Source organism: Topomyia yanbarensis, chromosome 1 (assembly GCF_030247195.1).
Source record: "Topomyia yanbarensis strain Yona2022 chromosome 1, ASM3024719v1, whole genome shotgun sequence".
NCBI lineage: Eukaryota > Metazoa > Arthropoda > Insecta > Diptera > Culicidae > Topomyia > Topomyia yanbarensis.
In genome coordinates, this window is record NC_080670.1 from 166,427,779 (window position 1) to 166,539,478 (window position 111,700).

The window sequence follows — 111,700 nt, forward strand, 5'->3', positions numbered from 1 at the left end:
AATCTACCCAGCTGTTCTGGACCAACGATTGCAATCACTTCAATCTATTACGTAATCTTGAAACTGTAGCTATTTTGACACGACATTTCGTACTTAATTTCATGTGGAATTTCACTCCGCGAGGTTTTGCACGAAATGCAATTTCGCACGGATTTTCTTGTGAATTTCGCAAGTAATTCCACGTGGAATTTCGCCCAAAACGACAAAAAAAAAAAATCGCGCCGGATTTCGCACGGAATTTTGCGCGGAAGTTGGCGCCGAGTTTCACACGGTATTTCACAAGGAATTTCGCAAGTATTTACGCGCGGAATTTTGCACGGAATTTCGCATGGAATATCCCGGAGAATTTCGAGTTGAATTTCGCGCGGAATTTCGCAAGGAATGTTGAACATAATTTAGCACGAAATTTCGCGCATGCTCATTAAAAGCTACTCAAAATTTGAGTTCCGAGTACTAAAATTCTTAAATAGAGGCAAACTGTCAAAAAGGAGTATTGAGTTGAGTAAAATTAACTCATCCCCTAAGTAACGGTTATGTTTTAAAGTTTTTTTTTCGCACGGAATGTTGAACATCAGGAATCAAGAATCAGTAGCATATGGCTCAAATGGCACGTTCCCCATGTTGATCGGAGATTTGTGCCTTACCATAATCTGCTTTGCTGATATTGAGATAAGAAAACGACAATACCCCCGAAGAGATATTGTTATTCAAATATGGCTCTTTACCACACTGGGTTAGGAACAATAGCATATCCTTGGGTTTTACCTCTCTGTACTTAGGTTCATCTATATATGGAGAACCAAAAATCCGGATACGCAATTGAATTACTGCTGGGCAGTTACATATCAAATGATATGAAGTTACGATACACAAAAATGGCACGAATAATACTCAGCACGCTAAATAGTAGCCATATGAAAATTTGAGTTTGCAATGACGATCGAAGGGCATTTTTGTGTGCTCCGACCCGTCTCTGCGTCTGTGATTCCAAGCTCTTCTACATAATTTTTTGAGTCGAGCAAGTTCGGTATTCCACCAAGGTGTTCCTCTAGAAATACTCATAATTCGAAGCGGACAAGCCTCTAGGTATGCTGCTATTATGAGTGAGTTTGGTTTTATCCACGATCTCATCCAAGTCACGTGGAGATTCGATCGTTGGAAGATACCCATGAAACCAAGTCGCCAAGTCCTCATCGTAGAGGTCCCAGTGCGTAGAATTGGGATTACGATATGTGACGATACCTAGATAGACGTTTAAATGATCAAAGACGATGTATTTATGATCAGATAACGACGGTTCGAGCTCGTTAGGTACGAGTCAGTTTGCCAACTCATGCGTACTACTGTCAGAGCAGAGAGTTACAACTAACACCTCTTCTCTGCCAGTTCGTGCAAATGTTGGGCGATTTCCTATATTAATTAATAACTCAACACTCCTTTTTTGACAGCTTGCCTCGATTTGACTACTCGGAACTCAATTTTTTAGTAGCTTTAAATGAGCTTGCGCGAAATTACTTTGCGAAATTATGTTCGACATTTCTTGCGAAATACCGCGCGAAATACCACTTGCAATTCCCCCCGAAATTCCATATAAAATTCCGCGCGAAATTCCACGCGTAAAACCTTGCGAAATTCCGTGCAAAATTCCTTGCGAAATTCCGTGTGAAATTCCACGCAAAATTACGTGTGAAATTCCGCGCGAAATTTTTTTCGGGGCGAAATTTCGTGTCAAAATAGCAACAGTTTCAAGATTACGTAAAAGATTGAAGTGATTGCAATTGTTGCTCGTAAACAGTCTATGTCTATTATCCGGCTTATTTGCCGCATAATTAACCATACCCTTCTGATGTTTTCAAAAGGGTTGTATCATTTGAGAGGCATCGAGTTGATGGAACACTTATACAATACAAATCTGCACATACTCTAGATAGTCAGAGCAGAGAGTTACATCTATGACAGTAGTACGCATGAGTTGGCAAACTGACTCGTACCTAACGAGCTCGAACCGTCGTTATCTGATCATAAGTACATCGTCTTTTAAACGTCTCGCTGAATATCGTCACATATCGTAATCCCAAATCTACGCACTAAGACCTGTACGATGACTTGGCGACTAGGTTTTATGGGTATCTTCCAACGATCTAATCTCCACGTGACTTGGATGAGGTCGTGGATAAATCAAACTCCCTCATAAGTCGTCTCGTGTCACACGCCGCGCAGAATAAGGCCGGGGAGCAGGAACCCAGTGGATCAATTCTTGGTTGAGAAACTTCAACCCGCCGGATGCCACACGATCTTTAGGCTGGTTTTTGTCCAGAAAAAGATAATAGACTGTTATCAACCTCCTAGCGGACCCCAGCCGGGAACAATTTCTGCCACAGTATGATCAGGAATCAAAATATATATGGGCTTAAATTGCACGCGGAATTTCACATGGATTTTTTCGCGGAATTTCGCGCGGAATTTTACACGGAATTTCGAACATAATTTCTCGCGGACGTTCGCTCGAAAAGTCGAGCATAATTTCGCACGGAATTTCACGTACAATTTCGCACGTCATTTCACGTAATTCAACGTTTCACGTGGAATTTCGAGCAGAATCATGCGCGGAATTTTCGTGGAATTTCACATGAAATTTCACCCCCCAGTTCAATAGTGCCCAGGTAGTTTTGAGGTGGCTCAACCTAAGCTCAACCCGATGTATATTTTCAATAGTACGATGCAACCTTCTGCACTGTACATTTCATACCGGCAATTCCATCAACCACCGTTCAGCGGCTTGCGACTGCACACACTATTGCCACGCCACAACAAAGAAAATAAACGCGCCAAAATTTTGGGATGAAAACTCAGCAAATAAAAGTACTGAAAACTCAGCAATTTACTTTAAACCATTTGACAGATACTTTTTGCTGAAAATTCTGCAATTTGACTGACAACGTCTTGAAGTTCTACTCTGGTGACAGCAGTTCGTACGTTATGCTCGAATCATTGGTGTCGTTTACAAATAATAGGGATGACTATTTTCTTTTTTTTTGCCAGCCATATTCAATGAAAAGATGTTGGTATTTTTGTATGCTCAATCTAGTGTTTTTTTATGAAGGTCTTATCTACTACAAAATTGACATCACAATCACCGACTTTTCAGTAATCCAACCCAGATTACTGAAAATTCGGTCACTGTGCTGTCATTTTGACAACCCAATTGCTGAATTTTCAGCAAAAAGAATCTGTCAAATGGTTGAAATTAAATTGCTGAGTTTTCATCCCAAAATTTTGGTGTGCATGATGCATCAATCGACAGCTGTGACTACCCTCATTGTTTTTTTAATCCAATTTATTTGTTTAATTCTTAAGGTGGTCTGAATTGCCCCGTAGGGAGGGTCCGATTACCCCTACCTTGTAAAAGGATGAACAAATCGTAAGCTAACGCTGCCATGGAGTGGCGTAAAATAATTTTTATAACTCCAGAATGTAGTTGAGGTTTCAAACTAACAATTAGGACCTTTGCTGGATAAATTTTTCGCATCTATCCACCTAAAAGGGCAATTCGCTTATATAGGTCCGAATAGTCCCGGGTCCTCCTACTTACTTACAGAAATATTACTAAACATAAAATTAAACTTCATGTGAAGTTCGAAAATACTAAATAGTTTCCCTGACGAAGAAAGCGCATCAAATAGAATTCAAACTAAAAATTTCCGATAACGCTAATGTTGAGTTCATTGAAGTGCGCTGATGATGGCGATGAAATTAACGTGAAATTCAACGCAGGTAATGGCGCTGAATTAATAGTTATCGGTGGTAAACTTACAACGTTAACAACCCTGGTTCAGATCACCCGCACAAAAAAAAAACTTGAAAACGAAAAGCAAAAGATCTGTGTTCCAAGAGATGCCCAATTTCGCCCAAGGAGTCACCTTGAAGAGCACCTTTTTGTACCTCCTCCCATTGGCAAACATGGAGGCGAATCAAACCGAATTTTAGATATAATTTGATCGGACGAACTGTATTAACATATTTGTTGGTGAACTCCTCTTTTTCTTTGCATGTGGGATCAGAGTTAAAAATATTCAAATTCATTGAATGAAAATTGATCATATTCAGACGCATTCATTTTCAATATTCAGTGACGCAGCTGAAAACGTCAAACGAACAAACCACCCATTCATCCACGCATATTTTCATTCGTCTCCGATTATTACACGAAGCGACCGTTCAGCAACGAATCAAACGCTTCAAAGTAGGCCCTGGCACAATGTAAGCGATGATGATTGTTGTTTCATATGCTTTATTGGCATTTGAAAACATTTTCCTAGTTAATTAGTGTAAGGAATTTATTGTACGATATTCAACTGAATGAATAAGATGGATAGTTGAATGAATATTTTTTCTATTCACCGCGAGTCGCAACAGGTTCATTTTCAGCCGTCAAAAAAAAACTTCGATTATTTTTAACTCTGTGTGGGATCAAGATGCGCAAATCTACTCTTGAAGAGCGGTGCTTCGGATAAAAAATTGCAAAGAGCGGTTTTAATTATTTTTTTATTTGGTCTTAGGTACATACCATTCTTGGTTTCAATACACGATCAGATGTTATTGTTATACCTCCTACGGTGTCAGTCAGGAACTTTAAAGCGCTTTCGTGGCCGCTTTAAAGATGCTGGCTAACACCACCTCCGTTTTTTTGGTGGCCTATCTGTAACTTGACTCCATTTTCCTACTATCCAATTGTGTTGGTGCCCTCCATTGTCAGTATTTCCACCTCTTCCAGCGTCTCGTTTGTTATCATTAATACGACGTCATCCGCTAATCTAGCAATTTCGACTCTTATGGTCAGTTTTAGCGTTAGAACGTCATTATACATGATGTTCCAAAGCGTTGAATCAAGTATGAAGCACTGTGGCACTCCCACCGTGATCCACGCCGACTTCTGCCGCGAATTTGTTCCGTAGACTAGTACTCGGTTCTGACAGTAGCATTTCAGAATGTTGGGGTACTAACGGTTGTTGTTGAGGTACTAGGTAGCGATTCTGCTACAGCCTCCCAGGTGGCGCTGTTGAAAGCATTCTAGACGTTTATCGTTACCACTGCGAAATGATGGTTACCCCTTCTCTTCTGCTTGGAAAGACTCCATTCTCTCTATGACTGTCCGTTTTGTTTCCACCGTCGTTCTTCTTTTTCGAAGTTCGAACTGTCTGTTTGATAGCCCGCCTTCGTACTCCATGCATTTCGTCACCCCATTCGCGATAACCCTTTCCAAGCAGGCATATGGGCCTGTATGAAGCTGGATCTTCTTGTGGATTCCCTGGTTTATGCATCGGCACCAGCTTCTGGGTTTGCTATCTATCTGGGATTGGATTTTTCAATGCCACCTTTGGGGCCGAGAGCCTTCCCCACTTTTGGACCCTTCGCCACTGCCAATAGCTCGACATTGACATTGTGCATATCTCAATCTCAACAATTTCTGCTATGCCCGTATGGTATCAGCAGCCACGTCCTTGCGTAGTGCTTCGGGAAGACTCTCCGTGATTACTTTGTCTATCCGGACACATTTAGACCGGTTTGAATGGTCCTTCAATCTTCGTCATTACCACTCGATAAACATTACCCCAAGGATTGACATCAGCTTCTCGGCACAGCTGTTTGTAGCATTTTGATATGCTCACCTTTATCTCCTGTTTGAGAGTATTTCTGGCTGCACGGTACATTACAATTAATGTCTCTACATCTGTTTCGGTTCTGGCTCGTTGAACGCGTCTGCTGGCTCTGAGACAACCAGTCTGAAGAGCACTAAGTGTCTCGTTCCACCAGTAGATTGGACGCCGTCTGTTCATAGGCTCTAGTTTTCTAGATATTGTTATAACACACGGTTAACGTTTCCGACCGCTTGTCTGCATCCGTGTTTAGAACATCACTATCTATGCGAAGTCCTTTGTTGAAGTCTTTTGTCTTCCACTTTCTCTCTACAGACCTCGTTCGCCGTATTGTCGTAGGGTTTCGTTAGCCAACACTGTAATGAATCGCCTGATGGTCGTTGTAGGTGAACTCCTCACTAACTCTCCTGTTCATGTTTGTTACTAGTGCCGAACTGCAGAACGTTACGTCGATTATAGATTCCAGGCCGTCTTTACGAAATGTGCTAACAGTGCATTTATTGAACAACTTTGCTTCCAGCTTTACCAGAAGTTTCAGTAGTCTGGATCGTCTTGCGTTGGTTAGTTTGCTACCAATCTATCGCTTAGTCATTGAAAGCTCCCCGATGTTGGTTAGTACATCCAACATCCGGGTATACTTCTCCACTGTTCATGTATTAATGCCGTATGCGTGCCGTCTCACGCCTTCCTCATCAAGGTTACCATTGGTGCATCTTTCATGTCACATTGTTCCTTTAGCTCGTCTTTTGTTGTGATCTAGTCCAAGTTTCTGCATAAGCCACTGTTTCCTCGGATATATTCCTTACAGTTGTCTCCCTAGCCTGGCGACTTTTCGTTGATCGTCTTGAATGCTCTTGACGTTAGGGTTTCTTTTTCAGTTCGAAGAGCATCTCGCCTTTCCGAGTGCGATAACCTTTCACCACATTCTTCCCCAAATACTCTAACTTCGAATAGATTTTCACTTTCCGATGGAGTTCAGCTTATATCATTCCTTACTTCTCTTTGACGATCAATGTAACACCCTTAACTATTTTTCGACGAGGTGTAGGTATCTGTTTCCTTCCATTGAGTTTTTCGACTTTGCTTTGCGTTCTGCGACCGTCCGCCAACAGCTTACTCGTAGACTACATTACGCAATAATTTTTCTTGTGTACTGTGATATCACATTGACAGTATTGAAATACTTTTTTGAATTTGGCGGGAATATTTAGATCAACGATTTCACAAAGCGCGTTAAACCAGCCATCATCTGGTTGAGTGTCTTTTTCGAAACTGTATTTTGGAACCCTTTGGCGTCGCTTATGCTTAGGTCTTGATCTCGTGAGTCGCTTTTACGGTGTTCTCAGTTCTGCTCTTGTTCGGTGATACTCATGGCGGTCTTAATACCCGTTACTAGATACTTGTTTTTAAGAACCGGCACGGAACAACATTCTACAAAAATATTGATAGGATGGCTCCTTTACGTCAATCATTTTTGAATTGTTAACGCTGTTTTTTGTCTTTTATGAATTCGTAGAGCTACTCAATTTTTTTTCTTGAGCTCCTCCGCATTGGCCTTTCCATCATTCTAGCGGTGTCCAGACTCTAATACTGGTTGTTAGTGTAAACGTCTGACTAAGAAAGAACAAAACCTGCTTCTCCTTAGAGCTTCTGTAGCTCTTATTGACGCTTGTTACTACTCGAACTCGAGGTGGCCACCTGGCCAATGGAGAACACGTAAGTCTCCCACTTTCTGTGAACACGTTTGGCTTTCCCCGCAACACACGCTGGGACACAGTCGTCTTCGTCGTTCAATTTATTTGAGATGTTTCATCTTTTCCTGAATTTGTTCTCTGATTTGTTAGGTTCCAATTCCGGGCCGCTATATCTACTCCCATTTTGACCCGATTATTCATTAGGATAGTGTTCAGAGCCAGATTTGCGTAAATTCGGCGGTCCGTCCCAAGCACTAACTTTGTGGACGAGCTTTGGATGTACCCAAAAACCTGCTACGGTTTAATCGGGTCGGAGACAGCAGCATCATTGAATAAAAGAAATCACCTTTCCCTATTGAGGGGGCGCAGCTGTCAGCACTGTAGCGTAGTGTCGAGTGTATTTATCCGCGTTTCCGTTGTACCGTTCTGTTACCAGCATACCTTAATGGAGACCTAAAACTGTTTCGATCCTTATGTGCCGGTTGGTACTCTAGTGTGTTTCGAGCGACAATCACAACCGGCTGCTTACGGATTTGTAGAGATTCAACAGAGCCGTCGACGCATATATGGTCCTAGTGGAAGAGGGGCGTCATGTCTCAGTTGTCCCAAGTGATTCTCGATTACATCAGAATTGGCATTTTTGAGTCGACGAAACTAATCTCTGTATATGCATTTGATGCCATACGGATGCCGATCTCTTTAAAATGAAAGCAGACAGGCGGAGCTTTGATTAAGTCAGCCACGTGATAAATCACCGACTGCTGAGTTTAGCGCCAATGTAATGGTATTTAGCAGCAACTTGCACAGCTTCGGTCTAAGCGAACTGAGATTCATTCTGAGCAAACCACATGCTTGGATATAAGCTTCATAAATCGGAAATTTTGATTGCTACGACTGGAAGAGTTGGAGCTGCCTATCAATCGGCATCGTGATATTTTTTTGTTTCGCGGTGTTTCCGGGTTTAGTTAGGGTCAGGTTCAACGGTCGCTTTGACGAATTATTTTTTGGAACGAGTACATGTGCGGGTTATTTGTATGACTTCTATTTATTTCTGACGTTAGTACATTTATCACTGTCGCTATCAGTCCTTTCATGCCGCCAATTATGCGGTTGGAATACGCCACAGGTCATCCGTAAAACAAAAACAGCCCATCGGGCCACCGTTACAAGATTTCCAAATGAAATTCAGTTTTTAGTGTAATATCATATTTATTACACTCGTCTATTCTAGAACGGTAAAAAACAAATACTTAATCTAAACCTAAACAAACGATACCGTCGCTGGCGATTCAATAGGTATAGCATGTACAGTAAAAATATGCAGCTTTTCCTAAATACATCTTTTACACAATTTAAAGGGCGGGGAAGTTCCCACCTAAACTTTTTTTGGCACTTGAATATGATGCAGTATTCCGCGAGAGGTAAATCAAGCGAAAAATACTGCTCGTAAAATCGATCATCACACGTTGGTTCCGCATCCTGCCGGTTAGCTTTCAACTCGGATTGTTCCCGGTAGCACCCTCCTCTGGCGATATGATTACCCAACCCGATTCGGTCGTCGAGTCTTGCCTTCGAAGCCCTGCTGGAGGAGCAGCGGCAGGAGGAGGTGCAGATTGTTGGTGCTGATTTTGTTGCAGGTGAGCCGGACCGGCCGCGTGCAGCTGATTACTGCAAGCTATTCGTTTTCGTTCGTCCAACTGTTTCTGGAGGTTTGCTTTGAATTTGAGTAGTGCTTCCTAAAAGAATAAGACACTAATTAGTGGAACGATGATCAAATTGTATGGACAAACCTTTTCCTCTAATTTCTTCAAATACTCTTTCTTTAGTCGCAGCTCTTCCGCGGGCATGTTCATTTGCAGATTATCGCGATGAGCTTGATTGGTAACAATTTGTGTTTGGATCTAAAATAATCAAAATATATTATTTTTGACCGATAAAATATATTTTTTGTGTAATCAAAAACCACTTGCCTCCCAATATTCCTTCACTAGCTGTTTATGCTCATTGTGAATCTGCTCCGATCGTGGGTTACCGGGAACCGGCGTCAGTGGTCGCAGGTTATCGTCCAGAATACTGTTCAACGATTTGTAGTCGAGGGCCGCCTCCGCGGTCGTCGTGGTGCTAGTAAAAGTCTTTGAGGTACTACTGCTTACAGCATCGCCACCCGCACTGTTTATATTGCTGGTGATGTGACTAGTGTTGAAGTTGCTGGCGGAGTTTAGCTTGCCAGTAGCGAGCGCACCGGACGTTGCCGTTGCACATGGCAGGTTGCCCTCGATTGGTCCATTGTTTCTTCTTGTTACGACCAGTCTTTCTGTTCCCTGGTTGTTTGCTGAAAAAAAAACAACTGTTCTGTTCAAATGGGTCTTACTGGCGGGCGAATATTGATAGTAAAATTGATAAAAAGGTGCTTGGAATTTTTGCGCTTTGCTACTGATAAGTTTAGAAATGCTGTATTCAAGATATTCGTATATATCAGGAACCTCTATAAAGAGGGTTTGGCGAATCTTGGATGAGGTCGTGGATAAAATAAACCAACTCATAATAGCACCATACAAAGAGGCTTGACCGCTTCGAGTTATGTGTGCTTCTAGAGGAACACCTTGGTGGAATACCGAACTTGTTCAAATCAAAAAGTTATGTAGAAGAGCTTGGAATCCCAGGCACAGGGACGGGTCGAAGGCTTTTAAGTTGGCTCGCAAAGCATACATAAATGCCCTTCGATCCGTGAGCGAAGTGGTTGGAAAAGCCTCAGCACAAATGTTTCAAGCCCCAACAAGACTGGTAGATTAAATACGCGAAAGACTTTCACGTCAGTTCCATTAGAACGGCTAATGGTGAATACTCGTCTGACGAAGATGTACTATTCAACTGCCTTTTTGACAAATGCTTTCCAGGCTGTACGGAGCCAACAACGACGACTGCCCCTGAGTTATTTTCAGTAGTTCTCATTCTGGAATGGAGTCCTTTTAGTTCTGCTTCAAAAAGTGTATGAACACTTCAAGCATATTTTGAAAAAAGTTCTTACTTGTAGCCTCGCAACAGGATACAACATTCTATTAGACTGGCAGGAGATTATAAAATTCATTACCAAAGGAGGTAGAGAACTATAGACCGATCTGTCTGACCTCTTTTCTTCTCAAATCAGTGGAACGTTTAATCGATCACTACTTTCGGGATGTTAGCTTGGGCTGCATGCAATGCAACATGCATATCAGCGGGGTAGTCTACTGCCACCCTCTTACAGAATGTTGTCTACAACGTTGAAAATTTTTTTTCACAAAAGCAATCAAGTTGAGGAGTTTTTCTTGATACTGAAGGTGCTTTTGACAACGTGTCTTTCGAATCCATTTTGGAAGCAGCACGAAGTCATGGAATACCTTCATATATCATGAACTGGATACACGCAATGCTTAGCAATCGATATCTGTGCTCATCGTTTAGACAAGTAGAGATAAGGAAACTGAGTGTATGCGGATGTCCTCAAGGTGGTGTGCTGTCACCACTTCTAACCTTGTCGCCGATTTTTTGTTATGAAACCTTATGAACCTGGATTTCCGACATATGGTTTGGCGATGATTATCATATAATGATCACCGCTAATTGCACTAACACACTAACACACTGTTGCAACAAATCTTATGTCTTGTTGAGCAATGGTATCTTCAAACTAGACTATCAGTTAATCCAAATAAAACGAAGGATTATAATCGGAGCTCGTCCGTTGACAGCTCACATCGATTTCAGAATCAAGAAAGGTTGCATGGCCTTCGGCCAATGTAGACGGGCTTTCGGCAATTCTTGGGGACTCAAACCCAAGTACATTCAGAGGATCTACACAACAATTATTAGATTTATACTGGCATCCGGGTGCCTTATTTGGTGGTAGAATGGTCATGGCAATCCAATCAAAGTTAAACCATCTTCAGAGGATGGTCTTGATGGCGATGACTGGTGCATTTTCGACAACGCCTACTGTTGCTCTGGAGGCACTCTTGAACATAAAACCACTATATGTGTTTCTGAAACAAGAAGCACTTGTTACTAGCTACTGGACTCTGGAACAGTAAATCAATAGATCGTGCAACTAGCCACATAAGACCTTAAATGGTTACTTGGGATGAGTATATACTTGTTCAGAGTGATCTTATACTCCCATGTAGTTTCACTTTTAAAACTTTCAATGTGAGAGTTCCTCCTTACGGGGAATGGTTGTCAGGCTGGATAGAGCGACAACTTGAGGAATAGGTAGTTTGTCATACTGACGGTTCTTTGTTAGAGAGCAGAGCCGGTGCTGGTGTGTATTGTCGTGAAATGAGATTAAACCAATCTTTGGGAATTTGCGGAAAAAGAATCTATTTTTGCTCTGACAGGCGGACCTGAAAGCACTTGTGAATCCGATTACGGAGCTTCATATCATTTGATATGTAATTGCCCTGCAGTAATGCAATAGCGTATCGGGATTTTTGATTCTCCACATATAGATGTCCTTATGTACAGAGAGCTGACCTTCAAGGATATGGTATTGTTCCTAACCCAGTGTGGTAAAGAACTATAGTTTAAGCCGTATTTGAATGAAAATATATCTTTGAGGATGTTGTCGTTCTGTTATCTCAACATCCCCTTTGGGAATGTTCATATATCCGCTCACTGCTTAAATACAAAATCCTAAATCCCTCCGGGGGTTGGAATGTTTAATTCCTGCTATTGTAGCACCTGCAGATCGTTCAGCATCCCTCCGGGGGTGTAGAATGCTCTGTTTTAATTGTTCTGTGTCGTTGTTTTCCTTACCCCTGACCTTCCATTTCCCCAATCCTTCCCATCACGAAATGATGAAAAGACGATTCTTGGCAAGGCACAAATCTCCGATCAACATGGAGAACGTGCCATTTGAGCCAGCCGCTACTGATTCCTGATAGGTTATCGAAAGAACTAACAAGAAAAACAATATGGGCGTAAAAATTATAAGGATATGACGTAGTATCCTTAGTGGTTCATCTAACCTCGCGGTTCACCTATTCCCACTCTCCCTGTGTTCTGTAACAGTGCGTTAGAGAATCAAATTTGAAAAATTGAATTAAAAAAAAGAAGCCAAGAATTTACGTATCTCAAAATAATGATGGATCAACCGCGAGAAGTATATAGAAGGTAATTCAAATTATTCAATTCAAATGTAATAACGATCACATGGATATCATTAAGTGAAAACGTTCTTGAACAGACGTTCAACGAATAATACAAATACTTTCATGAGTATACATTCCCATTTTATTCAAATAACTACGGAGTCCTTGTATACGTTATCTGAAAAATCTTATCAGATTACCTTTGTTTGGGTCCCCTCTCATTGCTCTATCCCGGGCAATGAAAAGGCCGACTCATTAGCAAAGGTGGGCGCAATAGATGGGGACATATACGAAAGACCAATCTGCTTCAACGATTTTTTTTAGTATTTGTCGTCAGAGGACACTCAACAGTTGGCAAACCTCGTGGGGCAATGGTGAACTTGGACGATGGCTACATTCCATTATCCCAAAGGTATCAACGAAGCCTTGGTTCAGGGGGATGGATGTGGGTCGGGATTTTATTCGAGTAATGTCTCGACTTATGTCCAACCATTACACCTTAGATGCGCATTTGCGGCGTATTGGGCTTGCGGAAAGTAGTCTGTGCGCTTGTGACGAGGGCTATCACGACATCGAGCACGTTGTCTGGGTATGCGCCGGGTATTTGGACGCCAGGTCTCAGTTAAAGGATTCCCTTCGGGCCCGAAGTAGATCACCCAATGTCCCAGTTAGAGATATGTTGGCAAATAGCGATCTCCCCTATATGTCCATTATTTATACTTTCATAAGAACGAAAATATCCAAATTTAGCCCCTCTCTTTTATATCTCGTTTTTAGAAGTTTCCTCCTGCCTTGTGGAACCGATCAGCTCAAGAGTGCCACTATGTAACCGCCGTTGCCCTTACCACTACCGAAGCTGAAGCGAGAGCGACTCGAGGTCCGATGACTTTTGAAGGATTCCCCGCGGGTCCGAAGAATACCATCCGCCAATCCGTCCTACTAGACTGAGGCGCTAATTTGTTTCGCTGATCTCTCGTTTTCCCGAAAATTTCAAGTTTTGCTCTTCTCTCCCGGTCACCATCTACGCCTTCTCTCCCCTGTCCTTGATACAACTGCTGCTACACCGATTTTGGAAATAAGACCCCCTCTGAATATCTTGTACAAGCATAAGTCTCCAATAAAAAATCAAATTTCTATTCCGTATTTCTAGTTTTAAGATAGTTGTAATTTTTACTCTTTGTTAAAACTATTGTCCTCCGTCTTGCAAATAGAATTGTATCCCTAGTTTTAAGACATCTGTGAAATTTCTCATAAATATTTGTTCCCCCTTTTGTGTACCAAACTATATTGTTAGTTTTAAGATAACTGTAAAATATTTCGTAAAAAACTACTCCCCCTCTTATAAGTCAAACTGAATCCCTTGTTTTAAAATTTTTCATAAAAAAATCTTTTGCTCCCTCTCTTGTATATAGAATCTTATTTCTAGTCTTAAGGTAGCAGTAAATTTTTTCTCTTTATTAAAAAAATATTTCAACATTGTAACATTTTAAGATATCCAAAATGTAAAAACAAAAGAATTTAGCACCGCCAAGCTAACGCATTTGTGCCTATCAAATAAACGAAATGAATAAAAAACAGGAATACCATAGGGTAATTTCGGGAGTGATGCCGCACGCTCTATATCTCGTATACGGAGTCACTTTTATACGGTAATACGATATTGTGAGATTGTTTTATAACACTGGAGACGTAAAACAATCCTTATTAATAACTCACGATAATTGTATTAATGATTATGTGCGGCCAATTGCATCACGGAGCGTCGAAAATTTTTCAGTACCACATTAAAATTTCCTTTATTTAAAGTTTTCGACATTTTTTGACAAATCATGTATCGGTTAAATAGTTGGGACCTTTTAGAAGGCATTCTGATCATGAGTACGGTCATCCACAATTTCAGAGGCAAAAGTCGTCGTGTGGCATCTCTCCCCTACAATTGGGAGAGATGCCGCATCAAATTGCTGGTAAGATGCCGCACTTAATGGCAAAGGGTGCGTAGATACAAAGTATTAGTTTCACCTCGGAATGTCATCAAATGATCATTTGCGTCAGGTACAGGTTCTTAGTAAGGTATATCCACAAACTAACGGACTTAACACAGTGACATATAGGATTGTGCGTCTATTTATCTATATATTTAAACGGGCGATATGTATCTACGTATTAGTTACTTCGGTTTATTCTTTAAAATTTCAGGCACTAATTTTCGTGAACGCATTGATTTGTAGTGATGTCAATATTGAAATAAAAACGAAAAGTTCAAGGAATTAATACTTTTTTGAAATGAATCTTTCAAGAACAAACCTAAGTTATATACATTCATTGTTGTAAGAAACAGCCAAAACTGCTTTTAAGGAACCCCCACTAACACATAGATATATATCGCTCGTACAAATATAAGGGTGAATTGACAGCAGTTGTGGTTAGAACCAGTTTCACCACAATTCAAATTTGTCAAAACGTATACGAAAAACTACCTAAAACGGAGCTACTTTGCCTCAATTTTAGGATATGGTTGCATAAGAATTGGTCGGTTCCAACGGTAAAGAGGGACAGGTCTGTCTTTGCCAGGAGACATGTTGGTAGACTTGAGTGATTCGTAGTTATGCTGGCTAAGCTGAAAGATTAGCCCGTAAGATTTTAAGCCTGTTTTCAATGACCTTACGTCTTCTAGTTTTCCGATCTGCATATTTCACATCCTTGCTCTCACTTAAATACTATGGCTCTAAATTTTCAAAACTTCCCCTACTCAGTAATCTCTTGCTAATTGAATGTAGTTAGAAAGTAACCAATGGTCGAATAAGGATAGATAAACTGCGTTTAGGATAGCTTCTATTTAAGGGTGTCTGTATTAGGAGGCAAATAAGTAGCTGTCTTTCAAGATTTTTTAGAAAAGTCAGACAGGTATACTGCCCATGATCGCATACCAGTCCCATAAAGATAGGAAATCCCATAGAAAACGGGACAAATATGCGATCATGGGTAGTATATTTGTATACACTCGCGACGAGCTTAAATGAATTTTTGCCTTGAAAAATTTCACAAAATAGTGGAGTTATGGGTTATCCAGTAAGGCTCCTCATTACTGTTGTAGCTACTCAAGCAGAGTCTGATATCAAATTGAGAATTAAACTTGATGTTGTAATCAATTTGATGTTTCAAAAAAATAGAAGCAAGCATTTTTTTCTAGTAATAGGTGGGAAAAATACAGCACGCAATTCTAGTTCAAAACAAAGAAACCAAAAGGATCTCCAATTAATACAAGCATATATCTAACATAACTGTAAAAAACTGTAGATATTCATAAATTTTTCTGGAGTTATCTGGAAATTGCGTGTTGTTGTTGTTCATTTATTGGCTTTAACTCAGAGTTAAATTCGCTAAATGTGCAATGTTTAACATATTTCTGACGGAATAACGAGATATGAGGCGGCATTTGCCGGCTCATAGCAAATAGGTTAGTTATGCGCCATTGCATGCTGTTTCGTTTCACTATGTGAATGAGGCGAATTAGCAGATATTTCAAGGAGGTGATTTTATTTTAATTAAAAGTGGGATTTAGAGAACAGTTCTAAATAAATACGTGCACAACAAAAAAGCATATAGTTTGAGCCTATTTTTGCACACCTGTTTCAAGCCAAATAGATATTGTCATTATACCATATGCTTGGTTCGAAATAGTGTCATAATAGGCTCTACTACCATAATATGCGCGTTACCCTATATTCGGCTTTCTGGTAATATTGTAGGATAATGTATAAAAGAATTCATTTATGAAGAGAACAAACTCTTTGTTATCTTCCCCGCCAATCCGAATGAATCTTTAAAGGTTGATCGCTGTGTGCCGGTTGTGTTTTTCGCTCCCCGTATAAGCTGAATTTAATACGAAACGTTTACCTTTCCCGTTTATAAAAAGTGTCGAATTACAGCAATTACTGCGCAAGAAGTATATCCTGTGATTATCAACGTGCATTACGAACGCAATTCTACGATATTTTGCAAAACTGTGTGATTTATTTCAACCACCGAGGTGCCATTGTTCGTCTGATCGAAGCGTCGTTATTGTTATTTTCCTGTACAGAATGGTGTGCGAAGTGTGTGATACGGCGATCGATTGCAAAGTTGATATTATTACTGTGTGCCAGGGAAGCTGTTGTAAACGATTTCATGCTCAATGTGTCGGATTGAACGAGGCTAACATCAATGCACTCACCAAGAATATTATCTGGTTATGCGATAAGTGTTTGGAAACATTTATTGAAACTGTCGCTACCTCGCTGACTGAGTCGTCAGAGCCGAACCCATCTTTGAACAACATCGAATATGAGGTGGCTGACATGAAATCAAAAATCGACGAAATTCAAAAGACATTATCTCAACTATTGCCACAGAAGCCTCCATGTCCATTTAATTCTACCCCGCTTTCGTCTGTAGATTCACCGAACGAATCGAAGAATGCAAATCGGCTTGATTCACCAACTGGCAATGCACATCGAAGTGATATGGAGTTCTCCTTGTTCCTGTCGAATATAGAACCACACGTTACCGAAAGCGAAGTGAGTGCCTTAGTTTCACAGTGTCTTGGACTCAATTCAAATGACACAATTGACATCAAAAAACTTGTTCCCGGCTGGAAGTCTGTCGATGATATTGACTATGCGTCGTTTAGGATAGGGCTTGATGGAAAGTGGAAGCCACTAGCCCTGCAGGCGACGACTTGGCCTCAAAATGTCCGCTATCGTGAATTTGTCAACCGGAACAACACGACGTGGAAACCTGGATGTTGAACAACACATTACCGACCATTGAAGATTTTGGTTATCTTGTTTATTTAGAATTATTAATGTTTATTTGCAAATGCAACAATGTGATAAGTGTTATATTTTTGTCTTGTAAGAAATTTATTGTTATATTTTTGTCCTGTATGAAATGTTAATTTTGTAACTGTAAATAGTATAAGGAGCCACCATTGGGGTCAAGGGGCCTGTTGGTGTAAATAAATAAATATCAAAATATCAAAGTTCAATGTGGAGAAAACGCGAGAAAACCGTGTGGACCAGTGAGTGACAATCACCACGACCACATTCGTATATGGTCAAGGCTCCGAAAATGGCAACCACAGGCGAAATTTTTTTATCAAATTTTGCTTGAAACTGTTTGTTTTTCGTATGCATATAACCACTAATATTAAAAAATATGAATGGAGATCCCAGAAAAAAATTCCATGTCTGTCATTTATAAAAGTTTGTTGATGCTACTTGCATGATCTGAAAATGACTAAAAGACCGTAAGAAGATAAAAAGGTAAACAAAATCCATATTTGCAACTTTTTGCTTGCAACCACATTTGTCCATCGTAGTCTAATTTAAATTTGATGATATTGCTTGAAAAATTCAGATGAATATGGATTATTGCGTATTTTCAGTTGTGAAGTAATGGAAACCAAATAACTTGTAACGTGACAGATCAAAAATTCGAAAAAGTTTTGTGAACCACACCAACAGCATGCATACAATGTCTAACCTGCATTTTTTCTTACTACTTTGAGTCTACTTTTTGAAACTGTATTGTATACACCTTAAAGTTTTATTCATTGTTGAGAAAACACAGTTGATCTTATATAACGTGACATATGTTTTCTGCTGTAAAGGAATTCCATCAAGTTTGATTCAATTACGTCAAGACACCATTCTTTGTTTCTGATGAAACCTTTTACGTTGCATCTATATAGGAGACTACGTATTTTGCAATATTAAACAAACAATTTTTATTCAAGAGTAATATTCAAAAAGGGCGTATGAGATCTTGATGCACTACTTTCAATATATATTGTTCGAAAATCCCCATTTGTGCAGCAAACTATATGATATCGAGTTCTAGGGAATTAATTCTTTTGTGTAAATATTTTTTGGCAAAATCTTTCAAAAAAAAAAAAAACAAGACAATGTTAAAAAATACAACCAAAAAGTTTAAAAAAACAAATATATTGTTTAAAAAAAGCAAAAAAAAATACAATTAAAGAAAAACAATGATTTTTTTTGTTGACGAAAGCCTAAAAACTGAAGAAACTGGAATTGCTCTATTAGGTAATTATTAGTAAGAAACCATTTTTAACTTCAAGTATTCTTCCAAATTTCTTAGTATTTGCCAGTCATAAATTTCATATACAATATTAATACTAAATATCATTTCGAAGCAAAATGCTCTTAAGAAAAATGTTCCGAAATATTTTGATTTTTTTTCAATATCTAGTAGTGAAAATAAGCCCTTTTAATAAATTACTCACAAATACCAACCGCAAAAAACATAACGCGTTTAAAATTTAATTGCAAATAAAAAAACTTTAAAACATAATTGCATCGTAGAGAAAATAACAATAAAAAGCTTTGACATATTTCAAAAATTCTTTTAATTTCGAATTTTTATTCAATTTTTTTTTTTGAATAATTTAGTTACAGAATGTATTTCGAAATGGTTTTTCAATTCAAAATGCTCATGAAAAGTTATCCTTCAGAATGCAGATGTTTTTAAGTTATTTTAGATTTTCTTTCGACATAATATGTTATTTCGTGATATTACGACCTTTTCAAAAGTTATTCACGTTTGTTCATCAAAACCAATATGTTTTTCAAATTAAACATGAAATTTCCCGTTAATACTCAGTTCCTAGATTAAGGATGATTTGTGTACCATTGTCTTGATATCCTTGCTTCAATCAAAATGCAGAACTGTAACGTGACAGATTCTGCTTGTAACGTGACAGAGCATTGAGAGTACTCCATAAGATCGAAAACAAAGTTTTTCTTCAGGAAAACTATATTTCAAACTTCAAACTTGTTTTCTAAGCTTCAACTTAAAACTGTGTTCATGCAAATTTGGGGGCCAACGGAACAGACGTTTTCTCTTTAGTCGGGCATCCTCCAAACTAACTGCGAAAATTGTGTAACGTGACAGACGTATCAAAATGACAATAAAGTGAAAACGGTTCATGATAGAAAAAAACTTTCTGTAGAAAAAATGTGCGGCTTAGTGACATTAATAATGTGCATTTGTAATAGAATCTGGTTTTATCGTTTTTGCTGACTTATCTTATGAAATATGCGTAAAAATGTAACGTGACAGACAGAAGCCTTGACCATATCTGTATTGCGATCCAATACGTTTTGAACTATACCTTTTGAAATTCTTTTTGTTGGGTTCTAAAATTTTTGTTATAGGGTAGAAGTATCATTCTTCGCCCCCTCCCCAATTTTCGCCCCCCTGGTAGAACAATTACAAATAATTCTATCTGCTTTACGATTTGAACTGTTTTTTTCGACAAATATTTAAAACCAAACTAAGACGATTAAAATGTGCAAACTGCATTCATGTAAACACACATATTTCATAACGTATCTTTAATCGCAAATAGAGTCATATCTGTAGAGCACTATTTTTCCTGAAAACTAAAAATGGTGATGATTTTTCATCGCTGGGAAAAATATATAGATTTCATGATTGAGCGTTAAAATACTTAATAGTAATGATTTTGAGCATTACAGGAATACTTGTCAACGAACATCAGTTATTAATAGCTTTATTTAACTAAGTTTGAACAATTTTGAAAAGTGGCGAAAATTAACGCAAATTGAAACTCAATTCTAATCTTCGCCTCTGGCGAAATCCCTTATAGCATTCTTTTCTCTCTATTGGTTTCTATCTTCGCCCCTGTTCCACAGTGCGTTCAACAATCAAAACAAACTGCTAGTGTGTCAGGATTTCCTAACGAAAGTCAATCTTTGAAAAATACATACATTAGAAATGATACTGCCAGAAAATCATGGTTTCAGTGTTGACACTTGTCGTATCTCTCTTTACATACACTCTGCTAATTACTAACGATAAAAACACAAAAACAAATTTAACTTTAGTTCGGAATTTGCGTACCATTTTAACAAATGGATATTAAGGTGAGCTTGGGATATTAGGATCTTCGTTTCAATTAGTGATTTATTATTTTAATTATCTTTTAGAGACCCGCAAAGTATGGCAAAAATTATACACCGGCGGTGCTGTCCACCGCTTTGGCCAAGGTTCAAAATCATGAGATGAGCATCAAAAAGGCTGCGAAATATTTCGGAATTCCGCGTTCAACTATTCGCTCTCGCATTTTAAAGAAAAATCAAGATCAGATCCGTGCTGGCCCGGACACTAATTTACTAATGGAGGAGGAAAATGAGTTAGAGGCGTGGATTATTGACATGCAGAATCGAGGGTATCCTATTACAAAAAACTGGCTGCTGGATAGCGTAAAGCAGTTTATGGATGCAACACCGCGAAAGAACCGATTTGTAAATAACAGACCTGGTAAGTGTACTTATAGATTTTAAAGTTGGTTTTGTTTTCATTGCCATATTTCATCTTTGTAGGACGGACATGGCTGCAGTTATTTTTGAAACGTCATCCAAAAATCACTCTACGAACTCCAGAATTCGTAACCAGTGCAAGCGCAAAGGTATCCTCTTCCGACATTATAACGTGGTTCCAAACAATCGAAGCTTATTTAACATCACAAGACTGTCTCGATATTCTGCAGGATCCGAGCAGGATTATAAATGGCGATGAAACGTCTTTCCAGCTAAATCCGTAAAGCAAGAAGGTGTTTGCTTTACGGGGCAGCCATAATGTAAGCGATATAGAAAGATCTCCCAGTAAAGTAAATATCACCACAATGTTCTCCTTTTTTGCATCTGGCGAGACGATTCCGCCAACCATAGTCTACGCATATAAAACCATTCCAAAGTCGGTGGTTGACTCTGTTCCATCCAAATGGGGCATTGCAAAATCTGACAATGGATGGATGACTACCAATGTATTTCGCGATTACATAAGGAACGTCCTGAACCCACATCGGGAACGGAATCGTGTAAAGAAACCTGTGATTTTTATAACTGACGGACACAGTAGTCACATAAACATTCATACGTCTGAAATGTGCCGTAATTTGGGAATCATATTGATTGCGTTGTATCCCAACGTCACTAGAATCATGCAGCCTGCAGATGTTGCTGCATTCAAACCGCTGAAAACCGGATGGGCAAAAACAGTGGAGCGATTTCGACGGGATAACCCAAATGCTGCAGTAACAACCCACAACTTTGCCTCAGTTCTCCAAGATTGCTTGCGTGACTCTTTGACAGTAAAATCTATTAAGAATGGCTTTAAGGCTTCAGGGCTGTTCCCGTGGAATTACAGTGCAATCAACTTCGATAAGTGTTTGGGTAAACCTGCTGCTGCATCGAACCACAGGGTAGAAACTCCGGAGATTCAAGAACTGATCGATGTTGGAAGTGAGCTGCAAAATGCAAAACGGACGCTACAAATGTGTGCGGAATATATCGGCAGCGCGAGAATACAGAAGTTTAAAAGTGATTTCGTGTGATGCGCGAACGACGATGAACTGGCTCTTTTTAACATTTACACCCTTTTACAATTGAACCATCCGGACATTGTAACACCGGTTGCGGAAAAAAACTAATGAAGACGAGACTTTCTGCAGCTTCCATTATAGTTCAGTTACGGAACTAACACTTGTACCTACTGATGTTCAAGATCAAAAGAGCAGTTTTACATACGAAGCAAATGTTTTTCCAAAGCAGAATGAGGAAGAAACTTCGGCCGAAGTAATTTCGGAACCACCTGTAAGACCTTTAAAAGATTTTCTTAAGGTGCCACCCACGCCAAAATGATCAGCTCAGCGGGAATATAAATCGAAGCGATATCATGTTCTGACATCTGATGAGTTCATCGAAGAGTTTAAACAGAAAGAAAAGGATAAAAACCGCTTAGAGGAAGAGAAACGCCAAAGGAGAATTGCTAGAGAAGAGCGCAAGATGGCTGTTGAATTGGTTAAAACGGAGAAGGCTAAGTTGAAAGCAGAACAGAAAATACAGAAAAAAAATCGAGAAAAACTTCAAAAGGGAAAACAAAAATCATGATTTGAATTTGCTGGATTTATGGAAACTTTAAATGAACCGATATGCGATGAATTCAATAATAATACGCAATATCAATGAATGTTCGGATCTGTTTCATTTATTTTACCAATACTTGTACTAATAAATATGTTTTGAATTCAGTAGCATGATGTATTCACTTAGGAATTTATATAAGACACTCTAAAATATTGATTGGGTTTACTTTTGAAAATCAGAATCTCAATTCTACACGCACAAAAATTTCTTTAATATTTGATTGTTGAAAATATAAGCTGGATATGTCTAATCTTTCCTCTATTACCTATTCTGTAATATTGTGGCATGATAGAATTCATGAAACTATGCTTTAGAGCATGGGGGCGAAATATTAGTGCAAGAGGGGGGCGAAGATCAAATTTGGGGGACGAAAATTGAAACACATCTTGATTCAGAATATTGTAATTTTTTCGATAATTGAATGTTTTAAATTACTTTTAATCATGATTATCGGATATTATATGATGCTTGATAAGAATGATAAAATCGAATTAGTTGTAGCAGTTCAACATTGTTGAAATTTCGCGCTTTTTTTGAAAACAAACGTTTTAGGGGGGCGAACTATAGTATATTTACCCTAGTTTATATAATTCGATTTTTTGGATCTAATATGATTGATTTATAATACTTTAATCATCAGACCCTATTGTTGAATCATATATTCATTGTTTTTTGTAGCTTTCAAATAAACCCCAATTGTGTTTTTGCCTTTCTCATACAAAGAAAGGCTATGCAATCACTGTAAAAATCGACTTTTTAACCGAGCCCCGGAGGGCCGAGTGTCATACACCATTCGATTCAGTTCGTCGAGATCGGCAAATGTCTTTGTGTGTGTATGTATGTGTATGTGTGTGTGTATGTGTGTGTGTCATTTAAACTCACACAATTTTCTCAGAGATGGCTGAACCGATTTTCGCAAACTTAGTTTCATCTGAAAGGTATAACGCTCCCATAAGCTGCTATTGAATTTTTAGGTGATCCGACTTCCGGTTCCGGAGTTATGGGTTGAAGAGTGCGGTCACACAGCAAATTCCCGTATAAACTGGTACTACTATGATGTTAAAATGATGCAAAACATATTAAAATTGATGTAACATTACTCTAGTTTGCGGGTCTGGATCACTAATGATCAATTAAAGCAGCTTTGACCACATTGGCCACCTATGACGCCCCCGGGGAACCCGCCAAGTTCCTAAGCTAATATCACACCTATTCCCCAACGAATTCTCTTCCGATTTTTACAAACTTGATTTCAAATGAAAGATACAGTAATACCATTGATTGCTGCTGAATTTAATTCGGTTCTGACTCTTGCTTCCGGAGTTACAGGGGTGTTAGTAAGGATACACTGGAATTTCCCATATAAATCGGTACAATCGTAATACCTCAGAGGCTAAAAACTATTGAAATGGTCACCAAATAACTTCTAATCGCAGATCTAGATCACTGATTGCCAATCAAACATTCATTGAATATATTGTCCACTATCGACGATTCTGGAAGTCCGTAATTTCGGGCATATTCCACAATTAAAGTCACATCGGTTCTTCGATGATGACTGAACCGATTTTCTCAAACCAAGTCTCAAATGGAAAGAAAAATATTCAGTTGAGTATTGCGTCACCGCCTTGCCCTTACACCACCCTCCTTCATCACCCCCCTCCCCTTGGACCACCCTCACGCCCGCATTTCCTTCATCCACCCCGTATACCGAAATAAGATGAAGAATTTCTGACGCATCCTCCACTACCACTATACTAACCCCCCATTCCCTCCACTTTCAAACCCATTCCACCAACATTTCAAAATATAATCACATGAAGATAACATTGAACTCATGCTGATTAAGCTTATTAAATATAACTCTTTTGCCTTTTTCATATAGAAAGGTTATGCAATTGCTCCAAAAACCGACTTTCCAACCGAGGCCCGGAGAGCCGAGTCTCATATAACATTGGACTCAGTTCGCCGAGATCGCAAAATATCTGTGTGTATGTATGTGTGTGTATGTGCGGATTTGTTAACAAAATGTTCACATCGGTTTCTCGGAGATGGCTGAACCGATTTTTACAAACTAAGATTCAAATGAAAGGTATAATATTCCCATAGGTTGCTATTGAATTTCATTTTCCACCGACATCTTGTTCCGGATTACGAGTTGAAGAGTATGGTTACAAAACAAAATTTGTTGATTTGTCCACATCGGTTTCACGGAATTTTCTGAACCGATTTTGACAAACTTGATTTTAAATGAAAGGTCCATCAGCTGCTGTTGAATTTTGTGTGGATCCGAGTTCTGGTTCCTGAATTACAGGGTGATACGTACGATCACGCAGCAAATCCCGATTCTAACGTATTCTGCGATGAATGTAAAAAGGTGATTTTTTTTCCAAAATGTAAACACAACTGTTGAATTTGTAGATCTAGGTCACCAACAGTCATTCAAAGTCTGTTTGGCCACACTGACCACCATCGACGGATCCGGAAGCATCCAAATTCAGAATAACGGTTATATTGGTTTGTTGAAAATGGCTAGACCGATTTGATAAACTTAGTCTCAAATGAAATTTGTGGCGCCCCGGAAACTGATATTAAATTCCATCTCCATCCGACTTCCAGCTCCGGAGTTACGGGTTGTGGAGTGCGATCACATAGAAAACTCCGATTCAAACCGATACCGCGATGAATGCAAAAAAGTGCTCTTATTTACTTACCAAGTGTAACAAGAATGAAAGACATTTCCGTAATGTTATATTGTACGAACCAGCTATTAAATCATAGTTTGGAGAAATGAGAAAGGCACAATTGCACCTCTAGGTGGATTAAAACAGGTTTTTACTGATACAGTTAACCTAACTTTTCTTGATAATTCACTAGTACTGTGTACATGGACTTCGAGTTCATTTGTGACGTCACCGAAGTCAATATCGCCTTGATCTATTCTATATTATTCCTCAGTGAAGAAATATGTAGGTAAAAACTATTTTTCTCCAATAAGGACAAAATTGTTTAAAACCATCTTTGTACGTGTAGAAGAGCATAAAACCTATAACAAAATTAGTTATGGAATTTTTCTTCCGACTTCGTCTCATAAGAACCCGACAGTTAGTGGAACTAGCGTTAAACCGGCTCTAACTTAGTTCTGTCCCTAAGTTAGTGTCCGATTCTGATGAGTCGAAGTCGAAACGCAAATTCCATAACTAATCGCCTTGATGTCAGAAGTAGTTACAGGAAATTTTATGAGCATTTTGAGAAACCTATTCTTCTGGATCTCCATCACGAATATCTAAACTAACAAAATTTTAAATAACTTAAAAATCACATTCTAGAAAAAAAAAATTTATGAGAATTTTGAAATTTTTAAGTATTTCTTGTGGGATTCTCGTAACCATAACACAAAAAAAATCAAATTTTGATGCAATGGATGTACCTCAGATCATTTTCAAGTTACTTTTAATGCTATTCAAAAGCTCCATTTTTCAAAATAAACGGCTACATAACTACAGTGCCATTAGAAACCTTATTTACGGCTACCATGCAATCAAAACGCTTATTATTGACAGGTATCATTTTAATAGTCTTTTGAATGTTAATTTACAACAAACATGAAAAATGCCATTTTACAGCCAAAAGCATCTTAAATTTTAGTTTTTTTTTGTTGGATTTACTAATACTATCTGCGAAGAAGTTCATTGTACACATCTCGTCATTGTTAGTTTCATTCCAGCGGTAATGCGCTGGTATGCCATCCAGATGGTATATATCTGATTGAGAGAAAGATATTTCAATTCAATAACTATTGTTCTTCGAATAGGAACATTTCATCTGTTTTCCTCATTTTGTCACTTGTTAAATCATCCATCGTAAAGAGCAGGATCGGGATATTCACAAAACAATGCGTCCGATGAAAAAGTAAGCTTATAAGTAATGCAACATTCGAATCATTACGGTTGTTGAGATGGTTTACTAAATTCCATTCCTCTAGTAATATTACGTCTAATTTTTGTCTGAACTACTGGTATCGAGATGAGTTGAAGCATCTAATCCCATGTTAGCTATTTTTTTGAAGTTTGGCTTTCTTAAATAAATAAAACTTCGACACAGCATAGCTACATATTACATAAATTACAATAATGGTTCGCATAAATTGCTTTCAGTATTTTTTGATAATTGCTATATTAACCCAGGAATTCGATCCGTGGGTCAGTGGGTCAGTGGGTCTGCATTCAATCCCAGTCTAAAGATGAAAAATCGATTTATTCGCGTCTTCCTTCGGAAGAGAAGTCAAGCTATTGATACCGGTCCATGTGTTGGTTGATAGGCCGATATCTATTGTCCAGATGGTGAAGTCATCTCTTTGGCGACAGTGATAGATACTCAGTGCGTACAAAAGCCGACGGAAAATAAATACGAACAAAAAACGGGGTTTGAATTGATGTTAACAGACATAAAATCAACAAAGAAAAAAATATGGAAATCCAGCATCTGGAACAACCACTAATATAATACGAAAAGTTGTCAAGGAACGCTTTGAAACATAAGAATTATAGCTAATGAAAAATGCGAACAATTTAAAAATGTGAACCTTTTGTAAATAATTAACCCAATTCGAACACAATAAAAAACCTACTGTATACTATCCAGCAGCTCTGCAGGCTGCTGGAGGTGCTAGTGGAAAGCACGGTCGCCGTGACGCTATCACACATGTTGCTGCAATGTTTTGGAGGGTTTCGGACACACGGTGGGTTTCGAGTTGCTTCCGCTGGGTTGGCTTCCACGTGTTGAGATCAGTCTTTTCGAATTTCGGATGATAACGGAACGAGGGCTAGTCGTCGTAGAGCATCACCGTGCTAACGCACCACACAAACACACATACACCGGCACACCACTGAAGAAGGGCTACGACGACGCGTGCAGCTCATTTCGATCCATCACTCACTGCCGATCGCCGTAAGTTCTCGAATTGCAAAACTAGCACTGAATTTCTTCATTTCTTACATAATTTTCGGTCTGGGTAACAAGTGCACATTAACGAAAACAAATTTATTTATTTTCGTTTATGCTGCTTTTCGCTTCCGTATGAAGCAGAGTTTTTCCTGGCTTTCTTCTCAAAGCCGTTTTAGAGCGTGGTTAAAGTGACGATTTTAGGCAGATATTTTTAGCCGATGAAAAGGAAAAACGATAGGTTTTTGGCTCGTACATAACATTTTCCACTGTTTAGATGCTTCTCGGAAAATTCTTCGACACTATTTTCGGTTTGGACCTTTCCAATGCCAAATTCGATGAATTGGTTCGTTACAAGCTACTTTCGCGAGACGGTTTTTCTGGTCCCGATTTATGAGCCTCGATTTTTTTTCTCTTTTTGGTTTTGGAACTTTGTGTCCGTCGGGTGACGTAGTTTTCGCCGATTTCGCGCTTTTTCCCCCGCAAAGTCTGCGGTCTGTCGGTTGTGATGGGAAACTGCCCGATCGTTCGCTGTACTACTGCGTTAGCCAGGATCGATGACTAAGACGAAACACACACAAACACCATTCCGCTGGGTGATATACTTCGTGTAACCGCGAATGATGGATGACTGCGAGAGTGATGAGATTGCCGCGAAGAAGCGATTTTATTTATTTTTTTTTTGATCTTTAGATGGAATGATCGTGGCCGCGCTTGACTCAATGTTGATCCGAACAGGCCGTCTCGCCGACTGACGTACGCTGCTTCGTATACACACCCGAGAGCGGTTTTGTGTGAGTGGGAAAGCGGAAAATTGCGTATCCCTTTCGAGAGCCGCACGCTCTCTGGGCGATTCTGTTTACTGAGCAGAGGGAGATTTCTCGCCGTTCGGCGAAAACAAAGAGGGATTGGGTGGAACAAATAGCCGTGGCTTGGTTTTATGGCGGATGTTTTTTTTACCTTCGTAACATTGTTTCTAAGTTTATTGCAATTCATGTCTATTGGCGAACGGAAAGTTTGCAACTTTCTGGTGTATATGAATGGATTTTTTAAAAATTTTCTACAAGTTGATTTCAAATTGATATAATTTTTTCTCATATTAATCACACCACGGTGTATTTATTAGAACAATTTTATGCAAAAAAAATCAGCATCTCTGAAACTTCGGAATATGAAAGAATGGGCTTTCCCCTTTCATTTGAAACTAAGATCAAAATAATCCGTCGGGGGGTCTAGAGCAACTTTTTTTTTTGAAGTTTTTTTCGTAACGAGATAGGTTTTACTACTGGAGCTAGTTCATATTCCTGTCCCTAGATGGTGCTTTATACATTCGAACAACACTAACAGTGAGAATTTGATAGAAAACTTAATTGTCTACAAGTTTGTTGACCACTAAAAATTGATCTGAAATTATCCGAAAAAGTTGCTTAAGATTTTAACAAAGTTATATCTAAGATAGTTTCACACGAGGCCTAGTGGTTTGGAAATATGTTTTCTCGCACTTATTACATTACCAAAAAAGAATTAATATAATAGGCTTAGTGGCATGAAAATATTAGACGGGATTCATTACGTTGACAATTCTAATTGACCTTCTGAAAATTAGGATGTTTGACAGAGTCAGAAAACTATTTGTGCTTTTGGTTTGCAATCTTTCCCGATAGTTTCGAAGGAACTACCATTCATCGGAAGGTATTGCTTGGCTACAAGGGTTTGCTTACATTTATGTTTTAGAAAGGACCATACGTCTTATAATTTAGTTTATGATCGCTTAAGTCAGCTATTATAATTCTGATCAAGACGAAATGTTGGGACACACCGTTTCTAATTTAACGCAAACCACAGCAGTAACTGTCCAAATTATTGTTTAGCGTGAAACGATTTATTCAAATTTTCTCCGCATAGCATATTGTGACAGTTGGATTTTACGGCTATTTCCTATCAATTATGCGAGATATCGTTACTAAATTGATCCTAGATTATGCGAAATATATTACTTTTGAAAACAAAATATGATATGAGTACAACAAAAACCTTATATACATAGAAGTCCTCGAATATATCCCAAAAAAATTATCTTGATCCAAAGACTCGAAGTTTTTTGTTAACTGTTTGTCACATTGAGTTAATAGTTAATGGTGCGTTAAAAGTTTCATTGAGTTTGTTCGAATATAAAGGTTGAAGTTCAGGACAAGTGAATTTTATACGAAGATGCCAACGGAGGGAGATTCATGTAAGAATAGTTATCAGTCATCCCTGAGAACAATCGAAAAAATGAAAAAGAAGGCATACATCATAGCAAAAGCTGTTTCTGCGGGAGGAATCACTTACCATCATGAACAAGAATATTAATATCATACTAGTTTTGTTAATCTAAGACTTTTCATCTCAAACATATTAATGGTGCCCTGTATCAGGGAATTATAATTTTCAGCTGAAAGATGAGACTTTCCAAGCTCTCCAATTCCGCTGAATCCACTGTTGAACTAAACACAACTATTTGGCAAATAAAAAAAGATCTTGTGAATTGACAAACAACTAGGACTTCTGTGAAGCTAACTTAGACTTAGAATTCGTTAAAATATTGAACAACTTATCTGAAAAATTTCAAATCGGTTTTTAGTTGGTAACAAAGTTGTAGACAATTAAATAATCTATCAGATTCTCACTTTTAGTGTTGCTCGAATGTCTACAGCACCATCTAGGGGCAGAAATATGAACTAGTTCCATTGTAAAATCTATGTTTTCACGAAAAAAAAACTTCAAAATAAAAAGTTGCTCTAGACCCCCCGACGGATTATTTTGATCTTAGTTTCAAATGAAAGGGGAAAGCCCATTCTTTCAAATCCTGAAGTTTCAGAGATGCTGAATTTTTTTGCATAAAGTTGTTAAAAAAAGACACCGTGCACACGTCATTGATCATTGAATCAGAGTTTATCAGGTTGCATATATTTTCTTTACCGTTTCCTTTTAATTGCCATTGCTTTACAATCATAGTGTTGGTTCATCAGATTGTAAGCGGATTTTAAATTTTTAAGAAAACATGTTTAAAACCGTTTGAAGAAATTCGAACAATTGAAAAAGTTTCAGGTGTCGGTACCAAGGCAAATATGACTGAGCGAACCTGATATTGACGACCTAGTATGAAATTTGGTAAGAAGAATATTTCAAAAGTATTCTCTGAAAATTCCAAACAAATCGGGCAATTATTTATAGAAATAAATAACTTTGAACGGGACCTTCAAAATCAGTATCAAGAATATCTCAAGAACCGTTCAAGTTATCGCCACTCATTTTTTGTTTAAAAGTTGATTAAATGATCTAGTGTTTGATCCATCAGTTTTGCGAATTTTCTTTTGTTTGAACAAGAGCAAATTCTAGTGGGTTCAAACATCATGCAACTCCATAAAAATTCCATGAACATGGTCCGCTCCAAATATGGTTTGTAAATGGGATCTTCCGGACCATGGTGATGGACATTATGGGCTTTTCGTTTGATCGGGCAACGGGCTTGGTTCTCGGAAGGGCTCCCAGTCAGAATCACTGACTACAATTACAAACGAGACGGATTGTGATATTAAGTGTACGATGCATATTGTAGGGCGTAGGAACTTTACAATCGCGTGAGAAAGAGCGTTCGTTTGTTCGCGCTTGAGACCGCGTTCATCAGATTATAATTGCTCTAGCATTCACTAAATCATCAGGGCGTTTTTGTGTTCGCGAAATCTTGGGCGTAGTTGTGCGTGGATGATCGCGATTGCATGTTCGGCTTTGTGTATCATCGCGAAGCGCTCAAGCATTTGTATGTTACCGTGTTCGATCGCGTGGGCGTTTGTATGTCACGTGTATGTGTATGAATTTGAATTTATAACCGTGTGGCCTTTCGCCTATTTGTATTCTTCATCGATCGCGCGGACCGTTAATCTGATAGTTAATTTTCAATCTACGGTTCAGATGCTAGAAGAGAGTGAGCTCCCCCATATTACTAGAGTTCGTATTCATGTCGCTATGGAACGTGCTGTCTAGTGAATATGAGCGCCATTTTATATTGGTCCAACTAAAGGCATAGAACTAGGCTTCTATGCTCGAGGTTTGGGGCCAAAGGGCGCGCACGATCTGCGATCGTGTGGGAATTGGTGTTTGTACAATCGTAGTAAAGATCGCGTTTATAAATTCGTAAGCTCCAACAGGTTAAAATAATCACCGAGGCGTTTTTATGTTGGTGAAATTGTGGGATGTACAGTAGGGCACCTATAAGAATGGTCATCGTAAATTATCTAAACGAGCTCACCGCAAAAGCTAGAGCACCCCAAGACCCCACGTAAAACCCGAGCCCAATCGGACACGATCAAGGGGCACAGCAAAGCGGACAAATCTAATACGCAGTACGTACCTCCACGCCAAATAGACTAGAATTGCATAAAACGTCCAATTCTGGTGCCATCTCTAAGAGAATCTATCTCCTGAAAACAACTCCTCCTCCACCAAGAAATCTCATCATTTACACCTCCAACCTCAGGTCCCACTCTTACCCAAAAAATGTTCCAGCCCCAAAAATTCGACCCATAAACACAATATCCCCTTTGGAATGAGATCGGATACCAATGTCCCATGCACACTAAGGACAGATTGCCACCATTCTAGACCCGTCCGACACCCAATTGCCGTTGCCAGCAGGGATGTTGTACGGGTCTGATAGGAGGGCGACATCTGTCCTCGACTCCGAGACCGACTGCCACAGCAGCTGTTGGGCTGCTGCACAATGGTTAAAATTTAGCTGTGTGACGTTCACGGCTTCTTCTTATTTACCTCACCGAAGGGACACGAAGGTCCGCCCATAGCATGATTACGAGCTTGCTTCTTAGCGGTGCAGATAAGGCACTTGTGCGCCTTAGTGTAACCCCGCTCCTTATGCCCCTCCTCGCCGCAGCGACGACATAGTTTGCTCCTGTCTATGCCCTTGCACTCGTAGGATTTGTGGCCGGACTCAAGGCACCGATAGCACCTATCCACTGAAGGCGTCTGGGGTATGTTAATTGGGCATACCGACCAGCCGATCTTCAGCTTACCTTTCTCGGTTACCATTTTGGCATCCGCCTTCAGTAGCCTGAGGTAGGCTACTTGGGTGCCAGAGGGTCCCACTCTAAAACGCACAGAGGCCCGCTCGATTATCACGTCGCATTGCTCCTTGACGGCTGCGACGACATCTTCTGCGGTGGTGAACTCGTCCAGATGCTTGCACTGGAGAGTCATTTCCGCCCCTAGCGACCTGACCTGGGCGCCTTCACCAAGGACCTCCTGGGCCAAGGCCTTGTACACCGCACTAGATTGTGCGCCTCGCTTCAGCACCAGAAGCATTTCTCCTGTGTTGGTGCGTCTCACGCTACGCACATCTTGCCCAAGGGCTTTCGGCCGCCTACATCGACTTTAGGACGACGGCGTATTTGTCCTTGTCTGTTTTCAACCACAAGGCCTCGCCTCTGTCCTTGGCCTTTTTCACGGGCCGCGGTACCTCCGGTGTCGGTGCCGGCTTCTTCTTGGTCACCAGCGTCCAGGGGTTTGCGCCCCCCTGCCCCGGTTGCGCCGGGTTGCTGGTACCACCGCTCTGCCCAGCGAGGTCACTCTCGCCCTCGCTTACCTCGGCCAAACGGCGTTTGGCCTTAACGGTTGCACGCCGTGTAGTGTCGGTTTTTGCACCCTCGCCTGGCGACTTCCTAAGGCGCTTCGCGTTCGACGCCGTCTTGCGATTGCCCTTGCCTTTTCCCTTCGAGGGGAACTCGGCCGCCGCTTCGAGCGACATGGCTGCTCCATAGAAGGTGAAGGCCACTGTCTGAGTACCTGTATCGGCCTTCTCTCTTCCCTCCCTCTTGGAGGCCACTGTCTGGGTTTCTCTGTCGGACTTCTCCCGACATTCCACCCTCTTGGCGTAAGCCTGCTGTTCCTGTCTTGCGACACGAACAGCTTTCCGGAGCACCACGAGGCTCTGCTTCAACTCCTTGCTTATATTTTGCTTTGCGCTAGTGAACTCGATTATTGAATCGAGCTGCTCCTCCACTTTGCGCATCGCGGATAGTGGCCCGTCCAGTGCGTTGGTAGGGCTATTTCCTACCACTGCTGGGGGGTCACCGGTGCTATCAGATGCAGCACTCGTCGCTCCACTACTCTCCCCACGGGGGGGAGACCTCGCCAAACCACCTCTAGCAAAGGGGTTTGGCACCTCCGTTTGTTTATTGTTGTTTTTATTTTTGTTCATCTCCATTTTAGTACCCACGAGTTGCGCGAGAATAAATGTCCGCCACGCCAGAGCTCCGCTGTAACGTGGTAAGGGACGCTTACTGTGGGGGTTGCCCAGGTACCCCAGAGGCTCCGTTAACGATCGAGCATCTTTTTCATCCCCTGGATCACTCATCCCTCGGCACGGGTCGCTTCACACCTTGGAATTGGGGTTATGACCTATCTTGCTTTACGTGGTGACCGCGGCCCAGATCATCACAACCATCCTCCTTCACCAGGGCTTTGGACCTGTAGCTCTGGTTCTCAATAGTTCCATGTACGTATATTATTACAGACATGATACAATTGAGATCCGTCATTCGCTAGCGGAGTTTTACGGCCATGCCTTTTTTTTACAATGGAGAAGACCTTTACGTCCTAGCCCAGTACACGTGCTATTGGTAGGGTCCAATCTACCACACGGGGTGCACTGGGGGCGTGTCGGGCTCGAATGGTGACCAGCCATTAATACCGACTAAACTCCATTGGGCTCCGCCATCATTCCTCCCAGGAACTACCTCTCGGTATTACTTCTGGGGGGATGGCTGTACTAAATGTACTCATTCACTCTCACTCACGCGTTCATACGTCCTGTATGAGGTTTACTTGGGTGCTCTCTCAATCGCACTTTGATTCACTCTCAAACACTCCCACATGAGGCTGACTTTTGTGCTCACCTTTTTCGTTCCTTGCGAGGCTGACTTGTGTGCTCACCTTACTCATTCCTTGCTAGGCTTACTTTTGTGCTCGCCCCACCCATACCATGTGAGGCTGACTTGGGTGCTCACCCTATCACCTGATGCACTCTCAATCGTGCCACTCTATTGTACCTTTGTCACTCCCCCTGGCATCCCATGTGGGACATTTTTCTTAGGCCCCACTTCTGACATACCATGCGAGGCTGACTTGTGTGCTCACCTTTTTCATTCCTTGCTAGGCTGACTTTTGTGCTAGACTCTACCATACCATGTGAGGCTGACTTTTGTGCTCACCCTTAACATGCCGTGTGAGACTGACTTGGATGCTCACCCTTTCACTCCTCTGCCACGCCATGAGGTATCGATAGCTAAGTCCCAACATACTACGCTACGACCCTCCCGTCTTGGCATGAGGCAGTCCACTTATACGCCTATACACTCACTCTTCTGTCTTGCTTCGGGGTGGCTGGGATTACCCCTTACGCGGTTGCCATTCGCTGCGCAAAACCTGCCTCGGCATGAACAGACCATTCACTCCCTTTTTTTTCGCTTGGCCTTTTTCGCTCCAGCTAACCAATCACTAGTCAACCGTGCCCGTCGTCTGTTGCTCGGTTCGCCAGATTACCTGTAGCCTACTGGCAATCTGGGTGGTAGCAGCCGAGACTGCGTTCCACTTCTCCACCGATTGACACATCCGCTGAATAAGGGTATCAGGGGTTGTGTCCCAGCCACAGACGTCAAGCATTGCTCTTCTTTCGACGTCGAACCGATGACATACGAACAGTATGTGTTCGGCAGCTTCGTCTACACCTGGGCAGTCCGGGCAGACTGGGACCTCCGCGTGCCCGAACCTGTAGAGGTACTGTCGGAAACAGCCATGGCCTGACAGGAGATGTGTCAGGTGGAAGTGAACTTCCCCATGGGATCTTCCCACCCAGCTCGATATGCTAGGTATCAGCCGGTGGGTCCACCTACCTTTCGAGGAGTTGTCCCACTCACGCTGCCATCTGGCGACCGAGATCACCCTGGTGCGCTCGCGGGCTCCCCTATTTCCACGTAGCTCGAAGCACTCCTCATCTTCCCGAATGACCAGCCCGACTGGCATCATGCTCGCTATCACGCAGGATGCATCGTGTGATACCGTGCGGTAGGCAGATATCACTCTGAGGCACATCCCGCGGTAGGTGCTCTCCAGTTTCTGTAGGTAACTGGTTACCCTCAGTGCTCTTGACCATGACGGGCCGCCATACCTGTGGATAGATACGGCAACGCCTACCAGTAACCTACGTCTACTGGCGCACACCTTTGAGCTGTTGGACATCATTCTCGATAGAGCCGCAACAGCAGTCGACGCTCTCTTGCATGCATAGTCGACATTGCTGCCGAAGGTCAGCTTGTCGTCTATAATGACTCCGAGAGACTTCAGACTTCGCTGTGAAGTGATCGCGACTTCTCCCACATGGATAACTGCATGTTGTGCCGACTTGCGGTTGTTGACGATAACTACCTCCGTCTTATGATGAGCGAGCTCATCCATTCCTCCACCGTGCTAATCGCGTGTTTTGCGGTTAGTTCTACCTCAGAAATTGACTCCCCGTAGACCTCCAAGGTTACGTCGTCGGCAAAGCCGACGATCTTGACCCCAGGAGGGAACTTCAGTCTCAGAACCCCGTCATACATGAGGTTCCATAGCACCGGGCCTAGGATCGAGCCCTGTGGGACTCCGGCGGTAATCGGAACCCTTTTCTGACCGGCATCGGTCTCGTATAGCAGTACGCGGTTTTGGAAGTAACTTTCCAGGATCCGGTACAGACCCACCGGTAGGCTAAGCCGGTGTAACGAGAGCGCGATGGCATCCCAGCTTGCGCTGTTGAATGCGTTCTTCACGTCAAGTGTCACTAACGCACAGTATCGAATACCTCGCCTTTTTCGTTGGATCGCTATCTCGGCAGTTTTTATCACTGAGTTGAGAGCGTCCACTGTGGACTTACCCTTCCGAAAGCCAAACTGGTTGCTTGACAGACCGTCCGTACCTTCCGCGTACGGGGTTAGCCTGTTGAGGATGATCCTCTTAAGCAGTTTGCCAGTCGTGTCGATCAGACAGATTGGTCTGTACGCCGATGGGTCGCCTGACGGCTTCCCGGGCTTCGGCAACAGCACCAATTTCTGCCTTTTCCATCTATCGGGGAAACGGCACTCGTCAAGGCATCTCTGCATAGCTAGCCTGAACATGTTCGGGTTCGCTATGATCGCTGCCTTGAGAGCGCTGTTTGAAACACCATCCGACCATGGAGCCCAAACTCCACACAGCCCCTCCCCCGCACGGTCTTGAGTCTTTGTTCGGATCACCAAGAGTTTGTTCGTTTATTTTGGTACTTTAACCTTTGAGGTCATTCACCTGTAAAATAAAAATAATTACACAAAGATTATAGTTAGTAACTATATCATTTTTATATGCGAATTTGCTCGCCTATACTGGGAGCCGGTTGGTGTCTGATGGTCTGGGACTTCGGGAAACCTCTGTACAACCGGATTCGTCAGTGGCAGAGGGCCCCCGGTTGGGAGGTTGCAGCCGGGTATCCTGACCGAGAAGACCGTTCCGGTATGGCGGTGGGGTGTCCGATTCTTATGTCGAATGTTGTTGTGTAGCGCTATGGGTGACTTCTCCAGCGCCGCGGATGACTCCTCCGCGATTTCGAGGGGATGTGGCGGGGATTCCGCCTTCGCTTGTTTTGATGTTTTTGGTCACTTGTATTGTGGCCTTGTTGGGTCATGGGTGCCTTCTGCAGCGCCGGAAGCTAGTGTGGCAGTGGTGGTTCTCGGTTTAAATGGTATCGAAGTGACCGGCGTCCTTTATGAAGTTTAGGACGGAATCGTTGGACACTGCGTCGCGAATTGAGAGTGGAATGACGTGGCTTACCCGGAGGTTCTAGAGCTGCAAATAGTTGGAGAGGAGATGTTCCACTATTTTTTGGGTCCCGCATGTGGTGCAGGTGGAGGGTGGTACGTTGGAGAATTACATACGCGTACGAAGTTTTGGAATGCTCGGTACTCAGTCTGAAAAAGACCCCTGGCGGACATTCCATTTAACGTGGAGTCCCTTAATTTTCTGCAGGTGGCACGGGGATGCCCGCCAGTGACCGATGAATTTGTTGTTGAGGGTTTCAGTAAAATGCCAAATGATGTCCGACCCTTCCTTTTTGAAGGTCCTTCTGGCTCTCCAACCGAGAGCTACCAGGGACTCTGCTTCAGCGTGCCCCTGTATACCGCAGTATTCGGGGATTTAACCAAGAAGACGAGGGGCGCACAGTGAGCACGGTGGATTGACCAGATAGAGGACGACCTGCGGACTCTTCGAAGACTGCGGGGCTGGCGACAAGCAGCAATGGACCTAGTGGAGTGGAGACGGCTTCTGCATACAGCAAGAGGCAACAAGGCTCTAGCCTGAACGGTAAGGTAAGTCGGGGATCCAACAAAATGTGGTGAGGGGATCGGTATCGATTTCGAAGGGGTGTCGGGACCGGTCGCTCTCGAACGCGTGGAGTACCGATTGCAGTGTCTTCTGGGTTTTAGGAAAAGGTCAGGGCGATGACTGCGGCTTCGGTTGAAACTATCGAATACTCTGCCGGAAGACGGAGAGATGAGCCTGTTCCGACGTTGCTGACTCCGACGCCTACTTCGCTATCCTTTCTCGATCCGTCCGAATCAATGCGGGTATGGTTCGAGGAGCGTCGCTGCACGAGTTGCTTGTGGCTTGTCCGCGCAATTTCGGGGTCTCCTCCAGCTCGTAGGGTCTGTGACAAGGATATTTTATTGTGGGGAAGATGAGCATTCCAAGGACGGGGCCATATCCGGCGCAGACGGGCGAGTGGGGATAGGGCGGATCCTGCGAATTCCGCGTGTACTCTCGATCTGTTTTTATCGTCACCTTCGTATGTACTTTCGAGGACGCTCAGTGTACGCCGGAGTGTTACTAGGGCGATTATCCAGCGGAAAGGTAGGATGCTGGCCTCTACGCAAGCGCTTTTCTCTGCTGTGCTAGTTAGTAATTTTTACGCGGTCCGGATGGACCCGTGGTAGAGCGCAGCCAGAATGTGATTTATCCCTACCATGTTTTTCTTCATTCATCTCGATTCCATAATATCCAGCTATGAACCAGTGCTTCGCTTATTTTGAGTGTGAATGGGACTCATATGGTTTGTAGCAGTTCTTTTGCGGTTGGCGCATTCGGTCTTCAGCCTCCGAAAGTGGAGGACGACAAAGGTTTTTCGGTTCAGTTCGGTTCCAAACATATTCGTGGTAGGCTGTTGAAGAATCGGCTATTTGGCTCGATGGAATGTAGAGCAGAGGTGGGTGTAAAAGCTTTTAGTGTTGGAAAGCCGGAAGCCAACTGAGGTTGTCCAGTTGGAGATGGCGTTGTCTGCGGTTTGTAGCTTGACGCGGGCTCGGCCCTTGGACCTTCCCGTTCCAACCAGTACAATGTCGCCGGCGTAGACGAAGATGAATATATACTCTTGGGGAGGGTGGTGAATATGGAATGCATGCTGAGGAAAGTAATGACCGCCAGACGGATCCCTGGCGTACTATGTCCTCCTAGGTGAATGTTCCGGATTCGTTGCTATCGATTCCGACATGGAATCGGCGGTTTTGGAAGAAACGCTGTATGTATAGGCCGAGGTTGCCTCGGATACCCTAGCGGTCCAGCTGCCGTAGTATGCCCTCTCGCCATATGATGTTGTATGCCTTGTCAAAATAAAGAGCGGCCTTGTCGATGTGCAGGCCGTCCCTTTTGGCCTGGTGTATGGTTTCCCCCAGAGATGCCAGGTAGGACCTAGTGCCCTTGCCTTTATGGAAGGCGTGTCCATCAGCTGGCGTTGTTTGAGTATTGGGGTTAGCCTTCTCTTTACTATTTGCCAATGTAGGGGAGAAAGCCGGTGGGCCGGAAATCTGTTGCCGTGCGAGTCCCTTGAATCCTATTGGGTATCGGGACCACCAGGGCCGTTTGCAACGAATTCGTTAGGCTCCCTCTCAGATTCGGTTGTAGAACTGAAGGAATGCTCTTTTTCCGGATGGTGCCTGGTTCCTTAGCAGCGGATATCCGATGTTGTCGATCCCGGTGACTTTTCCTAGCCTCTGAATGAGGGTGTCGGTGAGCTCTGTTCCTAAGAAGAGCTGGTTCCACTCTGGCGACTAATCGGGGGAGACTGTCACAGGGCGCCCTCCAGTAGGTTTTAAAATAAACCTGGAACTCCGGGCAGAGTGAAGCGGTTGCGGAGAACGAGGAGTAGTATCGTCCTAGTTAGTCGGTGATCTCGCGGGGTTCTAAGCTTGCGACGCCTCCGATATCCAGCGAGAGAACCCGGTGTTGCGCCTCTTTCCACTGAGTGCATTTAAACGTGTCGCCAGATTTCTTTGGTGGACGAGTCTGAATGAATTTCGTCTATGAGTGAGTTCCAGCTTCCCGATTTGGCCTCAGCGATGGTTTTCCGTGCGTAACGACGCGCTGACGGAAGTGGTTGAAACGGGAGGCCCAGTTAGGATTGTCGGTCGGCGTTTTTCGGATGCTCGTCGGCGGTTTTTAATGGAGTTTGCGACTTCGGACCACCAAGGATGTCCAACTAACGACTGACACATGTTAGTAGTGTAAATTCACTTTTTCACCTGTTCTGAATTTAATTGCAAATGGTCTCACTAGCGGATGACCGACAAAAAGCGGTCCAAATAAAAAGTGTCCAGCCAGCGAATCCCAACTGTGTCACTTATGATGGCCACTTTCGTTGATGATCTGGTCCACGTGGATTGGGAAATTCTTCAAAACTTTATTGATTTCAGGTCCCTGTTGAAGTGGTCTCCTAAATACCACTAGTTTTAACGAGTTGGAAAAACTTTCGTCCATAGAAAATTTGTTCAAGCAATGAACAACAGTGACAATCAAATGCGACTTTTAATGGTGCTTGTTTTTGTTATAGATACTGAACTTTTAGTTCCTTCCACTGTATGCCACCGCACCACCAATTCGAGGTTCCACTGTCGGTTGGACCAGCAGGACTGAACACCCAAGTGAACTAATTGAGTTCTACAAGATGACGACACGAATGAACTCATAATGAATGAAGTTCATATTTGACAATTCTCGGTGGTTTGTTTACTTTGTCAGATGCGTGAGTGCGAGCGCAACGGTTGCTCATCTGTTACATTCGAACTCACGTAACTTCTATGTAAACAAACCACCGAGAATTGTCAAAAGAAGTTCATCCGGCTCGTTTTGTGGGGTTATGTCGGTTGGTGTAAAACCTAATAACGAAAACCTCTTGTAGTGGCAGCCTCGTCGCCAAACAGAGAGTAGAGACTAAAGAGACTAATACATGCAACAAACAAACACCAAACATCACACTGCGGCAGCGTTGCCATAGTTGCGGATTTTTCCGCAATATTGCGGATTTTCCACAATTTGAAATAGAGTGGTGGATTTTTCATGAATGAATCAAATGGTTGGCCTCATTTTTTGAATTTTAAATTGCATGTTTAATCACAATACGTACATTATATTGTTTTAATAAATTAAATTATGCAATAATTGGCGTACAGGGATGTAATCGACTTTCACATATAGGGGAACTTGAGGAGACTTGACCAGGTTTTCAGCCAAACCTGCATAACTCTCTAAAAAAGTTTTCAATCCTTCAAAACTCATTGAGATATGATGTTAAAATGTATTGTGCGTGTTCAAAATTTTTTTGCAGAATTTTTTTTTAAATTATTTTTGCAAAAGTTATAAAAAAATTTCTGTGAACTTTTTTTCTGGTCAACTGCGGAAAGATTTGACCAAGGCCTGGGGAGACTTGACCAAGAAAATATTGAAAAATCAGGACAAAAAATAAAGACATAAAACATACTGAAATCCTTTTTTTCCATATTGTCCAGATCCTTAGGTAGAAGTAAAAAATATAAAAGGGTCGCGTTCCATAAATTTCGATTTTTAAATGTTTTTTTAAAGGTTTTTCTTACGTTGCATGTTCACGCGTTACGAAATTATCCATATTACTGCTAACTTTGATTACTAACACTAAAAGATATAGAATGATATTTTAGGTGGGATTTTTGTGTGACGTGATTGACATTAATAGTAGGTACTACAGCATAGAAAATATCAGAAATTTGGTATCTTTCATCAGTTTATTGCCACTTGGTCAAGTCTCCCCATAAAATCTTGGTCAAATCCTCCCAACATTGGTTCTTACGTTCAATGTCGTGCAAATTTTAGTAATAATAATTCCACTGTTCCGATTAATGTAAAATCGTTTCGCCATTTCATAAGTAATAAGATGTGATATAAGTACTTTGAAAGTAATTTTTAGTCGAGTAGATATAGGGGCTACACAAAGCTTGACAAAAAATTACATCATTTAACTTAAATTAATTAATTACGGAATATTTTCTATAAGAAAAGGAAACCCTTTTTTTTCTTCCCTCCAAACTTTTAAAATGACCTTCCATTTAAAACTTTTAAAATAACCAAGTATAAAAATATTTTTGAAATTTTTTTAAGAACCTGATAAAATATGTTCCCCTACTCACTAAACTCAGCTAGGAAATTTCCGGAACGAGTAACAATTGATTTCGAAACGGCAAAGTAAATTTTGGTTGCTGAATTTCAGCGAAATAGTTTCCGAGTTTCAGCAACCATTGAGATCTCAATAGAAATACATTAAGTGTTGAAGTTCGACAAAAAATACTATAAACTGAGATTGTTTCGTCGATCTCGCTTTTCTCGTTGTTTCAACTATTCGCTAAGTATTATTTTGAATTGTTAAGCATTCAAATTTAAAAACGCTATAGTTTTAAAACTTTAGCAATTTCAAAGTCTATAATTTTGAAAGAATAATGCTTTAAAATCAAATTTATGAATAATTATTTTGTTTGTTTTTAATTTATAAATATTTTTCTTTTTGATTTTCAAATTATTAAATTTCAAAATTCTTGGATTCCTTAATTTTTATATTCTCGATTTTTTAATTTTGAGAAGAAATTGAACTTTAAAATCTTTAAATTTTAAAGTTTTTAATGTTTAATCCTTTAAACCTTATGTTTTAAATTTTTTAACTCCCAAATACTGATATATATTTTGTATCATAAAATTTTAAATTAACAAATCTTCAAATTTTAAAATTCATGAACTTTCAACTGTTTAACTTATTGAATTCTCAAATATATCTATTTTTGAATTTTCAAATTTTAACCATAATATTTTTAAATTTTTATGCATTTAAATTTTGCAAATAAATTGTGAATTTCTAAATTTCCAATTAAACCTAAAAAAAATTTAATGTCTTAATTTTTAATTAGATTTCTATATCCTCAATTTTCAATTTTTTTGGATTCCAAATTTTAAACCATTAAAATTTTTGAATCCTCAGATTTTAGCATTTTTTAAAATTTTTATATCTTTCAATTTTTAATTTTTTTAAAGGCATGAAAAACTTTTAAACTTTTGAATTTTTAAATGATTTTCATTTTGAAGTTTTAAATAACTTTTGTTTTAATTTCATAGTTTTTAGATTTTTAAAGTATTTAATTTCTAAAATTTTAAATAATTAAACTTAAAATTTTGAAGCATTTTGATTTGTAAATTCGTGAGCGCCTGAGCTAGATTTTTTTTATTTCGATTATAGACGTTTCAGCCTTAGGGTTATTTGCCTCCTTTTTCGGGATAGAAAAATCTCGTTAGAAAACACTCTGACTCCATGTGCGAGATTGAATTGAATCCAAGTGAGCTGCAAAAGAGGCAAACGATTTATCAGCTACGCTATGCCCGCCCCTTTGAATTTGATTGACGCATCCTTAAATTTTTGTGCTTTTTCGCCATTTTTTCAGATTATGTTTTTTTAAACTTTCTATGCTTTTATTTTTTAATTTTTATTTTGATTTGGAATTTATTATGTTTTTAATTGTGATTTTTCGCTCATTTAATTTTCAATTTTCATATTTCCAATTCATGATTTTTTAAATGTTCCTTTTTGAAAATTTCTGGAACAAGGTGCGCAGAACTAAATATGCGTCTGGTCGAATTTTCACAGCTCCTTTAGTTCATTGAGAGAGTAGATTTTTTCCCACATTCAGCGGCGAATGTGGAAAGAGTTTTTAGCCAAATATTTGGAAATTGAAAAATAAAAGTTATTCATACGTAATGATAATAGATTGTAAAAAAGTTCGAAAAGCCCTTAATGGTGGTGCGAATTTTTACGTCAGCCAGGGATATCACATTTGCGGATTTTCCAAAATAAATAATGGCAACGGCATACAACTGTGCCTAGCACATTCAGCGCCAATGTGGTATGGTAATAGGTGTGGCAGATCACATGGTTTGCTAATGTTGGAAACTAAGATATGTGAACAATCCAGAAGCACAACGGGTCGACGTCATAGCATTCACTAATACCAAAGCGTCATCTTAGGCCCACCTGTATATACCACATTGGTTCAGCACTAGCGCTCATTAGAAAAACTCTAGTAAGAGAACTGCGGAGAGAAAAACAGCATTTTTGGCAACGTATGCCCCGGCATTGTATGGCAACACGTCCAATGTTATAAGGATGGGCAATATTTGATTGGATTCGTTTTTTGACAGCTAAACGCGAATCCAATCGATCCAAAATGGAGTCTCCGCAGTTCTTTTTCTAGAGTTTTTCTAGCGCTCATCTTCCTTAACCCCATTCCCCCAGTCCAAAGCACGCGCTCTTAACCTACTAAAGATCATCTAATCTATTGAGATCTTCGGGAGCCCTGGCTTGGGACGCCCCAAGTTCAAAAAGTTGCAATACTAGGGCTCATCGTCAAAGCCCAGAAATTTTCATATATGGATTGGTGTCATCATAAAGTAGTACTGAATCTTTCCCGGTCAGCAGAAACACATCACCAAGAGTCACGCAACCACGCAGCTTTTGTAATGCTACAATGGAAAGCAGAAAACACAAACCGTTCCCGTACAGTGCATTGACCACCGACAGGTCATATTTCCGTACCTAGATTGTTTTCGCTTCAAAAGTGTGTTAATGATGATGTTGACGAGTGTCGGGATGCGTTTCTTTCTGTTGTTAACCAGAACGGGTTAATCCCTTACGCCAACAAACTACGGATGAAAATACAACTGTCCATTAGAGATCTGCAAGAGCACATTCGCGCTCTACCGAAGGTCTATGAAGCGGGCAGCAGGAGAGCAAGAACGAGAGATTCTCCCCCGGGACAACCCGTCTGCAAGTGTGTCTGTATACCGACGAGCGTCGAGGAAAAAGGCAGTCGGGAAAAGCCAAAACACAACACACAATCGCATCTAATTTACACAGATGTAAATCTATTTTCGAAAACATTTCACAGCAGTGACTCATTCGTTTGTACATGTTATGCCAAATTTTTATCGCGGTGCTTTAATTTCACTTTGAACCGAGCAAGCGAATACTTTAACCACGGCAGAGGAGAAGAAAAAGGAAGATGTTTTTTTTTGTTGTTCATTGGAAAATTGATTGACCGTGTATTTTTTTTTTGGCAATACAATTGTGATAGTAAATAAATTGACCCTTATCGTAACCTAATATTTAGTACCATAAGTGGATTCATCAACTTGTCTTTTTTTGTTTGCACTCTATCCGACCATTCGGGTCAGCTCACAACTTTTTCCCCGTAGCCGTTGTGATTTATTTTGGTAGTACCCTTGTTACACATTGCTTAAACCCAATAGCTCCCACAGGCCCTCGCTGACCGCGCTCTCTCTCTCTTTCGCCGTTTCGAGCTGAGATTCGACGAAACCGACAGATGAGCAACTCAGCGGAAAACGAATCGCTCAAAAGCAATAAGCAGTGATTTTTTTTGTTGTTCTCAAAACAGGAAAAATCACACATATGTTGGTTCGTAACCAGGAGTGTTCGAAAGTGAAAAGCACGATAATGCGTCTCCATTTTCACACCCAGCTCAGTGGCGATGCCACCCAACGCCAACAACGAAACGGGTCAGGAGTCTGAAAAACGAAGGAAGGTGGTGGATGGAGCACGCCGCTGAACAAGCGGCGAATGCGACCGGAAAATCAAGAGGAAACTCTTTGAGTCATCGCATGATTGAGATATTCCAGCAGATGGTTTTCTTCGCAGTCGTTCTGGTTTCATTGCGCGATTTCTTTTTTTTTCGTTTCATATCTGGATGACTCAACCGATGGTGACAGATGATCGAAGGAAGCTGTGCGCGCTGGAGTGCCGAGCTGAGTTTTTGAGGGTAATATTGTGAATTAAAACAATTTTCAAGGTTAATTTTAACCCAAAACTTGTTTATTTTTAATCTGATCGTATATCAGTGTTCAGAATATTTCTTCGCTGCGTAATTTTAATGTACTGCGATAAGAAGAAGAACAAAAAAGTACACGTTCATCGAGGAAAATATTGTGTGACTTCCACTAAATTTACAGTGTAAAACTCGCTTCGAATTTGAGTACCGTAAAAGCGTTGCAATAAGTTTCGACAACCGAAATGTTGATCCAGAAGAAGTCAGTGCTGGATTTGTCTATGTTTATTACCTTCACCAACAGGCTCCTTGGCCCCAATGGTGGTTGCTTAAACTAAGCAATCACCATTGGAAGCAGGTGAATTAAAAAATATTCATATTTGTTTACCTTTTCATGATTTAGCGAGTTATAAAAGTGTGTTTCTCTACAAATTTACATTGCAGCTGTTTCATATGACTTTATTCTTCATGATCTAGTGAAGAAAAAGAAGAATAAACGATTAGATTTAAAAAAAATACCTTCATCAAAATATATAGCACCTGTAAAGTTCGCTTCTTCAGAAGATAGATTTACAAAAACACGACCTACAGCTTTACCGAAGACACCGTCTTTACACCTATCTTTATTAAAAAAGTTAATAACAATATCACCCTAGCGACTGAATTCCGATTTAATTTGGTAAAATAAAACCAGAATTCATTACGACATGTGTATTTGAGTATATATGAGTAAGACATTAAAAACTCCACATTTTCGCGTTTCCAGTGTGTCTCATCAGAATCCGACACTAACGTAAAAACAGGATTAAGCTAGCGCCGGATGCCTGTTGCTAAATTAGTGTCGGATTCTGATGAGACGAAGTCGAAACGCAAATTCCATAACTGATTTAGTCATAGGTGTTGCTCCCTTAACTCGCAATTGTGGTTTTCAACAATTTTCTCCTTAGTGGGGAAATATTGGTTTTTACCCAATTTTTTTCCCCTAAGTATAGCATAGTCAACATTTTCGCTCCCATATTCATAAAATCGAAAATAAGCACATATATTCACGTACTGCTTAAAATTGACTATTGTACCATTACTTACAAGACCGCTTAGCACATTTATAGCGTTTTAGAGTAGAATTCGACCATGGAGGGTAAATTGGTTCGCGGCGTGTTTTCTTCGGAATGAATTGGTTGATTGCATATAATAAAATGTGTGTCCATAAAGTCGAGGACGAGTTGCAATCGTTATTGGACGAAAAGGACCGTCAGTCCAAAGATGAGAAAAATAGATCCATTGCAGTAAAATTTCCTTTTCTAAAATCATAGAAAGTTTTTTCAGTTACGTTTTCAAAAACGACGGCTTTACAGTAGGGTTGTGGTACCGGTAATACCGGTACCGAAAATCCCGGGAATTCCGACCCATTTTTGGTACCGTAATACCGGTACTGAACAAAAGCCAGTACCGGTATTTTCGGTGCCATACAATTTTTTTATGAAAAATATGTGGACTCTCTAGGGGGACCTGTTTCAAAATATCGGTCTGCAAGATGACTTATAATTATATTAATTACCTTCTATAAGTTAAACATTACTAGCTCCCGTTGTACTGAACAGTATGTTTAAATTCCTGCTTTATTTTGTCGAAATTAAATTTAAACGATTGTGTGCTAAATTTCAATATATTCACATCTAGCGTAAGAGACGTAAAAATTTGCCTTGAATTTTTTTATTAGCGACATTCTGATAGGTTTCATTATTCACTGGGTGGCGCGTAATAAGACTATGGTCTAAGTCATGTCTTTGGTTTGCTCTTTAACCTTTATTTATAAAATAACGAACAGCGATTTAGTAGCTAACAATTTTAGAATTGGTGAACTACTCCAAATGGAGCGATTTGTAATTATTGGTGATCGGGAAATTCAGCAAAACTCCATAGTTTACAGGAAAGCAAGAAGCCTTGGTATGCAGGTCGAAACCAATTTACAGAAAATCAAGAGAGGTGATAGTGTTTACCATCTGTTGAAGTCGACAAAAGTCGCACCGCTTAGCAGTTATTGATTTCAAAGTGGCCTAGATTTTGAAATAAAAGAAGGTGCCGCATATGAAAAATATTTTCTGTTGAAATGAGTCATGCCATTCCGAATCAATTGAAAACAATAAACATACTTTTTTGATCAGCACAAATCAAGCATCTGAGAATAAGGTCATCAATTTGAGCATTCAATTTCACTTTGAAGCTTATTTCGAATATTTAAAAAAAAAATATTCGAGTACCGGTACTTTACCGGTACTACCGGTACTGAGGGCTTCAGTACCGTAGTACCGGTTCTCGCCAAAAAGGGTCGGTACTGCGAACCCTACTCTACAGTCAAGAATATTGATGTGCACTGGAGGATGATGGCAGCAGACTTTTACAAGAGAAACAGTAGCAGCATTTATCGAACACCTATTAGAAAATTCTTGACTGACAAAGCAGAGGTCGAGCAGACGATTGTTACTGTTGTAATTCTCATTCAATTGAACAAGACCGGCTGTGTTAAAGTCATCAATGAGCTTCGAAGTAACTGGAGTTTTTGTAGAGCGTGATGCATCATGATAGGTAATGGTAATGAGAAGCGGGTCCATTGAATGACGGGAAGATTGAAATAACCGCGCTAAATCGTGTTCAGAGTTGGCATCACCCTCTCAGATTTTAATGAAACTTTCTGTACATGAACACTTTGTCACAAAAAGCCACTTTTCATACATTCTTTTTTCCAAAAATGAACTAGTCTGTCTTTTGAAATGGGTCAAACTTTTTTACCAAATTTTTTCAAAATCTACAAAAAATTGTTGTAGGAGTGATTTTCACAAAATTAGTCAATTTTTTGAATAAAAATCTTGAAAAAATTCTTCATCGACTCCTACACTCAAAAAAATTTAAATATTTAAAGTCGATTCACAAAAAAAACCCATCTTTGATTTAGATGAAATTTTGTTCCAAGGTAGGTAATTATGTTCCCTACCTACCGTCAAAAATGTTGGGCCCTTTCAAGGAAAAAAACAATGGCATGCCAGCCACGAACTTGATGAGCTACGTGTCGACGGTGAAACACTTGAAACAAAAAAATATCATACTCCATTAGCCTAATCAGCATTAGATCAATGTTATCTGCTTGCTAACTCATTTTGTCATGCGGGGGTGGGTATGTGAAGAGGGCGAAAGTCCCATGAACGAACGACTCCCCAGCTTAAATTGGTATGCTTTGTGATATAGTGGTGGTTTAAAAATGATGGGGTTGAAAGGGAGGGGTATGAGGGCTGGATGGGGTGGTGGTCTGAGGGGTGATTTAAGGAGATTTTTAAAGGAGGGGCGCAAACAGTAGAGGGGGGGTGTAACCCCTCTCCGTAAACCATCAACTACGCCCCTGTTAAAATCCAGAAACCCTATGCGAGTCGAAAAAAAAATAGGTTGACGTTTTTCAGAGTGATTGCATAACCTTTCTATATGAAAAAGGCAAAAATGTGCCAAAATCCAAAGAAGTGAATCGTAGTCAAATTTTTTTTTCGAGTTTGCATCAAATCTCGACGTTTCATGCACCTTGAACACATTTAGCATCAAAAATAAAAATTCTATTTTTAATTTTTCCTATAGTTTATATGAGAAATTTCTGTGTGGCCACACTCTGAAACCCGTAATTCCGGAACCAGAATTCCGATCGATCCAAAATTCAATAGCAGCCGATGGGAAGGTTGCACCTTTCATTTGAGACTAAGTTTGGGCAAATCGGTCCAGCCATCTCTGAGAAAAATGAGTGACATTATTTGACACATACGCACATACATACACACACATACATACACACACACACACATACAGACTTTTTCCGATCTCGACGAACTGAGTCGAATGGGATATGACACTCAGCCCTCCGGGCCGGGATTAGGTTGATGTTTTTCAGAGTGATTGCATAACCTTTCTATATGAAAAAGGCAAAAATCTTAAAAAAACTTTTCCTTGTCCAAACTGATTTTTTTCAGTGTATTTTTATTCAGGGTTCATATCCCAGAGACCAGAACCGATAATCCCGAGGAGAGAACCCAGTCTCCAGATTCCATAACCCAGAGCCCCGTGGAGAGAGACCAGAAACAATCATCATTAAGCTTTTTGTTTCCCTATGTGTTGCCGCAGATTTATTCCTATTCCCGGTGGACGATTTATAAGCTTCTCATAACATTGTTATTCCGATGTTCAATAATATAAATATAAATATAAATATAAATATAAATATAAATATAAATATAAATATAAATATAAATATAAATATAAATATAAATATAAATATAAATATAAATATAAATATAAATATAAATATAAATATAAATATAAATATAAATATAAATATAAATATAAATATAAATATAAATATAAATATAAATATAAATATAAATATAAATATGAATTCCACTCGCCAGTAACTGGACGCGTTTGGTGCTACCTCAGGTTCGAGTGATCATTCTTAGATGAGCCTAAGATCCAACTCGGGTGCTTGAAATTCAAAATCTTCGGGAGCTTTGCTTGATTCTTCATATAATCAAATCGGGTTCGGATCGAGTTACTTAAATTTTAAATTTTCGGGTGCGGGTCGGGTTGGGGTTTTCTAATATTAAAATTCTCTGGCTCGGGTTTTACAAAATTTTTATTCTTGGATTCGGGTCGGGTTCTGGTTTGTCAGTTTTAAAATTTTCTGGCTCAGGTTGGGTTCGGATTTTTCAAATTTTATAATTTCGGATTCGGGTAGGGTGCTAGTTTTTCAATTTTGAAGCTACCGGGTTCATGTTCAAAAACATTCAAACCCGAGCATCTCTATTGGCAAAATAAAGGTGATTTTGGTCTAAATCGATACTTGCAAAATCTTTCCTGACATTTGGTTTTCTTTTGTTTCAGAAGATTTGTGAGGGAATGCTGGTGGTTTCACAAATTATTTGCGATGCTTTGAAGAATTGTGGTATTTTCTTCGAAGCACCATAAAAATTTTTAACAGTTTTTGTTTTATTTGCTTTTACATTATAGGGGAGACTGAGGAGACCTGATCCCATCATTGTAACTCAAAGGCGGATCAGAATACATTAATTGAATATACTATAAAGTTGCGCAGCTTTATCTAAACATAAGTTTCTTTAACACAAAAAAATATATTGGACATGTGTTACCGAATTTTTACCGATTCAAAGAAAAAAATCTCAGAAGAACTGAAGAAAATTTATTTTTTAAATTTTCAAACTTTTATACAATTGATAAAGTCACCCACTACATACTATACTTTTGCATACAGAATTACAGGAGAATGTCAGTTATATGAATACGTTATGATTGAGCTGATTTTTTTGTTCAACTATATTTGTACTAAAGTTTGCTGAAATAGGTGCTATGGGTTCACTTGATCCCTACAAATCCGTGGAGATTTGATCCCCTTCGCCATGCTTCATACACACCACTGAAAATAACCAAATTCACACCAGAACAATTGTAGTCATTGTTGCCATAAATAACAAAAAATACTGTCAAAAATGAAAGCTTCATCGTACAGAAACTTAACCGTAATTGTTTACTACAGTATACGTAGCAACCATGCATCCCACATTTGACGTTCCTCAACCATAATAACGACAGCTTTCAAATAATTGCACAGAGATTTGGGGAATTCGTAAAAAAATCTTGTGAGAGATGCGTAATATGTAGTAACAAAAATAGTAATATGTAATCACAACAATTTAATCAATACCACAATACATGTATAACATTGAATGGGGTTAGGTACCTATTTTTGTCCTATTAGGGAGGGTACCACATTATTTCATTATTAATTTTATTATTTCAGCTTCTTTGCTTTGTAATTAGGAGCCATTTTTTATTTCGATTATAGAAGTTTTAGCCTTAAGGTCATTCCCCTCTTATTAAGAGCCAATATAATAACAAAATTGTCTTAAGAATGGTGAAAATCTTCTGTTTGAGCGCAGCAAAAGCACTAATCAAGTACCCCAATTATCGCAACACCATTTGAGCCAATGCGTTGAGCAAAGATGGCAGACGCTGCTCTAATCAAAGGCTTCAGATGGGTAGGATGATAATAGAAAAAGGGTAAAAATAGGCTTATTACCCTACATGCTCATTTAAACACGTTTTCAAAAAATAATCAAGTGTCCACAAATTAGGGATCGAGTCTCCACTAATCAAAGAATTTTCCAGTTTTTTGTTGTTTTCCAAAAATGCTCATAGCTCATGTCCAGTATAATATTTCCTTGTAATTTTTTTATGATTATCAGTTAACCCTAGAAACAATATAAAACTACAAAAAATACATAGTTTTTGTATCATTCCACGGAGTAGGATTGGAAAATAAAAAAGGGGATCAAGTCTCCTCAGTCTCCCCTACTTTTAGGCGGTGGTCAGCTATTTTCGTCCGCGTCCGAACTATCATAAATTCTCGGCAGCCGGCTGCCCAGAGCAATTGACATATGAAAACACTTCTGAGAGTTGCATTGATTGTATCACTTATCAAGGTGAATCTAGATTTGTGTGACTCTTTACCTCATCCTACTAACAAAAAGTCCTTCTCGTGTCAAACGTGGAGATGCAGAGGTATACACGGTCTCCGTAACAACGTTTGCTGCACTAACATTCCTTTCCTTCCCCGATGACTGTAAGAAAGTTTCCCGGCACCGTTATTGACATTGCAAAGTACAGAACTCTCGAAACGTGCACATTGAGAATGGCTGCTACTCCCAGGCCCCATTCATTGATTCTCTGTGCAATTTCGTTTGTTCTGGTCAATCACGGAGTAGCAACTATGAATTTTACGGTCATCATTCTCATTCTCATTTATCTTTACTTTATAGTCAAATAGTTATCAATAAAAAATGTAAATCTCCCGTTAAAACTAAAAAATCTTGTAAATCCGATGAATTTATCTAGAAAATTTTGACACAGGCATTGTCTTGCACAGACGCGAAGAATGTTTTACTTAAATTTATTTTAACAATTACCTGCTTTGAGTTCCCCAACACTGCAGCCCTGAGAGTGAAATATAACGGCTGTTGCAGTATAAACTACCCATTATAGATATTGACATCGCCTGTAGTCAGTTTCATCGTATGAGCAATGAGATACTATCAGAATTTAACAGTAATACTATTGCAGATACTTTGAATTTTAAGAGTGATATTGTTGCTTAAGACTTTATAAACGCTTCTTGGTTTGATATTCAATTACAAGTATTATTTTCACCTATACCTAAATGTTTCCAGTTTTATAATATTATAATATTATATATGATTGGGGATTCCATATTGATATATACCCAAACAGACATATCATAATGAATTTAATGCATACAAAAGAACGTCATACCATTAATTACTAAATTTTACGGAAATATTTTTTTTATTCGATCATAGTAAGCCATGCCTAATTTCAATTTTTATTAGATTGTAGGAAATATTCAAACGAACAATTCCTCCAAAGACACCCAGTGAATGTAAATTTGGCCTCTATTGAATTAAGTTCACGTTTTTGGCGTTTTCGACCACTGCATAGTGGCCCAGAACGCGAATTTAGCAGGAATTTTAACTTTTTGCTAAAATTAAATCACTTAGCCTTACAACATGTTTGGCGAAGTTGTTGTACTTTGCAAGGCCCTTCTTTTTATTTAAACCGAAGCTTGGGCGGTTCTAAATTTAGCAATATCTAAAATAGAACTTTTTAACGGTTTGAGATAAAGCTTTACTGTCTTCGATGAAGTTGTAGAGCAACACATTTTAGACAAATTTGCTGAAGACATGCAAGCTCTAGCTTTTATATTTTCCATTGTACGAGAAATTCAAATGTAAGCTTTAGGGTGTTCCTTAAAAAAACGGCTTTATTTCTATAACTTTTGAAGTTTTTATTTTACGCTAAAGTACCCTTTGGACAAATTGAAGATTATTTTAGGGCGCATAATTTGCTTTAAAACACCAACTACTTAACATTTTTCGTTTTAAAGTTATAAGAACTTTTATATAAAAAATATAACTTTATCAAATAGAAATATCTTCGATTCGGGCACTGAACATTAAATACTGTTGCTTTCATATGAAATAGCATGCTTTGTAGTAATAGATCACCAAAAAATGGCAAATACGATATTTTTATATATCTTGAAATATTTACTCAAAAAATAGTTTATTTTTAGTAAAAAGTATATATAACTTTCTAACGAGCGAAGCTAGAGGTTCAATGTATTAAGACAAATTGTTCTCCTTCAAAATATCTGAAAGTATTTCTAAAGCGATCTTACTGAAAAATCAAAACTGCAAAAGTTATACAAAGAAAACCATTTTTTAAGAAACACCCTATTTTTTTTGGTAAATTTCTTGTAAAATGAAAAGTACACGACATAGAGTTTCAGTGTCTTCGACAAAGTTTTTTAAAATTTCAATTTCTTCAATTTTGTGGAAGACAGCGAAACTCTATCTCGAACCATTAAAAAGTTAATTTTCTGATTTAAAAAAATTTAGAACCATTATTTAAAATAATAGAAAAGTATTGTAAAGTGCAATATTTTATCAGGAAAACTAAATTACATTTTTTTATATTGTTCACCGTGAAAGTAATTTAAGCATATTACAAAGAGTCAATTCATGAAAAACCAAATTTTTAATATAACTTTTTCAGTTTTCATTTTTTTTCAACCTATCCTTCAGATGTTTTTCAGAGTTTTTGAAGACGAACCTTTTCTTCTAGTATATCAAAACTCTAGCTTTTATTGTTCAGAAGATATAAGCACTTAATATTTCAAAAATAGATTTTTTTAAATCAATTATAACTCTAATAACTCTAATCATGACCTTATTTATAGTCCAAAAAGAATTATCTTTTATTTGCCCCAAATCAGTGATATTATTATTACAAACAACCCCATTTTTGGCGAGAAAGTGCTCATAACTTTTCAACGGAAATAGCTAGATATATGGTGCCATGAAACAAATTATTCGCCTTGAAACAATCTTAAAGTTATCTGAAGACTACTTCAGTATTAAACGAATACAGCAAAAGTTATTGGAATAAAACTGTATTTCGAAGAAACTCCCTAAGCTCCGACTTTAAATTTGTTGTAAAATAAAAAGTATAACAGATAGAGATTACCTGTCTTCAGCAAACTTTTCCAAAATTTGTCGTTCAACAACTTCGCTGAAGGTCGTTTGGGTCTAGCTAGAATGATTAAAAGGTTAAGTTTTTGATCTTGGTACAATTAGAACCACCATAATTGTTGTTTTAACAAAAATCATAAACTACGAAAACTTCTCCAAAGACTTAATAAGGCTAAGTTGTTTAGTTTTAGTAAAATCTCAAAATTCCTGCTAAGTTTGCATTCTGGACCACTGTGCACTGTACAATAGGGTCATATGAACAAATTTTAATTTTCTCGACTTTTTAAACCTGTCTTCTACCGCAGAAGTCATGATATTATGGCATTTCCATATTCACCTGAGTCTTCGAATGGATAGTTTAAGGTAGCTTAGAACCTTACGCAATCGTAAGCGTCAGTTGCGTAGACTCGGGTGATTGGCATTTGCCAAAACATCCTGACTTCTGGGTTAGACGACAAAGGTTCAGGTCTTCGAGAAGCTATGAGCATGCTCATATGACCGTATTAAGTCCTATTCCTGTTAATAATAAAACGTAAAAAAATTGTGACTCACTCATAGTCAGTAGGAAGGAAACAAAGTAAACAACAATTAAGCCTAAGCATCGTTACACAACTAAGAGAATATATCTGAACAAAGCCTGGGCAACAACCGACCACTTACTAAGTTACGGTGTTGTCTGGAATATTATTTAAAACAGCCAAATTTGTCTTTGAAAGTTATTTACCAAAATTACTAATTACACAAACGATTTCGAAATATCATCAAGATATCAGAGGAATTTGCTACTCATCCTATTTTGTTCCCAGCAGCATTAAATGGCCGTTGGCTTCTCTCTGCATGCCAATTAATTTCTTTATCTCATTAATTTACAACAATCTCATACGTTCTACAATCGTATATCTTCTATTTTCATTTGAAAATAAAGACAAACCCAGCCCGTGAGTCACCGCCATCAGTCAAGCTAGATGTCTTATGCACCGAACTGTAGAATGCCATTCGGTACTACCAGTCACTAGTGGGAATATTTAGATAAAATTCATTGGATTTTAGTAGCAGCGGGGAACGCGCATATCTGGTAGATCTGTTGGATGTACATATGTTTGTTTGTTTGTGAGTTCTACCAATGCTGTTGCTCTAACTCGTATAAATGTCCTATAGATTTCGGACCACAAGTTTAATCTAACCATTTGGACAGGAAACTTATTTTAGAAAGATAAAATTAACATTGTAACTTAGTCTCATCAGTATATAGTAGCCGACTTGATCGCAACCTAGACATTGAATTTAAAAAAGCTCACAAACAAGTGACTGCCTACGAATGGTGTCCCGTTAATCCCAACTTGAATAAAAAAGTCCGCCAATCCGTTATGAAAAGTTACATGTATTGTGCTGTTATGCACAACATGGTTTTAACCATATTTTCCTTATGGAGATAAATATTTCAAAGAAATCTATTGTTAGATTGGTACAAGGTATTGAAACAACGCGATGTTCTAAAAAGAGGCATATTGTGACATTTGAATTTAGATTTGATCACGGAAAGCGATAAGGGCTATTGCCATCCAACTCACAGCATGGCTTTGAAGCAGTTCGCAGTTAACAAATACGCACTTATCCACCTTATAGTGTAATCATTATTATCATATCCATAAACAACTTATAATGTCATCAGTATCCATTATATATTATGCATTTGACACTTAGATAAGACATCCTAAGACGCATATTCACCATATAATACTGAATTTTAATAAATTTTACCAAGGCTTCCGAATATTGCTAATGTGGTCAAGTACACTCATAATGATCATTAAGGATCAAACTCGCAATTAAAAAAAATGGATACCCATACTAAAAGGATTTTTAACCAATTATAATTTTTCCAAATACTTATTAGTTAAGGAGTGTAGACTTTATAACACAGTTTGGGATGCTTCAAAAAATCCAAACCCATTTGTGCAACCTTGCGGTTAAGCCACTGTTGCATTCCACCACCACCGCCGGCGTGTCAGAAATGCAACACACCCCAGCAGCAGCAATGCCGGAGTTTTGAAAACCATTTCATCTAACGTGATGCGATCAAAACGATTTGTTTATTTTTATTTTTAATACTCGCCTGTATTTATATAATTCTCGTCGCTACATCATCGCCAAGCATCTTCTTGTTTGCTCAAGCGTGTGAAAACTGGTGGTGCGTCTGCCCGTTTCCCGCTAGCGACGCGGAAGGACGCAACGCAACGTGGCTTGGTCGGCAGGCCGGCCGGGTCGTCGGTCGGAACGGGGTAACGTTTCGGGAAAATTTAGCTTGAAAGCGAATTTAATCCCTGCGAATACACGCATGTTCGGTTACCTTCCGTAATCGTGCGATCGTGCGACGAGTTGCTAGGGCCGGACGATCATTGAACTTGTGCTGTACGCGTTGAGTATTTTAATGGGATCAGAAAGAAGCGTCTCTGCTCTGGAGTGAGTCATCGTGGTAGCATGGTTCCCGATTAGGAAATTATAACAAACATCGATCAAAGCTGTATCTCTTGTTGATGATTGTTATAATTTTTTTGTTATTTCGATTACTAACGAGACGTAACAGAATTCAGACGAAACTTGCATTCTGTTATAATCTTGTTATCTCATTCTGCTCGGGTTGTGACTCACTTGTGAGGCTAGATATGCCGTGTAAAATTCAACATAGGGTTATAAAGTCTATTTCACTTTTCGTAGAAGCTATTTCGAAGCGTCTGTTATTGCAATGACTCAAATCGAGGATTAACTTTAGAGCCCTTAAAAAAAGATTTCGTTTCACTCAATCACGTATACTACGCATTTTCATGTCAGATCTTTTATTATACGATGATTCGTAATATTTCAAATAGTTCTGTGCAATAAAATTTTCTTAGGTGACATCTTTGTTCAGCACCATTATCACTACATTTTTCAATTTAATTTTCAACAGGCGTGATCTCCGTTCTTTCGTCCAAAAGAATTGAAATAACGCGAATAGAGGGGTTAGCCTTTCAACATTTAAAACCAACAAATACTGTTTTACTAACTGTTAGATTTAATTAATTTAAATTAGAATCCACCCAAAAATTGATTACGAACGCGCCCCAATCAAATTCATTGGTGGCAATACTACTAAGTAGATTTTCCCACGCTCTATAGCGCCAATCACCTTTGATAGGAGATTCATCTCTCTCTTCTATTCTACCTATCGATCAGACCGGTCAAACATATCTCAACGTGGAATATATTGTTTCGGAGTAATAAAGTTTTTTCGATAAGTGGTCGCGCTTCTACCAAAGTGAAATATTTTTTCTAAACCGTCGTTAATACACCGTCCCAATCCAATTTACATCCGTGATCATTCCCTGACGATTCATGGTGCCGTGACCAGGATCACGGGTGTTGGATTTTTGCACTTTGAGGATTACGACGTGGAGGACGCCAACTATAACCCCAAACTAGCTGGGAAAAATATCGGATCATTTATCCATATACAAGGCCTGTAATATTATAGATTGATAAAATCTCGTGCTACCACTGTCGCCCGGCACGTGGTCGTTGGTACTGGTTATCATCCCATCATCTACCCAATAACGCTATCATCACCTGTACTGAGGTGAATAAAAATCTAACACGCGATTTCAACCGACTGACCGTGGAGATAAGCATTCGGTACAAGTGTGGAAACGATTTGGCTACAAAACCACATCTGCAACGTGAATCATCCGTGCTCAACACGTCACACAGCGATTGCTGCCCTGCATCAGGGTTCATTGCAGGTTCCAGATTTTAATAAATACAAGGCCTGTCTTTGGACAGGCACAGGTGAGTGTCTGTCCAAATAATTAATTTTTACCAATCGGTGCTTCCTGGGTCTTCTCGATTGTTCTAGTTTAACTTCATCATCATGTCGGAGAAAAAGGTGAAACAGAAGGAGCTGAAGCGACGGAATATTATGGACTCCATTTCGCGCATCGAAATGTTCGTGACTAACTACAATGAGGATCGAGACCTTCAAGAAGTAGCGATACGGTTGGGTAAGCTGGATACATCGATGGAGAATTTTGAGGCAATACAAGGTGAATATGAATCATTTGACGACTCGGAAGCATTTATGGCTGGTAATATGGAAATAAGGGCGAACGTAGAAGAAACCTATTCTCGGGTTAAAGGTGGCTTGGTCTCGAAAATCCCTCCTCCTGCTCCAACGCTAGCGCAACCCCATCCCGTCGGTCCAGTAGTTCCCCATATGGTCGGCGTGAAACTTCCTACAATTTCATTGCCGGAATTTGATGGCGATCTGAACGAGTGGCTTACTTTTCACGACTCGTTTATTTCACTCATTCACTCCACAGCAGAGATACCCTGCATTCAGAAATTTCAGTACATACGATCGTCGCTGAAAGGAGACGCGCTCAAATTGATAGAATCTTTGACGATTACTGTCAATAATTATGCAGTTGCATGGGAAGTACTTTTAGCTCGGTATTCCAATAAGTATTTGTTGAAGAAAAAACATTTGCAATCGTTGATGGTCCACTCGAAGCTTACTGGAAAATCCCCCCTAGCACTTCGAACAATGGTAGAAGATTTTCAACGTCATGTGAAAACTCTGACGCAATTAGGCGAAACAACGCAACACTGGAGCAGTCTTCTCGTCCAACTTCTTAGTTCCCGATTAGACGACCGAACCCTCAAGAATTGGGAAGAATATGTATCCGATGATGCCGAGCCTACATACACTAATCTCATTAATTTCTTAACTAAAAAATCCCGAGCAATGGAATCGTTGTTGATTGGCACTGATCAGGCATCTAATTACCACAGCAAACAAAACTCTACTCCAAAGCAGTCGAAGCAAACTCATAACCCCTCCACCAATCGGATTAACAGTTTTGCGGCTACAGACACTCCCCAACCTGCATGTCTAGCGTGAAACCAGTATCGTTTGTTGGTCAAATGCCCAGTCTTCGAAAGGATGCCTTTGAAGGATAGGTTAAATATCGTCAACACTCGTCAGATTTGCAGCAATTGTTTCAGGAGTGACCACTTTGTTCGGAAATGTGCATCCACTTTTTCTTGTCGCTTGTGTCAAAAGCGACACCACACGTTGCTTCATCGAGGATTTGAGGCTACAAATAGTAACGATATTTCCAACCGTCATACGCGAAATTCTCATCATGCTCAGCCAACTAGCTCCAATTTTGCCCGAGTTGATGAAGAAAGGCAGATTTTCGCTTGTACGCCAGTATCTTCGAACGCAGCAGCATATTCCAAACCCACGAACGTACTTTTATCGACTGCCGTGATTGTGATTATGGATGGTTATGGGAAGGAACATTTGGCACGAGCGTTGTTAGATTCGGGCTCGCAGTGCAATCTGATAAGTGAGCGACTTTGTCAGCAGGTTCGCCTACTTAGACATCGCATCGATCAATCTATCTCCGGGGTTGGAGAATCAAATCTTCGTGTTTCTGGTTCGGTACAAACCGAAATCAAATCGAGAATAGGAAGGTTCTCATGTCAGATTGATTGCTTGGTACTTCGTCATCTCACTTCGCATCTCCCAGCGGTATCGTTACCCTCTGTTAAATGGAACATCCCTAATGAGTTACCTCATGCCGACCCAGAGTTCAATGTTTCGAAGAAAGTGGATCTCATCATTGGAGCGGAATATTTCTTCACGATGCTTAAAGGTGGCCGGATAAATTTAGGTACATCGTTCCCGATACTCGCCGAGAGTGTTTTTGGTTGGGTTGTTTCGGGTAAAACGGACTTTGAAACCCAAAACGTAACCTGTTGTGTTTCCACCCTAGAGTCTATTGACCGCAATTTGGAGCGGTTTTGGAAAGTAGATGAATTGGACTGGTCTAATATTACCCCATCTGAACAATATTGCGAAGATTTTTACACGAAGACAGTATCTAGAGAATCTTGTGGACGATACATGGTTAAATACCCCAAGAAGGAACAATTTTCTGCTATGGTGGGCAATCCCCATTTGCATGCAGTCCGACGTCTACAAAGCCTAGAACGAAAATTGGACAAAGATGAAGTATTGAAGAAGAATTATCATGATTTCCTCGCAGAATTCTTGGAATTGGGGCACATGCGTGAACTGGCAGGGGATGCAGTCGATCCACCCAATGTTTTTTACCTCCCACACCATGCTGTCCTTAAAGACTCGAGCACAACAACCAAGGTACGAAGTGTGTTCGATGGGTCTGCTAAAACTAGCACAGGTTACTCCTTGAATGATGCACTTTTAATCGGACCCGTAATCCAAGACGATCTTCTCAGTTTGGTTATAAGATTCCGCAAGTACAAAGTGGCGTTACTAGCGGACATCGAAAAGATGTATCGTCAGGTTTCCATTCATCCTGATGATCGCCCCTTGCAGAGAGTTTTATGGAGATTTAGCCAGAACGAGCCTATTGCCAAATACGAGCTAACCACTGTAACTTATGGGTTGGCACCGTCGTCGTTTTTAGCCACTAGAACGCTTAAGCAGCTCGCCGATGATGAAGGTGGCACTTTCCCACTAGCTGCCTCAGCAGTAAAAAAGGATTTTTATATGGATGACTTCATCAGGGGCGAATCCAGCATCGAAAGGGCGATCCAGTTGCGAAAAGAGATGAGTTGCTTACTCAATCTAGGCGGATTTCGGTTGAGAAAATGGTGTTCAGACTTCCCAGCTGCTCTAGACGGTATTCCACCTGAAGATTTGGCCACACAATCTAGCAGAACTTTCGATCCAGAGGAAACTATAAAGACTTTAGGCATAAGTTGGGAGTCGTCGTCGTCCGATCTATTCCGCTTTAATATAAACACTAACGCACTTACTGAACCGATTACCAAACGAAGCATTCTTTCGGCTATTGCTCGATTATATGATCCGGTCGGATTGATTGCCCCGATTATAATTCGAGCTAACATGCTTCTTCAATTGCTGTGGACGTTATCGCTAGATTGGGATGAAGATGTACCGGGCGAGGTACAGACGAGGTGGAAAGGTTTCGCTTCGGAACTGCCTGATTTGTCATCGTTTCGTATCAGCCGCTACGCATTTGGTGAAGGTGATATACAATTACATTGCTTTGCAGGCAGGCGAAGGTTGAGCTCATCGCATCAAAATCGAGGGTAGCCCCACTAAAACGACGCAGCATCCCACGGCTGGAATTATGTGCGGCACAACTTGCTGCACATCTTTATGAGAAAGTTTATTCAGCTTTAGATATGAAGTTTTCGTCAGTATGGTTTTGGTCGGATTCTACTGTGGTTCTACACTGGCTCAGTTCGCCCCCTCACACCTGGAAGACCTTTATTGCAAACAGAGTAGCAGACATCCAAGAAACAACCCGTGGAGGCAAATGGTGTCACGTTCCTGGTGCAACCAACCCGGCTGATTTAGTTTCCCGCGGTATGACAGTGGAGCAGTTAGTGAATAGCAGTGTATGGAGACATGGACCACAGTGGATGCAGGGGGAATTGGATGACTGGCCGAAACAGAACTGGATAACATCGACCACACACTCGGATGAAGAACTGGAACGCAAACACTCTGTCCTTACTATTCATACCCCAACGCCACCCAACCCTTAGTAGCCCGTTTTTCGTCCTATCTTAGAATGGTACGTACGACCGCGTATTGCCTGCGGTTTTTTCATGATGCTAGAGGCGGAAAACGAACAACTTCTACAGTATTATTGGTTCACGAATTGGAGCGAGCAAAAACGGTTCTGGTAAAGATCGTACAAAGGGAATGCTTCGATCAAGAATTGAAACAACTCAAGCAAGGCAAAAATGTTACCAAGCGGTCCAGTTTGAAGCTTTTGAATCCGTTTGTCGATTCCTCTGGCCTAATTCGAGTTGGTGGCCGGCTCAGACTGTCAGACGAGATTTACAGTACCCGACACCCAATATTACTACCTGGATTTCATCACTTCACTCGCCTACTCCTAATGTGGTATCATCTTCAACTGCTTCATGGGGGAATCGCGCTCACGCTCGCAGTTATTCGAAAAGAATATTGGCCAATAAATGGGAAACGAGCTGTACGCAGCACAATTCGTCGTTGCTATAGTTGTGTTCGTGCCAATCTGCAACCAATAAAGCAACCTATGGGACAGCTTCGGCATGCGCGAGTTACCCCTAGCCGCCCATTCTCTCGCACTGGTATTGATTATTGCGGTCCAGTATATATTAAATCCACTAATCGTAAAACCGCTCCAGCGAAGGCCTATATAGCTCTGTTCGTGTGTTTCAGCACGAAGGCTGTACACATTGAACTTGTTGGAGATTTGTCTACGCCTGCCTTTATGTCTGCTTTAAGACGCTTCGTTGCTAGACGAGGTCGACCCGATCATCTTTTTTCGGATAATGCCACAAATTTTATAGGCGCGAAAAACGAGCTTCATGTCCTTTATAAAATGCTTACCAACCACACCGAAATAGACCGTATCGCTACCAGTCTCGCAACGGAGGGAATCACATGGCACATGATACCCCCACGTGCCCCAAATTTCGGTGGCCGTGAAGGTGGCCAAACGTCACCTCGTTCGTCAATTGGGCAACACCGTATTGTTCTACGGAGACTTGCTGACAATGCTAGCGCAGATAGAGAGCTGTATGAATTCCCGCCCGCTTGTTTCTCTATCGGAGGATCCCAACGATCTGCACGCCCTAACACCGGGGCATTTTCTTATTGGTACTTCTCTCCAAGCCATCCCTGATCCAGATTGGAGAGAGGTGCCGATAAATCGATTGAATCGATTCCAGTTCGTTCAGCAGAAAGTTCAGCACTTTTGGTACCGCTGGAGAAACGAGTACCTGAAAGAACTCCAACGACAAGCTACAGTAAATCCAGAAAAGGTCAACCTTAAGGTTGGCCAGGTGGTGATCCTGCAAGACGAGCTTTTACCTCCAATGCGGTGGTCATTGGCTCGAATTGAGAATTTTTTCCTGGAAAAGACGACGTTTCATGAGTGGTGGTTCTGCGAACACCGTCCGGTACATTCAAGCGACCCGCCTCCAAGGTGTGTCCGTTACCTGATACGTTCGACGAGGATGAAGAAGTCAGGGCAACCCTCAACCAAGCTGACGACATCATTTGTTCATCAAATTAGTTTAAGAATCAATGAAATGTATGAATGAAATATTTTTAGAATTAAGGCGAAATTGATAATTTCAGGTGGCCGGTCATGTTAGATTCAATTAATTTAAATTAGAATCCATCTAAAAATTGATTACGAACGCGCCCCAATCAAATTCATTGGTGGCAATACTACTAAGTAGATTTTCCCACGCTCTATAGCGCCAATCACCTTTTGATAGGAGATTCATCTCTCTTTTCTATTCTACCTATCGATCAGACCGGTCACACATATCTCATCGTGGAATATATTGTTTCGGAGTAATAAAATTTTTTCGATAAGTGATCGCGCTTTTACCAAAGTGAAATATTTTTTCTAAACCGTCGTTAATACATCGTCCCAACCCAATTTACATCCGTGATCATTCCCTGACGATTCAACTAACAATGTAACAGGAAGCGAAACCAAAATTGAATAAGTGGAATAGCGCTGACAGAATCCAACTCATACGTTTTTTTAGCAGTGGAGTCTACCGCATTACCCTAAGCTACAGAACAGCGATGATTGGAGAACTGTTACTGCACGTAAAATAGGTATGTATTGAAACTTTTCAGATAATTAAAAGCTAATTCTAGTGGTAACATTTTGCCGGCAAACTAACCTAATTAGCCTCCGAATACGCGAAGGGGTCACATCATGATTTTTTTTGCACTAGTAATACAGTTTTGCGTTTTTAAAGAGAAATACAATAGAATTAAGAAATAAAAACTAGGGGAACTCATTCAGACATTTAAAAAATTAATTTTTTGAGGGTTTTTGGGGGTTTCGCGTTGAAAGATATTGTTGACTGCTTTGAAACTTGGAGTTTTGATGCACTTCGCTATCACATTTTCTTCACGAAATTGTGCATATCTGCGCTTTGGATGAACCTTTTTTTCATTTTCATGCCGAGGCGAGTGAATGAAGACCGATATCCAGCAAACTTGCGACAGGCGAAAAAATTTTTCTCTCGCATTTCGGGCCGTCGATTCCCGTTCTTAGGTCGTGAATTTAGGGAGAATGATCAAAATAAACAATTTGAACTGTTGAATGTGGCCAATTCGTGAATTCCCAGAAGAAAAAAACCGTACCGAAAAGCGAAAAAATACGCCGTCATTTTGGTGAAAAGTTGGCAAATCCAAAAATTGGCTTTATCCTCGTCGAGAAACGACCACTAGGTGTCGTCCCAATTTTTTCTCCCGACAAGCAATCCACACACCGAAAACGGAATTTTCGTACCCGTTTCTCGCACAGTAATACTCACGAGGGAAACCGCCTGTACCGCAGTAACCCGGGTTAGCAGTGTCGAAATGCTCGACAACTGGCCCAACGAGTTAAGGTCAACAAAACTACCCTCAACCACAGAGAACAGAATCCATTATCGAACAAATATGTTAATAAAATTTGTGTAAACTATACGTTGAACACTAGCGCCGCCATACCAACTTATCCAAACTATCCGTCAAATCCGTTCCGGAACCGGTTCGAAATCCTGAATGGATACAGAATGGATCCTGGCTAAAAGGAAACAACCGATTCCGACTCAAACGGTGGATGCATTTGTGCTGGAATCCATACTGAATCCACTGAGAAGTCCGAACCGATTCCGGAATGGTTTGACTGGTTAGAGGTATAACCACTGTCAATTCAGTCGAACTCATCCACTAAAAACCTGTTTTAATCCACCTAGCGGTGCAATTATGCCTTTCTCAATCATGAACACGAGAATGTTTGCGTTTGCGTTGAGTCCCAAAAAGTCGATTTCTATAAAAAAAATATTTTCGGGATAGCATAAAGTCTCGACGTTTCATGCATTTTAAAGATGTTTGACATCAAAAATACGAATTCGATTTCTGAAATTTCATGAAAAAAATTGTGAGTTCCGGCTTATATGGGAATTTCATATGTAACATGTTCATGTTCAGTGTATATTTCCGAAACCACATAAGCTATCCGTACGAAATTTTATAGACATCTGTGGGGATAATATAGCTATCATTTGGGACTAAGTTTGTGAAAATCGGCCCAACCATTTCCGGGAAACTGATGTGAGTTCGGTAATTTTGAAAGATGACCGCTTTTCCCGGGCACTTCCGGAACCGTCTATGGTGGTGAGTGTAGTCAACAAAAGTTTAGTTGGTCGTCGGTGACCTAGAACTGCAAATTTAAGTTATTTGACAGACATTTTAGCGAAATTTTTACCTTTTTTGCTTTCATCGGAGTATCGGTTTTAATCACAATTTGCTTTATGACCGCACACCACAACCTGTAATTCCGGAACCGGAAGTCGGATCGGGATACAATTAAATAGCCATTTACGGGGATAAAAAACCTTTCATTTGAGACTAAGTTTGGTTGAATCGGTTAAGACATCTCCGAGAGACCGATGTGACTGTTATTCTGCATTTGGATACTTCCGCCGGGGCTTCCGAAACCGATGATGGTGGCCAATGTGACCAAAGAGACTTTTAATGGCTGTTAGTGACCTAGTACTACAAATCCAAGCAGATGTCCCGAGCAAACGTAAAGTCCATAATACCCCCATACTCATGGGGTTGGACATGGGTGTTTGAAATGGGTTCAACCCACAAAAACACCATCGTCATGATCCGGTAGATCCCATAGAAAAACCATGCGTTGGTATTTTTATGGGTTATTGAGACCATTTAATGGTGTTTTAAAGGAGGTGAAAGTCGGCACGGACCATGTTCATGGTCTTTTCAAGGGGCTGTGTGGTGTTTGAACCCATGAGTATTTGCTCGGGGTGCCCACATTTTGTAAAAATTTTCACCTTCATACATTAATTGCAGAATTTGTTAAAATCGACATTTTCTGTGTGATCGTACTCATCACCCTGTAATTCCGGAACCGGAAGTCGGATCCATTAGAAATTCAATAGCAGCCTATGGGAACGTTGCACCTTTCATTTGGGACTAAGTTTGTGAAAATCGGTTCAGCCCTCTCTGAGAAAAGTGAGTGAGATTGTGTTCGCGTACACACACAGACACACATACACATACATACACACACAAGCACACCAACACAGGAGAAATGCTTCTGGTGCTGAAGCGAGGCACACAATCTAGTGCAGTGTACAAGGCCTTGGCCCAAGAGGTCCTTGGTGAAGGCGCCCAGGTCAGGTCGCTAGGGGCGGAAATGACTCTCCAGTGCAAGCATCTGGACGAGTTCACGACCGCAGACGATGTCGTCGCAGCCGTCAAGGAGCAATGCGACGTGACAATCGAGCGGGCCTCTATACGTTTTAGAGGGAGACCCTCCGGCACCCAAGTAGCCTAGCTCAGGCTACTGAAGGCGGATGCCAAAAAGGTTACCGAGAAAGGTAAACTGAAGGCGGCTGGTCGGTATGCCCAATTAGCATACCCCAGCCGCCTTCAGTGGATAGGTGCTATCGGTGCCTTGAATCCGGCCATAAATCCTACGAGTGTAAGGGCATAGACAGGACCAAACTATGTCGTCGCTGCGGCGAGGAGGGGCATAAGGAGCGGGGTTGCACTAAGGCGCACAAGTGCCTTATCTGCACCGCTAAGAAGCAAGTCCGTAATCATGCTATGAGCGGACCTTCGTGTCCCTTCGGTAAGGCAAATAAGAAGAAGCCGTGAACGTTACACAGCTAAATCTTAACCATTGTGCAGCAGCCCAACAGCTGCTGTGGTAGTCGGTCTCGGAGTTGAAGACAGATGTCGCCCTCCTATCAGACCCGTACAACATCACTGCCGGCAACGGCAATTGGGTGTAGGACGGGTCTGGAATGGTGGCAATCTGTACAACGGGACGGTTCCCGGTTCAAGAGGTAATACACTCCTCCGCCGAGGGTATTGCGATTGCCAAGATCAATGGTGTGTTCTATTGCAGCTGCTACGTTCCACCAAGAACCAATAGAACAGTTCAACCAATAGAACAGTTCAACCAGATGATCGACAGGCTCACGTCGGACCTAGTGGGCCGGAAACCGGTAGTCATAGCGGGAGACTTTAACGCTTGGGCAGTGGAGTGGGGCAGCCGCTGTACAAATAGCAGGGGCCAAGCGTCAATGGAGGCGCTTGCGAAACTTGATACTGTGCTAGCTAATAATGGCTCCGCTAGTACATTTCATAGAAACGGGGTGGAGGCGTGGATTGACGTAACATTTGCCAGCGCGAGTCTGGTTCCAGGCATGGAATGGAGGGTAGACGAAGGCTACACCCATAGCGATCATTTAGCAATCCGCTTTAGGATCAACTATGGTGTGCAGTATCCGACGGCGGGAGATCCCTGTTAGGTACGCGGGTGGAAGTCCAATCACTTCGACAGCGAAGCTTTCACCGCGGCCCTGGTACTGGAGGCCAACACCGACAGTCTAAGCGGGGATGCGCTGGTAGCTGTTCTATCACGCGCGTGCGACGCCACTATGCCGAGAAAAACCCTGCCAAGAAACGGCAGTTGCCCGGTATACTGCTGGAGTGCCGAGATTGCAGCTCTACGATCAGCCTGTCTCAGAGCTAGACGTAGGATCCAAAGAGCTCGCACAGAGGATGCAAGAGAGAACCGCCGTGAAGTGTTTCGAGCTGCGAAATTGGCCCTTAACAAGGCCATTAAAAGCAGCGAGAGCGTGTTTCGACAACCTGTGTAAGAGTACCAACGCGAATCCGTGGGGTGACGCCTACAGGATCGTGATGGCCAAGACCAAAGGGGGCTCTTCACCTCCAGAACGGTCTCCGGACCGGTTGGCGACGATTATCGAAGTACTCTTCCCGTCTCGAGCCACAAGCCCCTGGCCACCTGCACTACGAGACAGTGCGGGCACGGCCGAAATGATGGCTCCGGTGACGAATGAAGAACTTCTCGCAGTGGCCAAATCCCTAGCAATGAACAAAGCTCCAGGGCCGGATGGAGTTCCAAACAGCGCTCTCAAGGCAGCGATCATAGCGAACCCGAACATGTTCAGGCTAGCTATGCAGAGGTGCCTTGACGAGTGCCGTTTCCCCGATAGATGGAAAAGGCAGAAATTGAGAGGATTATCCTCAACAGGCTAACCCCGTACGCAGAAGGTACGGACGGCCTGTCAAGCAACCAGTTTGGCTTTCGGAAGGGTAACTCCACGTTGGCGCTATCAACTCAGTGATAAAAACTGCCGAGATAGCGATCCAACGAAAAAGGCGAGGCATTCGATACTGTGCGTTAGTGACACTTGACGTGAAGAACGCATTCAAGAGCGCAAGCTGGGATACCATCGCGCTCTCGTTACACCGGCTTAGCCTACCGGTGGGTCTGTACCGGATCCTGGAAAGTTCGATTACCGCCAGAGTCCCGCAGAGCTCGATTCTGAGACTGAAATTCCCTCCTGGCTCAAGATCGTCGGCTTTGCCGACGACGTAACCTTGGAGGTCTACGGGGAGTCAATCCCTGAAGTAGAACTAACCGCAGAACACACGATCAACACGGTGGAGGAATGGATGAGCGCGAGAGGCCTGGAGCTCGCTCATCATAAGACGGAGGTAGTTATCGTCAACAACCGTAAGTCGGCACAACATGCAGTTATCCATGTGGGAGAAGTCGCGATCACTTCACAGCGGAGTCTGAAGTCTCTCGGAGTCATTATAGACGACAAGCTGACCTTCGGCAGCCACGTCGACTATACATGCAAGGGAGCGTCGACTGTTGTTGCGGCTCTATCGAGGATGATGTCCAACAGCTCAAAGATGTGCGCCAGCAGACGTAGGTTACTGACAGGCGTTGCCGTATCTATCCTCAGGTCATGGTCAAGAGCACTGAGGGTAACCAGTTACCTACAGAAACTGGAGAGCACCTACCGCGTGATATGCCTCAGAGTGATATCTGCCTACCGCACGGTATCACACGATGCATCCTGCGTGATAGCGAGCATGATGCCAGTCGGGCTGGTCATTCGGGAAGATGAGGAGTGTTTCGAGCTACGTGGAAATAGAGGAGCCCGTGAGCGCACAAGGATGATCTCGGTCGCCAGATGGCAGCGTGAGTGGGACAACTCCTCGAAAGGTAGGTGGACCCACCGGCTGATACCTAGCATATCGAGCTGGGTGGGAAGACCCCATGGGGAAGTTCACTTCCACCTGACACAATTCCTGTCAGGCCATGGCTGTTTCCGACAGTACCTCCACAGGTTCGGGCACACGGAGGTCCCTGCCTGCCCGGACTGCCCAGGTGTAGACGAAACTGCCGAGCACATACTGTTCGTATGTCCTCGTTTCGATGTCGAAAGAAGAGCAATGCTTGACGTCTGTGGCTGGGACACAACCCCTGATACCCTTATTCAGCGGATGTGTCAATCGGTGGAGAAGTGGAACGCAGTCTCCACTGCAACCAACCAGATTGCCTGTAGGCTACAGGTAATTTGGCGCACCGAGCAACAGACGATGGGCACGATTAACTAGTGATTGGTTAGTTGGAGCAAAAAAGTGAGTGAATGGTCTGTCCATGCTGAGGCAGGTTTGGCGCAGCGACTGGCAACCGCGTAAGGGGTAAACCCAGCCACCCCGAAGCAAGGCAGAAGAGTGAGTGTATAGGCGTATATGTGGCCAAGATGGGATGGTCGTAGCGTAGTATGTTGGGACTTAGCTATCGATGCCTCGTGGCGTGGCAGAGGAGTGAAAGGGTGAGCATCCAAGTCAGTCTCACACGGTATGTTAAGGGTGAGCACAAAAGTCAGCCTCACATGGTATCGTAGAGGCTAGCACAAAAGTAAGCCTAGCAAGGAATGAAAAAGGTGAGCACAGAAGTCAGCCTCGCATGGTATGTCAGAAGTGGGGTCTAAGAAAAATGTCCCACATGGGATGCCAGGGGGAGCGACAGGGGTATAATAGAGTGGTACGATCGAGAGTGAACCAGGTGATAGGGTGAGCATCCAAGTCAGCTTCACACGGTATGTTAGAGGCGAGCACAAAAGCAAGCCTAGCAAGGAATGAAAAAAGGTGAGCACACAAGTCAGCCTCGCAAGGAACGAAAAAGGTGAGCACAAAAGTCAGCCTCATGTGGAGTGTTAGAGAGTGAATCAAGGTGCGATAGAGAGAGAGCACCCAAGTAAGCCTCATACACGATGTATGAACGCGTGAGCGAGAGTGAATGAGTACATCAAGTACAGCCATCCCCCCAGAAGTAATCCCGAGAGGTAGTCCCTGGGGGGAACGATGGCGGAACCCAATGGAGTTTAGTCGGTATTAATGGCAGCGTCACCATTCGAGCCCGACTCGCCCCCAGTACACCCCGTGTGGTAGCTTGGACACCTACCAATAGCACGTGTACTGGGCTAGTACGTAAACGTCTTCTCCATTGTAAAAAAAAAGCGAGCCACTACACTATTGGTCGGCGGAATTATATTGTAATGCGAAGAGTGAGAATTGGTAAGCGGAAGTGGAAAATAAAGGACTTAGACAAGGACCTTTTTGTGGAAGTACTTCGTGCTGATAACCTCCTTCAAACTCCAAATCCCCCGATGACTTATCGGAAACAGTAGCGAGGGCGTGTGACATAACAATGCGGAAGAAAATGGAGTCGAGGAACTGCCGGTGTCCGGTGTAAGGTGATATTCCGGGCGGCCAGGACCGCTTTCAAAAGAGTGATGGTGTTGAGCAAGTCCATATGCTACAAGGAGCTGTGCGGAGAAGTAGACATTAATCCCTGGGGCGATGCTTACCGTGCCGTGTTGGCCAGGGCTAAAATGTGCGCTGACAAACTGAAGATTATCATGGAGGGTCTATTCCCGAAGCACGATCCGTACGTCTGTGCAGACATTGGAAGTGTTTGAGAATCGGGTCTCCAACGACGGCTCCTTACAGTGAAAGTGATGTTCAGGACAATTCTACAGAAATGCCTGGACAAAGCCAACTTTTCGGATAGATCCACAAGCTGGTGTGGTGACCACAACCAGGGAAGCCACCACTAGATCTAGCATAGTATCGGCATCTGTACGCTTGATAGATACTCTTGGTAAACTTCTGGGAAGGGTCACCTTCAACATGCTGGTGAACTACGCAGAAAGAGCGAGCGACTTATCACTGAGGCAGTTTAGATGTCGGCAAGGAATTTCGACAGTGGATGACATCGATACAGTCATCGCGAGCGCTAAGCAAAACGGAAAGGGTAATCAATACTGCACCGTTTTTTATAGTAGCAAATTGCAAACGACATGCGTAACAAATACAGTAAACACAACGACAAGGGCTTTTGATCCATCGGTGGTCCAGTAGAAGAATGGATGGAAGAAGAGCAATACTGGTAAAGACCGACTACCATATGAGCGGTTCAAACTCGAAAGAGTGACCCAGAGTACTGCACTGGATGATTTTGAAGAAAGGACCAGGAGTGCGATTTCACGAAGTTTTAGCTTCCGATGGCCCTACATTTTCTGACAGAGTGAAGTTCAGGAGTGTTCAAATGTTTACCACTGTTTAGGAAAGCTAAAGTAGTACAAAGCTAGTGCCAAACCTTCATGCGACCTCAAGAAGTCTTTTGGACTGGCTTATTTTGATACATCTACAGATCGCTTGCCACACGAAAAACTTTTTGTGTAATTCGACAGCTTCATCTTAGGCCAATTAAAAAAAATTCCTACTTGAAATTTGCCTTTTTTAAATACGGTTTTTAAACCAATGCTTTGGGAGTTATACCTTGGCGTTGAAGAGCCAGTATATTAATACATGCTGTTACTTAGTGTAGAATTAGACTTCATCCTTTATGGCTATTGTACAACCGCCAGAAGAAACCTTAGGTGACTATATGTCAGTGATTTACTCAATAAAGCAATGGATAAAGCACTATGCTATATTTCACCCTAAGGAGGAAAATTTGGTAAAAACCAAAATTTCTCACTAGGGTGAAAATTTGTTGGTAAAACCAGTCTTTGTACAGGAGGGCACAAATCCTTATTTCATACTCAGTTGCGTTTCGGCTTAGGTTTTTACCAAATTTTCCGCTTTAGGGTGAAATATAGCATAGTGCTTTCGCATAGGCCTGCTAAGCCAAGACAAGTTTCGGCTTCACTGTGTCTCATCGGCATAAACAGAACTTCTGCTCGAACGGGACATCACGTTTGATCAGTCGCTCGATTGAAACACAAAGTGTGTTTTAGTTTTAAGGGATTTGCGTCAAGCCGGCGCTAATCTATTCCGAAAATAAGTTAGTGTCGGTTTCTGATGAGGCGAAGCCGAAACGCAACTGAGTATGAATGGATAAAGGCTATGATGCAAAAACTTAAGGTCCGTCTAGGTTGTCTTCGGTACGGGTCAATACCTTGACCTAGGAACTCCTAGCATGTTGTTAGTCGTCTCTTACGCATGGGAGCAGGTTCCCAGTGTTTCTATTCTTGGCTGAAATAGTGCAAAAAAAAATTTTAGCCCGCCGAACACCGCGCGGCCCTGCTATCAGATTATCTAGAGGCTACAGTCGACAAATTTCTATTCGCGTCTTTACTACCCGTACCATGACGACATACAACACAAACAGACATTCTCTGGTCTCGATAAACTGTACCGGGATTAAGTTGTTTCAGAGTGATTGCATAACTTTTCTATACGAGAAAGGCAAAAGGTGCAAAATCACCTAGGTCCCAAAAAACCGATTTCCGTGAAAAATAAACTAAACCCAGTACAATGTATTCCTAGTCTAACAATTTTTTTTAAATTGTCTTTAAAATTAGTCATGGGAAATAAATAAAATTCTAGCTAACGCAATGTGCCGTGTCAAATAAACAGACTGTATGAATAAACAGTTTTGATCAGTCGTCAGATCAATTTCAATTTACCTCCACACAACAGACTACCGACGATAGTAATGTTCGATCCTGAAATATCGGACGGTTCATTCGAGCTTCTTAATGATCAACCGCTTAGCTCCGATACGCAGCCAACGAGTAATCACAAAAGAAGGTCGTTCCAAAACGTTGGTATTAAAAACAAAACAAGGACAAATTTTGACCGCACCATCGCCGCATTCTATTACCTGTCATGTGCCCCGAATGACGTAATGATTTTCAGCACGGCAGGACGTTGCACATTTTCACTAAAATGCTCGAACTATACAACAACTGCAACAAGTTAGTTTTACTCACTCCCCTAGCAAATGACGCCCGGCCCAGGGTTTGGCCGTCAGATATAAGCGCGAGCAAAAAAAGACACACAGACCAGCAGTCGTGTGGGTATTTAAATGTGTAAATGTCTCCTAATTAACTATTTAATTAAGTCTAATTAATTTGCTGGTGGGGGTGGGGAAGGGACACTGCACCGGCTTCAACAAGTAGCAAGTCGGGTGGTAGCCCCGGTCGATTCAGGTGGCATTCAAAATTGTCGCATCTTGCAGTGAACGATTCTTGAACCACGTCACAAGCCCCTACCTAAAGAGTTGATTACTGTCCTACTCAACGCGAGCGTGTGATGAATTTTATTTTTACGCGTGCTAGCAAATTAGCATAGTTTTCCTATGATTGCTAATTTCTTCCGTGCACTACAAATAGAGGGCCGAGCATGTTCTGGTTTTCTTTGCGCATCTTTTTTTCTTTTCTTGTACGAGCAGATGCAAGCTGATCACTGTTCAGTGTTGCTAGAAAGAGAAGGAAAAGTCGTAATCGTGTATCAAACTGATAGGAAACATACACCCCGCAGGCTTACCCCGTGCGTCTGCCATGTGCAGTCACGGTTCATGTTGCAAACCTGCATGCTTTCGAGGTGATGAACCGGCGTGGTGATTAATCGTTCAGTAATGCGTGCAGAAGAATTCGGTGTCATCCGAGGTTTTGCGCACGTTGAAAGCAAATGCTAACACGATTCGCGCTGCTGCCACTGCTGCTGCTGCTGCTGGGGACCGTCGAATGCGCGAGGGACAATTTATTGGCCGCGACACAACAAAGTTCGCGGTTGGATATGCTTTCGCTTGTTTTCGAGCGCGCGCGCCACTGAATTTGCACTTTCGCTGCAGTCAAGTGTACCGAATTCGCACACCAAACTGTCTCGACCGGCCGCGAGGGTTGAACCAAAATATCGAGCAAGCGCGTGAATCCCCTCCGCAGACCTGATGATCCTTCCGGAGCGGGTGCGGGGGTTGGTGGTGATTGAGCGAACTGATGTACCAGATTCACCGTTGCTGGTAGCAGCCGAGGTAGCAATTCGGTTGCGGAGATGTGCTGCACGAATGAGTCACCATCTAGGTGGATCGAATCAATTTCGCGTACCGAATGGGGTAGATGATGGGCGGGGTACGGCAAGTCGAGCAAATCCGAACAATGATAAAGATGAAAATAGTCGACGGGAATTTTCCGAAGTAGACAGCGGGATAGCATGGCTGCGAGGTCATTGAAACACATTTCGTATGATTGACACTGTCAGTATAACAGATCACACCTCGCCAAAATACCGACACAAGTAACGAATATCATGTTCGGAGTTGATTGGTGAGAACAACAAGAATCTGACACGGAAAGAAATTGACATACTTTTTTTTCGGAATCTACAACTATTTGGTTTATAATAAAAATGATTATGTATTATTTCTATAACGCCAAAAACGGTATACAAACGGTTTCTTTTATCGACATTCTTTATAGTTACCTGGTTGGTCTTTAAATAAGGGACCCTTGATATAGAACTCTTTTCAGTAGCGGTTATTACGAGCGAGCAAACTTAGTGAAGATCGGGTAACCAATTCCGGTGGGATGTTCGATCGTAGGCTGATTGACAGCCGAAGAACGTCTGTCCGCCATGTTTTTTTTGCTTTGTTGGATACATTAACCACTGCGTTTTGATCTGTTGTGGTCCACCATTTTAGGAGCGGCTAGAACCAGCATCTGTCTCGGAACGTGCTTGAAGGAGAAGCTATATCCAAAAAAGCAGCTCGACACGAGGCAGCTTTGGTAAGGCGACATGACGAATCAATGAACAATGTATTCGAAGATACAGTATGTAATTTGAAGATACAGGATAAAGTTAAAGGGCAACGCGACAAGTCATCCGATGGAAGCCGCTGAGCGTATAACGGCACTAAGGATAAAGGGTATTTTTTTCAAATATAGCCTGATCAACGACTCCGCACCGACGAGTGACAATTCCGATGATGTGAAAGACATTTTTTTTGCGTCTAGATCTACGGAGAGTGCCCAAGGCACGGCGTAAAGCTCATCACAGAAAACATGATTTTTAGAGTACCCTGGTAGCCAGAAGCTGTCCTCTTGGATTTTAATATACACTGAACAACTCCTTTCAAATAACACCAATATTGATGAAGTTTTCAATTGTTGTGTGGTACACGTACTAAGCCGCCATCCTGGACTTCAAAATGGTCGTAATCATCAAATTGCTTTATTTATTGACCGCTACCTTTCAAATGACACCAACGTTGTGGTTCCCTCCAAGTGACACCCATATTGATGATGGTTATCACTGTTTAGAAGTAAGCGGAAGCCGCCATCTTGGTTTTTAATATGGCGACAATCATGAATTTTCAGCACCTACTGACCACCACCCTTCGAATGACATCCATATTGTTGATGGTTTTCACTGTTTTGTGACATTTGGAAGCCGACATCTTGGTTTTCGAAATAGCTCGAAGCAAAAAATATTCAAAAGGAAACAACTTTTTGGATTGAATTAAATGTTTTTGGGCAAAAGCGCGCAATACCTTACATAGAGTTGGAATTCTTGCGTTTCGGACTCTCAGTATCATCAGTAACTAGCACCAAACTTTGAGCCCGTTAGACGATAAATCTAAACTAGTACCAAAATTTGAACTAACACCTGGGTTGTTCCGAGTGATGTCTAAGAATAGTCAAGAACAAAAAGTCTTGTTGGCTGATTAGAATACTGATTACAAACTAGTCTTTTGGCTCGAGTAGCTACCAAATGCCTAGCACCCAGAACTTCTGCGCTTGGCTACCCAAGACATCACTTGGAACCAGCCAGTTGATTAGACGTCATGCAAGGCCTATGACTTTATTTTATTTACCCTGTAACTAGTGCCAATTTAGGTGCTAGTTCCGATTTGTCGTCCAATTGGCCCAAAATTTGCTACTTGATACTGATGAGGAGAATCCGAAGCACAGAAATGCCAACTCTCTTAAAATGGTGTCAATCATTAATTTTCATCACCTACTGACCAATACCTTCTAATTGGGTCATTAAATGAGAAAAAAATCGGTTTATTACATAGATCGGTAAAGCTGATTTTCGTGATTACAACAATATTTTTTTCCAACTCAGGAAACGCGAAAATAAAATTTAAATTTAAAATAAAGAAATATGTTGACAGTCTTGATTTGACACTATCAGAAGCATTTGACATATCGAATTTCACGACAAATGATGCCCTGTCAAAAAAAATGAATACATGTTTTCCCGCAGGGTTATTTTAATTTGACATAAACTCCATTCAATGTATATAGTTTTTTTTCATTTTGGGTGTTGTCTTGATAGGCTAGATGTAAACAACCGAAGTTTTCCTATGTATGGTTGTCTATGTTTACATAAGATTTACTTTATAAAACAAAAAAATCGTTTTTACGTATTACAACGATTTTTTTAAATAATGTTATTTTATGTATATTGGACCTAAAATTTATCGAATGGAACGGAAAACTATGTATAGCTTAATGACCCAATTGACAGTATTGTGATGATGAATTTCGCTATTCCGTGACAATCGGAATCCGCAATTTTGGATTTCAAAACGTTCTTAATGATCTGTTTCCGTCATTTATTGACCACCATTTTCAAAACTAAGATGGTAACCGAAAGTCACCATCTTAGTTTTGAAAATGGCGTCAATAATCAACACATTGAAAAAAATTATTGTGCATTCCACACCGAATTCAACTGATACACAAATGTGGCACGTAGTCAGAGGGGGGGCTAGGCGGCTAAAGCTTCCCTCCATCCAATTTTTTTCCAAAAATGATTAAATTTTTTTCCAAATTTAAATACTATAATTAGTAAAGAAGTATGATAGTTAATGGGAAATTTTTTACTGACACCATAAAAAACTTGCAACAAACTTTTGTCTGGTGGATAACGAAGAAACGTTCGACCAACTTGATGGGAACATGTTGTAGAAGATATTATGTGGAAGACCTCAATAAAACTATCTGAAAACAGTACTAGTTAGTCGCTATTGGTTGCTACCAGGGCCTAAAATTGTCATACCCGTTCAATGAACGATGAAATTCACTGAATTCACCTTTGTCTTTTCGCTGCCTCCTTCGTTACTAAATTCACACAAAGCAAAACAATAAAGACAACGCCCCTTCTTCGCAGAAGTAGTGACTTTCGTTTTCCTATGACAATACGAAAATTCAATCTTGTTTTAATTTCAAATCAGTAATTTTGATTTTTATTTTAATTTTCATTAAATGAAATTATAGCAATGTGCATCATAAAATGCAACTAGAACGCCGTAAACACAGGAAATATGCACACCAATAGCGCTTCAGTCGTCCAATATCATCGCTTGCTTGTAATTCTACCAAATCGAACAATGACAAATAAATATCGTTACTAGTTTCTTTTTGTTTGGCCAGCGCTATGTGCAATATCGAAGAGACTAATGTCGTTCTCAATTTCGAAGCGAAAGCGAATGTGTGGAGGAAATAATGAAATTGAATTTACCTGCATGCTCTGTCGTAGGCCGTTGTCTCATTTTCGGTTTCGTAATGTTCCAGTGGTTTAGAAAGTAGCATCGCTCGCTCGTCTTTTTCGTCAGATTTTGGTAAACGAAAAAAACATTTTTCGACTCTGGTTGCTACGCATATAAACAACGGAGAAAATGTTTATTTAACTGCTCGAGAAAGCGTTATGCCATAAAGAATATATAGCATAGGACAAAGTGTGTAGATTCAACTACGTGATTTTGTCCTCTCTTCCGGTCGGACTTCGATTATATATAGGTCAATCAATCATATGTATCTATTAACATTTGTTTGCATATTTTGCTCTCAAACAATATTGTCGCAAGGAACTTAATGTCGCAATCAGTTTCAACATCTTAGTCACTTTACATGATTGGTTGTAAACTTGCAGGCGGGGCGTGTTATGAAGCATTAGATGGACATAGATAGTCAATCTATTCCAACACTAAAGCCAGTAATGTTAATATCCAGGATACATTAACCCACTCACATCAACAGATAAACAAAAATCACATTAACCCTTTGCGACGCAGTGGGACGTATACGTCCCACCTACTTCTCCTAAGTTTTTATTGGATTTCTAGTTAGAGTTGACATATAAATACGAATTCTTTCTTTTAATCAACTCTTAGGAATGTAAGGAGTGTAACTGAATTTGTTAATTACTTATTAGTTATAAACAGGCATTGTAATTCTCTCTCACTCACGCGAGAAGAAGCTTATCCGATGTCCAACTTTTCCGATATAAGATGAGTCGCAAAATTCTCTGTCTCCACAAATAGCGTGAGATATAATTTTCCGGATAAAATTTATTTGATTTTTTCTTTCTCACCGGAGAAGGTGATAATATTTTAATTTCGTTGAAATCAATAAAAGCGTCAAAATATACATTTAATTTCAAAGAAAGGCGGCAAAGAAGTACGATAGATTTGTTTTTTCGTGTTTTGGGACAGTGACAGCAAAGCAGTGAGCGCAAAAAGGATACCGTGATAAGCTCATTCGCTCATTCTCCGGCGGTTTTATATATCCGGAGAAATAACACGTTGTATTTATCCAGGGAAGTTGTGTGAGTGCCAATAACTTTTCGTGTGAAAATGTGAGTTTTTGTTGTCGCAGTAGTAAATTATCTGGACGAATTTACTCATATGAGCGATAAATGTAATGTCTGGTTACAAACAATTAAAACTCGAAAATTTCGTTTTACATTTCTTATAAAAGAAATGTATAGAATTCGCTCAAACTTTCAAGATTTTTTCCGAGGCCCGGAGGGCCGAGTCTTATATACCAATCGACTCAGCTCGACGATTTGGGACAATGTCTGTGTGTGTGTGTCTGTGTGTGTGTGTGTATGTAACGGACAAATTCTCATTCGTGTTTCTCAGCAATGGCTGAACCGATCTTATCCAAACCAATTTTAAATAAAAGAGCTAAAAAACAGTATGAACGCTATTAATTTGTTTTTGATTCTGATGTTTAGTTTTTAAGATATGAATATTTGAATGCGTAAAAATGGCGTTTTTTGCAGTTTTTTTAAATTATCTGCCGGAATTGTCAATATAGATTAACAATTTATATGTTTTTAGACAGCTTTAACGAATACCTTTCGAACAAGCTATAGATTGTTGAAATCGGACTATTATCAAAAGAGATATTTAACATTAAATGCGGACGAAAGATTTCTATCATTTCCCATTGCCCGAAATATGACCAAAAACATGTAATTTATTATTAACGCCAAAACGGCTTATTTTAGGTCAATAGTATCTTCGGAGAATTTAATGGAGGCAATATGCCCTTTCTTTTGGTATTGTGCTTTTGCTGATTAATCCCCCTATGAGTGAGATATTTTCACAAATTTTCTTGGAAGTGATTATAACGAAATGATGCCTTCAGCAAATTTGTAGCTCTTACTTTTGCGAATAACTTTACTGAAGACTTCAAATATCTATTTTGAATACTTTAAAAGTTATGGCTTGTTGTTTGTGGATTACTCTTCGTCGCCTATTTATTGTTCAATATAGTAATAATCCATTGAAATAAGCCAAACATTATTTCGATAAATCGAATTTTGTATTTCATTTTTCTATCCACAACCGCTAGAAATAATCACCGAACACTTCCAAGTTGTCTGGAAGGAACTTGATAACTTATCAGTGCAAAAATGTTCATTTGTGCGAACCTTCTGACTGCAATTTTTCTAACTTATGACCATCGGATCGATCTGAAACCTTTCGGAAAATGAAAAGCGAAATAAATAACTCCAAGCAACGGCGTAGCCAAGAGAAGGTTTTGGGGTTTAACACCATACAGCCCCCCCCCACCACACAAAAAAAAATTGGATTGGAGTTGAAAATTTATTGATGCAAACTGATTTAATTCAATATTACAATAACAATTATCTGATCCGTAGATTGATAACCTGTTGTTGTAAACATCATGAGGACTTTTGATAAATTGTCGGAATGGGGTCCTGATATGTAACTGATTTATTGGTCTTGATTTCACAGTTGTCTAATAGCATCAATATCAAATTCATGCCTGAAAACATTCCAATAGAAAATTCCAGAGTTCTGTAATCAATCATAATCCTCAGATTTCTTTTCAAATTTTCAGCTTTTTTCCTACACAATATTACAAAAGTTTATTACACAATTTTCCTAACAGGTTTGTGAAAATTATAAACTATTTGAAATTTTTTAATAGTTTTATTTTTTATTTAACCGCGATTTTTTAATAAATAGTGATCATCGCTTCACAACGTAGTCTATTTTTCATGGTTTGCGGTGAGCACGAACTCTCGAATTGCTGAACTGAAAATTATGGAATAGAAATTAATTTTTAGTGTTCTTTACAGATCCGCTGGTGCCCTAAGTCGATTTCGCTAGATTTTTAGAGCACTGTGCACTAGACTGCCCAGAAAAATGATGAATTTTTGAAAACTCAATCGGCCCACCCCTGAGTCGATTTCTAGTCCCACCAGGAGCACTTGTACCAAATTTGAAGCAAATCGGACAAGTCTAACTACCGGACCAACGTGCCTGAAGTTTATATTGGATTTTTAACAATTTACATGGAGAAAACCCACTAGCTCGTATTTTCGCCGCTAGGTGGCACTGTATACAACGTATTATCACTGTAAGTGAAAATAAGAAAGATATTTTAATTATCTACAACTTTGTCGAAGACTGCTAGTAAATCCGGCTATGTTAAAAGAAGTTATTAAACTTTTAACGAAGTGATGTCTGAGTCAGTTTTGCATGGGGCCTAGCAGTGCATGGTTGTGTATCAGTACTCGACTCCCGCGAACTATATATTTTTGTGAAATAATGGTTAGATTTAGCCGAATAGTATGTTTACAAGATTTATAGTAAATAATACGAGTTATGTTTTGCTTAGAAAATTTTAGTTCCACCTGTGACCGCATAGAGGGCGCCACTACTAACTTTTCATAGAAGAGAGATAGAGTATCAAGATGTTCAGAAGAAATACTGAAAAATGCCTGTTCTATAACTTTGTAGAAGACACCAAATTTCTATCTCTCTCCGTTGAAAAGTTAGTGTTGGCGCCCTCTATGCGTAACAGGTGGAACTAAAATTTTCTAATCAAAGCATGACTCGTATTATTTACTATAATTCATCTGAACATACCATTGAGCTAAACCTAACGATTATTTCACAAAAATGTTTAGTTCGTGTGAATCGAGTACTGATACACAACCATGCACTGCTAGGCCCCATGCAAAACTGACTCAGACATCACTTCGTTAAAAGTTTAATAACTTCTTTTAACATAGCCGGATTTACTAGCAGTCTTCGACGAAGTTGTAGACAATTCAATTATCCTTCTTATTTTCACTTACAGTGATAATACGATGCATACAGTGCCACCTAGCGGCGAAAATGCGTGCTGGTGGGTTTTCTCCATGTAAATTGTTGAAAATTCCCATACAAACTTCAGGCCCGTTGGTCCGGTAGTTAGACTTGTCCGATTTGCTTCAAATTTGGTGCAAGTGCTCCTGGTGGGACTAGGAATCGACGCAGAGGTGGGCCGATAGGGGTCATTTTTTTCCTGTCACCCTACTGTGCACCCAGTGCATTAACGCAAGTGACGGAAGGTTATCGAAAAGTTTTGTGAAAATGAAAGTTCCAGTAATGATGATGATTTTCCCAAACGGTTCGTTTTCGTGAGGTTTTTATTTGTTCTTTGGCATTAGGATTAGCGATAATAATTCAAATCAAGAATACTACTGGGAAGTCACCTTTAGAAAAAGTCGATGTCGAAGTAAAATTTGAAACTATACACGCATGTACTTCAGAGATAGCGTGATATCAGGAGCTGCGATTTCATTTCAACGCTTTTTTGTGAAAAGGGCGATACTTACAAATGTAAACATAGGGCTTTTTTCATACATGCGAATTAGGGCTTTGAAACGCAACAAATTAATCTAAAAATTTTGATTCTACGATATTGCTTTCTTAAACTACAGCAAAAAAAACAACGGGCGAAACTGTATTTTTGTTTGTTTATTTAAAGTTTCGCCCTCCACGCTCCATGCAAACAAACAGGGCGATACTTTTTTTTGCTAGCAGTTTAGAGGCGAAAATGTTATTTTCGTATTTTTTAGGATTATCAAACTGATACCAGCTGTAAATAGTAACAATGATCTCTATTGAAAAAACCCGGACGAAATCGGTGGTGTAAAACGGTAGTTATTGTAAAAAAACGTAAGGGCGATACTTCAATGCTGATATGGGACCGAAAAAGTAAACAAGTAAAAACAAATTTTAATTTAATAATTTCAAATACTTTATGAAGTTTTGGGTTTCGATCACTGAATCATGCAAGCTAGGATGTCAAAAAACACAATAGTTCTTAAATAGGAAATAAAACCAAGTCTGGAAATATTCACTGTTGATTTTCTTTGAATGGTATCACTGCTAGCATCGCCCTTTTCAAGAAAAAGCGTTGATTTCTTAGTTATCAGTCGCGTTGGAAATTTGAGTAAAATATAAACTTCAAATCGATTTAAAAGAAATCGTTTTTTTTTGTTTCAGTACAATATATAACCCCTTTAGGAAAATTCAGTTTTCCCACCACAATATAGATATTTTATTAACACAGCATTAACAATAATTCGTTGGTATGTCTATTTTATGGGCCATTTTTTCGCTTTCCCATTGATTTGGTTTGAGATTTCTAGCACTGATGTTGTCCTATGCTGATTTGAGCGATTCTCTGAGTCCTGCCACTATCCCATGTAGTATGTGTTATCAAAAACATCGCGAAGCATCAAGTTCTAAATGTTCTCAAACGATATAATATCCGAAGAGAGTGATAAGAATTACAAGAAATGTCTCATCACACTGTTAGGTGGATTAAACACGTTTTTTACAATAAATTCGGCTGTGTCTGAAATAAAAGTCCTAGAGATCTTTTTATATTTTATATTATTTTTTCATGTATCTCAAACATCGAACTAAATAATACATTTTTTGCAGAACTTTTAGGCCATGTAAAAATGGAGTTTATTATTATGTTAGTCTATGAAAGATTCTAAAAGACAGGGATAGCTTCTCGACTAGCATAAAAATAGATTTTTGTTTATGAGGTCACTGCACAGTGGTCCAGCATGCAAATTTAGCAGGAATTTTGAGATTTTACTAAAACTAAACAACTTAACCTTTGGTTCATCGTATGTAAGCCTCTTTTGTTAAAACAACAGTTAGGGTGGTTCTAATATTATCAAAATTTAAAAAAAATACAATGCTTTTCTATAATTTTAAATACTGGGCGCACTATTTTTTTTTTTAATTTTGAAATTAGAAGGTTAACTTTTTAATAGTTCGAGATAGAGTTTTGCTGTCTTCCAGAAAATTGAAGTTAATAAAATTTTAAAAAACTTTGTCGAAGACACTGAAACTCTATGTCGCTTATTTTTCGTTTTATAAGAAATTTACTCAATAAATTAGGGTGTTTTTTTAAATGGTTTTCTTTGTATTACTTTTGCAGTTTTGATTTTTCATTAATCACTTTAGAAATATTTTCAGAAATTTTGAAGGAGAACAATTTGTCTTGATATACCGAACTTCTAGCTTCTCTCGTTAGAAAGTTATATATACTTCTTATTAAAAATTAACTATTTTGACTAAATATTGCAAGATATAAAAAATATCGTATTTGTCATTTTTTGTGATTCATACTACGAAGCATGCTATTTCATATGATAGCAATGGTATTTAATGTTGACAGCCCTAATCGAAGAAAATGTTATTTGAAAAAGTTATATGTTTATAGAAAAGTTCTCATAACTTTGAAAAGAAAAAAAGTTTAGTAGTTGATTTTTAAAGCAAATTATGCGTCCTAAAATAATCTTCAAGTTGTCCAAAGGGTACTTTAGTATAAAATAAAAACTACATAAATTATAGAAAAAAACGTTTTTTAAGAAACTCCCTGGATTTCTCGTGCAATGGAAAGTATAAAAGCTAGATACATGTCTTCAGTAAATTTGTCTAAAATATGCTGCTCTACAACTTCATCGAAGACAGTAAAGCTCTTTTTTAATTCGATTATAGAGGTTTTAACCTGAAGGTCATTCGCCTCTTCGGGTAAGAAAAATCCCTCATGAAAAATTTCTAACCCTATGTGCGGGGTCGGGACTCGAACCTAGCTGCGCTGCGTACAAGGCAATCGATTTGCCAACCACGCTACACCCACCCCCAGTAAAGCTTTATCTCGAATCGTTAAAAAGTTCAATACTAAATATTGCTAAAATTAGACCACCCTAGCATCTGTTTAAACAAAAAGAAGGGCCTTGCAAAGTACTACAACTTTGCCAAACATATTGTAAGGCTAAGTCATTGAATTTTAGCAAAAAGTTAAAATTCCTGCTAAATTCACATTCTGGACTATCTGTGCACTGATTACGATTCTAATAACAGAATTGTAAAATTCAAAATGGCGGCTACACAATGGCTGCCATTTTTTACTAAATTTGCGAACTTTGTTACAGTGAGCATAAAACTTGATTGACGAGAATTTTTAGGGTCGCTGATTACGATTCTGATGTCGGAATCAGAATCAGCGACCCCGAAAACCCCCTTGTAAGATGTTTTAGGCCGATATAAAAACATGAAATTTAGCCGAGCGCAGTCGCCATATTGGATCCGCCATTTTGAATTTTACATTTTCAACGCCAGAATCAGAATCAGCGACCCCGAAAACCTATATAAAGCTAAGCATAACAGTAAATCGATTTTTTATTTATTGGTCTAAAATGTGCTTTAGGATGTTAAAAATGATATTCCAAAACATGGAAAAGTAAAACAATACATAAATGTTCAAATTTTCATTTCTGTCGCAACGCCTCTTATGTATATATCGAGTGTACTTGAAAAACTTTAACCGCGTTTTTCTCGAAACCACTTTTTTTGAGATGACCGGAAATGTAACTCGAACAAATGATTTTTGAACGCTTTGAAACTTTCACAGTATATTCGAAATTGATTTCTCCAGCGACGTACGTAGGATTTTGTTTTTTTTATTGCTAAACTTTTTTTTAATTAATTTTGTGTCGATTTTTATGACAATTTCGACGTGTTTACACTCTTTTGTGGGTTCACATGACACATGTGAACGCCTAAAGCAACTGGTTTGTCCCGAGTGATGTCTCAGGAAGTAAATTTGGGAATCACCATTGTATGGAAATATCATGTTTTTTTTTCTAATTTATGATTTGTAAGTAGGGGTTTGCCCACTACTCGACTCGGGTTCTTATTTGCCCGGCGAACCCTTCTTTTCAGGGCGGCCTAGGCGCTCCTATCGGAATTTCGGATTTTCGTATATAAACAACCAAAAAAGAGCAAAAAAAAAACAAATTAACTAAATTATACAAAAACCCCTTTTCGTAGGGAACACTCGCACCTACGGGTGCACTAAATTATTTCAAATCATCCTTGTTTGGGCACTGAACCGAAATAAAATTTTTTGTTTCTTCTTCTACCACATCACTTCGGATAATAGTTCCACCACCGCGAGAAAACGCGCGAATCAACCGAGAACGGGCCAAAAGGTCGCGAAAACAAGTCCTAATTCGCGATGTTCCGACTTGCCTTGTTTTGTTTTGATGATGATTCATTCATCCATTCAGATGGATGATATCAACATCATTTTTGACACTTTCCCCGATGTTCGCACCAAGGTTACGCACCATGCAGGTGTAGCCCGATTCGGATCAGAGTGGTGTGAGTGGAAGAGTGAATGGGGTAAAACGATACCGTGTCTTCGATTTCGGGTCGATAGAAAACAATTTTATTTCGCATAATTTTGGGTTTGTGGTTAAACTTGGGATGGTTCGTTTGATTCCGAAGGGAATCATTTTGATATTTTTTAAATTATGCGAAAGACATTATTTGGTCCCTCTCAAACGTTTCTTTTTCAATGTACGATGCGTTTTGAGGCGAAAAGGGACGAATATACAAACTTTTGTCTGGAATGTCTGTGAGTGGGAGAAACGATGACGTGTTAAGCGTATTGTATGTGTGAATGTATGAGTATGGAATCGAACAGTGTGAATGATTAGATAAAATTGTCTTGGGGTCAATTCGAAGTGCTTATCGGAATGTGAATGATCGAGTAGGCCACTGATTGAGGATGAATGAATGAGATAATTGTATGAATGTATTTGGATTGAAACCCCAGCACAAGCGTATAGTACTGGTACCGTAACAACACGAAAGACGTTTCTGGACAGTCGATGATAAAACGGGACAAATATGATGCCGACAACCGTTCCCCTGCAAGTTGAAACATCAAAAATTGTCAATGTCACTTGCAGAATTTTGGGAATAGCGAGTCGTTTCCAATTTTGTTTTCGAGTTGGATTTAGGGTTCAACCCAAAGCCGAGTAATGACAATGGCTGATAACCTCTCGCTTCGCGTATGCTGTCAGTAATATCAGAACAAACACAGGCAAACATTTCACCAATGAGGACATACGGTCGATTAAATTTTTGATGAATTTTGATAAATTGCGGAAGAAATAATTAGGTGTAGTTAGTTTTTTTTTGTTTATTTATTCATTGAGTTATACTCACCACTGTTCCATGTTCATATTTTTGTTTGTGGACGATTTTGTTAGATCAGATTTGTAAATTTTGTTAAACATTTGTATATACGTAGCATAGGGTTTAGTTAGGCCACCGCTCTCCTCTTGCTGCAATAAGTATGTTGGTTATGCTACACATAGCGATGACAGCTCTGCGGCGGTACGGTTTTTTTCACGTATATGGCACCCCTATCCCATTTGCATTGAACTGACATAAGTCAACATCTCAGCGGGCACACAAATTATGGGCCCCACTGACAGTTCAAATTGTTCTGCTAATTTTGCTCGAAGCTCGATTTTCACTAGTCAGATAGTGTACGGCATGACTCAATTTTTAGACATTTGTTAAAAAGCGAAAAGATTGGACAGCTAATTGAAGAAATGTTTTGTTTTGGACATGTCAGTGAATAACAAAAATTTTATACCAACAAATTAAACGAATTTGACTATCACAAAATTGTGTCGAATGAAATTGAATTTGTTTATTGTGGATCGACCCTAACGCAACGTTTTAGATGTTGGCTTTGAAATCATGGCGGCGTAGCAGATACCTGGTTTTTTTGGTGTTGGTGTTTGTTTTGTCTTGTCGTGAGGAAGGCGGCAATCGAGTTTTTAGTTAGTAACGAACCACGGCAACGAGAAGACGTCGTCGATAATTTTCGAGATAGTTTACCGCCACCGTAACTGTAAGAGTTTAGTGCGCTCGTGCGACGGAAACAAAACCCGTCAGAAAGTGCCGGCCCGTGGTTCGGGTGCTCAGTTTTTTGTGGTGTTGGGTCGCCGGATAACGGGTTGTCAAGGAGTCGCTCGCTTACCCGGCTAAACAAAAAGGACCCGTGACACCAGTACCGTTTTCACTGTGGAGGGTTAGTCAAACGAGCAAAGCTCTCCTCCACAGTTAACCGTCAAGGAGAACGAAGCAGGGTGGACAAAAGTTCTCCCTGGGAAGTGCACTGCGGTGTCTTCTGGGATCGTTTACGGCGAGTAGACGATCCGGCGATTCGTCGCCAACGTCGCTAGGGAGGTTCCAACAAAGGAGCCAAGCACACATCCCTAGCTAAACGCCACGGACCGCTGCCGGAGCAGCCAACGACTCGGCCGTTGTAGTCCCGGCCGGTCGGAAGAAACCGCCCGTCTTCCCGCCAACAGTAGCAGTAGATCGACGAGATCCAGCAGTGAACAGTAAAGCAGAGGAGAATAAAAGTCGGTAATTTATTTTGTTTGTTTACCTTTTTTTGTTGTCACGAAATTCTGTAGAGGCACCCAGGCCGCCTTGAAAAGAAGGGTCCGCCGGGCAAACAAGAACCCGAGTAGTGGACGTAACAGTAACTTACAGATTACGATACGAAAGTTCAACGAATTGAGATGTTTTATACACAAAACAGTTTAACATATGCTACACTGCACGAAGATGCTCAAGCAAGCTATTACGATACAATCATACACGTCATATCTGGTTATGCCATTTCGCATCACACGTGGAGAATGGGTTAATACGTGACCGCTATGTGATCATATTTCACATTGCGAGAAACCATGCGCAGGAACCATTAAGAATAACTTATCTTCGGTCATCCAATACGACACATCCCGAGCAGAAGAAAATAGCTTCAGAGTACCAAATTAAGGTATACTGTACCCAATACTTGAACAATCACTGGTATACATATAAATAATATAAAAATAAAGTATTATACCTCATTGAGGTATTAAGAAGATATTGAAGAATGTTTCTTCAATACTTGTTTAATACCTCGATGAGGTATTAATAATCAATTAATACCAAGTTTTGGTATGATACCAGAAAATAGTCTGCTCGGGTTATTGGTCAGTTATTTTCTCCTGGCCCTGGTATTACAATCTGTATCTGTACCAAAAACGGTTGATAGAGTTGTGGTTGCGGTTCAGGTAATAATGACAACCGCGTCCAGTATCTTCAAATCAACAGCCAACACCATTAGCGAAGAAATTAATGCTAAAGACGATGTGATCCATAAGTCAAAGAAATAGGTCAGTACATCACGAACACCACGCCAGCATTAACGATAACGACATCAGCAACAAGAGCTAAGTGAATGACCCCCACGATACAGTACGAGAGCAAACACATGTTTCTGCGAGGTGAAAAAAGGTCTGCCCGCGCAATGGCAATTAACGTGTGCGCGATCTTGCGGGCACATACTAACAATCGGTGTTTATTGTATTTTTGCATATTGTAAACATATGAAAGACTCACGGCTTCGTTAAGCTAAATCGTTAAGCCGTGCGAAATAAACGTATTTAATAATCAATATGTGAATGGCTGGCGTACAAAAGGGGCTAACCCACATTTTTTTTAAATTGACATTTTTGCATTTTTTTAGTAGTTTTAAGTAATCCACGCGAACTGTCATTTGGTAAATTTGAAAATAATTTTTAGATTTTTCGCTATTAGCATTCAAAGTTCACTATGGAGGTAACCCCAGTACTAGCTGGCGTCCAAAAGGGGGTAGCCCAAGTTTTCAAGTTTTTTCGTTCGTTCTCCGAGGTTTTAAGAAAAAGTAGTCTATCGAATCGCAATCAGTAAATTTTATGTTGTACCTCACATATCGTTGTACTTGATATAATACTGTGTTTAGTTGGATTGCATTGTGCGTTGACGTTACGGCACAAACAATCGCTTCCTAAAGGTGAGTGCCGCTCACATACTTGCTATGTTATGGCCATTTTCTATCTAATATATATTTGTTGCACTAATGTATATTGTTGAGCGTAAATCCAGTGAAAGTGTCATGTCTCTATATTGAAAGTTGATCGAGCAATAAGGGATTAAGAGAAAAACAGTACATTGTGGTCGGAAAGTTAAAAAACGTGGAATCAAGTATTATCTTTCGTCATAGAGTTGTGGTGTCTTCGGAAAAGTTGCTGTATGGCACTTAGAGCTTTATTTAGTTGAATCATACTAGTTCGGAATTCAGTCGCTATGGCGGCGCTGCTATAAACTTTTTAATAAAGCTAGAAATATGTCTTCGAGAAAGTTGTAGGTCCTATCATTTTAAACATATCTTCTGAAGATGCAAGCTTTGTAGAACCTGTGTGTTTCGAGATAAAGAAGCTTTTAATAAAAACATTTACTTACAGATTATGTTTTAGAAAATGTGCCAAAACCTGTAGGACCTACAAAGTTGGTATCTTCAAAAGATATATTTATAATTACCTGATATCTTTACCGTAGACACCATCATTCTATCTCGTTCCATTAAAAAGTTGATACCAGCGCCGCCCTAGAGACTGAATTCCGAACTTATATGAAATGCTTAAATCAAGTGCTGGATGCCACACAACAACTTTGTCAAAGACACCATAACTCTACAAAGAAAGATAAGGAAAGGACGAGTGAATTGTGGGTTAGCCCTTTGTGGACGCTAGGTCCCCCGGGGTAATTCCCTCGAATTACGAAAATGCTCGTGAATTGAAAAGTAGTACATACAACGATCTTATTTGTTCTAGACAACATGAGTCAATAAACTACTAGTAAAAACGCATATTTTCACAATACAAACAACGCTAATTTGGAAATGCGGATTTTTTTCCATTTCCTGTCAAAAATTCAAAATGTGGGTTAGGCCCTTTTGGACGCCAGCCATTAAAATGTTGCATTATTATATTATATGGAAATCGACTGAATACTGTACCTCTCGGTATCGCCAAAATTTTTTTCAAGCGCGATATTTTTACACCCCCACCCTAAAATAAACCTAAATATTTGAATTGGTGGGCGTGTGCTATACACAACCCTATATTTTTGGTTTGGTTTGAGACCCTAAACTCTCGATTATTTTTACCGTAACCCATATACGCACATGATAATGCTTAATGATTCAACGACGCAGAATACCATTCTTCTGCCTATCTGTCAACAGTAATCGCGTGTTTCGCTGTTTATCCATGTCTAAGAACCTGACGACAAGGTGACCACCCGTTCCCGCTCAAAAGGATTCCGTCCATCTCTCGCACCCCGTCATGAGCTCGCACAGATCTCTATACGCTTGACGGCTTTACGCGGTCACCGAGTTCCCGAGTGAGTGTGAAACTAAATGGTGGCATTCGATGTGCCGTTGTCGTCGTCGTCGTCGTAGCAAAAGTATGCAAAAATTCTGACAGCATCACCAAACCGATTACCCCGCTAAGCGAGCTTGACATAACATTAGCGCAACAGCTGTTGCTTTGCTGTACGTACGTCGTTCGAGCAACTGTGGAATCCGATTTAACTAGCCCCCCCGCGTGCATTGCAGCCAGCAGAGTGGCTGACTCATCGCATTTACGCGGGTTCGCTTTGTGGCCTTTCGAAAGAGTCGCAGATCGGATCAGATTCATCGCCACCGTGTCGTCCCAGAGCAAAAGATCATCATCAGATGAAGATTCTAAAATGTTCGAAATTTTATTGATGCACTAAAATCGGACCGAGAGGAGATTTATTACGATTCGTGTCGAGAATTTGACCACCAAGGGCGATGGCGGGAATGGAGCCAAATGGTGTTGGGACGACGCATTGTGTGACCCTTGGGACGTCAAATCTGCGATGTACTGAAAAGCTTGGCCATGGATGGCGTTCTTGACATTTGTTTTTCAAATGTATTTCCTAATGGCGTTTTGATTTTTGTCGTTGTACTATACCTAGGACGAGACGGCATACTTGACTTTTTGCAATATTCACCCTAATAACGTCACAGGTATCTGCTATACCGCCATGATTTTCAAGCCACCCAGTAAACGAAAAGGGTGCTATGCGGCTCAAACTGGATGTTGGCGGTCGGTAGGCTATTGAAACTCTGTTCTAGTCTACCCACCGTAACTTGCCGTTTACTGTAAAAGTAGTGTGGGAAAGATCTAAAACGTCTTGTTAAGGTCGATCCACAATGGACAGAATCATTTCCATATGACACGACTTTGTGATGTTCTAATTCGTTTTATGATTGATGGATCAGCAAACTATCAATCGTATAACAATGTAAAAAAAGACTCGTAAACATGACAGCAAAGAATCAAAATCGTTATGTCAGTCGATTTTAGTTTGCAGAAATCTATTTGTAATCGCATATTACTAAAACATGATTTAAATTCGACCCTTGATGCAAAATCCCATTTATTTTCTAGTTAAATCGTGTTCGATCGGAGTTGGTCGTAAAACACTGACAACCTATATTCATATAGCTACAATTATTGAAATTATCATAAATCGTATTTTTGTCACATTTGATCGTATCTTATTTCGATCAATGTCGAATTCACAACTTAATAAAGTCATTGTGGTCGATCCTATGTATGGGAATAGTCAGTCAGCAACATAAACATATGTACGTCTTCAATATAAATCACAATGACTTAGATACGACTTAATATGTCATGACATATAAGAAAACCGATTCCGCGAAATTATTTACGATTTATCTCATATCATTGAAATAAGATTGCTGCATATATAGCGAACGTTTATCGGAATAGTGTTTCTCTACTTGAAGATAAAATATGATTACGAAATATCGTCTCACTTATCACAATTAAAATAGTTCCGTGCAGTCAGACTTGTTCTACAATCCAAACATCGCAGGTTCGAATCCTATCTTAATAATATGTACCTATGGATTGTTTGGCATCGATTTACAATCAGCATTCGCTTTTTCTAGCCAGACCGAGCTTTTTACGAATTTTGTTATGCTGGAGATGATTGATGTGCCCAATTAGTCTTAATTTTTTTGGTCTTCTCTACCGACAAATCAAAGTTAGTGGTATATAGTGTTACTAGTTATGGATACCATGTATGATCTGAGATTCTTTCGCACATCCTATCGTAAATAAATCCTCTAAAATCACTTTCGTACCACAAATTATTGCGCTTAGTGTGTATATTGTTGTCAGATATCGTCAATTTCAATAGCTATGTACGACGTACATTGTACGTATATCGTCTTCAGTTTGGTACCCATATGTCGATTTCGCGCATTTAGTACGACTTTTTGGTGGTATATAAATACGTTTTATTCAGTTGTAACTTGGATATACCACCAAAAAGACAGGCTGGGTTGTCATTCATCAACATATCGAAAACAATATCTTTTTTCAATTTATTATCCAATATTTTAGCTCGATGACAAACCTGGATCATGTCAGTTCACTACAAATAGAATAGGGATACCATATATGTGTAACGAGAATTTGCGGCCAGTCTTGCCACTTTTTAATAAAAAATGTTCCCTAAAATAACGAATTATTAAAAACTTATTTGGTTCACCCCTGAGGCTAAGACGATAGTCCCACCAGGAGTTTCTACTCTAAATTTGAACCAATTTGAATAAGTTTAGCTATCCGACTAATGTGCTTTTTTTCTTTTTCCTCTGTATTGTCATATCCATGACAGGCTAAGATCACGATTGTCCCATCTTGCCGGCGTTTGGTGTGTTTCCAGCGGTTGTATATATTCCAGTACTGGGAATTGGATCCTACTACGAATGTATCGTGGGCAGTCTTCAGTGACTTCGCACCACCACTTCTTGCTCTGTTTAGAATTTTAACTGCATCAAGCGTCAAGTTTAGGTTCTTGCTCCAAATTATTTTTCCTGGTTGTTCCGTGAACTGATAGTGCCATTTTCCATTTTCTCTTCATGTCTTTGTACTTTCCATTCCAGCCTTCCCATGTTTCCAGGTCGCTGAGGATTAGCGCATCTCCAGTGGTAATTACTTGATAGTATGTTGGTTTTTCTCTTGTTTTCGGTACAGAAAGCTGGTCTGCTACTTCATTCCCATGGATTCTTCTGTGGCTCGGTATCTTCTATATTTTGATCCCATTTCCTTTGACTTCATGTAGTTCCTTATATATCTCTCCAAGAATGTAGTTATTTTCGATCGCACGCTCATGGAATAGCATCCCGCATGAACTCTTGGAATCCGTGAAGATGACTGCTTTGATATATCCTTTTCGTTTCATTGTTTCGATTGGCTTCAGTATCCCGAGCGGTTCGGCATTTACAATGGAAAAGTTGACATTGATGGTTTCCGACACGCTGGTAGAATCTGTTTCGTCAAAGATTGCGATCGCAGCTCCCGTAGATGCTTTAAAAGCATCAGAAAAGTGTTGGCTGTGCTGTCTGTACAATGCGTTCGACGCTTTCTGGAAGAGTGCCTGTCTGCCACACGTTAGCTGAGATGCGGCCTTGCTTCGATAAGTGTCGTTTTCCAATCATGTCTAGCTCGAGTCTTCCGAACCTCATTCTTAGCATCAGAGGTTGCTCGTTGTCCGACGGTTAAATTTGGACGAAGAGTTGGCAGTCTTGCGGTAGTCCTTCCGAAACGCTGAGTCGTAGCTTCCCACAAAACCTTAATTTTATTCACGGAAAAACATTTCCCGTGCCTAAATCTGAATGAAATAGGTTAGAAATTTAGTTTTATTATTTGGAGATTCAAACATTGACAATCATTTGGCTTATACATTTATTCGAAATGTAGTCGTGGTATTTTGGTGATTATAAAAACGCTTTCCATAAATAAAATTTCAACTGGAAACCGAAATCTAATGAATACCAATGTTATGTTGTTTTCGTTTTTGACTGTGCACTACACCGGTGTAGTCGATGCTACACTCATTCAAAATAGGGGGGTAATCAGTCTGTCTCTTTTTTGCACTACACCGGTGTAGCACCAGGAAAAAACGAAAACGCCATCAAACTTCCTGGTATTTTGGACAACGTAGGAGATTCTGTTGGACTGTGTATGATGCAAAGCATATAGTTCGCATAGGTTAAACCAGCAAAAATTATAACGTGATTCGCATCGAAGACTACGTAACAAAATCTTCTCACCCTGGTAAGGTACTGGGCCCTATTCTCACAGTCACGTCACTTAGTGACTAGAAGGAAATTTTGTTCTAGTCACTGGGTGACGTGACTGTGAGAATAGGGCCCCTAATTTAAGATATCAAATAGTATTTCTGAATGAGCACTTTGCCGCCCATATGAAGCAGGAACTGCTTGGTGCAAACATATAGTGGTTAATATGAACCAGCTATGACATTATACTATGGATTGCACAGATTTTTTGTTAGTCACATATTTTACTTAGATTTTAACAAACATAATCAAATGAGAAAGGTTAATAAACGGCAAAGAATTACTGAACTTGTTCAAAACCCCAACTCCCCACACTGACGCTCGGAATTCCTAATGAATCCGATTTATTCTTTCCTCTCGTGATTCGGAGAGCTTCTTGAATGTACACCATCTCATCAAGGCTTTGCTCGACTTAGTATGATGCTTTACACCATTTTCGCAAAATGTTTCTTCACCATCTTATAAAATGATAGTTTTCCTTCGTTTTAGTTAGCAATTATCAACAAATTAAGAGGTGCTATATTGTTAAAAAGTTATTTTCTTCCTCTCCTTCAAAACCTTTAGGATTTCCTCGTCCATAATTAACATTTCGTAGCCTTGCAGAATGGTTTCAGTTATTGTAATCAACCGGGGAACATCGCAAAATTTATCCTTAAAGTAGTAGTCCATGAAGTTGGCTTCTTCTTCAGGACTGGGTTCAATCAATTTTTGTAGTTTTTTATTAGGGCGGTGTCGACAACTTTGACGATGTTATAAAGTTTTCTCGGGGGTGTTGATTCATCATTTTTTTTCGTTATCTGCCTCGCGTATTTTCTTTTGGTTCTTCTAACCTCTTTTTTGAACCGCGCTCGTTCGTTCTTCAGCGGCATGTGGTTAGATAATGTCGGCTGTCTATTATAATCCTATTATTATCTATTATCTATTATAACAATACTAAATTCTCAATAGCTTTTCCGAAGACGTTTACCACCTCTTCTGGAGAATAAATGTACTGCGGCCTGATTGTATTGAGCTCAATTACTAGTTTGTCCCGGTTAGCCCTGGTTACAGTGCGTTCCACGATCGGCCATTCACTGCTTACTTCCAGGACGATGCTCATGTGGGCGCTTCCAAACTCTTCTTCTTGTACCACCCACGATATCTTCCGGGCAAAACCAGGCATCGCCAGTGAGATATCGATCGGATAACCTGCTTGCCGTTCGCTCTTTTGGTACTGTCCCTGTGTATGGCAAGTCAGTTTTGCAAAGCGTTTTTGTGTTCTTGGGAAAGCCTTTTCTGCTTCCTCGTTCCTTCTGCATCGTCCGTAGTGTTCTAGTTCGCTTTTCACGATCAGGATAGCTTTTATTATTGGCGGCATGATTTCGTTGACAGTTGATGCAACGAGCGGGTTCAGTGCACGCTTCCTCTGGGTATGATACTTTCCACAATTCAGTTTGGTGTGGCCGAATCTCCAACACCACAGGCATTGTTTCACCGGAAAAAAACATACAGGTCTGCCCTGAAGTTTACTGCGAGGACTTGCACTGTCTGAGGTATCTTTTTGCCTTTCCCAGCCACTTTAACGTTTCTCGTGTTGACCAGGTTTCCGGCTTTTTTTTCATACGTTTATTTGACACGGCATTTGCAAAAGCTTTTTACGCCAGTTTCTTTTTTTACATAGCACGTTACAAAAATCCTTAAGACTAATTTTAATTATACTAGTACTTTGTCTAAAACTAACACTGAAATCACTTTATTGTTTGCTTTTTTCCTTACATTGTTGTATTTCATACTGATCTAGTATTTTCGGGTGTATTTATTTACTTTTTTTTTCTGTTATTGTCTAAATTTAAAAACTAAATATTCTAGGACACTTTAATTGGTGAATGATTAGCCTTGGATGAGAGTACGAGGAGATGAATTTAATTAAATTTTGACAGACGCTGTTTTTAGAAAATGATAGATAAGTTCCATTGATAGAGGATCGCGATACGCCAGGATGTCTCTAACAGGAACATGGATTGGTCTTCCTCGGACTTGTAAAGAATCTACTAATTGTGATCTGGCTTCACGATATTCAGTGCAGGACCAAACAACATGCTCAATGTCATGGTAACCCTCTCCACAAGCACAATGATTACCCTCAGCGAGCCCAATACGACGGAGATGCGCATCTAAAGTATAATGATTGGACATGAGCCTAGACATCACACGGATGAAGTCCCGACTTACATCCAATCCTTTGAACCATGCCTTCGTTGATATTTTAGGGATAATTGAGTGTAGCCATCGTCCCATATCTCCATTGTCCCAAGATGTTTGCCAACTAGCAAGTGTCCTCTGTCGAGAAGCGCTATAAAATTCATTGTAAGCGATGGGTCTTTCGTATATTTCACCATCTAGTGCACCAATCTTGGCTAAATTATCAGCTTTCTCATTTCCCGCAATAGAGCAATGGGCGGGGAGCCACACTAGGGTAAATTTATAACATTTTCTTGTTAGGTTACTCAGAGATTCTCGTATCTTCCTCAAAAAGAATGGATCTTGATTATCAATCCTCTTTGAGCGTAGAGCTGCAATTGTGCTGAGACTATCAGTGAGGATAAAGTAATGGTTCGGGGGTAAAGTATTAATTATTTGCAAACTATAGTGAACTGCTGCTAGTTCCGCTATATAAACAGAGGCGGGTTCTGCAAGTTTGAGAGAAATTGAAAAATTATTGTTGAAAATACCGAAACCAGTGGCCTCACTGATTCGTGACCCATCAGTGTAAAACATTTTAAGGTAGTCTATATGTTGATATTTACTTGTGAATATTTTAGGGATCTCCCGCGAGCGTAGATGATCCGGAATTCCACGAATCTCTGCTTGCATGGACGTGTCGAAGAATAAAGTGGATTCAGGAATATCTAGTATATTGACGTATGTGGGAACATACCTAGCAGGCGTTATTTCTTGTGACATGTGATTGAAATACACTGCCATGAATCTGGTTTGGGGTTGAAGCTCGACAAGTCTTTCAAAATTTTCAATTACCAGTGGGTTCATAACCTCACATCGAATAAGTAAACGAGAAGAGAGATCCCAGAATCGGTCTTTTAAAGGAAGAACTCCCGCTAGTACTTCAAGACTCATCGTATGGGTCGACTGCATGCAACCTAAGGCAATTCGTAAACAGCGATACTGTATCCGTTCCAGTTTAATAATGTGAGTGTTCGCAGCTGAACGGAAACAGATGCATCCATATTCCATTACTGAAAGTATTGTTGTTTGATACAATCTTATCATGTCACTTGGATGAGAACCCCACCGTGATCCAGTTATTGTTCGCAGAAAATTTATCCTTTGTTGGCATTTCGTTATTAGATACCTAATGTGGCCTCCCCATGTGCCTTTAGAATCGAACCAAATTCCAAGGTATTTAAAAGTCAGGACTTGGGCTATCGTTCTACCAACCAACTGAAGCTGAAGCTGAGCTGGATCACGCTTCCTTGAAAAAACAACCAACTCTGTTTTCTCCGTAGAGAAATCGATGCCTAACTTCAAAGCCCAACTTGATAAATTATCCAAACTATCTTGCAGTGGTTGTTGTAAATTTAAGGCTTTTGGTCCTGTAACAGAAACCACGCCATCATCTGCAAGTTGCCTTAGAGTGCATGGGCTGACAATACAATTATCAATATCATTCACGTAAAAATTGTAGAGAGGGGGGCTTAAACAAGAACCTTGTGGGAGGCCCATGTAACTTATTCTGAGTGTCGCCAAAGCGCCATATGAAAAATGCATGTGCTTTTCTGACAATAAATTGTATAAATAATTATTTAATATCGGTGAAAGACCACATTGATGTAGCTTCTCCGAGAGAACATCAATGGAGACTGAGTCGAATGCTCCTTTTATGTCTAAGAACACAGACGCCATTTGTTCTTTTTTTGCGTAAGCGAGTTGGATTTCTGACGAAAGTAGCGCCAGACAATCATTCGTTCCCTTTCCCCTCCGAAAACCAAACTGGGTATCTGATAGCAAGCCGTTCGCCTCAACCCAATTGTCGAGACGTCGTAGGATAATTTTTTCCAACAATTTCCTGATGCAAGATAGCATTGCAATCGGTCGATACGAGTTATGATCGGAGGCTGGTTTTCCCGGTTTTGGAATAGCGATAACTCTCACTTGTCTCCAGTCGTGCGGGACAATGTTCTGCTCAAGAAGCTTATTGAATAAATTCAACAAGCGTCTTTTTGCTAGGTCAGGCAGATTCTTCACCAAGTTGAATTTAATTCTGTCTAGTCCCGGAGCATTATTGTTGCATGAGAGAAGTGCAATTGAGAATTCCATCATTGTCAAAGGCGAATCTATGAAATCGTTACTTGTGGGAGCATCGCGAGTGATTTTCTGCGCAGGAGCAGAATCGGGACAAATTTTCTTGGCAAAATTAAATATCCAGCGATTCGAAAAATCTTCGCTTTCATTAGTCACGTTTCGATTCCTCATTCTTCTGGCTGTGGTCCAAAGAGTACTCATTGATGTTTCTCTTGACAAGCCATTAACGAAGTGTCTCCAATAACTAGATTTTTTGGCACGACGTATACTGTCAAATTTGTTTTGCAAAATGAAATAATTTTCAAAGTTCTCACGTATACCCCCTTTCTGTTTCATAATTTCTTTGTAGGCAACTTGTTTAGCTTCATATGCATCAGAGCACTCTTTGTCCCACCAAGGATTAGGGGGCCGTCTATTTATTGTCATTCCAGGATTGCATTTCGTTTGGGCTTGTTCTGCTGCTTCAATAATTAAACCCGCTCATATTCTTCGGTAGGGGTTAGCTATTCTGTCGAAGCAAGAGAAGTGGAAATTAATGTTTCGTATGTTTTCCAATCAATATTTCGTGTTAAGTCATAAGGAACATTGATTGAATTCGTAAGGCCTAATTCACTGTTAATCGAAACAACGATTGGCAAATGATCGCTACCGTGAGGATCAGGTACAACCTTCCACGTGCAATCTAACCGAAGTGATGTCGAGCACAGAGATAGATCTAATGCACTTCGACGTGCAGGAGGTCTGGGGATGCGTGTTGTTTCGCCAGTATTTAAAACTGTCATATTAAATTCGTCACAAACATTGTATATCAAAGAGGATCGATTATCATTGTAGAGGGAACCCCACAATACTCCGTGCGAGTTGAAGTCTCCCAGTATCAGACGCGGAGCAGCCATGGATTCCACTACCTCAAAAATTTGACGTTGTCCAATTTGAACTTTGGGAGGTATATATATAGAAGCGATAGACATGTCTTTGCCTTTAATGTTCGTTTGGACAGCTACAGCCTCAATGCCCGCAAACAAGGGGATGTTAATTCTATAGAAAGAATAGCACTTTTTAATTCCTAGAAGCACTCCTCCATACGGGGTGTCTCGGTCTAGGCGAATAATGTTGAAATCATTCAAGTTGAAATTAATGTTTGAGGTAAGCCATGTTTCACATAAAGCAAAAGCATCGCATTTCAAATTATGCAGCAAAATTTTTAAGGAGTCAATTTTAGGTATGATACTTCTGCAATTCCACTGTAAAACAGTGATGGAATCTTTCATTGGAGGAGGTGAATTACCCATTGAAAGATACAATCGCTGCAAGGATGGGCCATTGAGCAATCAGCTGCTCTAAAAATGTTCTAATTGTTGGGAGGAAAGCTGAAAGTATACTCTTTAGTGGTTCAGAAATATTGAATGCTTTAAAAATCCAATCAACAATTTCAGAAAATTTCAATAATCCTACCCCTGGCTGATGCTCAGAGGAAGTCGAAATTTTATTATTACCAGTAATGGTGTTCTGTTTGGATTGTACGTTCCCAAAACCGGGCGGAATTGATTTCGGTTTTGAATCGGAATTTTTCGGTTTTGGGCGCAGTTTATCTATTGGTGGAGAAATTTTAAGGCCCTTTCTTGGCAGCTTGGGAAAAGAAGACTGTTTTCTTTTTCTGGAATTTCCGGGTAAAACAAATGATGTACCTTCGCACGCTCCGTCAGAGTCAGACTGTTCCGAAAATAGAGATGCGTAAGTGTTTTCTAAGAAGATGGGTTTAGGGGTAGCATTTTTCAACATTTCTGCATAGGAGCGCTTAGACCTCTCCTTCAAGGATCGTTTAATTTTATCCTCACGCAATTTATAAATGGGGCATGCAGGGAGCTCATGTGAGTTTTCTCCGCACATTAAACATTTTTCTGAATTTTCATTGCATATATCCTCTTGATGAGAACCCCCACATTTGCCACACCGTGCCTTATTGGAACAGTAAGTGGCTGTGTGGCCAAGCTGTTTGCAATTAAGGCAATTCATTACACGAGGGATAAAAAGGCGAACAGGGAGACGAATCTTATCGATAATGACATAGTTGGGCAGCGCAGACCCAGCGAAAGTCACTCGAAATGAGTCAGACAGTCGATAATCTTTTTTATCTCCTTCGTGTGATACTGAATGCAATTGCTTGCATTCAAGTATTTTTACGTCTTTAAGTATGGTGTCTTTGAAACGACCAACCCCATGCTTAACTAAGTCATCAACAGTCAAACTCGATTCTGTGATGACCCCATCAATTTCAATTTCTTTTGAAGGAATATACGCTCTATACTCACGCGTAAAAAGCTCGCAAGAAGCAATTGCATTGGCTTGTTTGAGACTACCAACGACAATGCGTATTTTATCTTTATTAACTTTGACGATCTCTTTTACATCCGAGAATCGCGAAGTCAAATCTTTAGAAATTTGAATGATATTTAGCGCCTTTGCTTTACGCCTAATAAATACAATCCATGGTCCCGTTGACGACTCTGGGTAAATTTTAATTCTAGTCGGATTTACATTTTCAGCATAAGGCTTAGGGGGAGGGTTTGTTACTCGTTCTCCCATCTCTTCATCCATTTTACCTAGTAAGAAAAACTATTACAAAAAGGAATGAAAAATATACCTGTTATCTGCTATCTATTAGGTGACGAAGACACCGATAGAACACACCTCATGTGTTACGTTGTAAACTCGGTGCCCGTTGTTTGACAATGTGACACTTGCTGTCCTTCTTCTTCGCGTTGCTTCTTCAGTAGAGAAATAGTCCTACCTGCAACACTTCAAAACTCTCTCCGATTAAGCTGCTCGTCGGTATCACCACCACAAGCGCGCTCTCTCCGTTTCCACCACCTCGGTAGACAAATGTGGCTACCTGTGGCTTGCTGCGAAAATCCCACTGTCGATGCGGCACTTTTCGGTGCCACTTGTTTTCCTTATTCGTCGTACCACTTCTGCGGTAGACAAATAGAGCAAATGGGTCTACCTGTGACGCTTCCCTCTCGTCGATTAGAATTGCCCGACGACACCAATACACTATATTTTTTTCTGTGTGTACAGGCACGATCACTGTCGATTTCTGCCACCGCGGTAGGCAAATTCGTGTACCCGCGGTTTGCTGTCAAAACACCACTTGTCGAGGATGCCGTTGACCACGCCTCCGACGTATCAACTGTCGACTCACACTTAACAAACTGGTCTCTCTCTCTCTCTCTCCCACAATAACGCATACAGCGTCTCGCACTCCGTCACTCTCTCGAGAACAAAACCTTCCACCTGGAGGCACAACCGTCTCGGTCGGTTGCAAAAACTGTTATGAGGTTTCCGGCTTTGTTCCTCCTTTTAATTCGCTCCACGCTTTTCACTAGAACACTAGAAGCGATGCCCCCCTTCAGGCCGTCCTCTGTGATGGCCAGTGGGACGTCTCGTACGAACACAATTGTTTTGTTGTGCATATTGGAGCCCTAGAACTTAAGGTTCTTTTGGAGTCAAGTTAATGTTTTTAAGTTGTTTTTTAAACTCAGTTTATACCGAAATCTTCCAATTTTCTGGATTTTCTTGCGCTTACGAAAATCTTTCCCGTGCGGAATCTTTCCAACTTCCGCTGGATGATTTGGTATCAGGCTGGTGAAGTATATTGGTTCCGAATGCACTACGTCGGATGGTGTTTGAAGGATCGTGTATTTTCGATCTGAGCCTTTCTCTGGACTCCACTTGCGGTACTTGGTGTCACTTGTTTCTTTCCTTCGTATGTTTTCCTTTTTTGCGATCTTGTTGTAACTTTTTGGTTTGCTTGCGGCATTTTGAATTTACACTTTTTTACACTGCTTCTGGTTTTTCATTGCCTATTCTTTTTCTTCTTCTGTAGGCTTTCTAAAGGGTGTTTGGTTCATTATTAAGAACCTCTCGAGGGGTAATTGACTGTCATATTTCGAGTAAAAAATCGTTCTACACATACCATCAAACCTCAACCGTTACAGAGTTATTGAACTTTTTGTGTAAAAAAACTTATTTATCTTAAAATACCTCTAACTCAAATAGTATACTTTGTATTTTAAATCTTTTAGTGCCATTGGAAAGGTGAGAAAATTTACAATTGAATAGCGTTCTCATATCTTTCAGTTAATTAGTTTTAATTACCTTTTAGCTCTAAAGTAGGTAAAACTTGGTGTTTTTGATGAGGTTTTTGTTAATTTTCTCAAAATAACGAATTATGATTATAGCAATATCTATTCCCCAAAAGTTGAATTTTAGGACGATTCAGAATTTGTTCTTCAACATTATATTCCTATCTCTTCTCGTTTCTTTTTAATTTCATTACTTAATTTTTCCTGTAATCGACTTGCGAATGCTTGAAAGACTCTAATCTCAAAAATATGCCTTATATCGATATTTACAAGGCTTCATTGGAAAGCTGAGAAAATTTCCTTTCGATGTATGTACAAATATCTTTTAGTTAAGTGTGCTAACTGACTAGTATCTAGTAAAATAACGCAAAATTAGTGTTTTTTGAGAATTTTGTAATTATTTTAATTATTAATCAAATAAATTTGTCGTTACTATTATTTATTTGGTGCTACTTAACATTTTCTACAACTTGTTATGTGACACTTTATCCCTATCGCTTTTAATTTCGCTGCAATTTAATAGTTAACACAACATGACCTCACCACAAATTTAGTGGGTTCGAAATCATTGTTTTTGCATATGAAACGAGGTGAAAAAAGTGATTTTGCTTTGAAACTAAAAGAGATAATTGAATGGCGTCAAAGAAAAAGTTGTAGAACTTGCTGAGATGCATTTTTTCCGTGATAGTAATGGAGAAGTTTATTATTTACTATTTTAAGAAAATAACGAAAATGCTAATAATAACATTAACTTATTAATTAACTTCTTAAAGAATACTAAATTCACTTAACTGAAATGTATTAATGAATTTTTCTCTGTAAAATTATCCTGGCTTTCGAGTGAAAATAAGAAAAGGTACAATAAGCGCCTTACTTTTTCAATAAGATCAAGTATTAGTGGAAATGAGATAAAAATATCCAAGTTCAATAACCCAAACACATGAAAACAAGAAAAGATAAGTGTATCAAGTCAAAGAATAAATTATGCAGCTCTTCAAGCCCAACAATCTGAATTATAAAAATGGTGATTAAACAATTAAAATGTTCGCGAAATGAACGAAAAATCGATCAAAATTGATAAATTTTAAATAAATTACTGTACTTAATCTCATTGGCTGAAACATGTGAGGACACCATTCAATGGGAAATTTTCTCACCAATCTTATGGATCTAGAAGATTTCAAATACAAAGTATACTTTTTGAGTGAAAGCTATTTTAAGACAACTATGTTTTTAACACAAAAAGTTCAATAACTTTTGATGACGGTTGAGATTTGATGGTATCTGTAGAACGATTTTTTTTTCTCTAAATATGACAGTCAATCATCCCTCGGGAGGTTCTTAACCATGAACCAAACACCCTGTATAGCTGAGGATATGGTACCGTAATCTTCGGGCACGTTTTAGCTCGCGTCGATTTTGTTATGCTTTTCCTTCTCAAAGTTTCGCGTCTGTACATTTCCGCTTTAACTGCGCTTTTCATATTTTCTAGTACCTTTCTTCCACTTTGCTTTTGGTTTTTTTCCGCACGTTTCCTTCGGGCACGTTTTTGCTCGCGTCAATTTTCTTTTAAATTTTACTTCGCAAACTATCGCGTCTTTGTTTTTTCCAACGATCACCATGTCCCAAATTGCACAACACAATGATAACGTGTTGTGTCAAGATTTGTTTGAGTTATTTCATAATGTGGATGTTTACGTTTCGAGGCTATGACTGTCATACATAATGTAATAAGGAAAAAAAATTAAGGACAAATGTTCACACCTCTACCAACTTGTGGTTATCGCAGTTGTCAATTCTACATAACTCAAGATTTGAAATGGTTCGCTCTATCGGTTAAATTTTACCATTCGAGAGAATGGCACCAGTGCCAGGAGAAACTGGAAGTACTCCAGAGAGAATCATTCCTGTACTCTCGTCTTCTCTTTTTTATTTTTCTGGTAGCAAACCGGAGTAAAAAGGAGCAAGTATTTTTTGTTTCTGTTTACTCCGGTGTGACTTCCGTGTACAGGAACAAATTTAATAACTTTCGATCTGCCAATTTTTAACTAAAAGTTAAAAAAATCGCCAAATGGTTCATAGCCTTAGGCTGTGCACCATTTGGTGAAATTTTTAACTTTTAGTTAAAATCTGACACTTCGAAAGTTATTTGCAAAATAACCCTACCAACGACCCTACTCTGGAGCATGGTTAAAATTGACAGAGCGATAGTTAAATTTGACAGCTCGATGGTTAAAATTTTGCCCATGATGCAGAATAAAAAAGTGAAAACATTTTCTATACCTAATTGAGGTTGTCAATATTTTTCAATACAAAATTAAGAGATAAAGATGGAAACGATAACGTGTTGTGTTAAGATTTGTTTGGGTTATTTCATGATGTGGATGTTTACTTTTCGAGGCTATGACTGTCATACTTAATGTAATAAGAAATAATTTTCAAAATATCGACAAATGTTCACACCTCTACCATCTTGTGGTTATCGCAGCTGTCAATTCTAAATAACTATCCATATGTTAACTTTTGAAATGGTTCGCTCTCTCGGTTAATTTTTTCCATTCAAGAGAAAATAACTTTCGAACTGTCAAATTTTAACTAAAGGTTAAAAAAATTCGCCAAATGGTTCACAGTCTTAGCTTGTTTACATCTAAGACGAGACGATAGAAAAGGACCAACGTGCTTAAAGTTTGTATGGGATTTTTCGAGAATATAGGGTGAAGTGCCTATTTTCACCATACTAAGGAGGGCTCCTCACTTATTCATTAATTATTCGGCCTACAAACAATGAAATGCGTAAAAATTGGCATCAACAGCTTTGCTTCGTTGTTAAGTACTAAGATAATAACATACATGCGCTGTAAACAGTGAAATTCTCGTGTTTGAGCGCAACGAAAACACGAATCGAGTGCCCTTATTGTTGCGCTACCATTTGACTCAATGCGTTAAACAAACATGGCAGACACTGCTCTAACCAACGGCTTCACATGGGTAGCGTGATAATAGAAACATAGCAATAATGGGCTCATCACCCTACATAGAGAAAACCCTTTAGCTCGCCTTTTCACTGCTAGGTGGCACTGTATGCGTCAAGTTATCCCCGCGAGCGAAAAAACGAAAAATAATTTGGTGGGATGCAATTGTTTTAATTTCAATTGTACTTAGAAACTCGTGCATAAATTTCTACGCTGCTCTACATTCCCTAAATGTCGCGATGGATGAATCCTAATTTAAACTTACGTACATAAAATAATCAATAAATCCCTAAATGCGTCAAGTCAAATAGAGGTTGCACCGCGCCGCCGATTTCAGGTAGTAATCTGCGGCGCGCTGGCGTGCTTACTATTTTTACCTGCAATCGTCGGCGCAGCGCGGCGGCGCACAGTGGCTGGAGGCTGGCCAAAACCTCAAAAATTTATTTTTGAAATATTGATATTTTATATTTTTCCTAAATTTCTCATGTATTGAATGATGTATATTCAAAATTTTATGATCCCTGGATAAGAACACGATTTTTAACATGAGTTTAAAGTAGCAAAGTCCGGACTTTTTAATGATTTTCATTTCCTAAACCACCATTGCTCTGTTCACTTCAAATGCATGTTGGTCTTTTGATTTTGGTCCGATTTTAGCACAACTAGTTTCATTGTGTAGAGGAACGAAATAAATTGGTTAGGGAATAAAATACAAATTTAAATTTGCTTGGAACTATGACTTTTTAGTTTAAATAGGTTTGGGGTGGTCAGATCAAAAATACTTTTTTCACTAATGTATTCTGTACAAATTTCGGAATCATTTCGGAACGGTCACATAGCATACATTCTATGGTAAATAACCTCCACGTTTCGAATTTAATGGTCTCGTTCTGCGCCTAGGTGCGCAAAAAGATTTAAGGAGATTTTGAAGCTTTGTTGCTCATATGGAGGCGCATGGTGCTTTGTGTAAAATAATTAGACAATCTACAGTAAACCAACACGTTATACAATGGATTTAAAGTATTGTTCTTCATTTTTTTATGATATTGCTGACATTGGTGAACAGTAACGGAAAATCTGTCATGAAAACGGGATCATAGTTATAAGAAAGGTTCAATGACACTGTATGGAAAAATGCACTTAATATTTTACGATTTTTGACATCAAAAATGAGCTCAGCACCTCAAAATTAGCTTAAATTGTGATTTTCAGCCAAATTAGGTAACATTTGAGGTTTTGTCCGACTTTTGCTTGAAGACCCGCCACTGTGCGGCGTGGTGTACACCTCCAAAGTCAAAGCTTTGAAATCGTACAACCCTAGTAGTTCGCTATTGGTCGCGTGGACAGCGTTGCGGTATAGTGAAAAAGCTCTGCTCAATCGGCAAGTGTAGAACTACTCCAGCGCTGCCCTAGCGACGAGTAGAAAACTATGAAAGCTCTGCAGCACGCAGAGTTGCCATAATGCTAGATTTGTTTGGAACAATTTTTGCAATCTCCAGATAAAAAAAATCTTTTTGCCACATTGTTAAATAGTTGAAGTTGATAAGCACTAATTAAAATAACACTAAAAGAATATTTTAAATCAAAAGAGGTAGGCTTATATTCATTCAGGTTTAACGTGAACTATTAGAAGAAAGATTTGTGAGGAATAAAATGTGACTATGAATAAGGACAACGATCTCAAAATTCATTACTTTAAGATCTTTGTCACGTGCCAGAGTTTGCCAGACGTATTATTTATCAGATTATTGTTAAATAAAATACTGGTACCACGTTGAAACAAGTGATTGTGACTACAAAGCGCTAGTATCTCTAAGCATCTTATCGCTACAAATTATTTCAATATGTATATATCCGGCGCAAAGAATATGGGTGTAATGGCGAATGACATAGGCGGCCAAAAAGGTCGGACAACTCGGTCTGGGATGTAAGGGTCGGTTAAAAGAACCTTCAGCTGAAATACCGGACAAAATAGTAACCGTTATTTATAGAGTAGTTTGCTAGCCAATTTTTATGTTACGTTTCACGAAGCATAGTATGCTTTTCGGACAAATTGGTTGACAGGCAGAGTATTTCTAATATGTAGTAAGTAACGTAAAATGGTATTGGTACTCACATGCACTATCAACTAGATCATGTAAAGGTTCTTCGGTGTCAGTAGTTTTCCAGGTCATTGACTGCAACGAATAATGGATAACTGTTAACAATACCGTTTTCCAAAGTCTGCAACAAATACCAACCGGATCAATGGCAACGTTGAGCGGTCTGTGCAAATGACTAGCCGTGGGAGTAACACTGTTCACTATCAGCGACGACTGTGGCGGTGGAGATTTGGCTCTAGCTCGACGTGCCGCGGCATTCCGAAAACTAAAATCGGGACTTCCGTAACCTGTTCCAGGGCGGGAACTTTTCGTGTACAGACCACTTGCCATGGAATCATTTTTTATTTGATAGCGTCCGTAGTCGGATCCTCTGCTATATGCATTTCGTCCGGAATTAGACGTACGAGAATCGTTGCTGCGGTAAGCGGACACACGAGGCACATTGCTGCTACCGGGGCTGCCGGAGTTGACAATAGATGGATTGACATCGGTGTGGATGGTGTCCCTCGACGTCACTGTACTGTGATCTTTGCCATAAGTGGAGCTTGGTCCGTGCTGGTTCGTGTCCAGGCTATTCTCGAGAAAATAACTTTCTTCCTGTAAATTTTATGGCGTAAAGACAACTTTATAAAAGAATACATTGATATCATTTCACATTTACCTCTTTGTCGTCATTAGAAACTTTCGGGTAAATAATGGGTTCGTTTTCCCCGGAGAAAAATTTGCACAACTGATTCATTGTGTCGACGACTTCCTGCATCGAGGGCCGATTAGCTGGGTCCTGATTCCAGCAGCTGGTCATTAGCTGCTCGATCGGTTTCGGACAACCATCGATCAGCTGTGGTCGATTGCCCTGATGCACGCGCCACATGATGGCAAATGAATTTTCGATATACTTGAACGGTTGCTCTCGCGCAATCACCTCCCATAAGATGATGCCCCAGCTGTACACGTCGCACTTTTCCGTGTAGGTATAACCTTCAAACACCTCCGGGGCCATCCAGGCAGCGCTACCTTGAAGGTTGGTCATACGGGTCGATTTGTCTGCGACGGAACCGAAATCGCATATTTTAAGCACCGTCCCGTTTTTTACCAGCAACAGATTGGGAGGTTTCAGGTCACGGTGAATCATTGGTTTCGGGGTCATATCGTGCAGGTAGGCAACTCCCTGAAGAAAAACAGAAAAAAAGCATGTAAGTACCAATTTATTCAAATCTTTGTTTCGTTCAAGCAATTGTTTGCAATACACCAGAGGATGCTTTTTAGATCTACTACTCCAATTGTCCATTATTAAAAAAAGATATCCTGCACAGAATTTAATACAGTGAAACCCCGTTTTTATCAGCCCCTATTTTGTCAGTTTTTCGATCCGATTTCGTCAGCTAGCCAGGGTTACGAGGATACGTCTACGGAATAATGTTGAATATTTCACCAAAGGGGCTGATAAAAACGGGTCTTCGGTGCAAACGTATTCTCACGGAACACCCATGCCTAAAGTCAAACACCCATCACACATACCTCCGCGCACTGTCTTGCCCAGCTCATGGCGTGAGCAGCCGTATAGTAGGGCTTTGGTGAGACGTGCAGCGTCTTGTGAAGCGAACCATCGGCATATTCCATCACAAGACAAACATCTGGTCGTTTGGTGCACGCTCCGTAAAGGCCAATAATGTTGGGGTGTGCCACCCGTGACAGCTGCTTAACCTCCGTTATAAATGTATTACGTTCCGTCTCGTGGGTAATGTATTTTATAGCAACGTAATTACCCTTCCATGAACCCTTGTAGACCGTTCCGAAGGAGCCTTGTCCAACCATCTGAAAGAGAATAAAAATAATCAAAAAATGAACTACATCTCCGAGTTATTTTGTGGGAATCGATCGAACATGAATGCGTTCAACTTCTGTGATGTCAATTTCGGTGACAAACGGCGGTAGAATATCGGTCATGCTTTGCCTCTGCGCCTCCATTGGAATCTCTTTGAGCCGGGGCGATGTGTTTGGTGCCGGAAGACGATGACTAGATGTACACAAAACAAAAACACAAAACTGCTTCGGTTTCAGCCGGAAATGAATGGCCCTTGAAGCCCGAAATTTTACACTTTGCAACTAAAACTATACACAACACCGAACCTGCTAGGAACTTCCGTTGAATTAGGCGTTAACTCGGAATAAATTCCATTATTTACAATGATAAACTATAGATAAAATTGCACACAGCACAAAATTTTCAGCATTCACTTGACGTTTGTTCGCTTTTTCGCCAAGAGGGTGTCTGATGCAGAAACTGTCAAACAGCAGCAGCAGCTGATCGCACACTGCCAATACGGAACGGCAGGAAAGTGAAACGCAATGGATGTAAAAGTTGAAAGGGCGTGCGCGAGGAATATATTGACGTTCAATTGGAAACAAGCCACTCTATTGTTTTCTTTGAGGCGACGAATTGGTATTAAATGCTGAAAAATGTTGAAAAATGTGTAAAATAGCGGGATAAGAAATACATTGCGACGAAACTTGCGCCGAACAACTCAACGAATCTGGCTAAGACGATAGGTAATCGTGGCGTCTCCTTTGGAAAAGCACAAACAATAGGGTAACAGAGATATTTTGGCCCACCAAACCT

The 111,700-nt window shown here is 40.2% G+C and overlaps 2 protein-coding genes across 2 annotated transcripts; one reads left to right on the forward strand and one right to left on the reverse strand.

The window, feature by feature from the left end:
* Window positions 1–8,540: 8,540 nt before the first annotated feature.
* Window positions 8,541–111,348, reverse strand: LOC131680464 (mitogen-activated protein kinase kinase kinase 7). The gene is made up of 8 exons (XM_058961178.1): window positions 110,965–111,348; window positions 110,599–110,895; window positions 109,742–110,248; window positions 109,219–109,677; window positions 109,095–109,155; window positions 9,322–9,683; window positions 9,142–9,252; window positions 8,541–9,087 (listed from the first exon to the last, which is right to left on the reverse strand). Exons 1-8 carry the CDS (start codon window positions 111,046–111,048, stop codon window positions 8,845–8,847), a joined length of 2,124 nt encoding a protein of 707 aa, XP_058817161.1. The 5' UTR covers window positions 111,049–111,348; the 3' UTR covers window positions 8,541–8,844.
* On the forward strand, window positions 20,415–21,024 carry LOC131680470 (uncharacterized). The gene is made up of 2 exons (XM_058961184.1): window positions 20,415–20,426; window positions 20,490–21,024. The coding sequence occupies exons 1-2, from the start codon at window positions 20,415–20,417 to the stop codon at window positions 20,844–20,846; spliced, it is 369 nt and encodes a 122-aa protein (XP_058817167.1). The 3' UTR covers window positions 20,847–21,024.
* Window positions 111,349–111,700: the final 352 nt, after the last annotated feature.

Coding starts and splice junctions, on each gene's coding strand:
- LOC131680464 (XM_058961178.1), bottom strand. CDS start 111,048: ATGGAGGCGCAGAGGCAAAGCATGACCGATATTCTACCGCCGTTTGTC. Junction 110,249..110,598: donor GGGCAAGACAGTGCGCGGAG/GTATGTGTGATG, acceptor GTTTTTCTTCAG/GGAGTTGCCTACCTGCACGA. Junction 9,253..9,321: donor TAGTGAAGGAATATTGGGAG/GCAAGTGGTTTT, acceptor TGATTATTTTAG/ATCCAAACACAAATTGTTAC.